Source organism: Diadema setosum, chromosome 3 (assembly GCF_964275005.1).
Source record: "Diadema setosum chromosome 3, eeDiaSeto1, whole genome shotgun sequence".
Taxonomy (NCBI): domain Eukaryota; kingdom Metazoa; phylum Echinodermata; class Echinoidea; order Diadematoida; family Diadematidae; genus Diadema; species Diadema setosum.
Window position 1 is genome coordinate 43356305 of NC_092687.1, and position 144179 is coordinate 43500483.

The 144179-nt window shown below is 38.2% G+C and overlaps 1 protein-coding gene and 1 long non-coding RNA gene across 2 annotated transcripts; both read right to left on the bottom strand.

Annotated features, from left to right (window-relative positions):
- Nucleotides 1-37389: 37389 nt before the first annotated feature.
- Nucleotides 37390-88597, bottom strand: LOC140246898 (sodium- and chloride-dependent creatine transporter 1-like). The gene is made up of 11 exons (XM_072326223.1): nt 88538-88597; nt 82878-83016; nt 67442-67573; nt 60592-60919; nt 57907-58039; nt 56703-56840; nt 55897-56009; nt 53002-53126; nt 40959-41066; nt 38352-38410; nt 37390-37575 (listed from the first exon to the last, which is right to left on the bottom strand). The coding sequence occupies exons 1-11, from the start codon at nt 88595-88597 to the stop codon at nt 37390-37392; spliced, it is 1521 nt and encodes a 506-aa protein (XP_072182324.1).
- Nucleotides 88598-135551: 46954 nt separating this feature from the next.
- Nucleotides 135552-141005, bottom strand: LOC140226402 (uncharacterized). The gene is made up of 4 exons (XR_011900951.1): nt 140890-141005; nt 137918-138079; nt 137120-137265; nt 135552-136244 (listed from the first exon to the last, which is right to left on the bottom strand). It is a non-coding gene; the product is annotated as an uncharacterized lncRNA (long non-coding RNA).
- Nucleotides 141006-144179: the final 3174 nt, after the last annotated feature.

Here is a 144179-nt window from a genome sequence, read left to right on the forward strand (position 1 = left end):
TACACTATTACTTTTACAGGTCCTTCCTTTGGGAAAGAGTAAGATTCTTTTCTGTTATAATCAAGTTTTTTTTTTTCAGAAAAATGTCAAAGCCATTTTTTTTTTAATTCTTCCTCTAATATTTTTCCCCCTCACCACTGGATATTTCCTTGTGTACTCATAGCGAAACCTCGCTCGGGTGACTGCATTTGTTTGATTAAATTGTTACCTAGCGTTGCTATTATCTTAAGTTAAGATGTTAAAAATGTATGAATTATATTCTGTGCATCACGTAGCTTTATTTTATTCTCGACATCACGTGATTTTGTATCTTTCGTCATTTTTCATCATTGATACAATGTACTAAGCTCTTACACTTACTCCATTGCTATGGAGCCAACATTCTGTAACCTTCTGTTTCTGAACCTTCTTTTTAGTAGTTTGCTTATACATTTGTTTATATCCTTCTTAAATTGACTGTCTTGTATTGAACGTCTATCTTGAAATCAAACGTTGTGTAAAATTATATAAAATACGGATTATGAAACAAAGAATTAAAGAAACTAATTTACTTGACCAATTTGGACAACGCAAAATCTCACTTATATTTTTAGGTGCCAGTGTTATTTGCAAAATCAACAAACAAACAAATAAAAAGAGAAAACACACACACACAAAAAAACCAACCACATAGCAAAATACAGCCCCCCCCCCAAAAAAAAAGACACCGATGCCGATTGGTTTAAAGTATACAACAGCTGAATTTCTTATAGTCTTGTGATGGGTCTTATAGTCACCTGCATTCTAAAGAGAGGGGGATTGCCTAGTTTCACTTTCTAGAAACTCATCTGTTATCTATTACTTGCCAATTATGAACACTTCCCGTGAGTGTGACGTTCGTCTCATGTGGTTCCCTTGAACACTTGGCTTGGGTAACAACAGCCCTTATTCAATATGCAAATTATCCATTGGTCTTGAATACAGAGTTGTTCATTGTATCTTCCTGTCAAGGTTGTTAAATTTCGCGATGGTTTATCTGATGAGCTTGATACAAATAATAATAATAATAATAATAATAATAATAATAATAATAATAATTGCATTTATATGGCGCTTCATACTGACAAACCCCATATATTAGGTGGACCCGAATTTATGAGAGTATATCTACAATGCTTAAAGATAATAAAAAGTTTTGGTACCTCAAAAGTGTCCTTAAATTTCCTTGTCTTAGTTTGTGTTTCAGGTTAAAGTACCTTTCATATAACTAACACTGTGAGACTTACTCGCCCCAAAGTGCTCTCATGTCTTAGTAATCATGCAATTAACTGCGACCAGCAGCCCCATACGCATAGCGACCAGCAGTCCCATACGCATAGCGTAATCGGGCTTCGCATTGTAGCATTCAGGATCAGGACAGATTTAGTATGCCAGGGTAAATGTCAACTTAAAATCCCATGAATTCTTCAATTTGAAGACTTACCAATTAAGTTGAAGTATTGAAAACAGGCTTCGGGCAACGTTTGGTTCTGCTTATAGTCCCTTTCTGTTCGAATTGATGACTGAATGTGACTCGGTCGACAGGACCTTAGGAGAGCTACATACAGTACACTGAATACTAGGACAGCCAGTGCATGCGAACACATTACATGCAGCCCGCACACAAATTTCAAATCCATGAACGGATAAGATGTTTGTGTGCGCATGCGCTGGCCATGGTATCCAGTGTATATAGCTCTCCCAAGGTCCTCTCGACCGAGTCACATTCAGTCATCAATTCGAACGGAAAGGGACTATTGACAGAACCAAACGTTGTTTGAAGCCTGTTTTCAATACTTCAACTTAATTGGTAAGTCTTCAAATCGAAGAAATTTTTGGATTTTAAGTTGAAGTTGACATTTACCCGCGATACTAATTCTGTCATGATCCTGAATGCTACAATGCGAAGCCCCATTACGCTATGCGTATGGGGCTGCTGGTCGCAGTTAGCTATGCGTACAATGGGCTGCACGCTGCTGGTCGCAGTCAGTGGTTTCGTACAATATTTATCGACGCTGTACAGCGTTGGCTCTGGTACGAAACCATTATTGCATGATTACTAAGACATGAGAGCACTTTAGGGCGAGTAATTCTCACAGACAACGTACTTTAACCTGAAACACAACCCAAGACAAGGAAATTCAGGGAAGCTTTTGAGGTACCAAAACTTTTTATTATCTTTTTAAGGAAGTTTTAAGGAAGTATGATATGAATCGGTCTCTTAATCTTGAAATTGGAATATAGTCTCCTTTAATTGGGACTACTGTGAACAGTCTAATAAAAGAAGGAAATCAACATGTAACTATCAAAGGGGATGGCTAGTAACTGATCCGTGGGAATCATAGGTAATACTGGGGGATGAGTGTTCCAATCCTTGTGGGATTCATTTAAGAGTATTATTATATAATGATGTTGTGTGAAAATTATTTGCTTCAGAATGGTCTCATATTCAAGTAATGTGCAGTTTAATGTTTCCGGGTTAGCATGCCTGTAACAGTGACGAGGCATTAAACTGCACGTTACCTGAATAGGAGACCGTTCTGAAGCAAATAATTTTCACACAACAATAGATATATAATGTACTCTTAAATGAATCCCACAAGAATTGGAACAATTATCCCCAAGCATTCCCACTGATTCCCACTGATCAGTTACTAGTCATCCCCTTTGATAGTTACATGTTGATTTCCTTCTTTTATTAGACTGTTCACAGTAGTCCCAATTAAAGGAGACTATATTCCAATTTTAAGATTAAGAGACCGATTCATATCATACTTCCTTAAAACGAGCAATATAGTTTCGATTTAAAAAGAACAAACAAAAGAAATAGCCTCGAAGGTCAGACAAGATCTACCAAATTGTCAAATACAGCAATCGTCACATTTCTTATTCTGCGTGAATACTAGCTATTTTCTAGTTTTTCTGTCTCACATTTATGACTTCATGAAAATGAGGCTGTTAAAAGGCTTATTGGCATATTCTGCCCCCCCCCCCCCCGGAAAAACGCAGTATCCAGCAGTATTCAGCTCTATTTCTCAACAACCGATATATTCACCATTTTATATTTTTGCCAAAGCCCATTGAAAATATATTCCTTTGAAAAATTCCTTCATTGTGGAATTTTAGTCTATCTAGCTACCAATTTTCCTGGAAAATATCATTTTGTGTTTTTGTTTCGTTTTGAAGTTATTGATGAAAATGTAGATACTTTGGGGAAACCCCCAGCAATTGACTGATTTCCCCAAGAAAAAACACAGTATCTACAGCGGAATGACTAGGATTAATTTTACTCATTATCATTGTTAATTAATCAACCTACAATACGTGTTTATACATTCAAAATGTATATTGAAAATAAATATGCATATAAATTAATGGAGGGCGCCCTCATTAAGCAAGGGCGCCCTCTCTTGTCAAGTAATAAATTTCCTTAAAATGAACAAGAAATTACACAAAAATAACTACGTGAAGGCTAAATACACTATTTTTTTATGCCTCCTCCCCGTTAGGGCACCAGAGGCATTATGATTTCTAGTTGTCCGTCCAGCCGTCCGTCTGTCTGTCCCTCCATACGTCCAAACATCCATCTGTCCGTCAGTTTTTCCGTCCGTCCGTCCATACGAAATTCTTGTAAACATGATATCTCAAGAACCCCTTGGTAGATTTTCACCAAACTTGGCACAGAGATGCTCTACCAGGAGTAAGTTAACTTATTAGATTTTGGCTGAGACCCACCCAAGTTCAAAGGTCAAAGGTCAACGAACTTTGTCAAAAAATGCTATTTTCACACCGTAAACACTATATCTTGAGAACCCCCTGAGCGAATTTTCATCAAACTTGATCTAGACCTAAATATATCTTAGTCTAGACTAGATAGATCTAGATTCTAGTAGTACTAGTAGCCTATGAGAGCATACCAATCACATTACAGCCTACAGGCAGTAGTGTAGCCATGTCCTAAGACCAGGGGGGGGGGGGGGAGGATCCTAGGATATAAGTCCACGTTCTTCTCCCATATGTATGCATGTATAAATACATCACTGTGAACACATCCTCAACCTTGGGCTCTGGGGTATGCATCCTCCATCCCTCCAGTTATGCCCTGATTACAGAGCAGGCTTCATAACATTAACAAACAAGGAAAAGTAGAAATTACGCGGTGCGTAAAATATGTCCCCGCCGGAAGTAGCATTTAGTAGCAAAATGTACAATATAGGTAAAAAGATCAAGGTCAAAGGTGAAAGAAGTCAAGGGTCAAAATTCTATGTAGAAGTTTTGAAGCCCTCACCTAGTGCCATCACATAAAGCAAACGGAATCGAAATCGGGTTAGAAATGACGAAGGAGTAGCATTTTGTAGCCAATGTACAATATAGGTAAAAAAATCAAGGTCAAAGGTCAAAGAAGTCAAAGGTCAAAATTCTGTGTAGAAGTTTTGAAGCCCTCACCTAGTGCCATCACATAAAGCAAACGGAATCGAAATCGGGTTAGAAATGGCGAAGGAGTAGCATTTGGTAGCAAAATGTACAATACAGGTCAAAAATCAAGGTCAAAGGTCAAAGAAGTCAAAGGTCAAAATTCTGTGTAGAAGTTTTGAAGCCCTCACCTAGTGCCATCACTTAAAGCAAACGGAATCGAAATCGGGTTACAAATGGCGAAGGAGTAGCATTTGGTAGCAAAAAAGTACAATATAGGTAAAAAATCAAGGTCAAAGGTCAAAGAAGTCAAAGGTCAAAATTCCGTGTAGAAGTTTTGAAGCCCTCACCTAGTGCCATCACATGAAGCAAACGGAATTGAAATCGGGTTACAAATGGCGAAGGAGTAGCATTTTGTAGCAAAAAAGTACAATATAGGTCAAAAATCAAGGTCAAAGGTCAAAGAAGTCAAAGGTCAAAATTCTGTGTAGAAGTTTTGAAGCCCTCACCTAGTGCCATCATATAAAGCAAACGGAATCGAAATCGGGTTACAAATGGCGAAGGAGTAGCATTTTGAAGCAAAATGTACAATATAGGTCAAAGGTCAAGGTCAAAGGTCACAACTGAAATTCTGTATAGAAGTTTCAAAGCTCCTATGTAGTGCTATCATATAAAGCAAACAGAATCAAAATCGGGTTAGAAATGGCGAAGGAGTAGCATTTTGAACATTTTGATCACACACGGACGCACGGACACACGGACGCACGGACGGACACACGGACGGACACACGGACACACACACGTACGGAGCCCGTTTCATAGTCCCCTGCTCGAACTCGTTCGGCGGGGACAATAACAGATCGTTCTTGGAACGTTTTTAATACTTTTTCAGATTGCAGCTCAAACCTAAAAAGTAAAAGTAAAACATTCCCAGACCGATCTAGCTGTACGTGTTTAATATGAAGCTTGCCAGGGCTGTAATGTGATGCTAAATGGCCTAGCCGCTAACTAGCATCTAGATCTACATCTGTACAGTCTAGGCTAGAGTCTAGACCAAAATGAATTTAAATCGGATGTCTGGACCTAGATCGATCTAGACTAGTTTTTATATACCGTTTATTCTAGGCTGGCTACGTACCAAGCTACACTAGTCTACAGCCACAGGCTATGCATGCCCGATGGCGATACTGACAGAAAAAAAAAAATAGCCTAACATTAGATAGTTAAGTCTACACGAGACAGGACTATTAAATAAAAAAAAAAATACATCTAGGTCTAGGTCGAAGTTACATCCGTACTAAGTTAGACTACATGATACATCTGTCTAACTTAAGAATCAGAGGCCATAGATCTACTCTAAGTCTAGTCTGGTGACTTAATTTAGAAATTTTTAAGCAAGATGTGACTGCTTTTTTATACTAATTAACGTGCATATATCTTGTAACTTACAGGGAGGATGAAGCACTCAAGCAGCAACAATCTGTTAAAGAAAATTATCTACGTCACTTTTTTTTCTTTTTTTTTTTTACTTTCGGAATACGGACCCTGAATATTCTGATTAAGTCTAACGTTAGAAAAGAGATGCAAGACTCTAACGTTAAACCACCTGACGTTTATCCAGCACAACACAAATAGATCTATTGCCTTTCGCCGAAAATTTCGGATTCGGAGCCTGAGGAATTTTGACTAGGGTCTAGGCCTAACAAAGTTACTTCACAACAAGTTAATAAGTTATAATAAAAATAATATTGAAATAGTACGGAAGATGTTCATCATGTTGGTAGAATCTGAAAGAATAAAGCTGATCGTTTGTCACACGAAGCGAGGTTAACACAAATGCATACATTTGTGTTAACCTCGATTCCTGTGACAAACGATTAGCTTTATTCTTTCAGATTCTACCAAGATGATGAACATGTCAGACGAAGCGAAGTAAACACAAATGCATACATTTGTGTTAACCTCGCTTCGTGTAACAAACGATCGCCAGCTTTATTCTTTCAATATTGAAATAGTTTTGAATAACTTACTCATTATTTGCAGATAAATTTTTCTTGAGGGCTAGGCTCACGAGTAATTTTCCCCGCGACAACATTTTGTTTTAATCCAAGTATACACTGTACCGTACATGCTGACTAGCCGGGCCCTGTGCAGCTGACTGCTGCATGCTCAGTGCAGCTGCAAGTGTTGTGCTGTATTGTTTTAATGTACACTCGGTTAGTCTTAATCACACACTGTGTTTTATATAAGGATCACGATCTCATCAAGATATTTACTAATCATTGTTGTTTCGTTTAGACATTTTGAACATCATGTTTTATCATTGAGTAAGTATATGTAAAGAAAGTAATTTACGTTCAAATTACAGAACAACCGGCAAAGTATTCACATATATAAATAACAGTGTCTGGTAATTAAGACTAGCTTTGTAGATACTGCGTTTTTCCTTGGGGAAAGTGCAAGTTAAGTGTAGATACTGCGTTTGGCAGTTACGGAAAAGTAGCTTTCCAAACATGTTTTCAAAAAACTGAATATGTCAATGAACAAGGATTGCCCACAGACTATATTTATGTAAAAAAGTGAAAATCGACGAAAATGTCAGATACTGCGTTTTTCCTTGGGGGCAGTATTATATACATAAATGTACATATATATATATATATATATATATCTATATATATATATATATATATATACATATATATATGAAGAGTTTGTTTGCAAAAACCGATAAGTCCATATTTGCCAAATGGAGATATTTGCGATTAAAGGTCAAGAAAAATAAAGAGAATAATAAGAAAATTTTTGCTTCTTTTGACCATAACTTCAAAAATATACCTTTATATGTAGTGACCAATATATCATTTAAAAGGTATTATTTTGTACTTTCTGACAGAGATCGTACTTAAAAATCTTCAAAAATGGACTTATCGGTTTTTGCAAACAAACCCTTCATATGTATCATATATGTATTATATCTGTATATATATATATATTATATATATATATATATATATTATATATACATATATATATAATATATATATATATATATTACAGAATGTTGTACCTACCTTTGTGGGTTTTTTTTTTCATGGTTTAATGTTGAGTACGTTTGTGTTTCCTTGAACTATTTCTCCACAACAATTTTTCTATACATGTTGGGATTACCTGACCTATATAGTTATACGTAATATCATTTGTTCTGATACGTTTTCCAATACCTCAACATAAGTGTTTAATCTGAAAACCTCGCACACAGCTATGGCGAGCAGCGGCCTCACATGTTATACTCTCCCTCGGAGTGTGCACGGGGAGCTGGACCACCCTGGCGTCCTTCAACACATTCCATAACAACTTCATCAAGTAAGTTTTTCCTGGCGACTGCTGAAGCTCCAGTGTAGGTTGGAGTGTACCCTGAAGACAAAGGTGAAATCCCATTGCTTTTCTCTCTTTTCCCTCGTATAGTCTTAGATCTACGCTGATGCATGCATACTAGAAGTCATTGTATGTGCATTTTGAAGGATTTTTTTTTATTTCCCACATAACATCTGAACCAATAAGCAATTATAATTATTATTATTATTATAATTACTATCATTATTATTATTATTATCATTAGGTCCTATAAATAGTAGTAGTAGTAGTAGTATTGTTATCACCGTCATAATTATCATTGTTACATCTAAACTTTTGTCAGGTAGTTCATTCACCAATAAACAGTGGTCTTTTACGGGGCCATGAATAATATTGATGAACATGATATGTAGGCCCTACTTTCGTAAAAACGACGAAATCATAAAGGCCTAGCGTCTTGAGTCCATTTAGGTCTTTGAAGGAAACAGTACATCAAATCTATGCAATGTTCAAGGCCATAGTGTACCAATCTAGCAGAAGTATATGGTTTTTACATTGGAGACCACCTGTATTAAAAGCTTTTTCTATTTTCCTCTTTCCGTATTTCACTTCTGGGGCAACATAGAATTCTCGTAATTTGTTTTTCAAGTTCATATGACTGGTAAAATTGATCATATGTGGGAAAAATTCCTCAGTCATTTGTGGTAGTTCTAGGGTAAAACCATAAACCAAATATTTTGCTTTCCTCTGCTCTCTGTTGCTGTTTGGGTTAGACAAAACTTTTTGGTCCACTTTGCCCCGGGTTCGCCTAACTGCTTGGACACCGAACAAGGGATACACAACAGCACTATTTTGAGGTGCAAGTCACGATTGAAAATGAGATATGATCACTTCATCGCTTTGATAACAATTCCCCACATGACCGAGCTTCGTTAAAACGATGGTGGCTGTTGGATTTCCGTGTGGAAACCACTCGGTTCAGCATCATTTCATAATTTAGACAAAATATATCCCACCACTGACACCTGAACAAGAAATCTGTACTTGATTAACAAAGAATTCCTTTATATATATATATATATATATATATATATATATATATATGAAGAGTTTGTTTGCAAAAACCGATAAGTCCATTTTTGAAGATTTTGAAGTACGGTCTCTGTCATAAACTACAAAATGATACCTTTTAAATGATATATTGTTCACTACATATAAAGGTATATCTTTGAAGTTATGGTCAAAAGAAGCAAAAATTTTCTTATTATTCTCTGTATTTTACTTGACCTTTAATCGCAAATATCTCCATTTGGCAAATATGGACTTATCGGTTTTTGCAAACAAACTCTTCATATGTATATGTATATATATATTGTAACAAAATGATATGTTGTGCAGATGAAGCGTGCAGTTCATTTGGACTTCATGCGAAACTGTATTTGAGTGAAATGTGTTCATACAAATTCAGTAACACAATGTGGTCGTGGTTACTTTGTACAAGAGTGTTTGAATTGTTCCCTTAAAGGTACTAGCCCACATTTGCAAACCCACGAAAATCAAAACTGCATAAAACAGGTCCAATGTGACTTCAAGTACAAGTTATAACAGTAACATACCTCACCTGTCGCTCTTTGTCTATACCATTCGATAAAAGAGAGAAAACCATCGTTTTAAAATCAATTTTCAAACCGGGTCAACCCGACCCAAAATCGAATTACGAGCGCGGGCTATAGCTACGTACATTGTACATGTAACACGTACGTGGACCGGAGCTAGCGAGCGTTATACGCATGCATACGGATTACGGTGCATTTTCATTTATTTTTATGAAAGTAATAAACTAATTGGAACGAAATTTTGCACAGGTGTTACTGCAATCATACCCAAACTCCATGCTAAGTATGAGACCAATTGCTGCAGGTTTACAAATATGGGCTAATACCTTTAAGTCAGTCTTCTGTATTGATGATTATTTGTCAATAAGTGGTTTTTGTGAAGATTTAGATAGTGATAAAAAGTATGGATGATAAGTGCAGTGATAATTCCTACAGTCAGTTCAAAGTTGTGTTACAGAGATTTGACACATACATTTAGCATTGTGTGTGTATACGTGTGTATACAGGTTGGCCATATGACACATTTTAGACAATTAACGTTGATTAATTTAATAAACATGATCAGTTATGGGACTGAAAATGGTGTTGATGCTTGATTTAAATAATTTCAATCAAGCTGTGAAGAGTTTAAAAGGATAGCTTAATTTTGTGTAAAAATAAAGCAATTATAAGGAAATTTTAGGGGAATTTGATAACCATGTCTATAATAATTTTGCACAGGTACTATAAGCTACCTCATTCCCAGTTAAAGGCCCGGTCCCACTGGCCGACGGACACAAAGCGTATACAGAAAGGACACAACGGACGAGCAAAATTTCGGGGATGGCTTCATCCGCTTCCAGCCGCCCAAGAAATTGACAAAATTGGCGAAAATTGGCGGTAGCAGAACGGAAATAGAACGGACGTGGGTAGTATGTAGCGGGGATGTTAAACGGATGTTCATCGGAAGCCTAGCGGATGAAAGCGGATGGAAGGGGATGACAGCTCGGAAGGGGTTACCGGAGATAATTGCGAAACGGACGCATAGCAGAAAAAGCGGATGCAGAGTGGATGTAGAGCGGATGCAGAGCGGATGTAGAGGGGATGCTTTCGAAATGCTTTACATACGAGATGCATACGCTTGTACATCCTTTCTATTAACGTGCTATTAACTATGTAAAGACGTTCCACGTACCATATCTTTCCTCCCTCTTTCCGTTTTTAGCTGCAGCGGATGTGAGTTGCGAGGATGCCCAGAGGATGCAGAGAGGATGCAGCGGACGTTTAAGGGATGCCGCACGGACATTCAACGTTTGTTGCTCGTATGTCGCGGATTTACATCGTACGCAGCGGAAAGTTCATCCGTTCTAAAAGTTTTAAGCAGCTTAAAACTTTTTGCGCGGATGAAATCACAGTGGACGGATGCTCGATGGATAGAGCGGATGAAACACGTATGCGACGGGTACACAGCGGATTCGTAGCGTTTTCCAACGGATGTCAAGATTTTTTGTACGCTTTACATCCTCTTTGCATCCGTAAGTGCAGTGGGACCGGGCCTGTGAGATCGTAATGTCCACGCACGCCACTCTGCACATACTCTCAGTGCTAAGCAATTGAGAAGAGAGGTTGATCCTTGGAATAGCATTGTCACTCTGTCTAGTGCTCGGGACGAGTTCTGAACGTGAGTTTGTACACACTTTACCTGTAAATAGGCAAGTCGGTGTTCCAGTACATCACCTCTGAAGTTGTGATGCTTTCGTGTTCAGTATATGATAAGTATTGGTTGGAATAAATGTTGATGTGACTAGGGTGGTAACCGGTGGTTCTGCATTAGGAGACAACTCGTCCAGCAGCCTGTGCGAGCATTCTCAAGCGGGCTTTGCTGCACCGTGGGATAACTGAGTATCTGGACGGACGTCGGAGAACGAAGTTCAGTACTTTGGAAGGGACAAGTACGTCCGACGTACTTCCAGAACGGACGTCGGAGAACGAAGTTCAGTGCTTTGGAAAGGACAAGTACGTCCGACGTACTTCCAAAACGGACGTCGAGAACGAAGTACAGTACTTTGGAAATGATAAGTACGAACGACGTACTTCCAGGGCGAACGTCGGAGGACGACGTACTTCTGAACTAATATATATTGTAGCGAATAACGGGGCCTTGGCACTTATGCCGACCGAGCCGACCATCCGTTTGATAGAAATATACGATCACTCTATGAAGAGGACAAAACCTTTAGTCTTCTACCACTCTTCGTACGTCACAAGTTTACACCTTGCACTTCACTGTCTTCACATCATCTGACTCAAAGGCACATTCTCACTCTCATATCTATCTCATCCAACACACTGACAAGTGAATTCTCACTTTCACTCCCGACGTCGTTTCTAGAGTGCGTCGTTCTTTGACGTCATTCAGAAAGTACGTCGTTTCCCGACGTCCGCCCTTGTACTTCGCCGTTCTGCACCTCAGTTCAGAAGTACGTCGTCCTCCAACGTTCGTACTTCGTTCTCCGACGTCTGTTCTTGAAGTACGTCTGACGCACTTGTCCTTTCCAAAGTACAGTACTTCGTTCTCCGACGTCCGTTCTGGAAGTACGTCGGACGTCCGTCCAGAAGCTCAGTTATCCCACGTTGCAGCAAAGCCCGCTCGAGAATGTTCGCAAAGGCTACTGGACGAGTTGTCTTCTAGTGCAGAATCTCTGGTTACCATCCTAGTCTCCATCTGCATTCATTCCAACCACTACTTATCTTATATTGAACACGAATACTTTATAACTTCAGAATGTACCGGAACACAAACTTGTTTAATTCCAGGTATAGTGTGTACATGCTCACGTTCAGAGTGTTGTACCGAGCACAAGACACAAGATCAGCCTCGGTTCTCAACCTCTTTGTACAGAGAGTGTGAGCAGAATATCGTGCATGAATTACATCAACGATACATGCAGCTCTGAGTGGAAATGAGGTACATGTAGCTAATAGTACCTGTGTGGAATTATTATAGACATAGTTATCAAATTCCCCACAAATTTCCTTTATTCTTTCTTTATTTTTACACAGTTAAGCTATCCCTTTAAACTCTTCACAGTCGGATTAAAATCATTTAAATCATACATGGCCAAGCTGTATACACACGTATACACACACAATGCTAAATGTATGTGCCAAACCTCTGAAACACAACTTTGAACTAACTGTAGGAATTATCGCTGCACATATCATCCATATTTTTCATCACTATCTGAATCTTCACATAAGGCAGTAATTAACACATAATAATCAATACAGAAGACTGACCTAAAGGATCAGTTCAGATATTCTTTTACACTGCATAGATATCAGCACAAAATAACCACAACCACATTGTGTTACTGAATTGTTATTTCCAAATTTCGCTATAATTGTTGTTTCGCACGAATTCCAATTAATATGCACTCTACATCTACACAAAATAAATATCATTTTGTAACACAACTACCCCCTCTAATAATCTTGGTCCTCAAGCTTAACAAATCAAGCTTAATTAATCCCTTACATAATACAAGTTCAACAAACACTCTTCTTGAGACTTAAGATTGATTAAAAAGAAAACAACAAAGAATACTTGAAACGTATTTGAAACTAATCAAGGTACCAGTAACTTAAACTAAAGTGAACTGGGAAGAGAAAACAAGACAAAGAAAATACGCAGTGTGGAACAAATGGCTTTCACAGAGTCCTCTTTTAGTGTCCATTCAACCTGTCACTTATAGTCCATGTTCACTACACTCTATTTCACTCGATCATCACTCGTCTCATCTCCTCTGTGGTAACCTCGATCCATTCTCCATATTTGCTGATGTACCGTTCCGTGCGTCGGATGACAACGACGTTGTTGGGAATCATGAATTCCCTCGTGCTCTCTTCAAGCACAGTGGACGCAGACGTCGACACCCCCCTCACCCGGTTGACTACTTCCGTGACTTTGTGCCTGCCGTCCAGCACAGTCTGGGTTCCTGCGTCGCAGACCTCAGGTGAGGGACTCTTCCTCCCCGAAGAGGTGGACTCGGCTGGCGAAGCGTCCAGGAAGATACTCCCTGCTGGCGACGCAGCCCTCTCTGCGGAAGCCACCCGAGACGGAGATCTCCCACCTGAAGATACCGTTTTCGCTGGCGAAGCCGCTCGTTTTCCCTCTTGATGACACCGACAACGGGGATGCTTCTCGTGGCGGTCTCGTCTGTTCCTCACGAACCGGGCTCGAAATCGGCACTTCTACTTGAACGCTGTCGGGGGGGGGGGGGGGTTGCTGACTTCTCGCCGATGTGACGGTGGAGGCAAGGGACTGCTGCGAAGGGGAAAGTGTGTCCGCCTCGGTGGTGAACGGCTCCGTCGAAAACGATGCTGCCCACCCCTCGACCTTCGTCCGGCTGACCCCTTCCTCTCAGGGGCCACTGTCTTGTGAAGTGGCTCCACCAGTCCTGTCCTGAAGGCTGTTTCTGACTGCCTTACTGCCACAGGAAGAATGACTTCGGGCCCCGCGGGCACTCTCGTCTTTTCCGCGGTTACCATCCGGTAACAGAACGCTCGCCCATGCGGGTCTCTGCATGGGATATTCCCACAAGGAGTTCGTAACTCTAGTTTACGGCAGTCTAGTACGGCATTCGTCTTGATGAAGAAGTCGAGACCTAGAATTCCATCATTCTGTTGGTCTGCCACCGTTGCCTCGGTTACGAATTGAATGTTTCCTACCTCTATATCCATCGTTGCTTTTCCGGCAATTTTCAGTGGGGAGCTATCAACCAGTTGAACAACTTCTGTGGAAGTTCGAAGAGAAGGCTTCTTCGCCTCCATGATCTTACTGAACGCTCTCTTTGAGATGAGGGTGTTAGATGATCCCGTGTCGAGAAGAAAAGTGATGGACTGACCGTTTGCCTTCCCTTCTACAAAAAGTCCATGTCGTCTCACATCTTGTGACGTTCACGCACTTTCTCCTTTTGTTTTGTCTTCGGACTGTTTCACCTCATTCTTCCTCTCATCCCCATCGCTCTGTTCAGCTAGCATGCGAGTGGTTTCTCCATGAGATTGTTCGGTCACGGCCGTGAAGAATCTGATGCCTCCTTCAGTTTCGGACAATCTCTCTTTCCAATGTCCACTTTCATTGCAGTTGTAACATCGTCCAGTTTCACTTGCAGTTGAAGAGAGTGGCCTTGGCTGTGGAAAATTTTTCGCAACGTGGCCTTCTCTTCCACACGTGTAGCACTTGATGTTTGGCCTACTTTGCTTATTCATACGTTCTTGCGCTTGGCTGGTAATTTGCTGGATGCGCTGTTCTGTTTTGACGATCAAATTTTCGAGCAGTTTCTCCACTTTGTCTTGGGTCAGTGCTGCCACTTTTCCTTCCGACGTTCTCCTCCAAAGCTGCGCGACTATAACCAGACGCTCTCAGGTCTTTACGTCCGCCTTCCATCTTGAGGAACGCCTCCACATTCAAAGCTGCCTCCACCGCCGCATCCAGGGTACGTGGTTGTGCTCGAAATAGACCATCTCTGATCCTCGGATCAAGAATTGCATCCGTAAAATGCCCCCTCGCAAGTCTGTCATGGCCGTCCTGATCAAAATCAGGGTACGCGAGTGCTGTCAAATCGCGGATGTGCTGCCCGAGCTCTTGCATAGTTTTCTTTGGACCCCGGCGTCGATGCCGCAACTCGGCCAAGAACACGTCAGCCTTTCCGCCCGGACCGTACCTCTTATTAATTAGGTCTACCAATTCATGGCAAGTCAACCGGCGGCCCGTCTGTTGTGATAACAGTTTCACGGCTGGACCCCGTAGATATGCTGCTAAATACTCCGTTGCTTCGTCCTCCGTCCATCTGTTAATTCTGCAACAAGCTACAAAGTGACAGAGATAGTCTGATACTGGAGTCCTCCCATCAAACCTATCTGGAGTCATTTTTGGTTTCGACAAACTTCTCGTGTCGAACGTCGAGCCAGGATATGCCAATGCTTCTCTGTTGAATGCTGGCTGTGAAAACGGAGCTTGCTGCCCAGCTAAGCCTCCTGCTTCTCTCGACAACCGCTGTCCTCTAGGCTGATCATAACCGATTTGACTGTCAAACTGGCCCCATAGGTGACGAGTGCAATGGTGCCATCTCCGGTGCCCGTACTTGCGAACTCCTCGACTCTGCTTTTGGCTGCATCGACGTTCGCAGATCTGCCATCATCTGGTCGATTTCAGCCAAACTATTCTCCAACCGCTACATTACATCCCGCGGCGTTGGACGTCGAATTTCAGAATCCATTTTGACTTTCTCCGAGTCAAAACTAAATCCTCTTCTAGAGTATCCCACTCTTGACAACAATTTGTAGCGAATAACGGGGCCTGGCACTTATGCCGACCGAGTCCACCGTCCGTTTGATCAAAATATACGATCACTCTATGAAGAGGACAAAACCTTTAGTCTTCTACCACTCTTTGTACGTCACAAGTTTACACCTTGCACTTCACTGTCTTCACATCATCTGACTCAAAGGCACATTCTCACTCTCATATCTATCTCATCCAACACACTGACAAGTGAATTCTCACTTTCACTCCCGACGTCGTTTCTAGAGTGCGTCGTTCTTTGACGTCATTCAGAAAGTACGTCGTTTCCCGACGTCCGCCCTTGTACTTCGCCGTTCTGCACCTTAGTTCAGAAGTACGTCGTCCTCCAACGTTCGCCCTGAAAGTACGTCGTTCGTACTTATCCTTTCCACAATACTGTACTTCGTTCTCCGACGTCTGTTCTTGAAGTACATCTGACGCACTTGTCCTTTCCAAAGTACTGTACTTCGTTCTCCGACGTCCGTTCTGGAAGTACGTCGGACGTCTGTCCAGAAGCTCAGTTATCCCACGTTGCAACAAAGCCCACTCGAGAATGCTCGCAAAGGCTGCTGGACGAGTTGTCTTCTAGTGCAGAACCACTGATTACCATCCTAGTCTCCATCTGCATTCATTCCAACCAATACTTATCTTTAATTGAACAGGAATGCATCACAACTTCAGAATGTACCGGAACTGAAAATTGTTTATTTACAGGTATAGTGTGTACATGCTCACGTTCAGAACGTCGTACCGAGCACAGGACACAAGATCAGCCTCGGTTCTCAACCTCTTTGTACAGAGAGTGTGAGCAGAATATCGTGCATGAATTACATCAACGACACATGAAGCTCTGAGTGGAAATGAGGTAGCTAATAGTACCTGTGTGGAATTATTATAGACATATCTTATCAAATTCTTCTAAAATTTCCTTTATTCTTTCTTTATTTTTACACAGACTTGAGTTGTCCCTTTAAACTCTTCACAGTCGGATCAAGATTATTTAAATCATACATCAACACGTTTTCAGTCCCATAACTGATCACGTTTACTAATTAATTGAAATTAATTGTCTAAAATGTGTCATATGGCCAAGCTGTATACACACGTATACACACACAATGCTAAATGTATGTGTCAAACCTCTGTAACACAACTTTGAACTGACTGTAGGAATTATCGCTGCACTTATCATTCATATCTTTCATCACTATCTGAATCTTCATATTCATTTTATTCATTTTCATAATATTCATTTACACTGCATAGATTATTACATGTATATATCAGCACAAAGTAACCACACCACATTGTGTTACTGAATTGCTATCTCCAAATTTCGCTATAATCGTTGTTTCGCACGAATTCCAATTAATGCACTCTACATCTACATGAAATAAATATAATTTTGTTACAATATATATAATAATAATCTTATATATATGAAGAGTTTGTTCTCAAAAACCGATAAGTCCATATTTGACCAGTGGAGATATTTGCGATTAAAGGTCTGAGAAAAATAAAGAGAACAATAAGAAAAATTTTTCTTCTTTTGACCATAACTTCAAAAATGTACCTTTAGTGATCAATATATCATTTAAAAGGTATTATTTTGTACTTTATGACAGAGACCGTACTTCAAAATCTTCAAAAATGGACTTATCGGTTTTTTTGCGAACAGGCTCTTCATATATTATATATATATATATATATATATATATATATATATATATATATTATATAAGAGTTCATTATTTTGGGGTATAAGCTGAAGTGCAATATAAGATAATGCCTCCTCCTTTCTCTTTTTATCTGTCGTTTCTCTTTTCTATCGTAAGGGTGCTTGGCTTTAGGGTTGAAATTCCTGGGTATCAGCGAGGAAATAAGTTCAATCCTTTTATCCTGAGCAAAACAATTAGTAGTGTTCATTGACAAAGCAAAACATTTTTTTTTTCTCCTCGGATTTGAATATGATGATTTTTCTTCTTGGGCAATGGACATATGCATGAGTTTATTCAATTATTCAATAGAGTGTAATTGGTATATCTCACAAATTCTCGCATACTGAAGTATAGCGAAGTTATAACGTACTTACACGTATCTTTTTTTTTTTTGTACTCTGCCCTTTTTTGTAGGGAGTTCTTAGATTAACCTTAAATGATTATCTGATTTCTTTGTTGGTCTTGCTATTGTCATTTGGTATTGAAGGGACGCATTCATCGTAGTTCTTGTAAGCGGCCTGACCAGTATGCTCTGCGCCCTTACTGTCTTCAGTATCATCGGAGTTTTTGACAAACACGAAGGGTTTTTTTTGAAAGGAGGTAAGATCTATAAATATGTAACACCTCGTATACCTAAAAATAGATATCGACTCATGTGAACGATGTTGTGACGACAAGGAAACGTTATATAGGTATAGGTTATAAGTTATAAGTATGATTATATGAGTGGATTCTTCATAGGACCACCGGTTAAGCTTCCGATGAGGGAATAATGTAACCCCTTAAACTTCTCTAAAACCGCCCCAGATTTGAGAAAAGTAGTCCATACTTTTTTTAATCATGCGCAAGGCTTAGAACGTGAATGACAAATAAAATGTAATATAAAACGTCTATAGACCACAAGTCATGAACAGTTTCGAAACTCCTCCCCCCCCAAAAAAAAAAAAAAACTACAACACACACACAAACAAACAACGTAACACAGATTTTACCAATGATGTTCTTATAAATGAAGGTAAGATAATGAGGTATACTCCACCAATTCACTCTACCAATTAAAGGAAATAGTGCTTGCTCCTTGACCTCGTGGTCAAAATATCAAAGAGAATTGTTATAAGACGGGGAATCGGAAATCATGCAGTGCATTTCATTATAAAATTGGACTTCATGAGTAAAGATTAAGTAATCCCTCTTTCTTGAGCATATAAGCATACATTTTTCTTGCAGATTGCTAAAAACACTTGGGCACTTGGCAAAGGGGAACCAGGGCGAAAATGTTTGACTTTTAAACATCAGTCTTTCCTTTTTTTCCTTTTCCTTTTTTTCGGAATCCAAAGGATTTACAGTCACGTGGCATTCAGCGTGGTTGTGATATGTCTCCATTAATGCAGACCCGTTGTATCTGTAATATACTACAGAATACATTATGTTTGGTATAGCTTCCTTACGACAGGTCAAAATATGAATATGAAACTCTGCATCATTTATGTCGAGCAGGGACCCTGCAAAATAATGTCTTTGGATATAAAGTTTTATTTAAATTGTCCAAAGGCACTAATGCAATGTTAATAACAGATAAAAATTTCATGATCAAGTAGGACGCATTTATGACATTCTGCTTAGGTGCCTGAAAAGTGATATGATTACATTTGACCTTCTTGTAGGGCTAACTTTGCTGTTCGTCATAATTCCAACTGCTCTGGCCAAATTCCCGGCTGCCCATGTGTGGTCAGTCATGTTCTTTTTCATGATCTTCCTTGTGGCCATTGGCAACCAGGTATGTATATTATACCTATCATCCCTTCCGTTTAGACTGGCGTGATTTTTATTTAGTATGCCTGTACAGTGTCGAGGCGATCGTTTAACGGGCCCGTTAACGATCGCCCTGACACTGTACAGGATTGCTAACCTGGAAACATTAAAATCCACATTACTTCAATATGAGACCATTCTGAAGCAAATAATTTTCACACATTTCCTCTAGATATTTGAAAGGAAGACACACTCTGAAAAAGTGTGCACTGACAAAAATGGTATTTGAAGTATGGAGTCTATTAAAGCGTGTAATCTTATCACACGCTCATACTGTAGCTGTGCAAAGAATGGGACAAAATAGGATGTCAAACACTACAGCATTACAATGAAGGATTATCAGATTAAGCTGAAATGTTATTATTCTTTGTCAACAAATTTCTGTCTATGACTTATTATGCATAATAACTTTCAAAGCTTTACCACCATCTTTAAAAGGTTTAAGAGTTGAATATGAAGAGTGTGTATTCTATAAAGAAATGAAAAAGGTCCTCTACACCATACGTAATCACTCTTTTATTACAATTTATTATTTCAGATAATGTAAAAATCTCAAGATCGACAGGTTTGACCCTGTTTTACCTACTTTCCATATATATTTTGAAAACAAGCTGTAAAAGCGTAAAAATGCATCAACATTTTCTTCCTTGGGAAAAATAAGATGAAAGTGAATGATAAAACATCTCAGAGATGTTTAGGAAAACTGTGATTCCGTCATTTCAGGTTTATAAGTTCGATGGGATTTTCGGGTGTCATCAACGCAGTAGTTTTGTAATTCGGTATTACAGACTTATTTTAAATTAATCCTTACAATCTTTTAATGTAGTCATGACAGTAAAAGCCAAGGTTTTGGAAACTAACATGAACGCTGTACAGAACCATGAATAAACCCTAGCAATGAATATCCTGTTATCGCAGGATATGACTCCAGTTCATATTATAATTTACGTACCAAATCATTACACAGTTTGTATATGATGAAGATTAATGCACATTGGAAGGAGCGTGGCACCAAAAGCCCCTATTTTGTATCGACCAAGTCTCAAAAATGCACAGATAGACAAACGCACAAAATCACACATTAAATACAGTGCAGGATTGATATGTTTACTGATTATGGAAGTAATGTTATAGGTTATACAGAATCTATATATGATTGTAATTGTCTGGAAAGTATGGTAGTTCTTTGGAAAGACGCGTCGAAAATTTCGTGCAAGCATAATACCTCAGGTGGTAATGATGTTTTGCAGATCACTTCCATATTATGTATATATATTGCATTTTTTGTTGTTGAAGTAATCGATTGATTTGTGCAGCTAAGGAAATGTTTTTAAATCAGAAGATTTGTATCATTAATAATTATTATACGATATTGCACCATGGCACGTTATGCCGTCTAGACGTTTGTGTAATGTGCTCTCTTGGTATGCCTAGATCTTGATGAAGGCCATGACAGGCCTAAAGTTTGATTAGAGGATAAGTCAACCTTCATAATGAAGTGAATTGAGAGAATGCAGCAATAGTAGAACACATGCGTGAAAGTTTGAGTAAAATCGGACATTCGTTCAAAAGTTACGAGTTTTTCAGTTCCGTTTCAGTTCCGCGATCGCTGGATGTGAAGACTATTACAGCTTGTGATGTCACATGACGACTGTGTGGAACGATCTAAAAGATGTAACGAAAATTCGACATATTTTAATTTTTTTCGCATAATAAAAGAGCACATGGCCTTTTTCAGAAGGCAGGAGTAATATTACTCTCCACATATGTCATTTTCAAGATGAGGGAATGTGTGCATAAAAAAAAATGGAATTCTCTTGATATTTTCCTTATATCTTTCCAGTGTCATCCAGCAGTGACTGAACATTACCTTAAAAAATCATAATTTTTGAACGGACTGTCCAATTTTCCACAAACTTTCATTGATGTCATCCTCTTATATATTGCTGCATTATCTCAACCCACGTGTAATATAAAGTTGAACTTATCCTTTGAAGGGAAAAGTAGAGAGCAACAGTTGCCTCACACCTGATTTCTTCCACATACATGTATGTATATTGTTGTAGTTGTAACGTGCTTTTAATACATATCTACTTTTGCGTCTACCTGTATCTATATTTAGTTTGTCGAAACGGAAGTACTAGTGACGGTCATCTTGGACACTTTCCCAGGACTGCGGAAATGGCGCGTAGTCGTGGTAGCGATGCTCTGTGCATTCGTATACACAGCCAGCTTCGTCTATATGACCAGGGTAAGTTAAGCTCTTTCTTGCTATTGAAGTGTTAACTATTGCGTGAAACCTCTTCATAACCCCTCGATTTTATGTCAGTAGAAATAACGACAGTAGTGTCATGCAGATAGGACTAACGTTCTCTTGATTCTGACAATATGAGAATACATAGTTATATTTACTACATTTGGAATTCGTGTTGAAACAAAGAATGAACTTGCGTTCAGATCAGGTGACCAGAATGGTCCATCAGTTGACATCTTAGCAGGCTCCATTCCATTGTTTTGTATTGAATGTGATGACAGATTATTGTGGGGTTTTTTTCTTTTTATATTGCGAAATAATCTTCTTGTTGTCAGGTGGATGTGCTGGCAAGCATCATTTAGTCTTTTAGATAAGGATCACGTGAATCACAGATGCGTATTTCAGTGAATTAACAAAATAAATTGCCTATAAAATGACCTTTTCCTGCTCATGCGCAAAGTGGAATTGCAAACTGGTCCATTCGCATATTCTGCTCAAATGCAGTCTCCCTCCCAAACCGATCTATAAATTGCCAAATGCCACAGTACAAAGAAAGCCTTTCTAGCTATTGTATTCCTATCACATGAAGCTTGCATTATATGTGGCAGTTTACTATCAAGCTGTATTTTCTGCTGAATCTATGAATAAATTCAAGTTTCAGTCACTCTTTTGTGTGCAAAAGTCATGCCACTAAACTAATATAGTTTTGACTGGTCATTTCAAAGAAAAACAAACATAGATTTGCAATAATACAATTTACCACAAAGTAGAGTTTGGCATTTTCTCTACATATTTTGTTCTTTACATATCCATGGTAGTAAATTGTGTAATCTGGAAAAGTTACACAGATTTTAAAAACAGAATTTTTTCGAAAAGCATAGACTATGTTGCTGTCTCAGAATAATATTCCACGTAGTAGGGTTGCTTCTTGTCACATGAAAAAAGTTAATAGTTTAGATTTCTTTCTTTTTTTTGCCATGTCAATCCATATGCTTTCACGTAGCCTAATCTTTGAGATTTTAAACGATTATCTCTTTTATTAATACAACTTTTTTTTTGGTCAATGCCTGCTGTTGTTTTTATTCTTTTTCTTATTGTGAGTTCTTTTTGTTCTTTATCATATTGCGTTGTATTATGCTGTAAACTAATAAACGGACTCAGTGAAAAACAGCCCTGAGGCCGACAGTCTGTTTTTCTTTTTGATAACAGTATTGAACTCTAAATCAAACAGAACAAAACAAAACAAAACCATGAAGCAGACTTTGTATTAACATCACCTCGAACAATTATTAACAGTAGACACCTGGGGCCCGTTTCATAAAACTTGTTATCAGTGACAACTGCCATATTTCTACGACAAATTTTCTCTCAGCCAGTCAGATGCAAGGATTTGAGTAGCTTGTCACATCTATGAGAACTTGTCACTGATGACAAGTTTTATGAAACGGGCCCCTGTACATCCTTCCCTCTACAGGCTGGCATGTATTGGATATGGTTTTTCCAAACTTATGTCACTGGCTGGGCCAGCGTCCTTTGCGGCATTGTTCTCCCGTTGAGCTTCAGCAGAGTGTACGGCTTCGAGCGGCTCAAGAACGACATTCGCAGCATGCTCGGTAACAAGATCGTGGGCCACTGGACCTTCAACTTCTGGAAGTACACATGGCGTATTTTCACTCCCGCGATCCTAGTGGTAAGCAGGGCCAAAGTGTCAATTCAATATCCCAAGGAATTTCAATCAGATAATCTAGCAACCAAAGAGACACAAACTTTCACATACCCATGTGTCAATTGAGAAAACCCCCAAAAGTTAATGAAAAAACGAAGCAAAACAAAACAAAACAAAAGTGAACCTGAGCTAATTAACTAATCTCGGTGAGACTTGGCTTTATACCAAGATATTAGCCTCACAGTGGGTGGTTGTGCGCTGCGCGCATATACATTGTGTGTGTGTGTGTGTGTGTGTGTGTGTGTGTGTGTGTGTTTTGCGTGTGTCTTTGTGTGTGTTTTGCCGCTTTTTTCATTTGTTTGATGAATACGAAGAGGCTTATGTTCTATCGCGATGTGTGTATATTGGTTCCATAATTATGAGGGTTTGGGAATAGTGGTTAGGGGGATGCATTACATAATAGGGACCCGGTAAAAGAAGAAAGCGCACACATGTGGTTATTGTTTCTTCTTTGGCAAATAAAATCAGACAAAAGGGATCGGGTGATACGCTAACAAAAAAAAAATGAAGGAAATAATAAGAAGACTATTTCAGGGTAATTCACGACCATAAATACTTCACATTTTGGTCCTTCAGCAAAATACAGCCGAGAAAACCAACATTTCTTCCATTACTATGCCGGAACAGAAAAACGCAAAATTTGACAGACAATGTGAGACATGGTTGTCAGTTTACGGTTGCCATGGCAACCAGCAATAGCAGACATAGCTAAATTATATATCAAAATGTTTGCAATGGGGTTTTAGGAAAACTCACCAAATTTGGTTGAAATCGGGTAAAGGGTGTAGTAGTGGCAAATGAAAATATCTTAGGGGGCACAATATCCCCCCGGTTTTTTTTAGGTTAATAATGAGGTAAGAAAGAAACACGTTAATAAAGGGGTGTTGAGGTCAAAGTGCAAATGTCATAGGGGTCATTAAACATAAAGTAAGCTCCCACTAAAAGAAGAAGAACGGATGATCAGATCTTCACGAAACTTGCAGGGTACATCCATGAACAACCATCAGAAAAACTATTCAATATGGGGATCATAAGGTCAAAAGTCAAAGGTCATTGATAGCTTCATAAAGGATATAAGATAAGCTTAATTTCCTAATAACTCAAGAATGGATGATCGAATTTTCACCAAACATGCAGTGTGGTTTTATAATGGAGTAAGAAGGAAATAATGCAATTTGGGGAGCAGGAGGTCAAAGGCAATACGGGTCATAGACGACATGAAATAAGCTTAATGTCCCAATAGCTCAAGAACGGATGATCGGATTTCCCCTCGCAGGTTGTATCTGAAATAAATCAAGCAAGAAACTGTTAATATTAGGGACATGAGGTCAAAGGTCATGGGATTATAAAGGACATGAATTAAATAACCCAACAATGGTATGATTTTCACCAAAATGTATTTATATGTATATGTCTGATACCTCTATTTTTTTTTTTAATCTAAGAGTTTGCCTTCGAAATGTCGATATAATTTTTAATGTTTCAATTTGTTTAATTGTGAATACCATACTCATATTAAGGGAAATTCGAATAAAGGATGTCATTAACAACGATATCTGGGTTTTTTGTTTGTTTGTTTTTTTTTTTTTGGTTGTTTGTTTGTTTTGCAATGACATGATCGCGAGGGGAGCTTTGGCATATTACTTTTGCCTCGACACATGTCAAACTTATTCCCACGTATCCCTCAAAACTGCATACCTTTTCGCGTGTTTATCTTAAAAAACAAACAAACAAACAAACAAACAAACAATCAAGGTGATGCTGTCATACGAGGCCGCCAGCATGAACTACTGGAAGGGGATTGGGTACAACGGACCCCCTCCCGCCTGGTGTCACGTGGTTGGCCAGGTCTTCATCTGCAGCACGACCATTTGCATCTTAGTTGTCTGGATTTACGACTTGATGCGCGTGAAGGGATCGATTAAAAAGGTTCGTAGTGAGCCGGAGTTTGCTTCATGGGACTCACGTGATTATAAAGCATGGACTTGAAATCAAAATTCCACCTTTTTCATTTTGCAATAACAATTATTACATTCAAAACGGAGCCACAGCTCAGAGTATGCATTGTAAATATTTCATAATCGTTCATCGATGTAGCCTGATGTGACCCTTTTGCGGAAAAAGAACAGATCGCACTATGCAATCCTTTTAGATATCTCCGATTCTCTGCTCAAAACTTACCCGTTGTACCTCTCATCCGATCAAAGTCTTATGGGGGGGGGGGGGGAGGGCTTTATCTCATGCTGCGCCACAATGCTACACTCTTGAATTCCCCACAAGACCGACTACGAACTCAAATTAATGTTGGTAATTTTAAACAGAAACATCACATTCGTCTGCATGAAATGCAATGTGTTTTAAGTTTGTATTCATTTGTGTAATTATGTTGGATTGATGAACAACTTTGAGCTGTAAGGGTCCTACACGTGTTTGTAAAGTAATTATTGCTAGTTATCACTGGAATTGTAATCTTAATTTTTATTGATATCATAATTCATTTTGTAAAACACGTAGGGATTCTCTGAATTTTATCAGTACTGCGCTATTCAAGAAATACGCTGTTATCATTATTTTGGTGGTAAACGTCCAGCTGATTAAGGAAGTTCAACATAAATTGTGTGTGTGTGTTTTTTTTTATTTCAGTTAAATGAACACAAAATGTAAAAAAAACAACAACAAAAAACTCATAATTGTATCGCGGCATCATTTTTCAAAAATGGCAACTATTTTTCATCTCCCAATCATCATACTACCAGCGACTCCGTATTGCAGCCAGAAACATGGAATCCTGGGGCCCAGCGCTACGCGAGGACAGGGCGGAGGCCATTAGGGTTCACAATCAACACTCCACCACCGCACCCATTCTCCAGCAAGATGATGAAGATTTGCCCATGTCGACAGATAACCCCGCTGTCGTCGAACTGTCACCAATAGTGACTGAGTGACAGAGAGACGTTATATAAAAGAAACATTTTTGTTGTTGTTGTTGCCTAGAATGAATTACGACATTGCCACAGCTCAGCAAAGCCCGTAGCAAACAGGTAACAAAATCCAAGGCATAATATCCAATCACATAAAGGCGAGTGGCCTCGACTAGCTCACGCAACTCAAAATTAGTTTGGAAGGGAGGGGTATTGTCAGGGATCACTTTACAATGTACGTGTCCCCCCCCCCCCCAAAAAAAAAAGGCCCCTGTTTGGTCTAGACCAGTCGGCTACCTTTTGGAAATTGTATTGTAATCCGCACTGTCGCTAGCCTTCTGTCAAGGCCCTCTCGCTGTAACGGGAGGGCCTTGGGCTCCCTGGGCTCTCTTCATCATACAGCAAAAGGACCTTGACGAAAGGCTACCCTGTCGCCGAACCGAAATCCCATTCCGTGGCCTCTACCCAATCTGACGTATCGAGACCTTTATACAGGTATATTTATGTATCTATACAGTAGCTTCCAATGCGTGACAGTTAATCTACTGTATAAAAAGCAAAAACAAAACAAATAGCAACTCATAATAACAAACGCGAAGAAAACTTAACCAACGTAGCACCTTTTAAGTGATTATTCTGTGTCACACACTCAGTACATATTTTAAGGCCTTGTCACACCTTTCCGGGCAAGCTACTCGGGCTTGTTGCGAGGAGGGATTTTCCAGCATGCAAGAGAATTTCCCCGGGCGTACAAGAATGTTTGCGAGTTTCGCACTTGTTTGTTATCTACTAGACGCGTGCTACTTTATCTTCTACTTTCGTGTATTCCATGTGACCTGCCTGAGAGCTTTGAAACCAATCCGTTTTCTGTTACGAGAGACTTACAGGTACTGAGAAGTATCTGCGTTGGGGTTGCTTGAGAGGGGTTGCTTGAGAGGTGCTGCCGGTGCTAGCGAACCCCCATGACTCACTCGAAACAAGTTTTGAGCATGCTCAAGGCCTTATCATACCGTATCTGGGGAAGTTTTGCGGCTTGACTTGCGGGGAAACAAATTTGCTACCCGGAGCTCTCCGCAGTTGGTCCGCACCTGACAGTACCTAGCGGGTATCTCGCCTGTAGTTGCCCGGAGGTGCGCATGCAAGTCACATTTAACCGCAGCCAAGTTTTGAGCATGACCAAAACTTTTTTTCCGGGTGAGTCACGGGGATGCCCGGAGAGATCCACTCAGATCGCCAGTAGGAGGCCCTTAGCGGCAGTACCTCGCAGTCAACTCCAACGCAGGTACTTCGCAGTCCCCGTATGCAGCCAAGATAATGACATTCTGTGGGACTTCTGCCATTCTTTCAGAGGAATTCCTTCACTGAGTTGTCAGCACCCACGCGACTGGCACACAGGTCACACAGTATACCCGCAACTAGAATTTAAGTAGAATGCGCCCAGCAAGTAAGACGCATGCTCTGACTCGGCCAAATTATTGTCCGCCCTCAGAAATTGTCCTGCATGCTTGAAAATCCCCACACACAACAAGCCCGCGTATGTCCGGAAAGGTGTGGCAGGGCATAAACATGGTTGCGGGTATAAAGATTTGCGTGCGCACCTCCGGGCGACTACGAGTAAGATACGTGCTAGGTACTGTCATTTGCGAGTCATCTGCGGGGACATCCTGGTAGTAAAAAATGTTTTTCACAAGTCGCACGCAAGGCTTGCCCGGAAAGGTGTGACACGGCCTTTACGTTGGTTGTGCGTGTGCATTGCTCATTGCTGGTACAGTTTGCCCTAGCTTGTACATAAAAAGTGAGTGATCTCAAATTCAGTCTGCGATATTTACTGCACGATAAATCCATGATTGAGCTTATTTGAGTATTATGCATTTTTTTTTTTGTCACGGTGTAATAATGAAATGGAAGTAGTATATAAGGTGGTAAAAGGCTTAGTGAACAGTATTCCTTTTGGGTATGGATGTGCCCTTGAAAAGGGCTTTCCCACTTTCGACTGCAGAAGAATGTTGCTCTTAAAAACGGCAAGAACATGCTTGTAGCGTAGCCAGGTTCCAAAGGAACAAAATCACCAAAAGGCATGTAAAAATCAGCAAAAATCACAGAAATCACCAATTTGCAAAAGGGTAGTTTAGAATTCAAGTTCAAGAAAATTACAAAATGAATCATAACGGTTTTATGACTTTTTTTTGGCAAATGAAATAACGAATCAACTTTTGATTTATTACAGTTGCCCCATATAATACTAGAATGATATGCGCTAAAACGAAAGAACTGTACAAAATTAAAAGAACGATCTTTGTCAAAAATTGGTTTTCAACCTATACCAATGGCTTTTGAAATATAAGTACATATTTTTTTTTGGATATGTTAATTCCAATTCAAAGTTGAATCTAGAGTAACACCTCAGAATTTTGTGGATTTCTTAAAATATTATATAATAAGATATTTATTTTGTGATTGGTACGGGATTGAGGACTCTTAAAGTGCATATATAACAAGTCTTATCATCGTTCAATGACAATTTATTTTACTTGAACCACAGAGATACTTTACAATATTCGGTATTCAGAGTGTTGATAAGAGTATTTATGCATTAAATATTTTTGTGTTGTCTGCAAATAATATGCGGTAAAGAAGATGTGATGAATTAATAATATCATTCATACATATAAAAAGAAGAATAGATAAAAATATCAGTCTCATACCGCCGTATTTACTGTATATACATAATTATTATTGGGTGTACGTACCTCTTTATACCGTTTCAACACATTTCTCCCGGTCAGTGTTTTTGATAATACTACAGTGTAAACAAGTTTATAGAGTTTTGTTGTTTCCAGTTTGACAACTGAATGCACACAAACACACACACACACACACACACACACACACGCACACACACAAAATGATAAGAATTGCGTTTTGCAGATTCCTGCAACCTGGAGAAGTGACATCACTTTCATTCGCAACATTAAATTTTTAAATAAAATAATTGTTTTATTGTTGTTGTTCCTTTTTTCAATATTGTCTCATGAGTTGAGAGGTCTATGGACAATTTTGGGAGTCCGGTGCTAAAAGAAATGAGTTTATGAGTTCAATTTGACCATGCATCACAAAACCACCAAAGAGTCACAAGACATGGATTTTTAGTAAACAGCAGACTTTGGAAAAGCAATGATGCAAAACCCAATACAAAATGCCCTTTTCCATGATATTGATAAATAAAGAAAAGAAAACACTTTTAAAAAGAGCTTTTCAAGGTCTATTCAAGAGCTTAATCTGACCAGGCTGGCGTGGGAGAAAAAAAAAAGAATTAAAACCCCACAGCAAATCCATAATAAAGGGATGATGCAATTAAACTGGCATTTTGAAATGAAAAGGAGCCTCTGAGTTGTATACATACCTTATCACACTGTTCTCAGAAAAAAACAAGAGGTTCTCTTATAGAAAAGCTGCAAAATAAAATACACACAAAAAAGTTCCTATTGGATTTACAATCGCAGACTTTAGAATTATGTGAAATATGAATTGTTCTTGGGGAAAACAATAAAGATTGACGAGCTTGACCCATTTCATCGATTTGGAGTCCTTTCATAAAATCGGGTTGTTTGACTTTTTGATGGTTTTGTGATGCATAGTCACAACTGCACAAAACGATGAGGCTGACTTTATTATCTTTAGTCGGTCAACCATGTACACAATTTGCTCATTCCAGATTCGTCATACCCACTTTAAGGACGGAAATGAGTTAAAAATTTGGTCCCTAAACACCGGCGTAGTAAGGATTCGATCTGGGGGGGGGGGGGTGTTAGTATGCGAGGGAACATTTCCCTTAAGATAACCTCGTTTGCAGATGTATATTTTCGCCCTATGGACGCTTTTACAAGCTTTTATACTTTTTTATTTATAGTCTCATGCTTGTTTAACATGTGGAAGCCTACCGTAAACGTGCGAGTGTACTCCCAGGCGGTTTTGCACAAAACAGGAAGAAGAAGAAAGAGGAGGAGAAGAAAAAGAAGAACATGAACTCAAACTTTTAACAATTCATTGTATGAATCATTTCTTAACCGAAAACAGAGACATTTTCAAAATATATGAAATATATTTTGGGAGAAATTTTGAATAATAAATTGATTTGGCGTGATCACATAAGGAAAATAACAATATCCAGACACATAGGCATATTATATAAATTGCCATATTTATTGTCATCCAAATCATTTTAGATGCGTTATAATGCACTTTTTCTTCCGCATGTGACTCATTGTAATACTGTTTGGGGTAATTGTAAGAAGACATTTACACAATCCACGTTAATTTATATTTAGGATTTGGTTCCCTTAAAATCTATGAGTGCAGTTCTTCCAGATGAGTACTGGATGGGGATATGATGTAGAGAAAGAAAGTAAATCGTAAAACATTCATGATATCCTTATTTCGAATATTTTGCAAGAGGTTTCCATAGATTGTATTTAAATTTGGACTTGGTCCGTTGATTATTCAGGTATATTCTATTGCAAAAACGGTTCCTTGCCAAAAACTTATTCACCATCTACAAGTGACACTTGGGAGTGATAAATTATATTCTAAGTGATGCTGAACTTGGTATGTGTGCCGCTTGTGTTTGTGAGCTGCATCTGATACAACATATTACATGGTAGCGCACGGACTAGTAGTTCTAATAATATAAAGGGATCGTTGTAAATTGCAACAAAACGAACCCCGCCTACTCAGCCATTCTGACACGACTCCTGAAGGCATTTGTACAGACAGTCAAATACTCTCACAATCGCGACACAAAGGCGACTTTGTCACACTATTTTTCTATCCTCCTCGACATTCTCTGTTCATATTTCTTATTTCTGACATGACATGTAGCATGTGCCTCTCTGGACGTTCTTTGTGCCTATTTTGTATTTCTGCTATTGTACACTGTATCTGACTTGTACCTCGCTCGGGTGATCACGCAACTCTCCGGAAGATTTGGGCCGCATTGTTTTCTTTGTCTTCTCTTTGCCTTTTTTTTTTTTTTAATTCTTCGACGTTTTTTTTTAGTCGAGCCCACCGGAGGTGAGGGGAGACTAAGGGATCGCCTGCGGCGTCTGTCCGTCCGTCGTCCGTCCGTCCGTAACGCTACAAAAACTTCAATAAATCTTTTACTCTGGGCTTCAATTGCAATCAAACTTCGAGGGAAGAGGGGTCATACAAAGTTTCACATTTTACCATATATGAAGGTCACCTCAAGGTCAAAGCTCACAGGCAGGGGTCAATGAACTTTAGGGCCCAATGTTAAGTTTTTGTGGCGCGTTTCTATTATGGGTCATAGCTTTTGATCCATAGGTCCGTTTGTGACTAAACTTGGATGGTAGATGTCCCTTGGGGAGTGGATGATCACCACAAGGTCAAAGGTCACAAACAGGGGTCAACGACCTTTCAGAGCCCAATGTTAAGTTTTTATGGCGCGTTTCTATTATGGGTCATTACTTTTGATCCATAACTCCATTTGTGACTAAACTTGGATGGATGTCCCTTGGGGAGTGGATGGTCACCACAAGGTCAATGGACACAAGCATGGGTCAACGAACTTTTAGAGCCCAATGTTAAGTTTTTATGGCGAGTTTCTACGATGGGTCATAACTTATGATCCATACACAGGTCCGTTTGTGACTAAACTTGGATGGTAGATGTCCCTTGGGGAGTGGATGATCACCACAAGGTCAAAGGTCACAAGCAGGGGTCAACGACCTTTCAGAGCCCAATGTTAAGTTTTTATGGCGCGTTTCTATTATGGGTCATAACTTTTGATCCATAACTCCATTTGTGACTAAACTTGGATGGTAGATGTCCCTTGGGGAGTGGATGGTCACCACAAGGTCAATGGACACAAGCATGGGTCAACGAACTTTAAGGGCCCAGTGTTAAGTTTTTATGGCACGCTTCTTTTTTGCCATAAATTTTTACCCTTTTATATCTCTTTTTATCTGTTATATTTCTTTATTTTTTATCTGTTATATCCCATTCGCGTACAATTTCTTGTACGCAAATGGGCGAGGCACATTATGGCACTCGCCTTGTTATTTCCCTAGTGTATAAATTGTCATTAGTTTCAATTGTAAATATCAGGTAAGAATCAATCTAATATCAGAATCTGGGAATCTACACCCTACAAGCATTGCTTCTATGTAGATTCCTCATATTTCACATGATTAATTGTCTTAAATGCCGTATTTGACAATTCACCCATGCTTTTTTGTTATGTTTCTGGTTTATTTGTTGCAATGTGGGATATGGAACAATAAAAACAAACAAACAAAAACAAACAAACAAACATTCTGGGACACTGTGTTCTTTCCAGCAGGTTAAAAATGTGGTTCGTTTCGAAGATTTAATACTTCGCATGAACACCTGCCAGTGTTACTATCAATTACAAAAAAAAAATCTACAAAACGCGATTAAATTCTTATTTTTTATCTTATTATTTTGTAGCACATTTAGTTGCATGCTTCAAACAACAAAACAACTTTGAACCTTTTTTTCCTATGTTTTGCACTTATAGCAGAATAAAGAAATAGCACGCACACGTACAGCTCTGTGAGATATTCATTACACGACTAATAGATCCAATAATAGTTGCAGTTCATAATATGAGTTACATAACAACAAATAGTGCAGGTTTTTATGATTTATTCGAATTTCGTTCAGTGCCACAAAATCCACATTCACAAAAAGAAACACAAAATCATACAAAGACAAACAAAAGTATACGCAAACATTGCACAAATATATGTGAATGACAATCATACAGACCTTCAGCCCTTATTTTTCTATTTTTATTCACACTTGAATAAACCTGGGGGCATTTCATGAAGCATTTTGTCCGACAAAGTTGTCGGACAAATTTGCTCTCAGCCAATCAGATGCAAGGATTTCAGTAGCTTGTACCAGGTTGTCAGAAATATATCCGACCAAAATGCTTCATGAAATGCCCCCTGGACTTAGTGTAAATTGCCATTTTTTTCTCATATGGCACAATGTGTCATGTGAACATTGAAGTAATGGAAGTTACGGAAAGAAATAAAAGTAACAACATGACGAACACTAACTCGCACACACAACAAAATAAGACAGCTAACATTAAAAAAAAAAATCACCCTTCATCTTAAAACATGCCATCCTCAGCTTGTACCATATATCCCACTTTAACAAATATGTTACAACTGTTCCTCTTTTAATCGCCATCATATTTTCTTGTTCTGTGCACACCCTAAAATACTTTATCATGTTCATAACATCATTAAACGTTGGTACCTTCGTGTTGTCTCACTAAATATAAAACATATTTAATCGTCGGTGTAAATATTTCAATTCCCTAGTTTCTAAGGATTTTCCCGATATACCTGTATATACAATTTCAAAAACTCATATTTCTCTATTTCTCTTAAATTCAATATCAGAATTATGGTTTACCACAAGTTTTGCACGTTGATACAAACCCAAAATAAATCGAATGTATCTCAGTTGTCACAAATGTACACACAAGTAGTTATGTACATGTATCAAGGCTGTATGCATGGTTGTTTTAATGTGTATGTACACAGGTGGACCAGATTAATGAAGAACATTCTATATGATATAGATTATAGTACATACAGGCCGACCAGATCAGTGGAGAATTTTCTAGGTGGTATACAATGTAACTACAGTACATGCATGTGACAGGAAATACAGTATAGCTCACTCAATCTAGAATGATTTCATCCATTCCAGAATATTCTGGGAAGTGCTAACATATTTGGCTGAGTGAGGCACTGTCCCTGTATCCCAATGTGATTGGTAGTTAATTTTGGCAATGATGTTATGCACATAGTTAGACAGTGAGTCATCCAGGATTCCTGGAATTTGGACTTGCTAGTATATTCAGGTGTGTGGCCCCAGGTTGGAGAAAATTACAGAATGTACTAGAAAGGGGTGAATGGATAGTATATAAGCCGGATACATTCTGAGGTAGGCAGAGTACCCAACACCTCTGCTCTGAGAGTTACGTCACTTCTGGCTCTGAAGCGACTTGTTATAGTCCGTCCTGTGTTACCTGCTGACCTGCTATACAAACTGTGTTTGTGGAGATAAGGCGTGGGAGACATTTTGCCTGCAGAGAATTAATTTGCCTACGTTGGAGATAGACTCCATATTTTAGTGTCAACGGACATTATTACGGCAAAGCTGTGACGGGCTGGATTCCTTGCTGGACATTATAAAGTGAATCATCATTCAACGCATCAACTGGACGTGGTCGTCATAACGTTTGGATTTTGCACGTTTCGCCGTTGACATATTATATCGTGGACTTTACCCCGGATTTATAACGTGGATTATTGCAACCAGCGCCTCTGGATTTACGTCGGAGGAATCATTCATCGGTGCGTCGCGGATCACTCATCTGTGCATCGAACATCGTATCTGGACACTACCATGGAACTGTAGGGACTTTGTTCTTTAAGATTTGGATGCATGTAAGTGATTCCATGACCGATTTGTAATTGTTTATATTGATCATTATTGTACTGATGTGAAAACCGATTACGAGTCTGTGCCCACAATATCACTGTTAATAAACCGCCTGAACATTAGTTGATTGTTTCTTTTGTGCGATCATTCTCAGAGTGATTGTGGTCGTAACACAGTACTTTCAATGAATTGATTGCAGATGAAACATAGATCATTCGTAGAGACTCAAATTTAACAAATTAACTTCTGTTAAAATTGCCCCGTGGAGAAGTTTAAACTGAAATTCCCTAAGTTTTGTGATTAGAATTGTACCTGAGTCGGAGGAAAACGAATATATATAATCATATAATGTGACCGTGCATCACAAAACGAACAAAAAGTCCACACACTGATTTTGTGTGAGGACTGAAAATAGGACTGGTGAAATGGGTCAACTTAGCCGATCTTGTTTTTTTTTTTATATTTTCTGAAAGAGCAAGTCTTCTCCTATATTATGCTAAAATTTAGGATCATAAAACGGGCAGGAAAATGTGTTTTGTAGCATTTTATCTCGAACATTTTTTGGTAGAATAGTGTGATTTGGTGTGTCTTTAGAGTCCCCTTTTCATTTTTTTTTAGTAAACCTTGTACACACTCCTCACTTTCAACTCTAATAACTTTTGAAAGGATGACATTACTGCTCACAAAGTTGGCATTAAGTATGGACTGAATGTGCTGATAATGCATGCTCAATTTCAGTTCAATCTGATGATTCCTTCATTATGGTTACTCCGGTGGTTTACATCCTGTTTTTTTTTTCTCCCATTCATCGCACAGTCACCACGGCTTGGTAAAGATTAAGCGCTTGAATAGACACTGTACTTCAGAACCTCTTTTCTCGGTTCACGCTTTTTCTGAGTGTGTGCTTTCTTTCCAATATTTAGATAGGTTAGGGAAGTCCATTTCTTTCTGAGTTACACATTATTTTAAAGCTTAAAGTCTACTCCTTCAGAATTATGCTCTCAATTCAAATTTCATGTCTGGTGACTTTCTGTTTGTTTTGTGATGCAAGGTCACATATTATTATAAATTGGGTTAATTTCGGTGAAAAGGAGGATCCTCTCGTACTTTCCATGTATATAACTGCTGCAAATCAGTTACAAAGTGCTCATAAATCTTTCTAGAAGGTGAATTAAAAATCCTAACTTCTTTTCAAATAATTTAGCCAAATGGTCATTACCTTGGAAGGGCGTGGTAAATACCCACCGCAGACAAAGTCGTCCACTTTACAGACTGATTAACATTACAAATCCTCCAGACATATTCCAATTTCTCACTGCATGTAAGAAGGAAGGTATTTTTTTCTTCCTCCTCTTTGAATAGGCAACAGGCCGTATGCCTTTTCCATCGAAATAATGACGTAATCGATATGTTTCTCTGTAGATGTTGCCATAATATACCACTTATATTGTTAATGAGTGGAAATCGAGTCATATCCACGTTTTCTAAATTTCGCAAACTTCCCAAGTCTTGCCTCGCTTTTTAAAGCTCTGTAGAAAAACTCGGAACTTTCTTAGAATCCTTTGTTTAAACATTACAATTAAAAAAAAAAATCGACCGACTAGCCTACAAAATATATGAAAATACTTTTTAAGGGTGTAAATCCCTTTGCTTCCACGAACTCGATAATCTTTTATTTCTTAAGTATCTGTTTATAATTCTTTTTTTTTCTCTCAATTTCCGATCTGTCGGAAAAAAAGACACCTAATATCTTCACCTCCATGACTCGTATTTACGAAACGAAAGATTCCCTAGGCGATCTTTATCCATTCCTATCGACATTATGTTTGTATTATTTGTTTTTCTTTTATATAGTAGCCTTTCATTATCCCAGTCATTTCAGAAAAAAAAAATAACACGAAAATTCATGTTAACTCTGTTAACGGAACTTTTGTCATGGACAAAATGAGAAATACGATTTTTTTTTTTTGACACAAGCACGTACACTGTATAACAATCATAGGAATCATGCAAATACTTTTTTGTTAAATATATGACTTCAGCTATTTCTACGACAACATTTATCCATCGGCATTCAAGGTACTCAGTGGAGGGTATGTCTAAGAAAAGCCGTGAATAAACCTTTATTTTTCTATTCTTGCTTACACTGCCTTCACCTATTTTTGCTTTAGAATTTGTCTATACTTACATGTACATGATTACATTATAATTATTTGGTAACGTTCTAATGCAACACACGAAACGCGCTCGTCATACACTCTACATTCACACTTTAAAGTTACCTCTTAGTGCATTTACCCTCCGTGCAAATTTACCATGAAAAAACAAACAAACAAACAAGAAGAAATAATACTTAATTATGCCCAATCATGGATTCGTCGAAAAGGAATATTGTGGGGGGGGGGGGATTCGAGATAATGCAGTTTTTATGCACAATAGCAACACGTACTCTAATAAGAGGTGACGATACATTTTGCTTCCTCCCAAAAGCAATTTAAGTGTGTCGGATATGAAACAATGTGCAATCATAGTTTGAGTTTAATAAAAAAAAAAAAAATCACAGCACTCGAGCGCATGATAGTGGGGATGTGCTAGCAATATTCATTGAATGGAACTCCTCCATGTATGAGTAAAAGTTGAAAAACGCTTATAGTAATAGTAATGAGAGAGTATGACAAAAGGGATTTTGCTTTTTCCTGTATACATTGTACATAGTTTCTGTATCTAAACTGATTGGATGCTGTGTCCAGGAGTCTGCAACCTGTAACCCGTTTGCAGATCATCATCGACTTGCTGTAGCATCAAGGGTCCGGTGGTGCCGTATTGCTGGTGAACCCTCATGGCCTTCTCCCTGTCCTCGGGCAGCGCTGGCCCCCAGAAGGCCGTGGGCCTGGAAGCATTGCACATCCGCTGATGGCATGACGATATATAAAAGGAGATGAATGTGGATGTCAATCAAAAGTAATCCTATAATCACATTATATTCCTTCAACTAATACGAATGAACTCACTTGCTTACTGCATGACGACATGATATTGAACATGCAGGATTAACTTGAGGATTGTCAGGTTTCCGAAAAAATGCTGCATCAGACGACCCGGCCTCGAGGAGCGTTTAATATTCAAGCAATGCTTATTCTGAGATGTGGCTCCATTTTGAATAATACATTTCTGAGTGATTGGTATTGTACAATCAATATACAGTGCCCGGTTATAAAGAAATTCTCGTTAAAAAGAAATGAAAATTCAGGCCGCAATGTTAATTTCTCTATGTTTTTACTAATACAAGTCCTCTTCTCTGCGTGATATACAATTCTCTTCATATATCCAATGATACGGTTGTAACATAATACTATGAATGGGTGGATGGGGTTGAGTCTTCATCTTAAAAAGATGTTTGTAATGGACGAAACTTTGGTTGTTACAGAAACAAAGGCAGGACTATTTTTATGAAGGAGGTAGTATTCTATGTTTTGGATTCAACAACATTTCTAATAATCAATAGGGAAAGGGCATGATGTTTGGGTTTGACTAAACCTGGTCGTACATTAGATGGAGCTAGATGAAGGAGAAAGATGAGCTGAAGACCCTTTTTAATCCTGGAAGTGCCCCCCCCCCTCCCGCCCCCCCCCCCCTTATGAAAACGCTCTGGCCCTGCCAAGGGATGGTGAAGTTCGAAGACTCACAGGATGAGGTGGAGAGTCTTGGTAGAGGTCATTGACTGGCCGGAGGTGAAGAGATATATCTGGTCACAGTGGAATGGGAGGAGGTGGCAATAGCTTTGTGTATCACCACACACCAATAGCGAAATTTCGATATGACGAGAGCAAGCTGTTGGTCCCGAGGACTTCGTCATAACGGGAGTCCACTTAAGTCAGTTTTATAAGTTTGCGAGCCCCAAACTACACTGTACTCGCATGCTATACAAACCTTTCCGCGCAAGAAATCGCAAATCCAGACGAGTTTGGTGCCGAGAGTCGTGCTAGCGATGAAGACCCAGCCAATCACGTGGCACCAGACAGGGAGGAATTCGTAATAATCAGAGCTCCTCCAGCGGGCCATTACGTACATGCTGTATAGCAGGGTCCCCTTTATTTTAAGTTTTGTTTTCAGAGACACAAGCGAATAAAAAAAAACAACAACCGATTTTAATTTTTGGAGACACTATTGGGAACATGATTATGATGTATATGTCGGGGCAAAATTAACACACATACACACACACACACACGCAAGCAGAGACCATAATTCTCACACGCACATATATACAAACATAATATTTAATACGGCCTACACGGCCGTTAACTGCAGGGGAGGGAGTTGATTTGCCCTCCCCCGATATTTTCACCTCCTTCGTTTTCTTTCAATTCCGATATTATATTGTCAAATAAGTTTATCTTTACCAAAGAAAAAGATGGCTTTTAAACTACCGCCAGTAATACAGAGAATTCTTATCACTCTATCCCTTCGTGTCACGTGATTATTCTATACTTCTACTCAATGCAATAATATAACTACCGTCTACCACCACCATCATCACACCCGCATCAACACCATCCACACTTAAAGGAAACCAAAACCCAAAGAGAAATGTGAAATGAGTGAAAGCAGCAACATTAGTAGAAGACACCAGTGACAGTTTGAAGACAGCGGAAATTCGAAGCAAAACTTATACATTTTTAAAATTTCTGTGTTGGAACAGCTGCTGCTGGAGGCGAAGACTACTTAAGTTTATGACATCATGTGTGGACAGCAATTATAAAGGAAAATTAATGGAAATTAAAGGGACTGTACAGTACTGGTTGAGGTGGGGATTCATGTTTTGAACATTCCTAAGTGAGATAATGAAAAGTCTCTATGAAATATGAAAGAGCATGTAATTTTAAGAAGGATTTAACGTTTATTTGATGAAAATTGGTTTTTAAATGGTTGAGATATCCAAAAAACTGCTAATAATAAAAGGCGACATGCCACAACTTTATTAGGATCTCTTTGTTTCACTTTGTTTTTGGATATCTCGGTCATTTCAAAACCGATTTTCATCGAATAAACTTTTGATACCCCTTAGAACTGCATGCTCTTTGATATCTCATAGAGTGGTTTCTGAATATCTGGCAAAACGTTAAAAGCTAAATCCTCACCTCGACCAGAACTGTACACACCCTTTAAACATGATTTTACTTTCTAGCAAAATGAAAGAGGACATGACTAACCGCTTTCAGAAAGCAGCGGGAATAATTACCACCCTTAACATAATGTCAGTATGAGTTGACCGAATGTGTACTTTTCATTAAAAAAAAAAAAAAAAATGTCTGAAATGCCCTTTATATTTTCCTAGTATTGTTGTCTGCACAGGACGACACAAACTCTAGTACAGTCTCCTCATCCTGCGGTTCCCAAACCAAAATTTTAAAAATTCCCAACTTTTACATCGACTGACAGATTTTCCTCAAATTTTGACCAATGTGTTATCCTAACATTTCTGCTTTCACTCAATCCTCATTTCTCTTTGCTCATTAACCACACACTGACACCGCCACTACAATTCCAAACAAACACAACAGCGCAACTGCGGAAATGAATCACAACGTATTGTTTCACTTTTCAAACATTTACTGCATACTGTATTCTTCTCCAACTCAATAATGCAATGAACATTATAAGATATATTCTTTTCTAACAGTCATGTAGAACCATCAAATTAGGTTTGCTACAAATGCAACAAAATCATCGATGACTATATACCTTCCGGTGAAAACTTCACGGTTATGCATATGGTACATCTATATTCATCCTCTCTCTCTCTCTCTCTCTCTCTCTCTGTCTCTCTCTGTCTCTTTCCCTCTCTTTTATACACACAACCAAACGCACACACACACACACACAGTCTAATATTTTGACATGAAGCCGAGCCTGACCAAGAAGAATCATTAAGTGAAATGAAATGGAATAAAGACACACAAAAGACAAGATTTATCTGAAAACATCCTGTGCGCCCACGACTTGCCAAAAAAATATGACAAACATTCCGTAGTCAATGCTAGGTATCAAAAACATGTTAACTTATTACATGTATTTCTGGTTAGTTGTTTGTCGAATTTTGCACTATTTACATGAGCATTTTGTCTCGTTTGACACAGCTGCAAAGACACGCGCACGTGTCTTTTTGGTTTCCAGATTAAAGTGAGTTATCCTTGCCTCTTCCGACCGGCTCACCATTTGTATTAAAGGCGTAATAACACGCCATGTGACCTCCCAAGTGTTGAAAGCCCAGTGGTCCACGATCTTGTTACCGAGCATGCTGCGGATGTCGTTCTTGAGCCGCTCGAAGCCGTACACCCAAGCGAAGCTCACCGGGAGAAAGAATCCCCAAATCATGCCGGCCCAGCCAGTGCTGTAGTCTAAGGAAAGCAGCACCCAATGCATTCCAGCCTACAGGAGTGGAGATCAGGTTTCTATAGATCAACTATTGTTCGAGCTTATGACAATCACTCATACAGTCTGCTATCAGGTAAGAGACATAACTTTAATTTTTAATTTCATAACGTATCTCATTTGCATGTAAATCATACTTCTGATTTGGTGATCGTATCATAGACAGACAAGAAGGAAAAAGTATGAAATCTATTACAAAATTAAAAGCACTCGGAGAGTAAAAACCGTCACAAAAGGCATATGGTATTTTTAACCAAATAAAGCAGTGTACACATCGTTCACAAAACACTGTTTGTTTGTTTGTTTGTTTTTTTTCTTCTTCCAAGACATAAGCCGGATCACCCCGGAAAAGTAATGACCTGTTTCTTTTACCACAGGCCCACTATGGAAATTTCAGCAATATATCACTTGTGTTTAAATTGTAACACTTTAATATGAATGACAAACGATCATACAAACGAGAACCATGTAACCAAAAACACATGTCGCAAGCATAAAAGTCAGAGTGCACTCCGTTATACCGAACACGGTTATAACGAAATTCCTGTTACAACGAAGTTTAAATAGAGGCCGAAAAAATTATCCACTCTACATTTATCATTGTTTATTTATTCGGTTATAAAGAAATTTCGATATAACAAAAGAAAACTGCCGGTGCCAAGGATTTAGTTATAAGGGCAGTCTACTGTATAAATGAAACCACGTGGTCTAATGTTACAAGCGATTCCTGTCGTAACAAAAGCATAAAAGGAACCTCGGTTTTCTTTTGTTTTAATCGAAGTTCCGTTATAGCCAAATAGTTAAACGTGAAAATAAGAATAGATAATGATTTGATCACCTCGTTTTTTTTTTTTACTTCGTTGTAACGAAATATCGTTATAATCGAGTTTTTTTACAATAGGAGAGCACTGTCATGTATAGTCAGACTCAACAGTGGTGAATCTGATCTGCACAACACTTCTTTCATCATCTTTATTTCCCGAGAATTACTAGATTATGAAGAGACTTCGCATATATTAGCAAGAAAGAGCTTAACTTACATTGGTCATAAAGACGAAGCTGGCTGTGTAAACGAATGCGCAGAGCATCGCTACCACGACTACGCGCCATCTCCGCAGTCCCGGGAAAGTGTCCAAAATGACTGTCACAAGTACTTCGGTTTCAACAAACTGAAAAAAATATATATACATGTATATACAGTATGTCCAAAAAAAAAAATTACAACGGGACCCCCCGCAATGATATCTTTAAAAATAGTGAATCAATCTGAATACAAATTCAGGGTATGAAACTATAACTCATTGCCCACATCTTACTGAAAACCCCATTCGATTTGCTTCAGTGGTCAAAGAGAAATGAGGAAGTTTGTAGAGGATGTCGGGAATCTCTTTTGTCCAAGTTCTGTCTATTATTCACGCACTAGAGCATTGAATTGCTAAAATTGGAAAAATTAGACTCATGACATGCTTTACAACAATCTACATTTCTCATGAGGTTTTCTGCTAAATATAGCTAAGATGTCATATTTTAAGGCCTCGAAGTAGCACTTAGACAGGTCGATCATTTTGGACGTTATTAATTTGAAAATTTGATTGTAATTTTTGTGGGACATACTGCAGTATGTCCCACAAAAATTACAATCAGATTTTTGCATTGATAACATCCAATATGATTATTTTTTTTTCCAATGCTACTTCAGGGTCTTAAAATATAGCATCTTAGCTCTATTTTGCAGAAATCCCCATTCGATTTGGTTAAGCGGTCACAGAGAAATGGGGATTGTAGTAAAGCATGTAATGAGTCTGATTCTTCCAAGTTTAGCACTTCGATGATTTTGTGTGTTAACAATTGACAGAACTTGGACAAAAGAGATTCCCGACATCCTCTACAAAATTCCTAATTTCTCTTTGACCACTGAAGCAAATCGAATGGGGTTTTCTGTAAGATGTGGGCAATGAGTTCAAGTTTCATACCCTGAATTCGTATTTAGATTGATCCAATATTTTTAAAGATATCATTGCGTAGGGCCCCGTTGTAATTTTTTTTTTTTTGGGGGGGGGGGGGGGACATACGGTATATATATATATATGAAGGGTTTGTTTGCAAAAACCGATAAGTCCATTTTTGAAGATTTTGAAGTACGATATCTGTCATAAAGTACAAAATAATACCTTTTAAATGATATATTGGTCACTTCATATAAAGATATATTTTTTAAGTTATGGTCAAAAGAACCGAAAATTTTCTTATTATTCTCTTTTTTTCTTGACCTTTAATCGCAAATATCTCCATTTGGCAATTTTGCAAACAAACTCTTCATATATATATATGGACACAAAAGTTACATAAACATACTTAAAGAGCACGCAAACTTTGATAATATAGAGAATACAACGTTAACAGGATTGTGATCTCAATATTGTCTATATAAAATGAGTATTGGTTTCCTTATTTTTGCCCCCTGTACACAGTGTACAAATTGAACAGAGGGCAGAGTAACCTGAAAGAAACTCACACCGAATATATTCACCCCACTGTTTAATAATGTCTTGGTTTCGAAGTGATATTTATGTATATATCTGATTATATGTGAGTGTGTGTGTGTGTGAGGGTGTGTGTGTGTGCATGTGTGTCTGTGTGTACAAATGCCTAAACAAAATAAATGTATACATTCATTCATTTCATTCATTTTTTTCTATCTCCAACAGAACTTGTAAATACATTTTCCTTTCCACATAAAATATAGGCCTAAGTACATAATATATGTCAATATTACAAAATATGATAAATGGAATTTATGGATATACAAATGATTGGGTGAAGAAGAAACAACACAAAAAAATATTTTTGAAGTTAAGAAAATGCAGGAGATGGGGAGGCATGCTGAAGAAGCAAAGCTTGTAGTAAGCATTCCCCCCCCCCCAAACATAGTAAAATAACTTAAAGATGATATAAAGTTGTGGTACCTCAAAAGTTTCCCTGAGTTTCCTTGTCTTAGTTTGTGTTTCAGGTTAAAGTACCTTCATATAACTATCACTGTGAGACTTACTCGCCCCAAAGTCCTCTCATGTCTTAGTAATCATGCAACAATGGTTTCGTACAATACGTGTATATTGATTCTCGCGGTATCGCACCGCGTCCAGTCAAACTAACGGCTCGTTCGAATTTATCAGAGCCCGGGCTCTGCTCTGGTACGAAACCATTATTGCATGATTACTAAGACATGAGAGCACTTTGGGACGAGTAAGTCTCACAGTGTTAGTTATATGAAAGGTACTTTAACCTGAAACACAAACTAAGAAAAGGAAACTCAGGGAAACTTTTGAGGTACCAAAACTTTATATTATCTTTAACATCTTATATCATTGGTCTTCTACTTAGCGCATAAAACTTATTTACAAAATGAATTACAGAAACTACAAATAAAAACCTAACTGTAGCCCCCCCCCCCCCCCAAAAAAAACCAAACAAACAAACAAACAAAAAAACACCCAGACAAATCCACAAACTAAGTCGCTGTCATGCAGAAAAAAGAACAGGAAAGGAAATACAGAGAGATAAAGAAGAACTGATAACATGGTTGGAAAATAGAAAGAAAAACGATGTCGATTGTGAAGACGAAAAGTGATGAGTGAACGGCGCCGCTAAGCCCTACGCATAACATTAAGGAAAGAATGAAAGTGAATAATACACTCCTTCTAATCGAGAAATCAACACTGAAAATGCTATCCTATTTAAGTTTGAATATGATATTATATATATATATATATATATATATATATATATAATTCTAATGATGACGTTCACAAGAATTTCTTAAGAAAGAAGTACTTAAGAATAGATTCTTTAACTTAACCTTAAAAAAATTCAAACTTGGGGCCGTTTTTTAAAAATATTATCACTAAGGTCATTCCAAAATTTGGATCCAACAAAAGTAAATGTGGATTGAGTAAATATCGTCCTGGTTAAAGGTAAATGAAATTCATTAGAATAACGAGTTGGGTATCTTTGGAAGGAGTTATTCTTCACAAACGCCCAGGTAAAATGGGAGGTAAGAAACTATTACTAAATTTATACATGAATTGACCAAGATGATAATTATAAAGATCAGTTACTTTTAAAATCTTATGTTCAAAAAATTAAAACATCATATGGGATCTCCAAGATACATTGCAAGTTATACGAAGGGCTTTTTTTTTTCTGGAGACGTAGCAGTCTATCAAGATACACTGAATGAGTGTTTCCCCAAGCTATGATACGGTAACTAAGATCAAGGTTGAATATAACATCACGTGTACTAGAGTATTCTTCTCTGCCGGTTACAATGGCATGATCTCCAATATATACAGTGTGCGTATCAATCCTATTGTTTGTGTGTGTGTATGTGTGTGTGTGTTGTGTGTGTAGGTGTGTGTGTGTGTGCTGTGTGTGTGTGTGTGTGTAGTTGTGCGTGTATGCATTCTACTTGCTGTCTACCTGTACATGTGCTGTATTGTTCGACGTGGCAGACACTACACAGCTGCGCTTCTGGTGTCAAGCTCCCTCCAATGAAATTTCTTGACATATCAATATTTCATTCATAATTATATTGATTGTGTTTTATATGGAAGGATATAAGTATTGCATTAAAATCGGAATTGAGATCACCATTCTGGCTATACAGGAGATTTATCCTTTGCAAGTTTTATAGATGAGTAGCGTTCAGGTTACTTTCAAAAACGTTTGTTTGTTTGTTTGTTTGTTTTTGTCATGACTTAGTTAAAAGATTGTATGGCTGTTGCGTTTCAAATTGATTAGCCATATCAAATATAACAAGGCAATCGCCGAATTGTGTCTCGCCCATTCGCGTACAAGGAATTAATATTTTGTATAACTTCCATAAGTTAATTGACCTGCTTATGACCTTTGACCTTGTGGTGACCTTCAACACCCTAAGGGACATTCACCATTCAAGTTTGGTCACAAACGGACAAAGGGATCAAAAGTAATGAGCCATAATCGAAACGCGCCATAAAAACTTAACATTTGGCCCTAAAAAAATTGTTGACCCCTTTCTGTGACCTTTGACCTTGTGATGACCTTTAACTCCCCAAGGGATATCTACCGTCCAAGTTTGGTCACAAACGGGCATAGGGATCAAAAGTTATGAGCCACAATCAAAATGCGCCCTAAAAACATAACATTGGGCCCTAAAAGTTTGTTGACCCCTGTTTGTGACCTTTGACCTTGTGACGACCTTCACCTCCCCAAGGGACATCTTCCATCCAAGTTTGGTCACAAACGGACAAAGGGATCAAAAGTTATGAGCCATAAACGAAATGCGCCCTAAAAACTTAACATTGGGCCCTAGAAGTTCGTTGACCCCTGTCTGTAACCTTTGACCTTGTGGTTACCTTCAACTTCCCAAAAGACATCTACCATCACCCAAGTTTGATTGTCATTGTAGCAACATGTGCTGAGTTACGTGTGATAAGAGAGTCTTGCAAGTAAACTTTAACGTATGACCTCAAATGACCTTTGACCTTATCATGTGACCTCTTACGGCACCATAACATGAAGGTACTTCCAGTGCATCCATCACCCAAGTTTGATTGCCATTGTAGCAACATGTGTCGAGTTACATGTGATAAGAGAGTCTTGCAAGTAAACTTTAACGTTTGACCTCAAATGACCTTTGACCTTATCCTGTGACCTCCAACGGCACCATAAAATGAAGGTACCCCCAGTGCATCTATGACCCAAGTTAGGTTGTAATCCAAGCAACTTATGTGAAGTTTTTGTCAAAAGAGAGTCTTGCAGGTAAACTTTAACATAGAAAAGAGAGTCTTGCACATACTCTTTAATATATGACCTCAAATGACCTTTGACATCATCACATGACCTCTGACAATACCATAAGATGAAGATACCCCTAATGCTTCTATCACCCAAGTGTGGCTGCCATTGCTCTAACAGATGCCAAGTTATGCATCATAAGAGAGTCTTGCAGGTAAACTTTAACATTTGTGACGTACGACGGACGGACGACGGACGGACGCCATTTGGATCCCTTAGTCTCGCCTTCACCTCCGGTGGGCGAGACAAAAACTATTGCGTTCATAACCAATCAGCGGTTCTGAGACGTTTTACCATGTACTTTCGCCTCTTTTTCGTTTGATCAACAAAATGTCTATTCATTTTTACCTTGATACTACCACATTAGTTGTTGTTTTTTTTTTCTCTCCAATGGGCATCCTCTTCCGGAGATCCGGTAAAATTATACTCTTTTCCCCCAAAGTGTATAATATACATAGATATTTACAATGAAATTATACATACCTGGGAGTTAAGAGCCACAAGGAAAATCGTGAAATAGAACATGACTGACCATACAGGGGCAGCGGGAAATTTAGCCAAAGCAGATGGACATGCGACGAACAGCAAATTCACCCCTGCAACGTCAAATGTATACGCAGTTGATATACAACATAGTTCTCTTGAAATCAGGATTAAATATGTATAGCCAACTTGAATAATTATAATAAGGTTCGTTAACCACAAAATGAAAAAGAGTTACGTATCAATGAACCTTTAGAATATAAAAAAAATTGTGTCATTTCGGCATTAGCAAACCTTGCAAGCAACAATTTTTTTTTTTTTCATTTTCGGAACAGCATTTTTCGTATCAACGAACTTTAACCATAATGCATACAACGTTGCTGTGAACCTTCCGGATGAAAAAAAAAAGTAAAAAAGAAGATAAAAATATCTTAGGCCTACGATCACGAGGATTTAGCCCTGAGGAACTGGGTCCCGCCTGTCCCCACTTGTGCAAGATTTATTATCCATCTGAAGGAACATTGTGTGACATGCATCAGTTTGATGTCTGACGGAGGATTTGAGCTGTCACTTATGAACTCCGATTTGACTGAAAAGAACTTCCAGATTTTCTGATTTCATGGATCGTCTTGCTCCTCGATATATCGACCATGTGCCATAGGTAAAGGATTATTATCATATCTGCATTCAATCATGCACGAACATCTCTAATAGCGAAAATTTGTTTGGTGTTGTTGTTGTTGCTGCTGCTGCTCTTGTTTGTTTGTTTTTTACTTTCTCTCCCTGTCACTTCCTCCTTTTTTCTCTCTCTTTCTCTCTCTTTCTTATAACCGGAGGGCCAAACCCCAAAAAGTCGCTTACTTAACGAGTGAGTTGCACTCTCTCTACAAACTAAGTAGACCATGCTTATTTTCAAGTTTTTATTGTAACAAACAACATTCCACTGGTCTACCTCAAAAAATTTGTTGCGAAAGCCTCCAAATCCAAGATGGCGTCCAAGATGGCCGCCATATTTACTGAATTTGTTATTTGAAAGATTATTTGAAAGAATTTGATTGAAGAATCAGATTTCAACAAATTTGATGGCATGTGAAAGAGAATAAAATTTTCTACAAGTTGATACCATTTTTGTGGGTTATTGTGATAACTGGATTGAGATTTTAAGGAAAAAACAATCATTTTTTGATATTTTTCTGAAAAAAGGAAAATCATGAAAATGCTTGATTCAGCATAAATCAAAGAAAGACTGAAGGATTATCTTGAAACGTTTCAAAAATTTTGTTTGACATATGATTAATATTTGGAGAAAATTAGGGGTCAGCACCGTTTTCTGTTCAGGAGTTATAATGTCTCAAACTTGAAAACTCACTACGTAAAAATGGCCACTTTAGCTGTGACAAGACCTTGTTGGTCGTAAAAAAAAAAGCCTGCGCGCGCCAAGACTACTACACGCACCACTGGCACTAGCAGTGCTAGTGGTGCGTGTAGTAGTCTTGGCAAACGCAGACTTTTTCTTTGACAAACAAGGGTTTGTGCCTGCAAACTAACTTTTCATACCAAGTGGTAGCTCAGGTGACGCTGATTGCTATTATTTCAAAGTAGATTGTTCTGAAGCAGATGAGATGAAGCAAAAAATATCTTTCAAATAGAGGTAGAAGCTTGAAACAACCTTGCTATAGAAAGTTTAAAACAAAATTTGGCTCAATCACTCAAAAAATTCAAGATTGCAGGCCATCAAAGCTGACATAGTGTATTGTGCCAAAGTAAATGTATCATTTCGATTTTGATACAATTTTGTCTGTTTTGCTGTCTATTCATATGGTTTTTATATATTCTGAACATTTTAATGCCATTTCAAACCATCTTAGGTTTTTATGGAGACATTTTTCAGAATGCACAATGAATATTTCTCTAAAAAGTTTTAAAAAATAAAACTAAAAATGTTTATGAAAACCATGCAGATATTAACATCTTTCCCATATAATCAATATTTGGAGAAAATTAGAGGTCAGTATTGTATTTGGTTCAGGAGTTATAATGTCTCAAACTAGAAATCCCATTTTACATGATATGTTATTTACACGCATCTGTTCCCAAAGACGTCACAGAGGGTCACATCCAAGATCGTGCTTACTTTTCGAGTTCCACTCTCTCTATAAACAAGACCATACATAATATTAAGCATACTAAGCAATGTTCCGTAAGTACACCTCAGTAGATTTGTTGCAAAGTACAGATGCGGTCCAACAGGGCCGCCATTTAATTGAAATTAACATTTCAAACATAAAATTTGATAACGACATTGGATTGCAACAAATTTGATGTCATATGAAGTAGAGTAAAACTTTCTAAAAGTTGATACCACTTTAGCTGTGTATTGTGATATTTTTTTTTTTTTTTGGGGGGGGGGGTTGTTTGCTTCTCTTTTTTTTGGGGGGGGATCCATATTTTTGTATTGCTTTGAAAAAGGAAGAAATGTAAAAACGCATGATTTAGTATATATAAAAGAAGAACTGAAGAATTATTTTGAAACCTGCGATTGAGATTGATATTTACTGAGATTGAGACATAATTCATATTTCTGGAATTACAGGCAATATCATACACTGTTGACAAGTTAACATCTGAAACTTGAAAAAAATATATTTATGCATTATAAATTTTGCTTACAATGTGTTTACATGGTCACATGTAATACTGTAATGGTCTAGTGACTTGCAAGTACCTGCAAACTAACTTTTCATGCAAAGTGGTAGGTGACGCAGGTCGCTATTACTGTAGCATTTCATCATAGTAGATTGTTCTGAGGCAGATAAGATTGAACAGAAAGTATTTTCCAAAAAGAGATAGGAGCTTAAAATTTGGCACAAATTTTGCCAATGTATAATATTTAGTGATAGAAATAGTATCCACACAAAATTCAAGATGGCGGTAATTAATCGAGGTTGTCGTTCAAGGCATTATTTACCATTAGTGCACGTAAAACAAAAACCCAGCTTTACTTAATTCCTCAAACTAGTTCTAAACTGTGAGTTAGGGATTAATGTAAAAACTTAAATCAGTATAATTAATGCTGAATATTGTTAGATATACTAAATAGATCTGATAAGATTTTTTTTTTTATGTCAACAGTTATCATGGTTATAGTTTCTTGAAAAGAAATGGTGATATCTCCGTATGTTTTAGGCTTTATTATAATTTTTTACATGGTAGAATGTTTTGTAATACAACTAATCTGCACATATAAATCGAATGTGATATCTCTCCCTATGGTAAACAATACCTAGTGTGTTGCGTCAAAGTTATCTCAACTTATAACTTATAATTTGATATGTTTTTTCAATCTTCTTATATTGCTGTCTATTACATGTTTCTATACATCCGAACGATTTTGTACTAGTGTAAACCATATTGAGGGTCTTTTTTTTTTTGTTGGGGGGGGGGGGGTGAGCTCATTCCAGTGTTTGGGTAAGGCTCAATCTTAAATAAAAAAGAAATGCTTCTGTATCAAAGATATGCTTTTTTACTTGTATGTTACTCTGTTGTTGTAGAAACGTGAATGATGATGGTATATGTGTAATAACGTCTGATCGGTAGATGTCCTTGAAAGCCCTTCTGATCCGAACCCCCCCCCCCCCCCAAAAAAAAAAAAAAAAAAAAAATCCAACATGGCGACAATTTCTCAACTTTGCCCTTAAATGTGTTGTGCGAAATGACTTTTCATCTTTGTTCGAATAAAATTGTCCAAATTGATTATTCGTGCTGTATATTCAAATTTACAAATAAGCATGCTGAAACTGTACTTTCCGTTATCAGATTTTTCTTACATTGTTTTTAGGCTGATTTCATGTGGGTTACAGTGTCACAATTGATCTGAACTTATACCATTGGTAGATGCTTTCCTATATTAGATATCAGGATCACTCGAGAGTGAAAATGTTCATTTTCATTCATTTTAGAGTGACCTCGGGGATCACTCGAAGAGTGACGAGTGGTCCCTATTTAAAGGCAGGGCTCGACACTAACGATGGTCCGGTGGCCCGGGGCCACAAAAAACGTACGTCGGGTCACCAAAATGTCAGAAATGAAGAATTTGGTGGCCTGATCGGGCCACCAAAAAGGTCGGACATTTGCCTTTGGGCCACCAAAAATAAAAGTTAGTGTGGGGCTCTGCCTAAGGTCACTCTAAAATTAGTGAAAATGAACATTTTCACTTAAAAGTCACTCCAATTTCACTCTAAATTCACCGTTTTCTGTTTTTCACTCCTCGCATCAAAAGTAAAAACTTCCACTCGATTTGTTTTTGCATTAATTTGGCGCAATACACTATGTCAACTTTGATGGCTGTCATCTTGATTTTTATTTTGAGCAGTTGATCTAAATTCTGTCTTAAACTATCTATAACAAGATTGGTGACAAGTTTCAAGCTACTACCACTATTTGATTTTTTTTTTTTTGCTTCATCTCATCTGCTTCAGAACAATCTATTTTGAAATAATAGCGATCAGTATCACCTGAGCTACCACTCGGTATGAAAATTTAGTTTGCAGGCACAAACTCTTGTTTGTCAAAGAAAAAGTCTGCATTTGTCAAGACTACTACACGCACCACTGGCACTGCTGCAAGCGCCAGTGCCAGTGGTGCGTGTAGTAGTCTTGGCGCGCGCAGACTTTTTTACGACCAACAAGGTCTTGGTCACAACTAAAGTGGCTATTTTTACGTAGTGAGTTTTCAAGTTTGAGACATTATAACTCCTGAACCGAAAATAGTACTGACCCCTAATTTTCTCCAAATATTAATTATATGTCAAACAAAATTCCTGAAACGTTTCAAGATAATCCTTCAGTCTTTCTTTGATTTATGCTGAATCAAGCATTTTCATGATTTTCCTTTTTTCAGAAAAATATCAAAAAATGAGTGTTTTTTCTTTAAAATCTCAATCCAATTATCACAATAACCCACAAAAATGGTATCAACTTGTAAAAAATTTTATTCTCTTTCATATGAAATCACATTTGTTGAAATCTGATGTTTCTATCGAATTCTATCATTTAAATAACAAATTCAGTAAATATGGCGGCCATCTTGGACGCCATCTTGGATTTGGAGGCTTTCGCAACAAATTTTTTGAGGTAGACCAGTGGAATGTTGTTTGTTACAATAAAAACTTGAAAATAAGCATGGTCTACTTAGTTTGTAGAGAGAGTGCAACTCGACCTCTGTTTTTAGCTTTTGGCCCCCCGGTTATTAGGGAAGTATTGGAAGAGTTCATTACATGACCGTGGTATACAGACGACAGTCTACATATTTTGTTTGCCATCCACGTTCCAAACGTTGGGGCAAGACTTCAAAGAAGTAAGGTCTTGCTCTGCTGTTGCACTGCTCTGCTGTTGTTCTGCTGCTCTGCAGTTGTAGACATATTCATGATAAACCACGTGAAAGGGTTAAGATTATTACTTTGCCACTGTTCCTATGAAGACGCCCATTACATCTTTATATACCTTACGTGTATGCATAACATATTTTACAGAAACAAAATCTCTTTTACTGCACATGATTTGGTATTATATCGATGGACCTTACCCGCATCCACAACATCATACACAGTAAACCCAGTCTGTTTGGCCAACACTCCGAGGATGCTGAAGACAGTCAGTCCGCAGTAAATACTAGTCAAGCTGTTTACAAGAACCACGACGACTGCGTCACTTCAACACCAAATGAGAAGGAGCAAAAACAGCAAAGAAATCAGGTTAAAAATCAATGGAAATTGAATTTGCCTAGTAAAATCAAAGCAAAACTTGGACATGATGGATGGAATAAGTTCTTTAATAATTAGGTAAGTTGTTGGCTGTACAAAAACCTGCGAGGTAATGACGATTATGCCGATAAAAAGATAACTCAAGGTGAAAATTGATCATTTACGTCTATATGACTTAGATTATATGTGACTAAACAGAGAAAATACTGATAATGCCTTGTCTGCCTTCATCTGAAAATAAACGGAGTTTGCAAGCTTCCAGACAAATTTGCAGCAGAACGTTTGTCTTAACGTTGGTTATTGTCTGATCTCTTTCTCCTCCCAGATATCCAGGAGGGAGGAAATTCCAACTCTAAAATCAGTGACCCTTACGATTATAAATAGAAGTAACGACAAATGAATTTCTTTTACTGTACCAAGTCAACAGAACCTGTATATCTTAAACAAAGATTAGTGAGAGAGAAAGAAGGAAGGACATGGTATATTCATTTCATTGATAATAATACAGTGCTGAGTGGCGGATAGGGGGGGGGACGCATCGGGCGCGCACTCCCTCTTTATTTGTTGTTAAAACAAAAGAAATAAAAAAGAAAAAATGAGATGAAACCCGGAAGCAGCACCAGAAATATTGTTCGCCCGCCCCCCCCCCCCCCCTTTACGGAATTCCTGGATCGCCCCCAGGTGCTTACAAGTATATAGCGCTCATCACCAGCATAGTGTCTGTATGCGCTTTAAGGGAGATTGATAAAAATGGGGAAAAAATAATTTTATGTATATACACGTATACATGTATATAATAAAGATATATATATAAACATTATATTTCATTATACTGCAATTCCCTCGATTCTTTTGGAATTAAGTTCGGACGTCTTTATCATCTGACAGTGGTGTTAATTCATTTGTTATAGGCATAAAATGATGTTAACTCGAGTGGTTGAAACAGTGTTTGTTGTTTGTTTGTTTTCACTTGCGAGTGAACGTGTTCTTTTCTCAATACCTCACCGTCTTTTCTGAAGACAAAAAATGTATAATTTTCTTATGTTGTCCAAACTGTACCATTGTCATTATATATTGACTCATTATGTTATTGTTGAGCCCGCATTTATAGATTAAAAAAATGCTACATCCCTGAATATTTGTATTTTACTTTGTAATTTCTATTTTAGATTCTATGTATCTATGTTTCGGTCACTCGTTGTACCCGTGCTCCTAATCTTAATCTTTACACTCAATTTAAAGTGGGATCTACGCTCGACAAGCTTGCTTCTAAATAGGTTCCATCATATTGCTGTAGCAGTCATTTTCAGATTCCGACTTTGATAGATCGACCACTATGTTCTATGTTTGCAATATTCTATTTATGCCTCATAGCTGGATATTGAAGTCAAGTCAAGTCAGAATTATATCCAAAATCTAACACCTTTTTGAAGAAAAGTATTCCTCCTGTGGATTGAGAGAGTGTTACATTGTACTCCTTGCTAATGTCCAGGCAGTAACCTAATTATGATAATAGGCCTAATTAAAATAATTATATTCAATCTAATATTATAATCATATACACCAGATGGAAGGTGAGGATTTCTTTTTCAGTTTATATTTACGTTCATGTTTCTCAGTGAAAAATGTATGACGTATACCAAAATATGATGGAACATAATATCCAGCTTGGATATATAATGAAATATTTTAAAGGGACTGTACAGTACTGGTTGAGGTGGGGATTCATATTTTGAACATTCCTAAGTGAGAGAGTGAAAAGCCTCTTATGAAATATGAAAGAGCATGCAATTTTAAGAAGGATTCAACGTTTATTTGATGAAAATTGGTTTTCAAATGGCTGAGATATCCCAAAAAGTGCTAATGCTAATGCCGACATGCCACAACTTTATTAGGATCTCTTTGTTTTACCTTGTTTTTGGATATCTCAGCCATTTCAAAACCGATTTTCATCGAATAAACTTTTGATACCCCTTAGAACTGCATGCTCTTTGACATCTCATAGAGTAGTTTCTGAATATCTCGCAAAACGTTAAAAGCTAAATCCTCACCTCGACCAGAACTGTACACACCCTTTAAGATATATGTAGTTCAATGGCCGTCGATGTATAAGAGTTTCTATCTAAGTAGAAAAGCAATAGAACAATACATGTCCGATGGAAACTGGAGTGAGCTTGTTAGCGTACAATAGGTAATATCAGAAACCTACAGTGTGAAGGACAAGATAAGGAGCACGGACCGTACACACATGATGTAAGCAAGATGAAAGATAATCATAATAGTGATAGTAATAGAAATGATAATAATAATAATAATAATAATAATAATAATAATAATGATAACAACAATGATAATAACGATATACTAACTTATAGTGGATACATGTATAGCGTTTCGGTGCTAACGTCGCTAAAAATAAAAATGAAAAGAGAGATATAAATACATGTTTATTTAATATGACAACAGAGAAGAGAATGGCAATCGACAAACAAACACATACCAGATAAAGAATACAATACTAATTGTTTCGAACACTTTAGATTGCAATTATAGTTCTCAGTGTGAGAGGAACATATACGTTTTGAATATTGAAATACCGAACGAAAAGGGAAAGGAGGAATGGAAATTGAAGTTTGTTTCTTTATCAGTAGTGTATACACGGCACTCCAACCAACTGGTACCTCGACTGTTCCCAGGAAAAAAAAAAAAAAACTTACATGATGAAGTTGGTATGAAAACTGTTGAAGGAGGCCAGCGTGGTCAAACTCCCCGTGCCTGATCCAAAGGAGTGGAAAACGTATATGGCGGCCACGCCCCAAAACTGTGGGCTCTATTCAGGTGATTGATAACAAGGAATATTATCTAAAACTGGACGGTAGAGTGAAGAGTAGCTCCAACATACATTGGCGACATGTTTAAAAAGAACCAGTAGTTCAGGGCAACAAATAAATGTAAAAACAAAAACATGTACAATATCAATAAAAAGATACATTTATAAAAGGACTTTTCCACTTTGGAGAATATGAAATATGAATCTAATAAACATGAAAGAATATTTCAATGGAAAAATAAGATTAACTATATTCATCAATGCATATCAATACGTCATAGCCCATTCATTTTGATAAAGTCTGAAGCATAAGCTAAAGCGGGAACTAACTTGACTTTGGAGGGTGTTTCATAAAGCTGTTCGTAAAGTTACAAACAACTTACCAGCGACTGGTGATCAGTTCCGATGTGCTATACTTATCAGAATTTCCACAATTCAGCACAAGAACTGATCACCAGTCACTCGTAAGTCATTCGTAACTTTACGAACAGCTTTATGAAACACCCCCAGGTCATGATAAGAAATGAGAAATTATTATTGTAATTGCTAAATACTGGTATCACCGGTATAAATTTAAAATGTGTACAGCTATAGATTGCGTATCAAAAAATGGACTGTTCTATAAATGCAAGCTATGAAAGGAACTTTTTTTTCCTCTCAGAAAATTTTCAAAATCAAAAGTAACTGACAAACCTTAAGCTTTTGATACCACTGAGCTGAGCGATGAGGTGAAAAGAGATGGATGCCGTCTGCACTACCGTCCAGAGTGAGAGCGCGAACAAGTAAGGCCATTAGCAGGATGTACGGAAAGAGTGCAGTGAAGTAAGCGACCTTGATGTCATGAAGAAAACACACAGATGATAAGCATATAAATGATCATAATAATACGAAGGGAATGAGATACGTATACGGAATGTCCCTTGTATAAATTTTAAAAATCATAATACAATTACCGGTCTTTCGCCATCATTTAATTCCATCTCTGTAGACTGTAGATATCTATCTATATCTATATCTATACAGTGGACTCCCGTTATAACGAAGTCCTCGGGACCGGCAATTTTCTTTCGTTATATCGAAATTTCGTTATAACCGAATGAATAAACAATAAAAGTACATAGAGTTGATAATGTTGCGGCCCTCAATTTTACTTCGTTGTAACCGGAATTTCGTTATAACCGTGTTCGTTATAACGGGAGTGCACTGTATCTATATCTATATCTATATCTATATCTATATCTATAAAGACAGAGTGCGAGAAGGGGTCCCCACCGTGTACAGAACGACAAAAATGTTCTAAGGTATGAAAGTTCCTTATTTCAACCTTAATTCTATCCTTTAGAATTCGTTAAAAAAAGAACTCGACTGAATATTTGCATGTGCGAGTCACTTTGTGACTTATGTTTACATTGTTGAATTATTGACACTGGAGATTTGGCTTGATGCATTTCCCGTTGAAATTAAACGTACGTCATTTTGTTCACCTATTTGTATTTTTTTGAAGAGGGGTGGAACCTTCGTTGTTGTTTTTTTCTGTTTATTCAACATGTAACTTCTGTAGTATTTCAGTCAACTGTAAGAAGAGTTTTATCGCAAAACGAGCTAAATCCATCCTTGTTAATTTGAGATATTTGTGATTAAAGCTCCTAAAAGTCATAAAAATAAAAAGAAAATACAGGATATTTTAATCATAACTTGAAGAATATTTCTTGTTATGTTACAAGTATGGTATTATTGGAAAGTGTTAATTTTGCTCCACCTATTGATGGACTTTCTTCGAAACGGACTTACTTTAAACGTGGCCCTTGGCTCATTCTACAATAAATCGCTTCGATATATATATATATATATATATATATATAAAGCCGTACCTTATCTTCAGCTTGAAAATGTTTACCTTGCCAGAAATCTCGATACTTCTGGCCACAAGAAAGAAGATCACGACCCACACAAAAAGGTTACAAAGAGCGATCTTCCAAACCACGCCCCCAGTCTCCTCGATATCAGACGATTCCTGGAGAACCGCATTCCTTGTTTATGACAATGGAGAAAGTGAAAGCCAAGAAGAGTAAACATACAGTATTATAAAATGGGTTCAAGAATGTAGCCAATAGGAAGCGCTGAAATGAGTCACGTGCCTTGGTTATTCAAGTCCCATCGCACTGCGTGTTAAATCCACCGTGGTTAAATCCTATTGCCGATCGTCTGTGCGCGCGGCGGCTCCTTTAAATTGCATGCATACATACAGTACGCGCTGTCAGTCCTGTAAACAACTTCTAGTTCGGGCTGCCGGCCGGCCGGCCTTTCTTCCCTTGTGCATAACATGTGTGGCGTACGTGACGTACACTTTGTACAGTACAGTAGACCAAGCGTTGTGGGACCGGACGCGTACATGGAGTCACTTTGAAGGGCAAATTCAGCAGGTTAATTCTCACGCCGTTTTCAGAGTATGTTGTCTAGTAGGCCTATATGAGGAGTTTATAATCAAGTCTTTAAGGTAAAGGGTGCATATTCTATGTAAAATAAGTAAGTTTTCATGCGGGAACTTAAGTGTCCGGAAACCCAACCCCCATCATACTTATACTGTATGTGCGGGATTTCCGAGTGCGACGTGCGTAAATGTTTGGGACGAACATCTTCTGACGTCTTGACCCACAAAGGTACGTGAAAAACGCTGGAAAATGCTGTTAGTTTTCGAATTTTCGACCCATTTTATAAAACAAATGATGGACAGGATTATTTCGTGGCGTTAGTGGAGGCGTAGCTCACTCTCGGGTATTTACAATGTAGTGCAACATGCACTCGGCTTCGCCTCGTGCATGTTTCACAATTGTAAATACCCTCGAGTGCACTATACGCCTCCACTAACGCACTCTATCCTGTGCATCATTTGTATATTATAAAATGGGTTCAAGAATGTAGCCAATAGGAAGCGCTGAAATGAGACACACCCCCTTCCTTTACTTCAGTATAACTGCACTGCCTGTAATCCTATGGTAGATTGCCGATCGTCTGTGCGCGCGGCGGCTCCTTTGATGAATTGCATGCATACGCGTACGCGCTGTCAATCCTGTAAACAACTTCTAGTTCGGGCTGCCGGCCGGCCGGCCTGTCTTCCCTTGTGCATAACATATGTGGCGTACGTACGTACTGTACGTACACTTTGTACAGTACAGTAGACCAAGCGTTATGGGACCGGACGCGTACATGGAGTCACTTTGAAGAGCAAATCCAACGATTTAGCAGGTTAGTTCTCACGCCGTTTTCAGAGTATGTTGTCTAGTAGGCCTATATGAGGAGTCTATATCAAGTCTTTAAGGTAAAGGGTGCATATTCTATGTAAAATAAGTAAGTTTTCATGCGGGTGTCCGGAAACCCACCCCCCCCCCCCCATTATACTTATACTGTATGTGCGGGACTTCCGCGAGTGCGACGTGCGTAAAAGTTTGGGACGAACATCTTCGGACGTCTTGACCTACAAAGGTACGTGAAAAACGCTGAAAAATGATGTTAGTTTTCGAATTTCGACCCATTTTATAAAACAAATGATGCACAGGATTATTTCGTGGCGTTAGTGTAGGCGTAGCTCACTCTCGGGTATTTACAATGTAGTGCAACATGCACTCGGCTTCGCCTCGTGCATGTTTCACAATTGTAAATACCCTCGAGTGCACTACGCCTACACTAACGCACTCTATCCTGTGCATCATTAGTATAATATCATGTCAGGTCAGAGACCATTATAGTCTTTAATCAAGGCCCTCTCGCTGTATGGTATAGAGAGCCCAGCCGAGTGGGCTCACGCTATCGCGCTTTCTCCCGTCATAGCCATCAAACATACTCCTTGGTAAAACTTGGCCATTGTTACAAGTTTGCAGGAAAAAAAAAACCCAAAAGAAGCAGAAAACGTAAAGATTGAGTCAGTCTTGATCAACTAGGAAATGCAAATACAGAAACACAGAAACATACACAAAAGTGTTTAAATGACATTGAATCCTTCGCCTTGACCAATGTTTTGGTCCTTAAACTGACTAGTGCGACACACGTGTTGCAGAAATACATGCACTCACAGTTTATGAAGAGTTTTATCGCAAAAAAGAAGCGTTCATGCTCTTCGTGTTGCTTTATAATATTGGTAAGTAATTTCTTTGAACATATACACCGTAACTGCAAAAATATTCCTTGGTAGTTTAATGAAGTATCACTGGAAAGGTTTTATTTTGTTTAACATCACGGAGGTCCTACGTAAGAATATCTAACAATGACTATTATAACCCTTTCTTCGATCAAGCTCATTATAATGTTGGGTAAATGCATACCGGCCGATATGATATGAGTATGGGTGATGACAGCTTAGTTGCTCAACCATTTGGTATGAAGTATTCATCTTAAGTCTATGAATGTATATTGAAATCATTTCCTTTCCTCACATAAGATGCACATTTTTATCAGGACATTGTAATCAATATGCACGGATCATCTTCCAACCTCCCCTTTAAAATTTCTTAACCACCCCCCCCCCCGCCCCCCGGTTGTTTATCTATTTATTTAATGTATACTTGCTCAGAACAGGTATACTCGCCTCCAGTACTCCTCGCTCGGAACAGAGCGACGATTCCTTGAGTCAGTGGAAACACTCTCCGGTCTAAACGACATGCTGAATTCTCCAAACTCATCCTTACTTATCATTGTCTGGTTAGCGCAGCTGCCATTGGCAACAATGATGCCTCCGTTTTCCAGACAATCGTCAATAAGCTCACTGCAGTACGGTGTGTTCCAAGAATGGTGGCAGCCCTCCCAGGGCAAATTGGAGGTGAAGGAGGCAAAACAGAAGTAGACGGAGTAGCTGATGATCACGCTGTAAAAGCAGCGGTATACTACCATGGCTAAGATCCGGCCGTAAGAAACACCTGTTCCGGAAAAGATGTTTTGATGTTGGTCAATATCGAGAATTATTACCTACACGAAGTTTTCCGAAGCAATTGCAGTTGGTATTTTGCAGGGTTGGGAATTCAGCAGGCGACATTAGAACATATCACGAGCATTCGGGGTTTTACATATTATACAGTGGACTTCAGTTATAACGAAGTCCTCGGGACCAACAGTTTTCTTTCGTTATATCGGAATTTCGTTATAACTGAACAAATAAACAATAGAAATACATAGAGTGGATGGTATTGCAGCCAAAATTTTTACTTCGTTATAACCGGAATTTCGTTATAACCGACGTGTTCGTTATAACGGGAGTGCACTGTAAACATTCCGGTCTAGCCAATCACTTTACATGTAAACATTCCGGTCGACCACAAAGCGAAGACATTCAAGGACGTCGCTGCGTGTCGCTTACACGCACCGCAGAAGAACGCCGATAAATCAACTCATACAAGGTCGACCACTTCCAGCAGCACTACACGTCAAACAATGACTAGTCCATTTGTGCTCAATAACTCCATAGTGACAATCAGTAACTGTTATTACAACTCTCCTAATTGAAACCGAAGCAAAAATAAAGTGTAAAAACGTTCAGATGTTTGAAGTTCGTCTGTTGCAACTACATATATCTTGGAAGTTGGAGTTGAATGGTATAGACCAATTCAAGCGACTGTTCAGGGAAGTGCGCCCTCTTATGGCGACGCCATAACTGGGGGCCATCCAGGCCGGGTCGCGAATATTTTTTTCGTACATGGAAAAGCTACAGGGCATGAATTATTCATAAGTTTAGCTTAGATTTTGAAGTGCGCAAGCGCGTGGACTTCGCTAAATTTCTATGGCTTGGCCTATTTGTACAGGGATGAACGGACTCGCATACTGTACGTTATTTGCATACATGGTCACATGTGATCACTGCGTGCGTACGTAAATGCTCGCTATTCAGTTTACATTCGATTCGCGGTTCACGAGCTCCCCACGTAACCCCGCTGGAAGTAAGCGGGGAGCTAGCGGCGAGCGAGCATAATGATTGTCAGCCAGAACAGCCCAGCGTACGCGTGGATAGGAGAGCAGGTACATCCGTAGTTCACGTGAAATGTACAACTTCACAAGTCACAACTTCTACAGCCATAGGCTTGTGGAATTGATGCCACATTAACACTATTCGAACATGCATAAATGGCCAAATAAGAGCTCTTTCGAAATCTTTTGCACAACCATTTTTTGTTTGTGGATCATTTTGGGCACTAGTATTCGTAAATACACCGCTAACCACAGTTGGCCTACTCCTGTATGATCTATGAAGCGGTAGTGCTGCCAGTGAACATGGTGACTCGAGATCGAGCATCTCGAGTTTACTTTCGAATTACAACGATAAGATCATTTCAAATCCACATAGGCCTAATAGTAGACCGAACTTCAGTAGAGTCTAGTACTGTTTTCAAACTGATCAGTTTATTTGAAGTAGGTGATATGTCCGCGTACAAGGTGATATGTGTGTGCAATGTGATGTGTAGTGTAGAGCTATTGCAAGCGAGCGACAGTTATTTTCCTGCATAGCGATATGCCGTTAATTGAACCTCGTCATGAGTACGCTCTGCGGGGCAAATGTACATGCACAACGCACACACAGACACAGACACACACACACACACACACACACACACACAGAGAGAGAAACATTACTACTACTACTACACAGTAGCTCGCTGCATGTGTACACAGAGAGTAGTCAGGGCTGTGCGAGTCTCGCTAGTAGAGTCCATTCATTGTGTACAAGTTGGCAGAGTCCTTGCGCTTGCGCACTTCAAAATCTAAGCTCAACTTATGAATAATTCATGTACTGTAGATTTTCCATGTACGAAAAAAATATTCGCGGCTGGGTCGGCAAGCGCCCTGCGTGCGTGGCAAGGGTGCCAGCGGCAGCCAGTGCTTTTACCACCCGGCGCCAGCCGGCCAGCTAGCTATCTCTGGCGCTGGCAGCGATCGACGCATCTGGATTTGTGACAACTAGAGTCTACTTTTTTTTTTTCGGTAGCTAAAAAAATAAAAAAATAAAAAAATAAAAATAAACAACTTATACCGACTATGAGCGAATGGGTAGATGACATACGGCTGTAGCCAAAACTTGAATTTCAAGGTAAATATCGGTACGATCCGTGAGTGTAGCTAGACTCTATTTCTTTGGTGATGACTTGGGTACTCGCGTGTAAGCCCCATATGTTCACATCAATTTTGTGTATAAAAAGATAATAAAAACCGCTGGGGAGAACTATTGCTAGGCGCAGGCAGACTTCTTGCTAGTAAGCCTAGACTGTTGAGAAGTTAACTGATTAATTAAATACAAATAATGAATAAGAATCTTGAGCTAGATATGGCGCTGTAAATTGCAACCTATCAGTTAACTTTTTAGGCTTTTGCCTTTACTCGGGAGTCTCGGGCCAGCGGGGTAGAATCTGCCTAACGTTAGATCTTATCTAGAATTCTAGGCAAGAGTCCAGACTAGATCTAGACCTATTGACTTCTAGAACCCTACATCCTATATCATTTTCGGTTGTCGATAACTTCAGGCAAGCCTAAGTAAGTAAACCAAAAGGAATACAAATCTACGCGTTTCTAAGCCGTATAATCTTAATTTACGTTGCCTGATGTCAACAGCCAAAACTACTATTTTAGGTCTAAGTAACCTTGCATAACATCACGCTAACGCCTAATATTATGATCTACAAAGGTGATTTTCAAATCATACTTTCTTAATATGATTATGAAACGGATGATTGCCACCATCCATGGTTTAATATTTATAGTAGGCCTATCACTTTATCAAAAATCAAATTCAGAGTTCCAGGCCAAAATTGAATAGGGCCTATGGTCAATTCAGTGCTGAAGATTGAAGAAGTGAAAACAATATAAGAATTTAACGCATCTTGAAATATTTATTTAGCTGTATTTGTCATAATATAGTATAACCAGGAAGTGTATTCTAACTTTGGCAAGTAGTGCACCCAAGCATTAAAAAAAATCAGTGAATTATCAAAATCTTTGATCTGAACTTGTCTTCTAAAATGAACAACATATTTTACGAATACGCAGTGAAAACCTAGTTAAATAGAGAATCTAGTAGGCATAGTTTGCTTCGATATCTATGCGTTTTTTATACCGTTGTATTTCACGTAATTGTCTCTAATTGTATATTTATCATGCGTCAGTGGTGTCTGAATTTCACACACTGACGTGCAGCTTCCATTTCCATCTTTTTTCCTGTAATTTGTGCACCCAAACTGCACAATATGTTTTCCTGATCCTTCCTTTGAAGTTTTGATTGTAGATTACTATGTCTGAATCACTCGGTTTGTCCAAAAGAAAAGCATTAAAAGCCGCTGAATGACTTTTCCCACAGTGAGTAAACAATCACAGTATTAGCGCGGCGGTCACCGACCGCGACGCAGCGGCCAGGCCCGGCTAACTATGCGCGATGGGTACGCTAGGCTACTCAGCTGCAAGTGCAACTCGCTGGGTTGCTAGCTCGCTGGAAGCCACCGTCGGACCCCAGTTATGGCGACCATTATAGCGCCTCTAGCGGTGGTAGGTGAATAGGTCATCGAAATTGAATCGGTCTATGGTATACACTGATGAACAATTTTCAATTATTCGACATGTTGGTGATGATCTATAGGTTGTCAAATGTGGCTTGATCTATATCATAGTGCATAGCCGTATTCACATATTTTCCTAATTTACCTAGGGGATAGGTAATAATTATGATATTGACTGGCCTTGAGGGAGATACCAGATAAATATTACCCGCATTGAAAGAATATTTTCTGGTATCTCCATCGAGGCCAGTCAATATTATGCAAATATTCAGCAGGCATCAGTTAGAATAATGTTGTGTTCTGGTGCTGCTGTCTCTTATCCCCCCCCCCCCCCCCATTTCTCTCGGCCTACTGCATACTAATAGGTTATCCTCATTAAAATGGTAAAGTCATTTTGTATTTATTGTTATTATTATTACCTCCGCCAAGGGAGGAGGTTATGTTTTCGTTGACGTTGGTTTGTGTGTTTGTGTGTTTGTTCGTTAGTTAGTTAGTTAGTTTGTCTGTGTGCAAAATAACTCAAAAAGGAATGAACGGATTTGAATGAAACTTGCAGAAAAGGTTTAGAATGATACAAATAACAGATGATTACATTTTCGTAGTGATCCGAGAATTTTGGGAAACACATTTCCACGAGAAATGGGTGAACAAAGCAAAAGATCTACATTTCGTACATGCCTTGCAGATTTCCTACTCTAATAGATATTATACTGTATCAAGTATTATTAGTTTTCTATGTTAGAGCATGAATGATATACATTGTATAAATATTAACAGTCATTTCAACTAACCATGTAATAATGATATTTTTCTTTTGTATTTAGCTTTTAGTATGAAGATCAAGGTGACCAATCTCGACTAGCACTTGTGCTAACTTTTGGTTTCCAACAATTATGCTACATGTATCATATTTCACTCTGAAATATCATCATTTAATCATGTTATTGTAAAGGAGTAACAGATCAGTATATTTTTTTCACATTTGTATGTAGATACAATTGTGTTATGAATCTTATATGTACATGTGCAAAATGTTGTTGCTTATAAAAAACTTCAAACTTCAAACTTCATTTATGAAGGATTTGTTGATATTTTGGCAGGTAGGGTCAATGAACATTACTATTTCTTTAACTATTATTTTTACTATTAATATCATTGTTATTATTATTGCAGCTATCATTATTATTGTGAATAAAACTATTTATTATTATTGTTATTTTGTCAGGCGCTGCCTCAAGTACAGATTCTCGCGTCGTTTAGGTGCTAAGTCCAGGTTCCTTTTCGTGATTTCTAAAGTATAAGTACGGATTTTAACTCATAATGTGTGAAAAACATTATGTAAGTTGAACACCCTCCCTTCCACAAGAGTAGCGGCTTCTTGACACACAGTCCCATCCTCGTTGTCTTCCATACTTTTATGATGACATGCAAGAGCGCAGGAGGCTTGTAGCTCATCGGAGCATTAGAAAAAAAGGGGGGAATCAACCTCGTTTAAACTTTTCCTGTGATGTACCATAATAGTACATCAACAACTGAAGTCCTCTCTGTGTCCTTGCTGAGTTTCAAACCCGTCAACAGTTATTTTGGTTATCACATTGTATGCAAACGTTGATAATCAGAGTATCTTGCTCTCTCATTTTCTGTATATTATATATTATTTCATACACCTAAACATATATATTATGCATATCCAGTATATATATATATATATATATATATATATATATATTATATATATATAATGAACAGTTAAAGGAATAATGATGTCAAAGCTACGCACCGATTTCTCCTTCCTTTCTCATATCTCACAAATATATATATATATATATATATAATAGGTGCCGCACACACATACACACACACACACACACACACACATAAAACATTAACCGCTTTTGATCCTTAGTAATATGAAAACTGTATATCAGATAGCGCTGCCATTGATGAGTAATAGTTGAACAGTGTAAAATTTAGTTAGAGATGATTTGAATGAAAGCATAAATCAGTTTCATTATATTCCATGATTAATTTTAAAGGTAGGTTCCAGATTTTGGCCAATTTTGTACCCTCTTTAAAGAATTTGAACTTTACACAGGAACCAATGATGGGCATGTGAGTGTGCGCTTACATGACCCCGAACAATGAACATGAATACCACGAAACCACTGTTTCAGAGCTCTGTTGACTAAGCTTCTGGTCTCTTGTTCCAAGGCACATGAATGCTTTATCAGTGATTCATGATGGATTGCCCTTGGCACTGCTAGTCTGAATTCATGGTAAAAATGCATGCACATGAAAGTGTAAGCGCATGTAGGCCTATCCATGTGCTGGCATACACTACATAATCAAAATCAAATCAAATCAAATCACATTTCAGGATGAAAAATTACTTACTTTGATAGTGGAATTCGTCATGAAAAAACAAACAAACAATAAAGCATTTAAACTCTGGCAATTGTCAAGGAAAATTATCTTGGTTTAACCACACACTCCCATACACACCAACTGACCCCAGTGCAAAGATAGAATTTTGGTACAGAGGGTTGATTTTGGAGCAAAGTCTGAACCCCAGCTTCAAGAATATAATCGAATTTAATGAGATTCATGCTTTTCTATTTCAAATTACCACCAAAAGAAACTGTACACTATTCAGGTTTTGCTCATATCAATGTCAGTGTAACGTGATATATAGCTTTTGAGCTATCAAGGATCGAAAGTGGGTTTATTTTTCGTAACACCCATATATACATATATTATATATATATATATATATATATATATATATATATATATATATATATACATAGTATATGTTGTATATATATATATAATATAATACACTGTATATATACATGCATGCCATGTCTGACGCATGAAGGTACAACTGACAAAAATAGGAGCCATTACCTCTCATAATCGGAATCGCATTCCAGACACTCTTCATATTGCTGCTACTGTATTGACCTACAGCAAACTCCAAGACAACCAGCGGTAAGGCGCCCAACAATACGAAAAGAAGATATGGAATCATGAAGACAACTGCAAGGGCAAATAAAACCAGGATTCAAGATGAAGTTAGGACTGTTGCACGAAGGGGAGAAACAGCATTTATGTGAAGAGGTTGATTGAAAAACTAGGTATCTGGCAATTTAGAATATTTGCGATTAAACCTCCTACAAGACAAAGAAAATGATATGAAAACATACCTTTTTTTTTCATAATTTTTAGAAAAGTTGTTCTTGCGCAACATTGGATATATCACTTAACATTTTTGCGCTAAAACTCTTCATGATGATGATCTGGTAAATGCAGCACACATCAGAAGATTAAGAAAGTTGGACGTTCCGTTCGAAATACAGTAGTTACGTCTTGTAGATTTATAACAAACGTAAACAGAAGGAACCTGACCAGAAATGAATATGATTTATTATATATCACATGTGCCGCAATCACTAGATAAGCTTGCAACTGTAATAGCCTTGTGATGTCACAACATATCATGTTGTTCCCTGTCTACGAAACATTAGAATAACCTCTTTCTATTCGAGCTTATTCTTGGATAATAAAAGGGCACTTGACATTTCAGAAGGCAAGGGGAATTACAATACCCTTAAAATTAAATGGGAACCCGTGTGATGTGCAAGAAATGACCAATACCGCAGAATTGTTTACTACTTAAAGTCTAACATCGACAATGGAAAACAACAAAAAGAAATATGTTACAGATATAGCTTGATTTTTATTGAAAATTACGCAATTCCTCGACTCTTACTGTCGAGGGTAGTAATTACCTCTGCTGCCGGAAGAGGTTAGTCCAGTGCTCTTTATGTAATTCATGTTTGAAGAGTGAAAATAATTCTTTTTCCATATTTTACCTACACGACGTCACAAAGTTTTGTAGTCTTCTCGTCCAGCGATTGAATGCACAAACACTTTAAGAAATAAACAATTTTGATAGGATTTTCCGACTTTTCTCCTTTTCACTGATTTGTTCTACAAACAAGAGAAAAAGGCTGCATTTTCTCTATTCACATTTATCTGTGGATGACTTCTATCATATTTAAGTTCGGACCAAGGTAAATTTGGGAGATTTTGAAGTTTGGTCTTTTAACGAAACATTGCTCGCGATTAAAGGGTGGTGAAAAAGTGATTAAAGGCGGTTGAAAGATAATTATGCCATCTTACACATGATCACAATTATACACACACACACATATATATATATATATATATATATATATATATGAAGAGTTTGTTTGCAAAAACCGATAAGTCCATATTTGCCAAATGGAGATATTTGCGATTAAAGGTCAAGAAAAATAAAGAGAATAATAAGAAAATTTTTGCTTCTTTTGACCATAACTTCAAAGATATACCTTTATATGTAGTGACCAACATATCATTTAAAAGGTATTATTTTGTACATTATGACAGAAATCGAACTTCAAAATCTTCAAAAATGGACTTATCGGTTTTTGCAAACAAACCCTTCATATATATATATTTGGGTATCAAATCCAGATAGAAATAGAATCCCCTCATGAAGAATCTTCTAGAACAATAATGCAAGAGATAACAATTATTTTTTTAGTTCATTTCGAAGACATATACTGATTGAATTTGAGTCACGTCAGACTATTCCATTATCAAGTCATCTGAGATTTTAAAGTAAATCTGAACGAAATTATTCCTTTGGCAGTAATGTTGAATAGAGTGATAGAATAATCATTGAAAAGGATTTGAACTTGGTACCAGAACATAAAAACGACCCAAGATTATTACGGAAAATTTAGACAAAATAGAAATCGTGAAATAATTTCCTGATTTTTTTCTCAGTAAGTAGATTGTTATTTACACAAATTTAAATGTAAAACGTTCATTTTACTAATCATTTATCTTTGCTGACTTTGTAAAGGCTCTCCAAAGACGATAGCCATATTTGGACTTGGGTTGTTCTTATATCCAAGTATTCAATTCTTACATTTCAATGTAAGAATAACTAATAATGGACGAAATAATGCTATTCACAAATCTAGAATCGTTACGCTGCTCTACAAAACCTGTAAAACGTAACAGCATTATATATTTTTTTTCTTTTAGGGTATACTGTGAAAGAGCAGCTTTAAAATTTAATAAGGGACTTTCCTATCCTATATAAATATTAAGGATATTCCATGCACTCTCAAATAGTGTGTACAAATAAAAAGAGGTTAAAAGAGTCGATTCTATTCATTTTCTAAAACTAGCAGTTATCTGAATTTGATATTACAAAGAACAGGATACTAAACGCCATCGAAACACTCTGATGTGATAATGAAACCTCTCGAATAGTATGTTCAAATAAAAAGATACTAAAAGAGACGGGTTTATTCATTTTCTAAACTTAGCAGTTCTCTGAATGTGACAAAGAACTTAACTCCACCAGAACAATCTTACGTGATTATGGAAGTAAACTGAAAATTTGCACTTGCATTCAATCTATTCTGTTCATGACTGATACTGACTTTCTCAATGATACATGTCACTATTACTTCAAAAGTTAAGAAAGTTGAACGTAAAGAGTCTTTGAAGGGTTTTTCGTACTCTGAATCAGTAAATCTAAGGGAGCCTACTCATCAGGCTGAAAAAAAAAGTGTTAACAAAATCTACGAAGAGAGAAAAAAAAATCATATTTGTTTTATGATACTAGACTTTTGGAGAACAACGGAAGAAGAATTGGGGTCCGACAAATATAAATATATAAAAACAAACACACACAAATGGATTGAAAAGGTCAACCAATATTTACCTGTTTTGAGTCCGAAACCTAAATGAAAATTTGACGGTTACAAGTACCTGACATCTGACATGTCTGATTCTGGTTTGTGCCTGTTGTGACATTGGTGAATATGACTAGGTCTTAACACCACTTAATTATATTATTGAATTAAATGCGTACATAATATTATGTTTTCATCATTTCAAGGTACGATTTACATTCGAGAGCGGCGATTTATAAAAAAAAAATGTTTGACTTGGATCACAAAACATCTTCTCATAAAAAAGAATTACAACAAAACTCTAAATATATGGAGGTATCACTATTTCACTCAATAAAACATAACTGCGGACGGTTTTACAGTCTAACAATAATTTTTACAATGGTTGTTTCCATCACTAACTCACATTTTACAACTATTTTGAAGCACTAAAGCTGTTTTTTTTATCTGCAAAAGGTAAATAATGCCTTTAATTTTTATTTCTTATTGTTATGCCTATTTGAGGTTACTTTACTGTTGGTGACAGGAAAAACGGGAGAGATGTTTGGGTGACGGATCTTGGTGGGCAAAGTAAAAAACGAAAAACAGTAATTAAAACCAGCAAAACGTATGAATAAAAAAAAAATTCAAAATTCTAGAACTTGAGTATTCTAGTCAGCATATAACTGATATTTACGGGCCTGAATAAGGTATTAAAGAGGATAATCAACTTTTCTCACGGCTTGTCTACTGGAAAGTGTGTATACGTATGCATGTAGTTGATGCGCTCTGCAGACCATTGGGGGAAAATAGTTGTGGATTACTGGCATCAATTCACCTCCTCTTTCCCGGGTGCCTACTCAAGGGTACAAAAAATGTGAGCCTGCATTGTTTTTGTCAGTGTCTCAATATTTTCACTACACATAGTATAGGTTTTCCCGGTTGATTTCATAATTTTGTCATTCAAGTTTTTATTCCGAGGATTCAATTTCACACATTTCACGCTCGCAAAACTGAATCGGCAAATAAAAAAAAAAAAAAAAAAAAAAATCGGTCATTCAAATTCACTATCAGAGCAATCATTGTTAATTCATTTGCGTCATGCAAATCTAAGATAGAATAACGCATTCCAGCAATGAGTATTCAAATTCAATACAAGTCGGCGACGGAATCTTGTCGGTCATTCAAACTCGTGAAAAGGCAACCATATTCCAAATATGTGACCCTGCACCTCAAAACAAACAAAAAGTCGCCAGACATGAATTTTTAGTTAAGACCATATTCTAAAAGAGCAGACTTTAATCTTTAAAACGATGTATAACTCAAATCATATGGACTCTCCTAACCTATCTAAATATTGGAAAGAAAGCACAAACTCAAGAAAAGTGTGAACTGAGAAAAGAGGCTCTGAAGTACAGTGTCTATTCAAGTGCTTTTCCAAACCGTGCTGGCTGTGCGATGAATGGGACAAAAAACAGGAAGAAAACCACCAGAGTAACAACAATGAAGGGATCATCAGCTTAAACTGAAATTAAGCATGCCTCATTAACACATTCTGACCATAATTAATGCCAACTTTCAAAGCAGTTATAGCATTATCCTTTCAAAAGTTATTAGAGTTGAATGTGAAGAGTGTGGACAAGGTTTTTCAGAAATGAAAAAGGGATTCTAAAGACACACGTAATCACACTATTCTACCAAGAATGGTCGAAATAAACTGCTAAAAAAAAAACACACTTTCCTGCCCGTTTTATGATACCAAATTTTAGCATAATGTAAAAGAAGACCCGCTCTTGCAGAAAATATGAAAAAGTCAAGTTCGGCTAGGTTGACCCATTTCAGTTATTTTCAGTCCTCACGCAAAATCAGTGTGTGCTACTTTATGTTCGTTTTGAGGTGCACGGTCACATATGTGCATTCAATTTAAAGGACGTCTGGAATTTGATTTAGATGGGGTCGTGTAAATGTGTCTATTTCACTTACTTTGTTGGACTTTACGATGAAGAACATTCATTTTCCCGTGTAGGTCCACCTTCTCATTCTAAAATTTGAACTTCACGAGCATGACGAGGGAAAAATAGCACGCATATACCACAAGCACATTAGGCACTACAAACGGGCGTAACAGGAAAGGTTGATTGCAACTTCGAACACCCCCCCCCCAAAAAAAAAAAATAAATAAATAAATAAATAAAACAAAATATCGACTACATTCAACATGTAAATCATATACGTCTTGTTCGTTGTTTATTCATGTATTGTTGGTTCTCCTTTGGGGGACTATGTGAGATCATTTTGAGTCAGTTTGCCTTTAAATTCATTCATTTTGTGGTTAGTATTGGGGCCTTGCCCCATTTAGTGCATGCAAGGTGTCATTCAGGAGTATGTTTAGATTGTCGTGTTGATTGAATGCACTGCTAATTGGACTTTACAATTTAAATATCTTGAAAAGCAAAACCAAAAAAAAAATGAATACAGAACAATAAAGAACCTTTAAACAATCGTATCATACGCTAGCCTATCTAAGTTGTGTATAGGCCTACCCGTGTGCTTTTTTTTTTCTTTCTCCATTCCTCCTCCTCATCCTCACCCATTGCCCCCTTTCAAAAAATCCTTATATTTTCTTCATCAAATTGATTTCCTGAAATACGAAATTGATCACCTGAAAGCCCAAAACGAATTCGTATGCACGGGTAGTATTACTTTAATACAGTCAATTCAATTCAATTCAATTTCATTCAATTCAATTCATTCATTTTCATTCTTCTTCTTTCTTTTTTTTTTCAACAAAAACATAACACAAGATAAATCAGGTATTACATCATAAACAAAAACATTTGCCTTTGCAATAAACAAATGATATCGATAAACATAAGAGCGCATACTGGCAAATACAATAATAATACAAAGTCATGCTTCAGTTGAAAAAAAAAAAGGAAGAAAGAAAAGAGAGGTCCACTAAAAAGCAAAGCTTGTAGATTGTGAACCACTCACAAAACTTATGAATTACTACACACACTTGTGAAAAAATATGATATACGACAGGACGGGACAAAACAGAAGAAACACAACAACATGACACTACTTGCCAGAATAGATGAAAAATATGGAAGGAAAGAAAGAAAAAGAGAATGAGAGAATGCCTACACGCTGAACAAGGGAAATGGAACAGGGGATGGTAGAGAATGTGCTTCATAGAGTTGGTGCTGCATGCAGCTGAGCATGGATTGTAATGGCTACTTCTTTACGTAATAATGAAAATCGGTGATTGAATGATTGGTGGGTGGATGATGAACCCTGAGGTTGACGAAACCTATAACTAAGGAAAAAAAAAACATATCAGAGAGAGAAGAAAAGATTTCAACTTGCGCTTATACAAAGATGGGGAATCTTTTATTTCACAGCTCAGTGAGTTCCAAAATCTAGGACCAGTGTATATAAATATATTCTGGGCCAATAAAGTTCTCAGGAGGGGTAAATGAAACTCATTAGATTGTCTAGTGGGATAATCATGAAAAGACTGGTTCCGTGGGAACATTGAATTGAAAATACTGGGAAGTACATTTACATTGTAATTAAACATAAACTGACCAAGTTGGAAAAAATATAAATCTTTAATTTTCAAAATCTTATATTTAGTGAATAATGGCTCTGTAGGGGAACGTGGCGGGACGCCACAAATAATACGAATAACCTTCTTTTTTTGTGATAAAAGTAATTTATCTAATAGGTTTTGATGGGCACTACCCCACGCTAAAGGAGTCCGTAATTAAGATAAGGTATTTTTAGAGAAAAATACAACGTCAACAAAGAGGACAATGGAATATGAAACTTGAGTCTATTAATAATACCAATATTGCGTGAAATTATTGTACTAATGTTTGTAATATGCGGCCTCCACTAAAGTTTATCGTCCACTGAGATACCAAGGAATTTTATATGAGAAACTCGTTCTAACAAAGTGTCATCAAAAGCAATACCTCTTCCTAAATCTTCTAAAGAATTACTAAAAAACATATACTTAGTTTTCTTAAGATTTAGAGATGATTTATTCGCTCTTATCCACTGAGTTACTTTTTTCAATTCAGAATTAACGATGCGTGCAAGAGTATCTGGATTTTGGTGAGAAAAGAAAATATTTGAATCGTCAGCAAAAAGTATAAATGAGAGTATGTCAGATGATCTGCAAAAGTCATTAATATAAATGAAGGGGTCGGTGCAATATAGTGCTAACCCACACTTCTGTCAAAATTGAGTTACATGCATTTTTATAATCCTTAGCCTTCACTCTAACCTCCATGAAAATATCATATTTGAATTGAACCTATAAGATGGTAAAAAATGCATGCATTCATGTTTTATTAATGTACAATGTATGGACTTTCCAAACATTCAACAGCGATTATCTCAAAATGACTATTGTGTGGGTAAGCACTATATTGCACCGACCCCTTCAAATGATAAAAAGTAAAGTTCCTAATAAACTACCCTGTGGGACGCCACATTTAATGAATTCTAAACTCGAGCTGTACTTGTTCAGAGATACATATTGTTTTCGGTTATGTAGGTAACTCCTGAACCACTCCAAGGCCTTCCCGTGTATTCCATAATGAGACCGTTTATAAAGTAATATTTCATGATTAATTGTATCGAAGGCCTTGGAGAAGTCCAGGAAGATACCAATAAGATGAGAATGATTATCAAGTGTGCGCAGCGTGGTCAATAAACTTTAAAAGAACATGAATGGTGCTATGTTTCTGACGAAACCCAAATTGCGAATTTGTAAAAACATTATACAAATTCAGAAAATTTATTGTTCTTATAAATATCAATTTTTCCAATATTTTAGATAAAGATGAAAGCAAAGAAATAGGTCTATAATAATATATCAATCATCTCCTTTTTTTTTAATAAAGAGAAAACCTTAGCTATTTTCATAAAATCAGGAAAAACACCACTTGATAAGGATTTATTAAAGATATATGAAAGTGGGTCAGCAATTGAAGATATAATTCCCTTTAAAATAAGATTACTGATATCATCATAACCGGCACTTCGCTTGTTATTCATTGCGGTAACAATATTTATAATTTCATATTTTGTTGTTGGAACAAAAAAGATTTTTTTTTTGACTGCGGTATTTTTTCTGCTAAGTTCTCTCCAATCATTGAAAAATAAGAATAAGAAATATATTTACTATATCATTGGGATCTTCAAAAACTTTATTATCATGTCTTATTTTTATAATTTCTGATTTCTTTTTCAATATATTCATAGCCTGCTTCAACACCTTCCATGTATCTTTTATATCATGTTTATATTTTTCTAGCTGAATCATATAATATTTTCTCTTTTCCAACCGTATAATCTTCGTTAAAATATTTTTATACGAAGTGTATTCATTTTTTGACTTCTCAGTTGTTTTTTTTTTCATTTTGAATTTATGATATAACCTATTTTTCGTATTTATTGAATGAAGAAGAGATTTTGTAATCCATGGTAATTTGGGAAAAGTTTTATAATTAACTGACTGTTCTTTTAATCTGGGAATATATTCCTCTAAATATCTATTAATTATCCCTGAGAAATTCTCACACGTTACATTTATATCATTATTATCATAAACACTAGACCAATCAACCCTATCTAGGTTAGCACCAAGGCTAGCCAATTTTTTTTTTTTTTTTTTTTTTTTTTGGTGTAGCTCTACCTCTGGATGAAAAAGAATGAAACTTATTAACACATTGTTTAAGGTCAAAACATGCTATAATGGGAAAATGATCAGTAATATCAGATAAAATGATAAAAGAATTTAAAATCTGCACAGAATTAGTAAAAACATTATCAAGGAGGGTGGCGGAATGATTTGTAACAAGTTGGCTTCGAAGTTAATGGCAAAAAAAAAGCTGACAAAAACATTTCAAGAAATTCTTGAGATGTATTATCATCATTCTTAATCAAATCAATGTTAGAATCACCCATTATGAAAATATCTTTATTTGTAAAAAAAAACAACGGGCTTTTTAATAGGTTTGTTGTACAATTTGTTGGTCTATAAACAATACCAATCATAATATTTTCACTTTGCGGAATGAAGATTTCCACAAACAGGGACTCTAAAATATCATTCATGGTATTAAATTCATCACAAACACTATATTCATATTTGTGAAATAAATAAAACGCAACCCCACCACCCGTCCTGTTCACTCTGTTATTAACAATAAAATCATAGCCATTTAATGCATACGGCAAATTATCATCAGATGATAACCATGTTTCAGTTAAGCCTATTACTGAAATTTTTTGTTTATTTTGGTTATCTAATAATATCTGTAATTCATACAAATGTTTATTAATACTCCTTATATTTAATTGTAACACAGAAAATGTGCATTGTGAAAAACTCTTTGTAAAATCTTTAAATTGATCAACAGTGACATACTTAGAAGGAGTTTGAGTGAAGTCATGTTCAAAATCAAAAGCATTATATAAATCTTTTGAAGATGAGTTAACATTGTTGGCAATAAGATTACCAAAAAAAAGTAGACGAATGTAACTTATTCCGACTTAATTCCGAAGGGAAGCGTCTAAACAAATCAAAGAGTTCATCATCATCAAGGGAATCAAATGCTGCATTGAGTCGATTAGCCATAAGGAGAGTCATAAAGTATATGAAGGCATGTCAACTGACGAGTTTGTAAAGGAATGAAATATGATGGCACAAGGGAAGCACTAACAACCCCGGGTTCACGGATAGTACAGCGAGTAGGCAAATTCACATAGAGATAGATTTCTGGCAACATGATCAAAAACATAGAATACATAAGCAGCATAGGAAAAGAACATAGATTAATACATAAACAACACAGGTAGAAAGCGTACACACAATTAGTCAAAGTCTGTAAGAGAGGACATAGAGATAGCTCCCGAATTTGGACAGATTTGCCTTTTATAGGAAATAGTTATGAGTATTATCTAAACAAAACATTGATTTACAGGATGGAAAAAAAAAACACATCTGTAAATACATACTGTATAGCCCATCCTCCTTCCCGATTCAACCCTCCCGGTGTTCAACGCACTGAATGAATGTGTATAAAACTGCAGTTTAATTTGTGATTGATGGTGGGAAAAACAGTGGAATTAAAGGCACTCGCGTGTAAAAAGAGCAAAAAAAAAAAATCAAACAAACAGAGTGTTTTGATGAGGAGGGTGAAGAAGGCTAAGGTGGGATAGACAAGTATTCTATAGACATGTGTTGAAAAAATCAGCAAGAAAATGCACACATGTACACATGTACCGATAAAATATCATTAAATGCGTCTTATATTATGTGAATACCAATGCGTGAATGGAACAGGTTTAAGTTAAATTGCTGACATTACGCATGTCGGACAACTGCTGAAATGAGTGAACGTGTACGTATACTAATGATAACCCTCGTAGGGGCAGACGGGGCAATAGCAGTACTCATGTATGCGAACTGAATACCATACTTACAAAAGGTGACAAGAAACAAAAGCAACAACAGATTATTACAAAGTCTCAGGAAAAGCGATATTCATACATTTGGATGCATAAACAAACCGGTCTATTGTTCGAAAAAGGATGTACTGTATGTCCCACCTCCGCTCCCGATTCAACCGTCCTGGGGTTAAACATACCGATTGCATATAACTTGTATTGTTTGACAAAGTGGGGAAAACAATCGAATTATAGGCGCTCACGTATAAAAAAAGAGCAAAAAAGAGCAAAAAACCAAACAAACAAAAACAAGTGTTTGATGAGGAGGGTGAAGAGGGCGGAGGTGGGATAGACAATTTTTTTTTTCATAGGCATGTGTTGTTAAGTCAACATGTAAAACGCGAGGGCTGTTAAAACACACATACATTAATATTCAGCTCTTAAAAGACAGGGTAAATGAACTTGCGAACAACCAGAGCAGACAAACGACCTTCTCGGTCAAGGTTTACAAAAGAATAGAAAAAATGTGAAAACAGTTCACGCGTCATGTTACACAACAAGTAGAAAAATTTGAAAACAATTCATGCGCAAAGCGCAATGTCACATAACAGGGAGGGGTATACAGGACGGATCAAAATGGAGAATGAAATTAGTTGATCTGGCTATACGGTAAGTGGTTGAGGTGACTGCCCTCAATTGGTGGGGGGGGGGTGTAAGGAATGAAAAAAAAAGAGGATACACGTAATGAACCTCTGGTCTTATTCTAGCTCTGGTTGAAACATATACACGTGATTAAAAAAATCCGTGGGCATCTAGAAAACGAATACATCTGAAAACATTATAAGTATTTGGCCAACGACAAGTTGAATCCAAATTAGGGTACATCCATTATGTACATAGAATATTGATAGATGAGTCTTACAGCGTGTGAATACCAGTGCGCGAATGGAACAGGTTTAAGTTAATTTGCTGACATTACTCATGTCGGACAACTGCTGAAATGAGTGAACATGTACGTACTATAACTGATAACCCTCGCAGGGGCAGACGGGGCAGCAGCTGTATGCGAACTGAATTTATACATTTATACATTTATACATGCATGAATAAACCGGTCTATTGTTCGGAAAAGGATACTGTATATCCTGCACCTCCGCTCCCAATTCAACCGTCCCGGAGTTAAACGCACTGATTTCATGCGTAACTTGTATTGTTTGGCAAGGGGAAAAACAGTGGAATTCTAGGCGCTCACGTATGAAAAAAAAAAAAAAGAGAGAGAGAAGAAGAATAAAAAGTGTTTGATGAGGAGGGGGAAGAGGGCGGAGGTGGGATAGACAAATATTTCTTAGGCATGTGTTGAAAAATCAGCATGTAAAACGCTAAGGCTGTTTAAACACACATACAATTCAGCTTTTAAAAGACAGGGTAAGTAAACTTGCGAACAACCAGAGCAGACAAACGACCTTCTCGGCCAAGTTTTACTGGGCAATGTCTTACAAAAGAATAGAAAAAAAAATGTGAAAACAGTTCACGCGTCATGTTACACAACAAGTAGAAAAAAATGTGAAAACAATTCATACCCAAAGCACAATGTTACATAACAGGGAGGGGTATACAGGACGGATCAAAATGGAGATTGAAATTCGCTGATCAGGCTATAAGGTAAGTGGTTGAGATGACTGCCCTCAATTAGTGGGGGTGTAAGGGATGAACAAAGAGAGCATACACGTAATGACCCTCTGGTCTTATTCTAGTTCGGGTTGAAACAAATACATATGACAAAAAAATCAATGGGCATTGTGAAAACGAATACAACTGAAAACATTATGAGTATTTGGAGAGCTAAAAGTTGAATCAAATTGGGGGTACACTTGTATACATAAAATAGACGAGTCTGATAGTGTGTGAATACCCGTGGGGGAGTGGAATAGGTTTCAAAGGCACCTTGACCTTCAATGGAGGTGTACAGACCCTGAAAAGCTCGGTCGTGATTTGGCAAAAAGGTGTATGTCTGCCGTTTTACAGCGACTACAAAGCCGAGAAAATCGACTTTAAAGTTTTGGCAGTTTCCTTGACCGTAGAAGCCACCTAAACTGTGCAACGCTCAGGGATTCAATTCCATGATTTAGTGTACACTTCAAATTTTATTTCCTGATAATTTTCTTGCATCTAACTTTAAAGAGTACTTCAGAATTAGCACTTTTAGCATGTTTAGAGACATACACCTTTTTGCCAAATCACGTTTACAGGGACTGCGACCCACGCTATTTTGGCAAAAAGGTGTATCTTCACATACACCGTAAGAAATCATGCATTTAACTTGGCAAAAAGGTGTATGCATAGAGATACACCTTTTTGCCAAATTACGTTTACAGGGACTGCAACCCACGCTATTTTGGCAAAAAGGTGTATCTTCTCATGCACCGTGAGAAATCGTGCATTTAAGTTGGCAAAAAGGTGTATGTATAGAGATACACCTTTTTGCCAAATTAAACAATAACAAAATATACCAGAGATTTTGTAGGGAGAAGGGTGTATGTGAGACCATTTCTAATCAAATGTTAACTCTTGACAATCTTTACTTCATTATTACAAAAAGATTTTAAAAATAACAATAAAGAAAAATATCAGGATGCACAACTTGTTCATCAAACATAGAAAAATGTGCGCAAATTAGAACTCACCCTAGAGTCTGAATATTAACAAAACATGGTCTCATAGAGATGCATGGTTGAGGATTACAGCTGAAGAATTTTTCTTCTTCCTTCTCCTCCCTTTTTTCAAAAACTTCTACTTCCAATGAGATGATTTATTATATTTTTAGCTTTGTGCCCCTTTTTTCGACAAAAGGTTCGTGTGTTTTCTCTACTGAATGCTTTAGCGAACAAAAAGGCAGTTGTTTGCACATCATGTATCTGTTCTTAAAAACGCAGTTATCATGCTGCTCCCAATTTTTGCAATAAATTCAATAAATGTGAAAATTCAGGTAGGATCATTTAACTGTTTGCATCCACTGAGCTCTTTGAGCAGTACATCCAAGTATCATTTCCAAAGACAGGGACACATCTTTCTCTAGACCTTTGTGTGTAACTGCCACTAAATGTCTGTTAGGTAACAGCCCCATACGCATAGCGTAATGGGTAGCCGATCTTACAGTCACACAGCACACCATTACACTATGTACAGGTTTCTGCATGCACTGCACAGCACGGACAGTGCAGGGATCACTGTCATTTTGAAGCGTAGAGAACTCTCATCCCACAGCCACACTTGCCGGAAAAGCTGTCATTTCAACAGAAATGCTTGATTTTACGAATCTGCGCATCTAATGGCATAGAAGTGGCCATAGAAGTCTAGGACAAACGTTAGATCTGAACTTCTAGATATTAGGTTCTATCTACTCAACGACTAGCAACAAGGAGAAACTTCTGCAGTGCAACGGGCTGCCAGTTTGAGTCAGGAGCATGGCCCGCCACCGCACCGACCGGTGAAACGGTTCACATACATGCCAGCAGCACGTATAGCAGAGTCTATAATATACACAGAGTATAAAAGATACACCTTTCTGCCTTATCATACTTCGCAACTATAATTCATGATTCATTCGGCAGATGGATGTATCTAAAGATACACCTATCTGCCAAATCTTTAAGCTCTCCCCAGCGTGCACGGTTAGAGGTGTATCTAGAGATACACCCTTTTGCCAAATCATGTGTTCTCTATCCTGGTACGTCATTGTACGTCAAGGGTGTATGTAAAGATACACCCTTTTGCCTAATCAAAAGCAGGAAAATTGATACAATAATACAGAGATAGCCCCAAATATCTCGGAAACAAAGGATCGATGACTTACGAAAGTTGGTCACATGAAAATTTCGGCATCGAAAACCCCCCAAATGGTAAAAACCAAAAACATGATATTTTTCAGACATACACCATTTTGCCAAATCACGACCGAGCTGTACAAAGAATGAGTGTTATTTGGATTCCATAACATCTTGACAAGAGTATGTTTAACACATTATGAGTATAGGGCAAACGAAACGATCTAAGGAATACACACAGGTGGATATCAGTGAAGAGTGTATGGACGAGTTCTATGCACTCTGTATTCAATTGGGGACAAAAAGAAGAAATGCCGTACATCAAATACATGACATTAGTTTCCGTTTTGGGGGAAAATCCACAACAGGAATAAACATACGAGCCCGAGATTTAACTAGCATGAAATTGTACCTTACGAGGACAGTTCATATACAGTACATACATTTTCATGTATTCATTTGCTAAACACTTTGGGTGAAAAGGCAGTTGGCAGTTGATTCGAAATGAGTATATAATAATGGGTCATTAGACCAAACTACAGGGATGTTTGAATACTTTTGGTAGCATTGTAAAAACAAACAACCACTAGTTGTTCAAGGTAATTGCTATTTAAAGCATTTGAGGTGAAAAGGTGAAAAAGAAACATACAACTTATACGAATTTTTTAGTATATCATGTGGAAAAGTACTGTAACTCGCCCAAGTGCCTTTGGTATTCTTCTTCAAGGGAGATACACAGCAGAAATGTACATACAACTCGTAAATTTAGCTGGTCACATAACTGACAAGGGTTTTAATAACATAAGAGTAGGTCGTTAACATTCAGATTCAGATTCAGATTCATTTATTGTCCATATATGAAATTCTTCTTGTTGGCATATGGGTGTACACCTAGGAATATCTGCATACATACATACATACATACATACGTACATTCATGTACATTTACACATGTAAATAAATACAACATAACACAAAATTTAATAACTCATGGGCAGATTAGAAGAAGTAAACATACACTACTCGCATTTAGAAATTGAACACATGCGTGAATTTGATTTGACGGCAAAGCTGCCATGAATGGAATTCATCTCGCGGATTCTGAATTTGAATGTTCGAATATTTTTCACGTGGATGCACTGTGTGAATTTGAATGCACACACTCAATAATTGGAATTACAAAAGTGTGAAATTGACCGGGAAAATCTATATGATTCGCCGTCTTTCTACTCGGTAGTGCTGATCAAACAAAATGCATCGATAGTGACAACAGAGAAAAAAAGGTAATCAATGAATCTTGTCATGCGTGCTTACCGCCACCATTACGGTAGAACAGGTAAGGAAGCCACCAAATATTCTCCAGACTGACCACGTGACCGAGGGAGGTAACCATGAAGTCAAAACGGCTACCCCATGTTTCCCGCCTTTTGTTACTCTTTGCGCCGCCAGTTGTCTATTGAAAAATTGATAATGATTGACTGATTGAGTGAGTAAGTGATTCACAAAATTCATATACATTATACACAAGCATGTACATAGCTTGTACATGGAATATGTTATTATACATTAATTTGTGTGGAAAGTCATAAGCTATATGAAAAGCATGATTGTGACGTCCAAAATTGATAGCTTACGCATAATTATGTACATAAACATCACCCCCCTGAAAAAAAAAATGTATTATGAACGTTAATGGATTCATAGATACGGATATGAGTGAAAAGAGAAAGGAAGAAAGCTAGAGGAGAAAATAGGAAACATGTACTCTAAAGAATATTATACATTAAGATATCATTCAATACATCATCTGTGCAAATAAATAGAAATTCTTTACAGAGACGATTGTAATCTTGCCCCATTGATTGTGTCACGCAAACTTCATCTAACAGATGAAGACCTTAGACCGAAACGTCAGTAAAAAAAATAATCTTTGGCTCCTACCGTGTCTGTATATAATATTGATAGTTTTGAAGATACTTTAGTGAATACATGATTTTTACCATACTTTTTATCTTTATTTCCTTTTGTGGTTTGTCACAACAACGACAACAAAGCATTATCATCGAAGTTCTTTAATGGACTCACATAATTCTCCTATTGATTGCACACGACTGACACAATCACAGTGTACATAATAATCATTATTCAGTCCGGCAAGGGGGATTATTATACCACAAATGACATCAAGCGTTTGATAACAAGTTTTTACACGTTAACATAATATCATTCAAATCAAATCTTTTGTACTTCCTTCCATTGCCCCTCAGGTACCTGAATGAAAAATGATATTTCATAACAATGTTTTGATATTCCTATACGAGATAATTGATATCATGTCGGCAAATTACAGTCAAATACTGTACGTTACCCTTTTTGAGACTCATAGACTGCCTATTCATTGACTCTTTACCAGGCCAATTTTGTTATAATTCAAGAACGTCAGTAAAAAATAATCTTTGGCTCCTACCGTGTCTGTATATAATATTGATAGTTTTGAAGATACTTTAGTGAATACATGATTTTTACGATACTTTTTATCTTTATTTCCTTTTGTGGTTTGTCACAACAACGACAATTTCATTCTCAGAATGAAATTGTTAAACCTATAAAATTTTTGATTAATAAATCCATAACCCTTGGTATCGTTCCCAAGAAATGGAAGATTGGTGAAATTATTCCTGTACATAAAAATGGTGACAGATCGATTCCAAATAATTACCGACCAATTTCTATATTGTCATGTTTATCCAAAATCCTTGAGAGAGTCATACAAAAACAGTTGATTAAGCATTTGAATCAGAATGATACTCACAATAGAACAATCGGGTTTTCGTCCTAATCATTCTACTTCCACAGCACTGATTAAGGTCACGGATACGTGGTTAAAAGCCATGGATGAAGGAATGTATACAGGTGCCGTATTTGTCGATCTTCAAAAGGCTTTCGACCTGGTCAATGTAAAATGCCTTCTCAATACAATGCGTAAAATAGGGATCAGTAGCACCTCGCTTAAATGGTTTGAAAGCTATCTCTCGGATCGGAGGATTGTTACTAGTATAGGGAATTGTTTTTCTGAAGAATTACCCATTGAGCTGGGGGTGCCTCAAGGATCTATCTTAGGTCCCTTGCTATTCATTATATTCATCAACGATTTACCTTCTGTATTCGACTTATGTAGCGTACATTTGTATGCGGACGATACAGTTTTATATGTTTCTCATAAAGACCCGTGTACAGTTCAATCAATTTTGCGATATGAGCTTCTGAAACTCGACAAGTGGATTTCCAAAAATAAACTTAAAATCAATTATGAAAAAACTGTGAGTATGCTCATTGGGAACAGTCATATGATTAAAAGGTATAATATATTGGATCTTAGCATAAAAGGCCATGTGATAAATCAAGGACAGAGTGTGAAATATTTGGGCCTTTATATTGATGCTGAACTTAAATGGAATGTTCATATTGATCATTTGTGTCAAGTTGGTCGCATGATTTCATTTCTTCGTCGTTTACGACAATTTATCAGTAGAAAATATTTAAATTTGATATATCGAACGGTTATTTTACCTCACCTAGATTATGCAGATATTATATTTCAATCATCACGTGGGCAACTTCTTGATCAAATACAAAAACTTCAAAATAGAGCAGGAAGAATCATTTTAAAGATTAAGCCACAATCTCATTTTTCCGTATCATCCATGCATGAAATATTACAGTGGGAAATTTTGAAATCTCGTCAAATTCGTCACGTTCAAATTATGATGTTTAAAGTTTTGAGCAATTTAACACCCAATTATTTGCAAGAAAATATATCATATGTTGAAAAACCCTATCATTTTCGATACAACAATCTTCCTTTACCAAGAACCTCGAGCAAATAGTTGTAAACGCACATTTTTTATAGAGGTATAAAGTTGCATAATAGTCTTCTCATTTGTATTCGTAACTGCCCAACAATTGTAACATTTAAGCGATTATTGTCAAACAATTTGACTGAATAAGACTCAATGGTGTCTATTTTATGAACAATTCAAAGATATTGTCATGTATAATGTTTGTATAATTAATGATTATTTTGATTTGTATATCGATTTTTAATTTAAATGAGAAGATAATATTGAATATCATTATTGTTATTACAAGACGATATTACCCCCTTTCCTCTCACTTTTTTTTTTCTATATTTTTTTTCTTCTTCTTCTTTTCTTCTTCTTCTTCTGGTCCCCATGGAAGACCAGTGACTCTATAACAGTGTCGCTGAATATGGGTTTTCCAGCCGTTTTCCACTATCTCATCTATCACTTTGTCTTTGTTATTATTGTTTCGGTTCGCTGTTTGTAAACTCATACTCGTACCGTTTAATGATATTAATTTTCTCTTGTTTGTATAGTGTGTATAACATTGCATTTCTGTAAACTCTGTATATTTGTAAAGATATTTCATTTGTATGCTTTTTATGACGGGAAATAAAACCAAACCAAACCAAACCAAGAACAAGAAGTAATACTAAATACGAATTTTTGTACTTTTTTAGTCTAACATTGAACAAGATTTGTTCTTGAAAGGCTGCAAAATGGTTCGATTTCCCTTCACTCACGGCTTCGGAATTCGTCTAGAATTCAGCCACTTACTTGATGACGTCATATGTTGAAGAACGCATTCCACTGGCGTAAACGCGCCGGCTGTTTGCATATTATGGGTTTGCGTGCATTTTCAGTCACGGTGAATGAAGTTCAAGTAATCCGATAATTTTATTGACGCAAAATGGCCTAAAACATGCTCGACCTCAGTTTTGAAGTCAGTGAGGATGAAGACAATTGTGATCTTGAAACCACGAGTAATGACAGCGACAAATATGATGTAGATTTGGAGGAATGAATAGGGGATGCGAAAGACGGTTTGCTAGCGGCAGGAGTAGGTTGTGGTGCCGCAGCCCGGCTAACGTATTAGCATATGAGCCTGCACCCCCCGGCAGGCCGGGGGTTGAGGCCGACGAGATGGGACAGCTGGACAAACGGGCGATTAAATAGAATGAAAGAGAGAGGTCCTAACAAAATGTGATGGGTCATTCGGACATCTTCCTTTTACTTTAATATGGACTTCTTAGTCATTTCTAAACCGATTTTCAACAATGAAATTTTCTTAAGTATTTCGTTATATAAGTGGATTTCAATTATCTTGCGGCAAGTTAAAAAATATAAATAAATCCACATCCAAACCTGGAGCCCGTTTCATAAAACTTGTCATCAGTGACAAGTTGTCATAGATGTGACAAGCTACTGAAATACTTGCATCTGATTGGCTGAGAGCAAATTTTCGCATGTGGCAGTTGCCACTGATGACAAGCTTTATGAAACTGGCCCCAGAACTGTGTTATCCCATAGAATTGTGGCATTTACAAAAAGTGTCGTCAGATATACGTTACAAATCCATTTTATTGCTGCTTTGTTGTGTTTGTGTGTGTGTATGTGTGTGTGTTTCCATCATAACTTTGTGTACGTAAAAATCATCTAAGAACTTTTACAAGCTGAAGCCTGGTACCCACCTTATGTTGTCAACTTCACAGCGAACGAGATTACATATTTATAATTGTACATCTTATCTACATAAACTGCTCTCAGTACAAGGGTTAAAGTCAAGAGCACTTCCTTCGTTGCATATTTATGCTCTGAAAATGACTAGAGGATTTTTATGACTAACGCTTTGCAGCATCTCTTTTTTAATCATATGTGTACGTGATCTGGGTTTGATGTAAATCGGTATAGCTTAATGTGTCTAAAAACCTATGCTTTGTCAGATACGTTACCACCGTTTATCGATTCGTGGGACCTAATTTATTACAGACAGGAACGAAGGAAAATTGAATTCACGTTTATTATTTGCATAAATATCTTTTCCAACTCCATCTTTATTGTCTTCCGTGAAATTACAAAATTTTGCACTATAACAGAAAAAAAGTATACAGTGTGGATTTGTGTAGTCCTATTTCACGTATATCTAAAAGCTTTATTGAAGAATCATATCTCAACTCTTTACGTTTAGAAATGCGGTGTTTTAACGAAAATAGTCACATTGTGATGTTCTTACAAGTTAAAATGAATTTATCGGCATGATTATTGTTGGGTCTGAAACGTATGATAACAGAACTTTTGATGCGGCAGATACGTTACCACATACCGTTCTTCTTCTGATCCAAAATGTGTTTAATTTGGCAGAAATGTTACCTAGCATTCGCTGTTTTTGAGAAGTGTAATCCTCATTCATAATGTTTCATACATAATCAAGGAGATTATTTGTATGATTCAAATGCAGGTGAAAAGTTGAATTAGGGTAACACATTTCAAGCCAAAATGTATGTTCTTGATTTTTGTTTAGCCTTCACTTTATAAATAACGATCATCTTTATTACAGATTAGATCAAGGCTGACTCCAAAATGTTTCCATGATTTGTTTTTTTCTATGTCTAAGCTTATAGTTTTTCATTTACAATAGCATTGACATTTTAAAGGAGGATATAAGCGGACGATCAACGATTTTCTAAGATGCACCTCTGGTATAAACGTATCTGATATGTGGTTTTAACATAAGAAAAGGACTCTGCGTTTGAAAATATTTCTATAAAAATGTCATGAGCTTTTTAAAATCACCCTTTGATTATTTTTTCTTTATAAGGGATTAAAGGTTCTGAATTTGTAAAAAAAATAATTGAAATCTTTGATGTTGAATTTTTGTTATTTATTTTTCTGCAACTGTAATTGCACACTTTTTCGGAAAATGGCTCATAAGGCTTTTGACGATCATGGCATAACGTCCTACTGGCATTGGGGTAAAAAGTTAGGGTGTTGAATAGGAACGACTATGTACAATGGTTAGGAGCTTGTAGCTATATCTATTTCCAAGAAAAAATGCAATCTTTACAGCTTGAGCTTCATAATTTCCTTTCAAAACTCCTGCCATTCTTAACTTACCAGCTTTCTGCAAAACGGCCAGCATTTTCCGCCCTTTTTCACTGCTTCCTCAGTTGCCATGGTGTGAACAGTCCAGCTTTATCGAACAGAGAGATAAAGGAGGTACACGTCTTGACTCGAACTTCGCCTTCCTTTGGATATTGCAGATGCGTTTAGCCGGAAAGAAGTCCCGGCAGATTCCAAAGTATTCATGCGCAATTTTAGCGAGAACCAACGAGGCCAAGTCATGTCAATTACATGTCGATGAAGTAGGAACAGACCTACGTTTCACTTCCCTGTTGTTGTGGCTGGTTGCACGGCGCTTTATGAAATATTATGTTAAATGTATTGTATACGCTTAAGTTTTAGCAAAAGAGAAAGTTTTATTTTTCCTTCTCCATAACAAAAAAAAAATATAACAATATCAAATATAATTCAAAAGTCATGAAAACATAAATAAGAATTCACGTTATAAGTTATTTATCATGTGAAAAAAAAAATGAATTTCATTATTACAGATCTTCAGTTTACAAGGGGAGGGACGTTATCAATAAGCAAATCGCTTGATTTGGACAACGGCCTCTGAAAATAATAGATTAAGAAGAGTTCGGTTTCAAAAGGTATTACATCCATTATTTCAAGTTGTAGGAAAAACTTGATTATTTTTTTTTTTTAATCATCATATGTAGCTACCTCAGATTGAAATGATATTTTCCCGTATTATACTGTTTTATAACGCTAAAACCACTCTCTAAGAAAATCCAGGTCCATGCTGTTGTTATCTTAATCATTTTTATATATATATATATATATTTTTTTTTTATGTAGTACCTTTTGCAACCGAAAGTGAATGCAGTACATTTTGAAACCGATACTTCACATACCAGGCATAGATTCCGTTTGATGTCATGAGATGTTTCGCGGATTTATTTTGTCCTGCAATGGTGGTAATGGGGATGGGATGTGAGGTCAAGGGAGCATAGGTAATTGGCAATGCCCTGCCCTATTTAGCAGCCAGAATAACAAACCAATGTGCACAGGTAACGCCCCACTTCTCCCTTCCTGACCAATATTTGAATGAATGATTGTCGTTGGTCATAGGCATCAAAACAAATTTCACAAGCTCCAATATTCTGGATCCATCCAGCATTATTTGTTTTTCTTGGGGGGGGGGGGACCATTATGCATAAAAAGGTTTTAGTAGAGGAGGGGTCACAGAGACACACCGCCCCTATACAGGATTACTCAACCAGGCACAGGGACAGTTAAAAAAATAGGGTACCCATTATGTTTCCCTATCCCTTTTTCTTTCCGACAGGCTTCCAATTGTTTCTCATTTCCTTGTTACACCACCCCTTTTATTTTCTGTTTTCTTCATTTTTTTTTTCATTCTCACCAGGTGATTTCTCTTTTTCATTTTCTTTTCCTTTTGTTCTCTCATACACGGGCTTTATTTCATTTCTTTTGTTATTCTTCTTTGTATCATTCTTTTTTTTTGTTATTTTTCTTTCTTTGAATTCTCCCTTCTTCTATTCATTATCTCTTTTTTCATACTTCTTTTCAATGGTACTTCAAAGGGAAAAGGTGGAAAAGCAGCATCTGAATGTGCTGTATTTTCTCAATGATTTAATCAAATAAGTTAAATGAATTTCATTCTTGAATTTTCTTATCAGATAAGAAAACATCTGATTATCTAAAAGCTGATAAAATCAAGAAGGCGATGAGCAATAGTATATTAAACACACGTTGATATTACCTTTGTGACATTAAGTAATTTATATATTTGAAAAATAATATGAATCTTGTGTTTAAAGCTTCATGCCATTACTTTCCTGTCCTGGTACACATTATGCACGTAGGCTACAGAATAGCACAGCATATCCACAAGTAAAGCACTATTGGTAGGGGTGTCAGAATTTCATGCTTATAGTATCTACATTTAACAGAGTAACATTGCTTCAGACTAGTTTTCACACACTTATTAGCTGTGAAGCCATTTATATAAGACATTGTCCATACCTTCAAAGTGTTTGTACGTAATTTTGGGGACAATAATAATTTATGGCTCAAACTCAAACTCAACACCCTAGCAGTAACGCACAGTAACTAACAGTAAACGCAGTACTTAGGACTACATCAAATTCACGTAATTTCTCCAGTCCCCCCCCCCCCCATTTCTTCTTCGCTCTTGTCTACTGCTTTTCATCCCTGATTCTTTACTTAGGATGCTGAGTTATGTTAATGAGTTCTCCTTCATTTTCCTCCATTGCTTGATCAAAACATGATGATTTTTTTTTTTCAAGATATTTGTCAGATATGCAATGCAGATCTCACTAGCATGGTGATTTTAGCAGAAATCCAAAAGCCAAAAGCCAACTTCTATTGTTTACAGATTAAGTCAGTAGGCAATGGTAGAGGGTCAAATCAATACTGCTCTTATTGGTCAATTTCCCGATGATGTCTTCCCGATGATGTCATTGGAGTGGATGTAGTAACTTTTGAAATCGAACTAGAATGTATGTAATAACTTTTAAAACCGAAGTGATTTTTTAATGTGTGTTCTTGTGTGTGTGTGTGTGTGTGTGTGTGTGTGTGTATCAAGACCAAAAAGTGAATTTTGATGAAAAATGGATTCAGTACCTTTTGAAAATGAGCTCCTGTATGTACCTTTTAACAATTCTTAAACTGAATGAACGGAACACATAAACGTATAGAACAAATAGCGAAAATCTTTTAAGTATTTTAAATATCACTTGACAAAAGGAAAACACACAAAAAAAAGACAAAGCAAAAGACGAGAATAAGGATCCTAAATAAGAAGAGTAGAGAGAAGAGAGGAAAAGAGAACATAAGCGATGAGATGAACAGTTCAGGAGTTGGGAGCTAACAAAAGCGTTATTTCAAATTCGAGTGGTAGATTGAGAAAAGAATTTTGTATAGGATCATTTAATATGCTGTAAAGAAGAATTGCTTTTTTAAGGCCATCAGTCAATGAGTTCCATTCATCTGGACCGTGATGTCGTGACGGAATTTTGAGCTTTGATGAGTTTATATTTTCCAAATAGTAATCTGTTGCATGACGGGTAGGATATGAATGGATATCATAATTTGAAATATAGATATCTTTTAACAATCCAGGGAGCTGATTGTTAGTATACTTATACATGAATCTTGCTGTTTGCCATGTATGTATATCAGACATTCTAAGAGTCTTTAAATCATAAAACAAAGTTTCAGTGTGTGCTAAGTAGTGTGAACCAGCAATAAGTCTCACAGCACGTTTTTTAATAGCAATATCGACTTCATTTTGTTAACACCATTATCTCCCCACACAATGTTACAAATGGTGATATGGGGTAATATGAGTGCATTATAACGAATTTGCAGGGTATAATGTTTGGTAAGATAATTATTCTCTTACTTTCCAGAGGATCCCGATATTTACTGATATTGTTGAATGAACTTGGTGTATATGATCGGACCATGTTAGGTGTGACTCGATAGTTATCCCCCCAAATATTGATCCAATTGCTTTCCATCAATGTGTAAAATGATATCATCCAATGGTGTGTGGCTAAACAAGAAAAAATGGGAACTCGTTCGTGTAGAACCCTGTTAGACATGTTAGAAAGATGGCAGAAAGAGGAGAGAAAGTTTGGGAGAGAAATGAAGACAGAATGATTTTACAATAACACATATCAAACATAAAACACACACACAATGTATATATAATGTGACCCTGCACCTCAAAACAAACAAAAAAGTCGCCAGACATTAATTTTTAGTTAAGACCATATTCTGAAAGAGCAGACTTTAAGCTTTAAAATGATGTATAACTCAAATGTAGTAATGTAACGTAAGTGAGGGGACTGCAATCTACAAGTTCGCTTTTTAGCAGCCCCTCAATTTTCATTTCCATGAAGTTCTTTTAAGAACCAATGTGTATTATTATGTTCCAATATATGTAATCATGTCAAAGTGTATTACCTGTGTTTGATTGGAAATGAAAATAAAAAAAAACATGCATGTGAACATGCATGTGTGAAATGAGAAAAAAAAAATCAAATGGACTCTCCTAACCTATCTAAATATTGGAAAGAAAGCACAAGCTCAGGAAAAGTGTGAACTGAGAAAAGAGGCTCTGAAGTACAGTGTCTATTCTTTACCAAACCGTGCTGGCTGTGAGATGAATGGGACAAAAAACAGGAAGTAAACCACCAGAGTAACAACAATTATTATTATTATTATTATTATTATTATTATTATTATTATTATTATTATCATTATTATATTCTTTATTATCTTCTTACAAAGCACATATTATATACAATAAAACATTCCTAAAAACATGCAGATACAAAAAAGAAAGTACTTAAAAACACAATGAAGGGATTATCAGATTAAATTGAAATTAGACATGCCTCATTAACACATTCTATCCATAATTAATGCTAACTTTCAAAGCAGTAGCACTATCCTTTCAAAAGTTATTAGAGTTGAAAATGAAAAAGTCAAGTTCGGCTCGGTTGACCCATTTCACTTATTTTCAGTCCTCACGCAAAATCAGTGTGTGCGACTTTATGTTCGTTTTGAGGTGCACGGTCACATATGAATAGTTTGTTCGCAAAAACCGGTAAGTCCATTTTTGAAGATTTTGAAGTACGGTCTCTGTCATAAAGTACAGAATGATACCCTTTAAATGATATATTGGTAACTACATATAAAGGTACATTTTTTAAGTTATGGTCAAAAGAAGCAAAATTTTTCTTATTATTCTCTTTATTTTTCTTGACCTTTAATCGCAAATATCTAAATTTGGCAAATATGGACTTATCGGTTTTTGCGAACAAACTCTTCATATATATACTATATCTCTATTGAGTGAAGTGAAGTAGAGTGAAAGTGAAGAACAATGCCCAATCAATGGTCCGATGTATTCAGAAAATCTGTTTACATGAAACGTAATCACGAGGAAGTATTCACAAGAAACCTATATACTGATAGATCCCCGCGCTGTTTTCTTTTCAGGTACGAGACCGAAAAAAAAAAGCATTGGAGCTTTGCTCTAGTAATCCAGTGTTGTCGTTCATGAACAGATTGTTATTATTCTTATTCTTATTATCATTATTATTATTATTATTATTATTATTATTATTATCATTATCATTATTATCATTATTATTACTAGTCAATTATGTACCCGTGGAGTGCTGAATCAGAAGAAGTGGGGCATGGGGGGGGGGGGGGGGCTATGATGAAGTACATGTATCATGCTTGTTTGGATTCAGCCAGTGCCCAGAAATCCTCTGTGGGGATTCTCCCCGAAATGGTCATGGTCACTGAGTCAACGGAGGTCAAATAACTGTTTTGCGCTACTCCTTGGTCCGATCTTGGCCAAACTTGCTGGAAGCATAAGTAGGCCTACACCTGGGAAATCCCCATTGAGAATATTTCTGGGGGAATCCCAAGGAGTAGTGAAAAACAGTTATTTGACCTTTGACCCCAGTGACCTTGACCTTTCCAAGAATGACCCCCTCAAGGGCAATTTCACGGTGAACCTGCAGCCCCCCACTAAGTTTGATGGAGATCGGACCAAGGACCTGCGAGGAGTAGAGGAACAATTAAACAGACAGACAGACAGACAAACGTTGCTCGAATTATAGTATGATTACTCTTGTACATCTATTATCATCATCATCATCATCATCATTTCGCGAATTGGAGCTGGCGAACTTATTCGCGGCATAAGACTTTCGCGAAACACCAAATCGCGTCCATTTCACTTCCGCCAATCTTGGCCCCTTGCAAAAATTTGCTCAAGATTCATGCACGCGAACATTTCCTGGTTTGAGAGTAGCCTCGCCATGCTTTTTTTTTTTGTGCAATGGGCCGACTCTGTTACTACGTGCTGTGAACGCTTGGAAGGCAGTATGTCGAAACAGAGCATTAGCACAGAATATCATTGCCATTTATGGTAAGGTATAGTTTTTCTTGCATGGTTTTCTTTAGGAAACTGAGAGTCGGTCGACATAACAAACCTTCATTTGTTGGAGTGGGGCTCCATATAAGGCGATTGCCTTTATGTAGTGTACAGGGTACGTCTTAAGGAGGCTCTGTCTCATATAGACCCGTTGGATCTGCAAGGACCTCCACGGAATGGCTGTGCTTCTGTCTATGTGTGTGTGTGTGTGTGTGTGTGTGTGTGCGTGTGTGTGTGTGTGCAGCCTACATGGATGGGTGTATGACCAATCTGTATAATTATGTGTGTGCGTATAATGAAATTATTAGAAAAAACCCCAAGGTCTTGGTCTCGTTTTTATATCCCTGTACTTCTGAATCGAGACCAACCGCTATACAAAGAAGAGCACTGTCTTCTGTATGTTCTCAGGTGTTCTGTTGTAAACTCGGTGCGCTTAGTCTTTATTTAAGGCAGCGAAGGGAATATCCGAGGGTTATGATGTCCACAGCGCTTAGTCTAATATTCAAGACGGCGAAGGGAATATCCAAAGCTTATAATACAGTGTATATATCCCTTTATCTAAAAACAACAACAACAACAACAACAAAGCAATTCCTCGTGAATTTTACCGTATTTTTCAATTATTTATCATTTTCCGGTGAAAACGCTACGGTGAAAACGCTAATACCACGCCAATGTCGCTTTATATCCATCCAACAATGAAAGATAATGCAAAAACAATGTACCGGTACACTACAATACATTATGATAAATAATGTTGTTAATGAACAGAGTATTTTTTGTTTAAAACTGATGTATTTGTTGAGAGGGTGGTATAAAAGCAGTATAGATAATCCCTTTCATTAGGAACTTTAGATAATGATAACGGTACATTGGTCTAGATAAAGACTAAGCGCACGGTGTGATAGCTGTGGACATCATAACCCTTTGGATATTCCCTTCGCTGCCTTGAATACAGACTAAGCGCACCGCGTTTACAACACCTATGGACATACAGAAGGCGTTGCTCTTCTTTGTATAGCGGTTTAGTTTCGATTCAGAAGTATAGGGATATAAAAACGAGACCAAATTGGTTAAAAATTCATTTATTATGACTAAGCTACACATTTGGAAATGCTATCATAGCTTGATAAGCATATCTATGTCCGACAAACAAAATGACACCAAAAAGGTTTTGCCACCTCAGGTGGTACCAATAACCCATTTTTCCGGTCTTGGCCCATGGACTAATAGTAACAGCGATCGTCCTGTAGTTTTACGTGTTAGCCTATGGGAATTTGCCCTTCGTCGCAAAACCGCTCCGCGAGAGGCCATCAACAGTTACTATTCATCACTAGGAGCTCAAGTGCCCGGATGCCATATTCCTCTCGTTTTTAACACGCAAATCCCTAGGCGTTTGTCAAAGCGGGGAATATGGAAAATTTGCTCCTCTTCTCATACCTGCCGGCGCGTAATTTCCCGCGTAGTACGAGGGAAATACAATTTTGTAGAACAACAGCTCAGATGCCTGATACTGGTAATTTAGGTTTTCCCGGTCAATTTCATACTTTTGTCATTCAAGTTCCTATCCCGAGCATTCGATTTCACGCATTCCACGCTCGCAGCACTGAATCCGCAATCAAATTCAAAACCCGGTCATTCGAATTCACTATCCGAGCATTCAAATTCACTGTCGGAACATTTAAATTCACTATCGGAGAATTCAAATTCAAGAGAGGAGCACGCATTTCATCAATGAGCATTCAAATTCATGTCAAGCTGGCGACGGAATCTCGTCGGTCATTCAAATTCGTGAATAGGCAACCATGTTCTAAATAACTGCATTCAATGTAAAAGAAGTCCTGAATTTAGTTAGTTTGGGGCCGTGTATGCATGTGTTTCTCATTTAGATTTGAATATATCGGGATTTATGATGATTTTTTATTTTGCAGTAGAGATCCACCAGTTCATTGACAATTTTGAACTCGCGCTTAGCAAAAAGGAATATACAGGCACATGTCCCTCGGATTGGACATAAAATGGAGGTCCCATGTGTGAGAGAGTCCCAACACATGCACGTAAAAGATTCCACTTTATTTATTCATCGCGAAGAGCAGAACATCCTGCTGGACCCCACATGGAAGACCAGCTATTGGAGCTGAATATGGGTTATCCAGCCATCTTCTTTGATGGAAAATGAAACAAACAAACATTAGCCACTGTATAGGCCTTACAGACGAGCATAATACGGAGGGTTGGTTGACACTTTCGAGGAAAAAAAAATTTCGACTTTATTGAAACTGATACATGAACATTTTATACGTCTTATTTGTTGTGTATTGTTGTCTTATTGATTTACTTTTGCGGGACTATGTGAGATCATTGTGTGTCAGTTTGTCTTTAAATTGATGAATTGTCATTATGTGGTTGGTATTGGGTCGTTGGCAGCATGCAGTATCATCAAGAAATATGATTAGATTGTCGTTGTGTTGTTTGGATGCACTGCTGATTGGACATTACAATTTGAAATTTATAGAGATGAAAAACAAAGAATAAATGAACAGAGAACAATGTAGAACCTGTAAACAATCATAATTACACTTTATGCAAGCCTTCATTGGTTGTGTTGGCCCCTTTTCCTTTCTTAACAGTCTACTCTATTTTCCTCGTTAAATTGATTGCACGAAGGAGGGACTTGATCGCCTAAAAATAAATTTGAACGCTCCAAACAAGCTCATTGGGATTATGTTATGTTTGTGAGTTCACTTGAGCCGAAATAAAGACAGTTCAAAGTCATGATTTGAAGCCAATCACAAGAGTATGTCTGTACCCCTTTATTAGTTCAGTTGCAGTCCCATCGTGTCTACAACACATATGGATACATGTATGTCAGTATACTGTACTGGCTATCATATACAACTGTAGTCTGTGTCTTCAGACCTTGTATGACTAGTCTTAACAACTCAGTCTCCTATATAACATTCCTCCCCCTTTAGATAATTATACACAGGTATTTTTTTTTAACTGAAATATTCCCAAAACAACATTTAACATACTCGTTACATTTCCCTCCTTGCTTTGATAAAAACAAATACACAAAACATGTGTTCTAAACCAATAACTTCTCCTTGCTTATAACCAATGGTTTTACTTAAACCATACTTTCTGATTATCTATTTTCTTAGACACTGTTTCTGTGTACTCATAGCCTATGATCAAATATCTTACAATGCTTGAATTTTTTGTTTATTTGTTGTTTTTTTTAAACTTGTGAAGCTTGAGGTAGCATACTCCTCATAATGTATGTGTATCCTGATGTACAATCACAAAATCATTATACAAATCATATATTTTCTTTTTTCATCATACCATTAGTACCTGAAATCACTGACAAAAAACATAACTTTCACATTTCCTGGCAAACTGAGACTTACTTCTCACCAGTGCAAATAATTGAATACAACAATAACTTTGTATCTTCTTTAACCTCATAACCATTAATCCTTCACTTCCTTTCAACTTATACCCAATGTAACACATCAAAACGTTACACAACTCTTTGTACAACTCTTTTCACAATAACACTTAGTGTTTCTACTTGTACATAACATATTCATCAAATCGCTTGGGTGTTTTTGTGTTTCTGTTGGAAGTGCGTCTCTCTGTTTGGGGTGTGTGTGTCATGCCTGGCATGCCTGTATCTGTGGGTGAGGGGATTTCCTCCACATTCCTGTCTGAGGGTGCTGCACTTGCGGGAGTTTCACCTGCTGGAGCTTCGTCGAGCAGCTCTCCAGTCATGCCTGGCGCTTCTATTGGCAACCTGATTAGCGGATCCTCTGGTGGTTGAAATTCCTGTGTAGGCTGTGGGAGAGCACTTTCCTCTGTGGTGTACTTCCTGATCTGGTCGATGTGGCGTCGGCCCACTCTCCCATCATGAAGCTCAACGTTACACATGACGAGATTGATGATTTCGGCGACTTTTCCATACAGCCATGTTGGGCCGGCATAGAAATTCTTTACCATCACGTTGTCACCAATACGGAAGATTCTCTCCTTCCTCCCTCGATCCCGCGTCTGCTTCATCAATGCTTGCTTTCGCCTCACCGACTTGTTGAGATCTGGCCGCATATTGTCAAGTCTCGTGCGGACTTTCCTCTTGAACATCAGTTCACTGGGCGACTTCCCTGTGGTTTCCTGGGGTGTAACACGATATCTCAGCAAGAACTTTTGCAGCTTCTTCTCCAGGTCAGGATCTGTTCCTTTCCTCATTCCTGCTTTGACAGTCTGCACAGCTCTTTCAGCTAATCCATTGCTGGATGGGTGTTTCGGGGGCGTTTGGATGTGGCAAATACCATTGTTTGTCATGAATGTGGCAAAGTCTTCCGACACAAATTGTGTACCGTTGTCGGTAACCACCGTCTCCGGAATGCATGTGTGGCAAACACTCTTCTCAAGGCCGTCACTGTGGCTGTAGTTGTTGCTCTTTTAACCCGAACAGCTTCGATCCACTTGCTGTGGGCATCGATAATGATCAGGACATTCTCATCTCCGATGGTGGCATAATCACAATGAATACGACTCCATGGTTTGTCGGGAAATTCCCATGGGTGGATAGGCGATGCAGCAGGGCTGTGTTGACTCTGCTGGCAACTTGGACAACTCTTCACTTGCTGTTCCAGTTGGCTGTCTATTCCTGGCCACCATACATAGGATCTTGCCAGAGCTTTCATCTTTACGATGCCTGGATGGGTGCTATGTAGCTCTTTGAGAATCCTTTCTTTCATGTCAGGATTGTTGGGTATGACCACTCGTGGTCCCCACAGGATGACGTCGTCTTCTACCGTCAACTCATCCTTCTTGTAGGAGTATGCCTTGATTTCTTCAGGCAGATTCCTTGTGTTTGGCCACCCTTCCTGGATATATCTCTTCACCTGCGTAAGAACTTTGTCTTTCCTGGTGGCACTCTTCACTTCTTGAGCAGTAACTGGGCTCGTTTCGATGTCAGTCAACAGGTTGATGCGTGCCCTTCGAGTTTCATCCAGCTCCGCCAAATCTGGATGATCCCATGAACTTCCATCTTCTGGGATAGGCAGGCGTGACAACGCATCAGCGTTTTGGTGATGTTTCCCCTCACGATGCACAATGTCGTAGCTGTATGCCGACAGGATCATATGCCATCTTGCCACTCGTGCGGACGCCATCGGACTTGCAGGCTTGTGCTCCCCAAAAAGTCCTATCAAGGGCTTATGGTCTGTGACAATTGTGAAGTGTCGGCCGTGCAGCTGTTTGTGGAATCTCTTCAACCCGAAAATGATAGACAGGCCTTCTTTCTCATATTGAGCGTAGTTCATCTCACTTGGCTTCAATGTACGAGATGCGAAGGCAACTGGGCGCTCCTCACCATCTGCATCCACTTGGCTTATTACCGCACCGAGCCCATACGGGCTTGCGTCCGTCTGTAGCAGCAACGGCTTTGAAGTGTCATAGTGTGTTAAGACACAGTTCTTCTCCAGTAGATGCTTGGATCTTTGGAAGGCAGCTTCTTCCTTTTTCCCCCACTTGAACTTCGGGTCGGGCTTGCTGCTTCGTTTTCCATTGTCGTTTGACCTGTAGTCAGCCTTCAGCAGCTCAGTCAACGGCGCGATCTCCTGGGACAGATTGGGGATAAACTTTCTGTAATATCCGAGCAATCCCAGATAGGCCTGAAGTTGACTCTGGTTCACTGGCTGTTCTGCTTGGCGTATGGCATCTACCTTGTCTTGTAGGGGTCGAAGGCCGTTCTTGTCCAGGTAATGACCTAGATACTCTACTGAATCTTTCATCAGTGCACACTTTTCCTTCTTCAAGCGCAATCCATTGCTCTGTAGCCTGGATAGAACTGCTTCCAGATGTTTCAGGTGGTCTGCATCAGTCTTTCCGCTGATGATTATGTCATCCAAGTAGGGCTTGCACATTGGCATATCTGCTAAGAGGCTTTCCATTGTCCTCTGGAACAAGGCTGAAGCACTTGCTATCCCGAAAGGCAGTCTTGTGTACTCAAATAGACCTCTATGAGTGTTGATTGTCGTATACTTGCGAGCCTCGGGGTCTAACTCGATCTGATGGTAGGCGTGGCTTAGATCTAGCTTAGAGAACTTTTCTCCACCTTCGAGTTCCTGTAGAAGATCTTCCAGTGTTGGCAGGGGATACTGTTCTACCTTCAACATCTTGTTTGCTGTCAACTTGAAGTTACCGCAAATTCTCATACTCCCATCTGGCTTGGGTACTGCGATGATTGGGCAGGCGACATCTGCAGTCGTCACAGGCGTGATGATGCCTTCCTCCAATTCATCGATTGCGGCATCTATCTGCTTCTTGGCAGCATAGGAAACAGGGGCTGCTTTGTAGAAACTTTCTTTCTCTCCACCTTCCTGTGGGTGAACTTTCGCTTGGTATCCTTGCAGCTTTCCAAGCTTTGTACAGTCAAATGTCTCTTTGTGTTTGTCAAGGATGTCCTGTAGGCTGCTCTGTACATTGTGAACAGTTCCATCACGGACTGGGACTTGGCTGTGCAGTTCAATACACGACTGCAACACAGGGGCTTCCTGTATCCAATCTCTACCTAACAGGTTAACACCCTTCTCTACTACAAGGAGTGAGAGTTTCTTCGATGTTTGGCTGTTGTCAAACTCGACATCCACTTTGACTTCTCTAATGATTGGCACACTGCTGCCGGTGTATGTCTTCAGAGACAGATGAGATCGAGTCAGTTCTCCTGGACCTCCCACTTTGCGATACACTCCGCTGGATATCACCGTCCATGGGCTACCAGTGTCTACTTCCATTTTTGTCTGATATCCGTTGAGCTTTACCTTGGCCTGGTAAGGCTCGCGATATCCTATCCTGTTTACTGTAGCATCTTGGATATGACTCATCTCGTTCTCTGATTGTTCCAGTTCCTCGGGAGAATCACTGTTACTATCATCATTGTTCATGTGGTGAGCTGCTTTTGTTTGCTTGTACTTCCGTACTTTGTCGCATTGACTCTTGGTGTGCCCAGTCTTGGCACACTTGAAGCATGTTTCGTCCTTGAAACGGCATGTCCATGGGGTATGGTAACCACCGCATCTCCAACATCTAGTTGTAGTGGAGCTTCCACTTGGGTTGCTTGGCTTTTTAAGTGTCTTTTTCACTTGCTTGGGCTGACGTGACTTCTTGTCTTGGATCTTTCCAACCGTGGACTCGAGCGTTTTACTTAGCACTTTCAATCTCTCCACATCTTGGTTAGCAACTTCCATTGCTGTAGCTGTTTGAAGTGCTTTCTTCAACGTTAGCGATGGTTCGCTCAGCAACTTGCGCTGGATACCAACATCTCGGCATCCCACCACTAGCCGATCTCGGATCATGTTATCGAGTTCTTTGAAGTTGCAGCCTTCGCTTTGCTGTCTCAAGTTTGCAACAAACTGTGGAATTGTTTCGCCTGGCTTCTGGACAGTTGTATAGGACTTGTACCTCTGGACTATCTCGGTTGGTTTAGGCGAAAAATGCGACTGCAGTGTCTCTTTGCACACTTCATATGTCTGCTCCGTTGGCTTGTTCGGTTGTAGCAGTGCTCTAAGTGTGTGATAATTCTTACAACCAACATTCGTCAAGAAAATTGCCCTTTTCTTTTCACTATCAGACACAGTATTGGCAGAAAACCAAGCCTCCAAGAGCTCAATCCACTCATCATAGGTATATCCCTCTTCTAACTGGGGCACGTTACCGATCGTAGTCTGCGGGGTTGCCATCGTTAATTCACAGTGCGTACGTGAAAAGGACTATTCTGCTTGTGCTACTTCGTTTGCTTTGCCCACATAAAACGAATGTGTAGTTGGTACCGTATCTATACACATATATTAACAATCAGTAATTTCACTGAACCACTGCCAATTGTACAAAACCATTTAGTTCACAGTGCCTACAAACTGCAACTATAGACCGACTATAGGGCCTACCAATCAGCTCATAGACTTGTAGTGTACACGTACCACGTATCAACTCACAACCTGTAACCGTTGGGCCTATGCACTATCATTGGTATAGTACATTATGACTGAAAATACACACAGTATTTGTCTGGTCCAATTACAAGGCTAGGCTTGGACCAATTTGAGCTGGTAGGCTATTTGGTTTAGACCATTCACGGGCTTGTACTTAAACTAGAACACCTTCAGTACTAATTAGGCTGAGCTTTGGTCTAGTGTACCATAATCAATTTAGTCCTACTTTAATAGGGCTTGGACTAACTCTTGTCCACTTCACTCGGGCTATAGGACTTGCATGGTCCTATATGACTAGGGCTAGAACTTTGCGGTCCTTTATTATGTGGGCTTACTCTTACAACTGGACTAGGACTAAATAGTCCTTTACGGGCTTACCACTTAGTCTTGAAAATGATGGACCAATTACTTCTAAGGTCCTACTTTGGCTTATCAAGCCTAAACTCAAGACTTAGCAACTAAACTTTAAATTGCTGAACCAAAATCGTCGTATATTGTTCAACAAACTTACCACCTTGTTGCACTAGGCTGGTGTTGCATACATTATGACTGTACCGGTACCTGTAACAAAAGTTTACAACTTTGCATCCATGCAACAATAAACATCAAGCCATAGGGTCCTACAACTTAATTGTTACAAAACTATGTTCAACTGAGTCCATTGCTTTAGTTCATCAGTTAGAACTGCATGCTCTAACATTAGAGTCTATGTATGTTGCATGACTTGGCTGGGCTGGCTGGACCCGTTGTACGGTACTAGGCTCGGCTGGTCCTAGGCTGGGCTGGGCTTAACTGCTGGGTCCTCGTTGCACTAGACTCGGATGGTCCTAGGCTGGGCTGGGCTTCGGCTGGGCTGGACCTTGCTGGGTATCCGTTGCACTATAGGCTCGGCTGGTCCTAGGCTGGGCTGGGCTATCGGCAGGGCTGGACCTTGCTGGGTCTTCACTGCACTAGGTTCAGCTGGTCCTAGGCTGGGCTGGGCTGGCTTCGGCTGAGCTGGCTTCAGTAGGGCTGGCTTCGGCTGGGCTGGCCTTATAGCTGGGTCTTAGTAGCCTTCCCAACTATAATGCTGGCCTGGAACTGCTTTGGACCTCTGTGGACTTGGGCTTGGGCTGGCCCTCAGATTAGATCTAACAAACTACCGTTAGAGTTAGACTTCCATCTGCAAAGCGTCTCTGAACTACACAAGTTCTATGAAACAGAGTCTAGACACTCCAACATTCCTAGCTAGATCATTTAGCTTACTGGATTCTATGTTAGATTTAGGCCTAGCTTAATTAGGGTCTAGCCTTCTTGTATCAACATAGAAACCTACTGCAAAGCGTTCATAGGTTACTGAGAATCCTAAACCGCTGTGGTGTGTATATATGATTATGAATGGATACTGCATGTGTAGCCTTTAATGTATCAAATGCTGCAAAGCGTTCATGACACAATCTCGTATAGCTGGGACTGTTCATAGGCCACCACTGACTGGATCACAAATTTCCCGTTGCACGATCCAATCTAAATCCATGCAAATCCACCTTTTCTCTTGGTCATCCACAAAATTGAGTTGTTCCAGGCAATTCTCTGAAGAAATCCGATCCTCGTCGCCAAATTTGTTATGTTTGTGAGTTCACTTGAGCCGAAATAAAGACAGTTCAAAGTCATGATTTGAAGCCAATCACAAGAGTATGTCTGTACTCCTTTATTAGTTCAGTTGCAGTCCCATCGTGTCTACAACACATATGGATACATGTATGTCAGTATACTGTACTGGCTATCATATAGTCTGTGTCTTCAGACCTTGTATGACTAGTCTTAACAACTCAGTCTCCTATATAACAGATTATCACGTGACTATCGCATGAATTTGAATGCACGAGTAAGAAAGTCGGTGCTCGCATTATAAAACTGAATGCCCCGGTCGTGAATTTGATTTCATGAAAACGAAATAGAACGCTCATAAATGAAATTGATCGCTCGGATTCTGAATTTGAATGAACGAATATTTTCGCGTACGTGAATTTTAATGCACATTAATGAATTTGAGTTACAAACGTATGAAATTGACCGGGGAAAACCTATAATATTCCTTAATTTAGGAGGTATGCGCCCCCTGGGGCCGCCTAGGGGAGCATGGTGCCCATTCGAACACATTTAGTTCAATTCTCCTAGGAATACTACTTAGTTTTATCACTACTGGTTGTAGAGAAGATTTTGTTTTTTCTAAGATTCCTAAGATATGTATATATATATATATATATATGTCCCTGTGTGTGTGTTTGCGTGTGTGTGTGTATGAGTTGCGTGTTGTCGGAGGCCGAGTTTAGCAATTAAACCAAGGAGGATAAAAATACAGAATAAAACAAGGAAAAGTAGAAATTACGCGGTGCGTAATATATGTCCCCGCCGGAAGTAGCATTTAGTAGCAAAATGTACAATATAGGTAAAAAGATCAAGGTCAAAGGTCAAAATTCTATGTAGAAGTTTTGAAGCCCTCACCTTGTGCCATCACATAAAGCAAACGGAATCGAAATCGGGTTAGAAATGGCGAAGGAGTAGCATTTTGTAGCCAATGTACAATATAGGTAAAAAATCAATGTCAAAGGTCAAAGAAGTCAAAGGTCAAAATTCTGTGTAGAAGTTTTGAAGCCCTCGCCTTGTGCCATCACATAAAGCAAACGGAATCGGAATCGGGTTAGAAATGGCGAAGGAGTAGCATTTGGTAGCAAAATGTACAATACAGGTCAAAAATCAAGATCAGAGGTCAAAGAAGTCAAAGGTCAAAATTCTGTGTAGAAGTTTTGAAGCCCTCACCTAGTGCCATCACTTAAAGCAAACGGAATAGAAATCGGGTTACAAATGGCGAAGGAGTAGCATTTTGTGGCAAAATGTACAACATAGGTAAAAAATCAAGGTCAAAGGTCAAAGAAGTCAAAGGTCAAAATTCTGTGTAGAAGTTTTGAAGCCCTCACCTAGTGCCATCATATAAAGCAAAGGGAATCAAAATCGGGTTAGAAATGGCGAAGGAGTAGCATTTTGAAGCAAAATGTACAATATAGGTCAAAGGTCAAGGTCAAAGGTCACAACTGAAATTCTGTATAGAAGTTTCAAAGCTCCCATGTAGTGCTATCATATAAAGCAAACAGAATCAAAATCGGGTTAGAAATGGCGAAGGAGTAGCATTTTGAACATTTTGATCACACACGGACGCACAGACGGACGGACAGACGGACAGACGGACACACACACGTACGGAGCCCGTTTCATAGTCCCCTGCTCGAACTCGTTCGGCGGGGACAAATATACAGTCTTACAATCGAACCCACGTTTGATTCCGCCACTCAAAAATATTTCTATGTCCCAATTGGATATCATGCCTCACAGACAGGATGGCATTGCCTGGTGAACAGCCATTCTCAAAGGAAGATTAGGAACAGTCCGACCTCGCCTATCTGGCCTCACCTTATCCGGATCTCTCTATTATCCGCATGCCATCTTGGCGTGATTTTTTTTTTCTTTATATGTTTTATTGATTTCAACTATTGGCATACAAACATAAATCATTTCCAATTATGGTATACAAATAACACAAACAAGAAAAATAAGTTTGCGAAAAAAAGAAAGAGAGAAAAAGAGAAAAAAGGCAGCAAAGTAAAGGTACCGGTCGGCAAAGGTGCAGACAGCAATATAACAAGAGTATTTGAAAGTTAACAGGATAAATATATAAGATAAATATAACAAGGTAAATATACATATAACAAGAGTGGAATCATGATTTAAAAGGTACAATATGCATATGCACGTTACAAATCAAACTTCCATTTTTTGAAATGAGTTGGTAATTTGCCTCTCTTTTTTGCCAAATAATATTCTGTTTCCTTCAGAGTTCTAATAAAAGACTTTACTGCCACATAATTAGGATTAACACCTTTAAATTTGCACACATAAATAAAATATTTAACTGCCAGAAAAAGAAATGTCAAAAATTTATCCTTGACAACCCCAAAAAATTTATTAAAATCTGTTAAATTAAAATTTGAATCATACTTGTTATGTATTAAGCGTAACAAATCATTCCAAATGGGGCTTACCTTCTCACAATCACAAAAAAGATGTATTATTGTTTCTTCAACTTTATTGCAAAAACTACAATTTGGGGAGTTCTTCCGTTTAATCTTGTATAAAAAGGAATTCAAGGCTATGGTATTATGAAATAATTCAAAATAAAAGGAGCGTAAACGAGTATCTATAGTACATCTAAAGTTATTAATATGCACAGTTTCCCAGTTAATATCATGCGGAAGAGCTACTTTACTGCCCCAAAATACATATCGTGAGTCTGGAACACACTCATCCAGCAATATATTATAAGCATAACAGGGTACCTTTTTCGTTTTAACTAAATGCTCGGAGAGGGTATCAATAACATCAACATTTGTGTTACTTGGGTTATCAAGCCACTCATGAGGAATATGTTTAATTAAAAAGTTGTATTTTCTTCTATCAGATTTGGGAACTTCAAAGTCTAACACAAATTCTTCAATTAATCTATAACCAGGTAAAGGTGGATTAACTAAGTCTGCAATTGTACGAACATTTTTAGCATACCAAGTATCATAATATAAAAACTGCTTAGATTTTGAACGAATTAGTCTGCTAAACCACAGTGACTGACATAAAACAAGGTCTGAAAATTTATGTCCAAAATAAATAAAAGAAGCCTTCTCTCTGAAACTGTACCATGTACGTAAAGATTCTGCTAACTGTATGTTATTCAAAGATCTCAATATACATTCAGGAGCATAAGATTTCCATAACACATCTCTGTGTGCATTAAATTTTTCTAAAAAGGATACTTCAATAGTCTTCCACAAACAATTATAGTCTTTATCAAGCAAACATTTCACCCAGGACATTTTTTGAGCAAGTGCGAACATCTGAACATCAGTCATTCGCAAGCCACAGTGAAGATAATCGTTACACATCATTTTTCTCTGCACCCTATCTCGACCTCCATTCCAAATGAATTTATAAAATAACTTATTGAGTCCTTTAAAAAATAGGGGAGGCATAGTAATACAATCAGTTAAAAACCCATTGTTCATAACATAACTTTGTCGTCCTGAATATATTACCTTTATCCAATTAATAAAAGAATCTCCAAAGTTGCAGTGTTTCAAAACTTGGAACAAAAAATCATGCTTAACACTATCAAAGGCCTTTTCTATGTCCAATAATAAGATAACACCAGGAATATCATTAAAATCAGCATATTCAATAATATCTAAAATAAGGTGTATATTATTACCAATAAATCGTCCTTTTAAAAAAACCAGATTGATCTGAATGAATTAAATTATTTATGTATTTTTTCAAACGAGTAACTAAACACTTCGCTAAAATTCTATAATCAACCGTCAAATCCTTCTTTGGGAGTAAAGTTATAACACCATTTCTTTGAGATAACGACAATAATCCACTCTGCATGGAATAATTATATGAGTTCAGCAACATATGACAAATATCAGGCCAAAAAAAAATATATACAATTCAACAGGAAGGCCATCATAACCTGGTGTCTTATTAAATTTCATAGACTTAACATATAGTTCTTGTTTTGTGAGGGGTTTCTCAAGAGAAGCTTTTTCATCTTCTGTTAATTTTGGGATATCAATGTTGTTCAAAAATACTTCACTTCTACGGCCAATATCAGGTATTGAGCCATCATCTTTACAGGAATACAGTTTACTATAAAAATCACTTATTTCTTTTAAAATAACAGTTTGGTCCACAATCAAATTTCCTTTACTATCATTCAATCTGTTTATACTCTTATTCTGCCATTGCCTATTTTCTAAGTTACAAAAATATTTAGAACTTTTTTCTCCCTCTTCTAACCAACGGACTCTAGAACGAACTATATGACCTTTTGTTTCAAAATCATATATCTTATTTAATTTGGCTTCCATTTCCTCCAGTAATAAAAAATCATGATCTGAGGTATTTGCAACATTTGATAACTTCATCCTTATTCTACTAATTTCAGCAAAGCAGCTTATCTTTTTCTTTATTTCTTTCTCTCTTTTTTCTAGTTGTATAATTATTCTATACACACACCCGTAATCACACACTTTAAGGAGTCCCACAAACTATTAGGATGACACTATGAACCTTTGTGAATATCTTTAAAATCGTTTATCTTATCCTTAATCAAATTAACAAAGTCAGCATCATGATTTAAATAATAACAGTTCAGCTTCCAAAATCCCCGTCCTTTCATTGGTTGATTATCAGTGAACTCCAAAGAAACAACAGAATGATCTGATTGGATTCCCGGGATAGTTTTAGATTTAACACAATTATGTAAAAAATTATTTGAAACGAGAATAAAATCTAATCGAGACAAAACCCTTGGGGTTTTCTGATGCCTTGTGTATTGTTTCAATGTGGGATGAAAATTTCTCCATATGTCACATAATCCAAAATCCTCCATTATGACCGACAACATTTCACTGGATTTTATATTAGAATGGCGTGTCCTACCACCCTGGTAATCCAAGGGGCCGATGACTGTATTAAAGTCCCCTCCCACAATTAACGATGATCCATTTGTATTTTCAACTTCACCAAACACTTCTAATAAAAAATTAGGGTCGTCATTATTCGGAGCATATACATTCACCAAAATTACAGATAAACTATTCAATAATGCATCAATTATCAAAAATCTACCATTAGGGTCCCTAAATATAGAGTTGACCTTGACAGATACAGAATTTCTTATCAATATGGCAACCCCCCTGCTGTTAGAAGAAAAACTTGAGAACCAAGCAGATTCCCCCAAAGACATTTCCAATAATTTTCATCATTTTTTTCTGAGTGTGTTTCCTGTAAAAATATAATATCGCTATCAATACTTTTCATAAAATTAAAAACCTTCCTTCGTTTTACATGGTCTTGCAATCCACGGCAATTAAAAGAACGCAGCCTCAATAACATTTTGCAAACAAATAAACTACATAGTCACAATATCTGAAAATTACTCTAGTTAAGTTTACAAACACACAAGTACCTGTACATTTAAATCCCAAACTGAATGTATCCTGTAACTTCATAGAGCAAACAATATCAGCACACAAAATACAGAAGCTGCCATTAAACAAACATAGCATATCAAAAACAGTGTAATAATGAATTAAAAAAAAGAGAAAAAATGGACATATTGAGACAGATGTAGGTAACATAGGAGGGAAAGCACAAGATGAAAAACAGGACCTAAAATCAAAACTCGGTCCTGAATGCATGTGCTAAAAAACCCACAGAGATCACGACAAAACATGGAGGCCCCAAAAGACTGTCCAGAGAGTAGAGACTCACATGTTGTTGATATATCAGTAATAAATCAATGTATACTTGTATTGTAGTAACGTTGGTTGAAGCTAAAATAAAGTTGAAATATACAGCCTCAGGGACTGATACTATACCAATGGCTAACAAGTAATAAAGTGAAAGTCAACATCCGTTTACACCTCTTTGAAAGTATTATAGAAAAAAAAGACGATAAATTAACGTGCTGAGTTAACCAACAAAGTGCAGCTTTCCATCTCGATCCCTGAAGGCCACTCTGTCTGGAAAGAGGGAGAAGGGTCTCTTCCCCTCATCTCTCAAGCGCTTGATGAGATCCAACTTGTTTCTTCGCTTTTGTAGAACACGCTTGGAAAAATCTTCGGACACAAAGATCTTCTTCCCCTTGAAGTTGCTCTCCTTCAGTTTGACGATGCAAGCCTTACGTACTTTCTCCTTCACGGTGTATGATGTGAAGGCTACATGTATGACCCTTGGACCTGTTTTCTGATCTGGAGACGGGTTCTTCGGTGAGGTTGGTGTGCGATGGCATCTCTCGAATGTAGACTCATCTGGAGATAAGCCCACAAAACCATGAAGGAAATCCTGTAGTACCTCGTTGCAATTTTCTCTAGGGCTTTCCGGCACACCATGAAAGACAAGGTTATTGCGTCGGGATCTGTTCTCTAAGTCATCTATCTTGGCAATCATGTCTTCTCTCTCTGATTTAAGCTTTTTCACTTCTGCAATCACGTCGTCAAGCTGGATAGCACATGCTGTGATTTTCTCTTCATTCAGAGAGACTTTCAAAGTCATTACTTCATCTAATTTCTCCTGAAGAAGAGACTCCATGCGTTGCTCCAAACGAGAGAAGCGAGACTCAAATCGATCAACAAAGCTGCTGAACCAACGCGGCGGTGGATCAGATTCCATAACACCATCGACACTGTTCAACGGAAGCGAACGTTTAGCCGAACCCACCTGCGTCTCCCCTGCACCCTCCGCCGCCGAATCCTCCCCCGACGCGCTGGCCTGCTTCGTGTCAAGATCTTGCACGATGACTTTCCTGGGGGCCGTCAGATTGGAGTCATACTTTTCAGGAGTGTCTAGCTGTCTTTTAGGTCCCATCACTACTCAGGCTCTGCTACAGATCATCAAGAGACAGAAAACTAATTTGCTTACCGCCAGAATCTAGTCTCGGTCAGAATTTTGGTGGAAATTTAGATCAGCATTATCACATGCCTACCGTCTGATCCCGTAGAAAAGGGCGCCCTTCCTTGGCGTGATTTTTTAAAAAATCTAATAACTATGGGGAAAAGGGGATTTCAACTCAAACAACATTCTTACAAAAACTGGCATGAGGTAAATATTATTCCCAACATAATCAAAATACAGTTACATTCCATCTAAATAACATGCATTCAGACATTCACTACCCCCCCCCCCCAAATTTTGCACTGATAGCTGCAAAGAAAGAGTTTTAGTCTACGCTATACCTGAAATAGGTTACACTTGGCAGGGGGTGAGACGTCACTTTAATGTCTGCATGTACAGTGTACATGATTATGTAGGTACGATTGGGTGTAGGCAGCTGCGTTTATTAAACATTGAGTCCTTCATATCCGACCAAATCCCTTATCCAGACGAGCGCCAGTCCCAGCGTGTCCAGATAGAAGAGGTCGGACTGTATCACCTGATGGTATGCGATTACTATTAGATATCCCTATACACATGAAATATGAGCGACACAAAAATAAATTTAATGGTCTGTATAGAAATTGAGCAAATATTCATGAAATTGAATTAAACGCTAGTCTGATTTTTATTTTTTTTTAATAAAGGACTTACACGAAGGTTAATATACCGTATCAGTGGTTTTTTTTTTGTTTTTTTTTTGTCTGAACTTATCAGAAAAGTGATAAAATCGGCTTTCCAGGAGGGTACAGTTTGAAACACTTTCGTAACGTTGAGCATTGGCTCAAACCTGTTTTTCTGTTTGTTTGTTTTTTTTTTTGCATATTTTTGGGCAGGATTTTCTTTTATTATGAATAAACAACCGAAATATACGAGATATCAATATGTTAGACTTTAAAACAATTTTCTGATTTTCAGTAAGAAGGCAGCTTCGAACGCCGATCATCATCTCAGCTCTGGAATTATTTTGATCCGTTCACAGAAAACTAACATCATCCATTTATAGATACAATCATAGCCAGTCTAAACCCCAACTCTTCAGCAGCAGTGCTTACTGGGCGGTGAGTTGGCTCAGTCTGTTGCGCGACTACCTCCTACCCACACGACCCGGGTTTGAGCCCGAGTCTGTTTGTTTGTTTGTTTGTTTGTTTGTTCATTTCCATCAGAGAAGATGGCTGGATAGTCCACAATTGGGTCCAGTTAGATGTGAGGTGGGACCACTTCACCGGGTTAAACACCCCGCTTTTTGCGATGAATGAATGAAGCGGGATTTTTACGTGCACGAGTTGTTACTCTCTCATACACGGGACCTCCATTTTATGTTCTATCCGAGGGAGGGAGTGTTTTGCCTCATGCTAGAGGGGACGGTATGCTTGCCCACAACATTGCTCAGACCAGACTCAGGTTCGAACCCGGGTCCTTCGGATCGTGAGGCAGACGCGCTACCGACTGGGCCAACCCACCGTCCCTGTCTGGACTGAGCATTGTTGTGTGTAAGCATACCGTCCCCTCTAACAAGAGGCGAGACACTCTGTTTCCAACTTCTGGGAACTTCCTCTCCCCCCCCCCCCTCTCTCTCTCTCTCTCTCTCTCTCTTTCCTCCCCTTCTCTCTCTCTCTCTCTCTCTCTCTCTATCACACACACGCCTACACACTCGCTCTCTTCATCTCTCTCTCTCTCTCTCTCTGCACAAAACACACAAAAACGCAGACAACTGATAAACGTGCTGTGGACAAAAAAGGAATATCAATTGTAATCTCTTATTCATTCAGGTATGCAAGTCATAATAAGAAAATGTTAAAGCATTTGGTATTGTACCATTATTACATTGGAGTTCTTCACCGAGTTCTAACAAAATACCACAAAGCACCATCTTATTAGTCAGCGGTCAAATATGAAATTACACCTGTACATATATTATGAATTTCTTTAAAGACCGGAGGTCAATACATGCCAGTTTGTCAATACATATTAAACAAAATTCAAATGATATATTGTACCAAACCTATATTAGTAAACAGTGAAGGTATTGCCATGAGTCTCTTTCAAATCTAGGACTCAATAGATTTTTTTTTTTTTAATATGGTAGGAAGTTTTGTGATACAACCAATCTACACACAAGCATCAATTGTGATAACTCGAACAGTCTTTGAAGCACTGCAACCTATGGTAAACATCAACAAATGATGAACGTGCATGATTGCATAATAGTTCCGTTCAACAAGTTACTTTAAATATCACCTACCTTGGAATTTCATACAAACCTATCAGTGTTGGGTACTGTAAACATATAAAAGTCCATTGCAAACAATGTTCAAAATTGTACTAACTTCTGATGGCCAAGATGCCTTTTCGCACTCAATTGCCTTTGAATAAATACCAATATGACGATAAGCAGGAAACCTTAAAGTATGAGGAATTGTGTTTCACAATTACCAATAAAGTATTTACAATGGAAAAGACCAACAAAGAGGAATCTTAATACTAAATTTTCATGTCACAAGGCAAAGTACACGTATAGTGTCATCAAGATAAGAGACAGAGGGCTTTAGGGCAATTTCAATAAAACGTCGTACCAACACCATAAAGGTTCTGGTGGGATGTTAACTGTCTAGCAAGGCCATGATTAAACAATGACGTTTAAGCACCAAAGCGGGTAAAACAATGACGGCCAAGCACTTTATCCATTAAAGAGCGTAAAGCAATGACGTTTAAGCATATCATGTTCAATAAAGAGCGTAAAGCAATGACGTTTAAGTAGCATGTCCAATAAAGAGGGTAAAGCAATGACGTTTAAGCACCATGTCCAATAAAGAAGGTAAAACAATGACAACAACTTATTTGAGCTAATAAAATGTTCCGGAAGATTCGACATCCGTCGGTAGATTTGGTAAGCGTTGAGTTTCATTTCCATACGACGTCCACGTTGACGCCTGTCCATAGATGAAACTCAGACAAACGCAAAATTGTAGATTTTCTAACAGATCATCTCAAGATGAAAATAATGGTGGACTTTCTAAACCGAATAGGAAGTTGCGACTATTTTCATTGTCTAATTCATGTTCCGAAACTTCCGACTTCTTCACCTTTCCTCTTTTTTTTTTTTTTTTTTTGGGGGGGGGATTTTTTTAATGAAACTTTAACGTTTCCGTTCGTCTAGTGCCACGCTACTCATTAAAGCAAACATAACCATGACATGGCGTTTTTCTTTCAACCAACTACAGCAAGTACAATGTATACTTTAATGTAATTTGGTCTGAACGTAAGACTGGAGGTGTAAAGGATGAAACATAGCCTCTAGTCTTAATGTTTTGTTATTTTGATAATGCCGGCACTCTCTGAAATGGTGTATACAACAATCTCCATCCAACGGGACCAGAGAATTATTCTTCGTCTAACAGATAGTTCGACATAACAATACGAGAACTTTATCACAGATTAACATAAGAGTATCAATCGGGGGTACCATTGATTTACGGCTTAGCAAATTTTCGACGATTTCATTATAGTTTCAACCTCACAATGGAATTTTCCGAGGCATCTCATTACGAATTTCTGATAAAGGTTATTCTCGGTATCGCCAATGCGCAGAAAATTTCTGCGCACGCCGAAGCGCTCTGTCACAGATGCACTGTGGGATTCCTGGGTGCCCTTGTTATCTTCCGGTTGTCTCACGCGAGTCGCAGTTCCCATACGATTCATGGACTTATATGTCTGCTCTTCCGTTGTTATATAATTCAGCTTAAAAGAGTTGAACGTTACTTAGTTTTACTGATTTGCGTTCACAAGAGACATGGTTCACTACTGCAATGTTTCAATGTACTGGTCACATGACGGAAAGCGAAGAAATATTCAACAAAAAGATACCTCGGGATAAAGACAGAGGTATATGATCTGAGTGCATGTGCAGCTGAAACCGGGGCAAGTTTGTCTCGTGAGCTATCCCCAAATGCATCTAAAACGCATCTAAATGTATCTAAACATCTCGAATTACTGAAGAAGGGGGCGCTCTTCAGAATCAGAATCCTTTAATATGAGAGGACCGTCGTCTTGCTTTATCCCAAGTCCCTTGCACTGCATGGCACTGAGAAAGAGAGAGAGGGAGAGAGTGAGAGGCAGAGGGGAATAGAAGACAGGGGGAGGTAGAAAAGAATACAAATCATAATTATGCAGCTCATGACATGACGAACACTGTAGCGACAGAAAACAAAAATAATTTACTAATAGTGATACCACGCAAGTGAGTGTTGTGAACATTTCCAGGTAGGCCTACATTCTAACTTAATGGTTGCAGGAACATTATGAAACAAATAAAAATGAAACAAAAGGCTTGGACGGTCGTTTTTGGTTTTGGCATGTTTAACAGGCTTCCGTCCAGACAATGATTTTGAAAGGCTGACACTGAAGGAGAGCTCAACGAGTCATATATAAAACTGGTCCATGACACAATATCCTACTCCTGCCACAATGTATTGCTTCCATGATATCATTCCATGCGAAGCCAAACATAAATTCTCCCCAAAACCATAACCCTAACCGTAATCCTGACATCAAAATAATAATCTAAAACCCTGGCACAACACTAAACCGAAACCAAGTCCTTAGCATAACAAGACCGGGGCAATTGTCTCAGGAAGAGTTGTCGCGTCACCTTGTAAAACTTGTGGCAATGTTATGATTGCTTTTTGATTGCGTCACATATACCGTCAGTACGCACGCGCACAAATGATCGCGAATCACGATTTCGGTGTTGATGCTTTTAGCCAGAATATTATAGGGCTCACACGGGTAAACAATTGTTTCCCATAGAGACGTATGTTCAAATTCAAAATTCAACTAGACTTGGAATTTGTCAAGACTGACAAATTAGGTGATCCGATTTTTTTTTAATCAATGATTCGAGTCCTGATCGCAATAGGCATGACCATATAGGTTTCATCTGTGTTTAGAAATATTGGCCGTGTGATATTTGGATTCTCATTTAGAAAAGAGAGTCAGGTCTGCCATCTTTGGTACCAAATTCGGTATACACTATAACGAAGATACAGAATGAAGTATATTTGACCATTGACCCAACTTTGCACAGCCAAGATGGCATTTGAGCAAAAAGTGGTTATTTTGTGAAATTATTCTTGTAACATGGTCTTTGCGTGTGCAAAATATGGGAAAGATAGGACATGTATTCACCAAGATACAGGTTGAAACATTTATGACCTTTGACCCTAATTTACATACCCAAGATGGTGTCTGATCAAGTAGTTGTTATTTTATGAAATAATGTACGTGACATGAACTAAACATGTGCAAAATATGGGGATGATAGGGGCTGTTTTTCTTGAGTTATTGCAAAGAAGGTTGCAGAGAGAAAGAAATATCTCAATACATCGAAGATAAGTTTGATTTCAACCAAGTTTTTTGACGTGATCTCGGCGTCGTATGAAAAAAGGAAGAAAATACTGACGATAGCCCAAAGTCTCAGCTACAACATGTTAAAATCTGGGAGAAATTCACAGAAGAGTAAGTGAGCTAGTGCTCCATAAAGACCGTCATGTCAATTTTCATTTCCAGAAAAATTCCCTCCCATAGAGATAACACGTAAACTGGTTAAATTTGACAAGGTTACATTATATCCATTTTCACGAGGTGAAGACATCATCCGATTAAAACTTTGATTGAGCAAAACTTAAAGAGTATTAAATTGGCTACAACATACTAAAATCTGGAAGAAATTCACCGAAGGATAAGTGAGCTAGTCGTCGATAAAGACAATCCGGTCAATTTTCACATCTAGATAAATTCCCTCCCATAGAGATAACACGTCATAACGAAGATACAGGAAGAAGTAAATATGACCTTTGACCCCACTTTGCACAGACAAGATGGCCTCTGAGCCAAAAATGGTTATTTTGTGAAATGATCCTTGTAACATGGTCTTTACGTGTGCAAACTATGGGAAAGATAGGACATGTATTCACCAAGATACAGGATAAAATATTTATGACATTTGACCCTAACTTACATACCCAAGATGGTGTCTGATCAAGTAGTTGTTATTTTGTGAAATAATGTACGTGACATGAACTAAACATGTGCAAAATATGGTGGTGATAGGGTATGTTTTTCTTGAGTTATTGCAAAGAAAGTTGCAGAAAGGAAGAAATATTTCAATACATCGAAGATAAGCTTTAATTTCAACCAAGTTTTTGGACGTGATGCCGACTCCGTATGAAAAAACGAAGGGCACACTCACGAATGAGAATGTGTTTTCATATAATGGCGTCATAGTGACGTCACGGTCGACTGATCACTTTGATTTTAGTTCGATTGCCGTCTTTGGGAGATGATACATGTATGGTATAATTTTGACAATGATAAGAAGAGCACTTTTTGAGCTAACCTGTCCATAACTTTTGAGGAGAAAGAAGAAGAAGAAGAAGAAAGAATCCGTGCAGATACAGAAGGTGATCCGAGAGGATACTCGGATCACCTAAAAAATTCTGTAAAATGGCTGGGAGAAATGAAGTGTTTCATCGTCACTAACCTGGATAAGTGAGCTATACCCTGTAATCCATCGAATTTCCAAGGCAGGTTCTTCGGTTCAAACTCTGTCCAAGGGTCCGCAAAGCCAGACTGTTCTTTTCACTCAAAAAATCACCAATTTTCCGTACATGCACCCAATGAAATATAGTCCCTTCAAATTCCATGAGAAAAGTTTTCATATTCAAACCAAAATGCAGTTTTTAGAGGAATCCATTCTCAATATCTGCAGCTATTCAGTTTTATGCCAAACTGCATTAATAATTTTTTATTCTTTTATTTCTTCTTCTTTTCTTTTTTGCATCTTTGGTACGAATTTGTGAAGGGTTCTAGGACATTCCATTTTGGATTTACAGGTGTGAGCCCTATAGGATCAGATCGGTCATATATACGACTGGTCAACGTCGGCAGGAGATGTGACGTCACCAGCCTTGCCAGTTTCCAGTCGTGCAACTGGGTCGATAATATCCATGGCCGGTCGTGGCCCAATCAAGATACAGTATTGCCAGTATAGTAAAAGCTTACGCAGTGCGCTCTGTGTGTTCTTCTTTACTGGGTGATTTCAAGTTCTGTGCTAGTGCTAGCGCTAGTGCTTTCTCAGCACTTTCTCAGCACTAGTAACACCGGCTATAAAACTGAACTTGAAATCACGTCGGTATTGGGAGTTTACCTCAACATTATGACGAAATTATGACGTAACGATTGCTGGTGCTGGGATCGTTGTTGAATGTCGTCTGCTGGACCGAGCTATACGCCGTTTGTGTCAGCAATTTTCCCCATTGACCAACACTATCCCCTTAGGTATTATCATTTTTGTAATTTCAAGTTCGTTGCTGGTGTTAGCGTTGCCATACGAGACCCGTATTCACTTCTATAATCATGATAATAGATGTACGTTTTACACGCTAATGTTGTGCTCGAACACGTAAACGTAAACGGATATTCGAGAAATGGCTACATTAATCTTAGCCTGGGACCAACAGTAGGATAGTTGCATTTTTGGGAATGGATGAAAATGTGTGGCATTTTAATCTGTCTTCCTCATTAAGTGTCTAAAACTAAAGAGTTTTGGATACATCATTGATTAAGAGCCTAGTGTTATTTTGACGACGCACCTCATAATCTCCGACCCACTTAGAAAGTGTGTTGAAGTCGACCAATATCTTTTGCCGTGGCGACCAATATCTAAAATATTGGACGGCAAGAGGGGGATTCCCCAAAGTTTTTATAAACTGTACGGTGATTGGTTGATTTATACGAGATGACCCTAAATATGAAATAAAAACGTCTGTGATTGGTCAATCACGAATTAGCTAAATTATCGTTTTTTTCTAAAATTCTGTGTTTATACAAACACATTTCATATGTTAATTAGTTAAAATTGTACATTAGAATACATAAGATCACTGTTTTATCTGGGAATGAAGTGGATTATCTTGCACTGAAGAGTGCACCTTACCCCATGTCAGGACCATGTACAGTACCCCCCCCCCCCCCCGGAAGAAAGCAGTATGCATAGCTGCTGAGCTGAGATAAATGCGATTTTGTGTTTTTTGCAGATTCTGTAAAAACACAGAAACACTCAAAAATAATTTTGTGGTATGATTATGCACCATACCTAGTTGTCTAAAAAAAATGTGTTTCCGTTATTTTTTTAAATGTTATTTAGGAAAATGCAGTTACTGCGGTTACTCACCCTTGATTCTGGGTAGTTTCCCCACGGAAAAAAGCAGTAACTGCAGACGGCCAGGAGTCTCCTGTTTTCCCCATGGAAAAAAAGCAGTAACTGCACATGTCACATGACCATAGGAGGAGAATTGTTACCACCACCAGCTTACAAAGTTCTTCTACTTTCTGGTTAGTCTAGATCTATAAGATCTAGGACCTAACGTTAGACCTAGACTAGGTCTTGTCGATTGAATGGCATTCTGTGTAACAATAAGGTAATTAAAGTTGAACTTTGAAGTGCCCGGCCTGGCCCCTAACAGTAACACATGACCCTGGTCTGGACTAACGTTAGACAATAAAGTATCAAGTCTCTTCGTCTTAGGTCCTAGATCCTAGTCGAACTCTGACGTTACACTTAAGCTAGACTACAGATCTATGCCCAATGTTAGTGCTAGACCTAGATCTAACGTTAGATTAGGCCTAGAAAATAATGACATTTTGTCTAAATACAGTTAACACTACTCTGTAACCTTAGATCTGGTACGCGGTAGACCTAACTTTAGGGCCTACATCTAACGCTAGACTAACGTTAGTGTATTAATACTAGTGCTCATCCCTCTTCAATATATTTTCAGCTCACCTAGATTTTCTGGTTCTTTTCCTCTACAATTCATGATAGATTTGCAGGCATGTCTGGACCGCAGAAAATGTGTGACTGCATGGTTAGCACTGGCATGATCACTAGCTCAGACTGTACCAGACCTGCAGACATGTACTGGGCAAGTGATGACGACTGTAATGTGATGCAGTGTTAGCTAGTAGTCTAGTATGATACTGTATGCTGCAGAATTTATGCGCATGCGCATGCAGCTAGCTGCACGCGTATTCTGCACTCTGAGCGCGCTGAGTCTGCTAGGTTTGCTAGTCTCCAGAAAGAATTTTTTTCTAAAACTTGTCATATGATTCCCTGCGGGCAGAGTCAAGGTACTGATGAAATAATCATTTTTATATATACTCCCCTAAATTATGGAAGAAACTGCTGTTTATATTGTTTTTAAAAAAATTGTAGAAAAAAATAAACGGTATTAGGGAAAAAAATATAAAGGAAGGACTATACAGAGTCTGAATGATTAGACTAAATTTGTTAGTTACTGCATTCTTCCGTGGGTTTTGTTAGTTACTGCTTTCTTCCGTGGGGAAACTTGCAAAGTTGAATCAACTGGATGCAGTAACTGCATTTTGCAAAAGTGAAAAATTGAATTTTTGGTCACTTTCATTTTTTTTTTCTGCAAAACTGACCTATTAAATTGACGAGCATTGGGTAAACTATTCATTTTTGCAAAAAGGTAAACGTTCATAAAAATGTCAGTTACTGCTTTTTTTCCGTGGGGGGGGGGGGGGGCGGAGTAGGAGACCATACAGCACTCATAGACAGAAAGGGTATGTGAAAATATTCTTTGCTAAAATACTTTGTAGTTATAATAATAATACTGGATGTCCTATTCTCGGTCAATACAAGGAAATATTGGACTAGCTAAGCAAAATATTGGACTCGTCTTCGACTCGTTCAATATTTGTGCAAAGCTCGTCCAATATTTCCTTGTATTTAATAACCTCAAGGCCATCCAATATTATATATTTGACTGGAATCACGCGCCATCACTTTTTTTTCGTTGCGCAATTCCCGCAAACCTCGCGGTGCTATGATTCCAGCACCTCTTGCTGATTATCGATGATTTTGACCGGTATCGCTTTGTTAATCTGACCGTCTGTGTTGGAGCTCGATTTAAGGCAATCATTGGGAGCTAGCACTCAACTAGCACTAGCACTAGTAACACTTTGATTAGCATTAAATACCTCATATATAGATTCCTCTCATTTGATTGGTTAAAAGTGGAGTCATAGAAGTAGCTGTGCCCCATTTTTTTTTTCAAAATGACGTCATGATTTACTGTCCCCGGTGCATAGAATCAACTGTGCCCTGTAAATAGGTTTGGAGACAGTCGCAACCCCGTACACATAGACCACTCATAAATGTACGCCGCGCTGTCGATCAGCGTTGATTACGAGTGCTGTAAAAGAGACTAGAATCTATATTTTCTGTATCTATATATTTCGGAATCTATATTTTGGGTATATCAAACAAAATAATGACAGCTTGATATAGCCGGGGCACAGTTAAAATCATGTAGGCCCTCGGTGATGTTAAACCCATAACTATGCCTCAGCGAAGCTGAGGGCATAGTTATGGTTTTCACATCACCTTGGGCCCATAATTTTAACTGTGCCCCTCATAGCAGTCATTATTTGTATACTAGTGCCGAACTTGAAATCACCCAATCTTCGGTCTATGATGTACACATTGTAATGCGCGTGGGAAGTCCTATTTAACACGCAAATTAGGGCCCTATTTCATAAAAGATGTTTACAGGATAGCAACTCTTGCGGGAATGACAATCTAACGTAGCAACAGCCAATCAGGAAGTTAGATTCTTTTCGTTGCCATGACAATTGCCATTCCAGCCGGAGCGGTTTCTCTGTGATCATATCAACTACTAGTATTTATGAAATGAGACCCTGGGGTCTCATTCACTAACATGGGAAATCGATCAAACCCAAGACCGATCTCAATTCCGGGATTGATACCATCCTGAAAAAGATTCTTGTGACCCGTTTGACTAAATCGATCTTAAAATGGGAACGATATTTGATTGAGTTCGACCGATAGTGAACGAGGCTGTGATTGACAGAGACGGTCAACGATCGAAACATGGCAACGACAACCAAAAAACAAACAAACAAAAACAAAACAAAACAAAACAAAACAAGCAGAAGGTAAGAAACATTGCATTTAATGTTTCATGGTGAAATTTCATTTTCAGTGCACAAATTTCGGCCCGGTCACACCGCCAGAACTTTGCTGGAGCGTTCCTGGAGCGGTGAAAAAAATCATCACCGCTCGTAACCGTTCACCACCGTTTAACAGAAGTTGGCATCCGTTAAGGCAACGCTCGGCCACCGCTGATGGTCCCTCCTACCGCTCCGAAAGTTTTGAGCTGCACAAAATATTGCGAGCGGTGAGGAGCGGGCAATTTTCCGCTCCGGCAAAGTTCACCTACGCTCCAACAACGCCCAGTCAAAGTTTGGTACCGCTAGACGCAAGTTCGTGGACGCTTGAGTCCGCTAGGCCAACGCAGAAATCTTGAACGCTGGACCATCGCTGCTTCGCCAGCTTGCCCGGGCGGTGATTAAACGTTGCACAAACTTTGGTGGAACGGTTGTAAGCGTTTTACGAGCGGACACGGGATTGCTGGAACGGTGTCGAGCATTGAAGCAGCGATCCCTTGCGGTGATGAACTTTGGTTTGGCGTTGGTATGGCGGTGTCGGAGCGGGACCAGAGTTTGGCTATAAATACGGGGAGAAATAGACCAGGAGCCCATTTGGAATCGAGCTGCCGTTGAGTGCAGACCTCATTTATATCGAATTTGCTCAAAGTTACAATAAAACTGTACTACCATGGATGCTGAGAGACTTGCTATGATTGATGCAGTAGTTCAGCAGCAGAATCTTCTTGGAGGCTGCTGCCTTTCCTTCTCCAGCCTTCCTCTTCTTTTGTCCACGTGGCATGATGACCTTCAACTATTGACTTTCACCAAAAATCTATCAGAACTTCTATCAAAGCGATCCGTTCAGCTCCGTAGTCAAAAGCAGTACACCGCTAAACCAACTTTAAACCTCCGCCGAGCCAACGCCCGCATGCGCAGAATGCCGCTCTATCAACGCTCGCGTCACCGCTAAACCAACGCTCGCTACCGCTCGCTACCGTTAAACCAACGCTAAAGCAACGCCGGCTTCAGCGGTGCGCCGCTGAGGCAACGCCCGTGTTTTCAATTTTTTCCCCTATTTTGTGCGCGGTGACGAGCGTTGTCGAAATTCGGCCCCCTCTCCCTACCGTTCAAGTAACGCTCCAACAAAGTTCAGGCGGTGTGACCGGGCCTTTAGATTGATAAGTTTATTGTTATTTCCACGGCTGGTGCCATTTCAAGTCTGTTTTGGTAGTCATAAGCAAGCAGTGCCGAACGTTTCATTTACTTTGTCCGTATTGAACATGTCAGTCCCAAGAAACATGATTTGCTTAGGCCCTAGTCCCATGTGTGTAGTTACGCACACGTAGATCAGTCTACATCTATACTATTGATACTGTAAATCACAACTAGTTCATGCTTGCAGACTCAAGACTGTAGACCTACAATATATTTGTAGATTAATTAGTTTGATTGTCAATGATAAGATTTCGATTATGAGCTTCGAATAGGCCTAACTGTGTGAAATGTCAGCAATTTCGCAGACGCCGCTAAGCGGTCGTGTAGGCTGTGTATTTAAAATTCCAATTTGAGCCTCCTCTGGATCGACGGATTTTTCTTTCTTGCTCTTCATCACAACCACGATTGAGTCTCGTTTGTCTAGACCTAGACTCTGTAGGCCTACTGTTCAGTGTAAGGGCAGTCTACAGTGCAGTAGATTCCATAAGGCCTAGATCTACAGGCTAGATAACGTCTGTATCATTAAGCTTAGTTAGTAGATCTAGATTAGTCGAGAGCTGACTGTTTAGTGTTAGATTCACCCTCTAGATTATATCTTTGATTTTGTTTTTCGGTGCTAAGTACTCGGGATCCATGGCTTTGCCAGACTCTAGATACGGATATTAACTCAAGTTCTACTACTGTTATGTAGGGACAAGCCATCCATAATTCGACTATAAGGCAGTCCTAGATTTGAAATCCGGGTAGAAGAGTAGTAATATATTATTTGACTGGAAAGCTGTAAGTTTCAATTCTTAAAATTTTCTGAAAGTTCATTATTCAAAAGGTTATTCTACGTATTATTCCCAGTTTTAGAACTCAATCATACTATTGTGAGAGGGGAAAAAAATCATTTGATGGGAACGTGGTGGTAGTGGTATTTCTAATCACAATACCTACGTACATTTTTATCCTTATAATGACACCATGTACTTTGGATACTTTTTTCCTGATTCCAAGTGTTGAATTTCCATGAATTCATATTTTTCTAGCGTCTTAAATTTGCTTTAAATTTGCTTAAATATAAATTCTTCTCTTTCTTCTTCTCTGTAAAGGATCGTCCCATACTTTTAGTTGGTATTATGTGATGCAGTATTGTCAAATCAAGACCAATAAAAGGGCATGAGATATCTAATATGAATCCAAAACCCTGAACGTACAGAAAGCTGTGTTAAAACGAAAGTTGATTTTAAGTCAAATAATGGCCAGTGCAAGTGTCGGTATGGAGACCAAAAATGGAAGTAATATTTATCTTTAAGTTATTACTATTGCCCATCATTTTTATCAAATCCTGATAGATTTAACTTCCTTAATTGATAGAGTGACATCTATTTGCGACATGACTTTGTCTTGAATTGAGTTCGATATCAAAATGAAAAATAACATCACTTGGGCTAGAGATGCACTGTGATCTGTAGCTTTTCTGTAATACAGACCTCTACTACCCCCACATATACCATGTCTTCTCTCGTTATTTGAAAAATAATCTGAACTTTAAAATGTGACCACCTTTGAGAGTCCATGAAGTTATGGTACAGTCATTACAAAATTAATGTGATATGGGGAAAAAATTTAGAAGAATAACAACACCATTTTGTGGTTCAAGACGTCTTCAGTGTTAAATCTAATAATCCAAGAGAGAAGGGCTGGTGGAAGTAATTGTCTTAAGGGCTAAAACAGTGTGCAAACAGGGGAAAAGTGATATTATCCACTCTGTTTGTAGGCTAAGTATGGGTATCACTGTTTTTACCAAACATTGATGAATTAAAAAAAAAAAAAAACGAGTCCTTTTATTAGGAAGATTGCCAACATTTAACGTATAGGTAAATACTCCATTGTGATAAAGATACATATTACTTTTTAGCAATTTGCTACAAACAAACAATTCATTTGTATGATAGAAGAAAATGTACATGATTTAACAACCCGCAAGACCTTTTTCTGACTCAAAAGATAGCGATTCAGTAATTTTAGTCTTTTAGCAATACCCCTAGGCCAATGTTTCGTGATTCAAATGAGGAAATAATAGAGTTGATATAAAGAATGTAGGCCTAATATTAATTCTTTGGACGATAATCAGTTTGGGAATAACTCGAAGTTTTTTACACAATATTTACAAAAATAATCAACATTAATCTTCCATTAAAAATTGCTATCGATGCAAATATTGCTTAGTATCTAAAACTTCAGTTGAATTTATTTTGGTTTTAATTGCATTCCGTTCACTTTAACATACTGACCTCGAGAAGAGACTTTGTGTAGGTAAAAATATGTAGGTAAATCATATGATTATGTTTATTTACATCGAGAGATAATCTATTCGCTTGAATCCACTCAACCTATTGCAGTTCATTATTCCAGGATTCGAGCAATACCAGACAGTTACACAAAGGTCTGAGTGAGAACATAGGGCCCTCTACGAAGAGGAGAAAAGACAGTAGAGAGGATGAGTTTCGGAAGTCACTGATATATTGAATGAATAAAAGAGGACCAGAGAGGGAACCCCGTTGAACTTCTGAACCACTCCAGGGCCATTCCACGAATACCGTTTATTCAGTTTGCAAATTAAGAGGAGACGTACTATTGCGTATGCATTGCAAGGCCCTGTATACAACACACGCATTCGCTGGAGAAAATAACAGGGTTCGATGCCGAAAATAATAGGGTTCACAGCTTTAATATTTTCGCGACGGGGACGTTCAGAAGAAGAAGAAAACAACAACAACAACAACAACAACAACAACAAACTCTGTTTTAAAGCGTGCAGCGCAAAATCGTTTTTCAAAAGCGATCAGTTTATAGCTCCCGTCGTCTGAGTTTTTAATACGCCCTTAGCTACTTAGCACTGTTCATATGGGGCGCCATTTATTGTGCTTGCACAGAGCCTTTTATTACAGAATTTGGCCAACCCTGTTACGAGTTTTTCGTGGTCACGTGATTTACGGACGCCATTTTGTGCCCACTTGCTCGACGGCTCGGCGTCTACACAGCAGAGCCGCTGCCCGATAGAAGTATACACGTTGATACGTTGTTGACTGCTGATCAATTCTTACAGGATAATATTTGGAGTTTTAAAATAGAAGTGCCACGCTGTTCGGCGTGCGGATGCTCACATCGATCCGGAAACGATGCAGAACAAGAAGGAGAGTACAGGCAGAAAAAAAAAGGGGAGTGAAGACAGGGATCTTGCAGTGAGAATGATGCAAAGTGAAAAAACGAGAAAGAGAAAATCGAGAAGAAAGAAAGCGGAAAGGAAGTACATGGGCAATTCCATGGGAATGTGGACATGGCACTAAGATTTCAAGTTTATTATGTTGCAAAAGAATTACTCATTATGTATTACCCATATATTGAAGTTGAAGAAACTCAAAGAATTATATCATATCGGTCAAATATTTCCCGAGAAACAGCTACAAATGTTCAAGACAATTTTTCAGTCATCCAAATTGCTAAAATGCATGCTTAACTTGATATACATTTTTTTAAAGAAAAATTCTGCTAGCACTTCAGTTAATTCATTTTAAAGAAGCAAATTGGTTCTACTTCAGTCAGTCTCCCATGAGAAAATTTCTATGCCACCATCAAAAATTTTTTTATCACCACCTGAAAGTTCAGCCCTTGAGCCATACATGGGCGTAAATCCCGGGGGGGGGGGGGGATGGGGGATATATCCCCCCCCCCCCTGAAATGGAGGAGGGGGGATGGCCTGTACAATCATCCCCCCCCCCCTGAATTTTGAAAACAAAAATGGAGGAAGCAGAAATGTGATTGTGTCAATTTTGGCATATTGCGTGACGTTTGTACACTGGCCTTCAGACAGGTAACAGAGCTGAACAGTATTCTATCTTGTAGGTAAATGTATACATAATTTTCTCAAGCGCTCGCTCGCTTCGCTCGCTCGCGAAGAAAGTAACATCGACATAACAGTCGGCCTTATGCCAAAAGGGCCTTAACACCATAGACTTTGTACACTATTAGTGCCCTTTTGGCATGAGGCCGACGATACTGTACAATGTAAGGTATGGCTCAGACGTTGACAACGTCACATAGTATAGGCCTACATGTAAACATGCTATGACGCGAGTAACTTGGGACCATCTGCAAAATATGTACGAAAACAAACAAACAAACAAACAATAAAAAAATATATATATATCGCCATAATTGAACCCCCTCCATTTCCTGAATCATTCCTGAGAAACGACAGTGACTGGTGACTCAGTCAGGATACATCTATGGGCATACCCAGGGAAGATCAGGGGCGTCGAATCTATCTCGGGGGGGGGGGGGGAGGGTGGGGGCAAAGGGGCATCTGCCCGCCCCTACGGAATTGTTTATGCAGACAAATCATTTATCCCCCAAGCAATTCCCGAGATGAGGACAAATCTCGAACCTTCTTGATGGAAAATTGTCCAAATATCGCCAGAACCATGTACCAGATAGTTGTATTGCAATTGTAAACATGCAAAAGCTCCGCTATACAGGATCCCTTTCGATAGACTTTGTACACTTTTGAGATTGACGTATATTTCCCTAATTTATCAAAGAGTGTGCAGCAGATCTTTCACTTAACAAAAGCACCCTCATATGCCGAGACGTCGATGGGGGGGGGGGGGGGGAATGGTTCCCCCATAAAAGTGGGACAAACAAAAGCGAAAAATATAGCCACAAACGGCAGTTTTGGGAGTGTAAAATGTCAACATTTTAAAGCTCGCTCGCTCCGCTCGCTCGCATTTAATCATTATACCATTCTCCTGATGTTGCTGCCAGTGACTGACAGCAGTTGCGCCCGGTGCGCCCCTTAATTTCCAAAGCGAAATATATAGCTACAAACGACAGTTTTTGGACTGTAAAATGTCAACATTTTGAAGCTCGCTCGCTTTGCTCGCTCGCATTTAATCATTATACCATTCTCCTGATGTTGCAGCCAGTAATTGCCAGCAGTTTTCGCCCGATGCGCCCCCTTAATTTCCCAAGCGAAAAAATATAGCTACAAACGGCAGTTTTTGGACTGTAAAATGTCAAAATTTTGAAGCTCGCTCGCTTCGCTCGCTCGCATTTAATCATGCCATTCTCCTGATGTTGCTGCTAGTAATTGCCAGTAGTTTTCGCCCGTGCGCCTCCTTAATTTCCAAAGCGAAAAAATACAGCCACAAACGACAGTTTGGGGGACTGTAAAATGTCAAAATTTTCAAGCTCACTCGCATTTAATCATTATGCCATTATCCTGATGTTGCTGCCAGTAACTGCCAGCAGTTTTCACCTGGTGCGCACCCCTTGATTTCCAAAGCGAAATAATGCAGCCACAAAGGACAGTTTTTTGGACTGTAAAATATCAAAATTTTCAAGCTCACCCGCTTCGCTCGCTCGCATTTAATCGTTATGCCATTCTCCTGATGTTGCTGCCAATAATTGCCGGCATTTGGCCCGGCGTACCCCTCCCCCCCCCCTTAATTTCCAAAGCGAAAAAATACAGCCACAAACGGCACTTTGGGGACTGTAAAATGTCAAAATTTTCAAACTCGCTCGCTTCGCTTTTTCGCATTCAATCGTTATGCCATTCTCCTGATGTTGCATACTGCCAGTAATTGCCAGCACTTGTGCCCGGTGCGCCCCCCCCCCCCTTAATTTCCAAAGCGAAAAATATAGCTACAAACGACAGTTTTGGGACTGTAAAAAGTCAAAATTTTCAAGCTCACTCGCTTCGCTCGCATTTTATCGTTATGCCATTCCCCTGATGTTGCTGCCAGTAATTGCCGGCAGTTGGCCCGGTGTGCCCCCCCCCCCCCCTTAATTTTCAAAGCGAAAAAATACAGCCACAAACGGCACTTTGGGGACTGTAAAATGTCAAGATTTTCAAACTCGCTCGCTTCGCTTGCTCGCATTCAATCGTTATGCCATTCTCCTGATGTTGCATGCCGCCAGTAATTGCCAGCAGTTGTGCCCGGTGCGCCCCCCCCCCCCCTTATTTTCCAAAGCGAAGAATATAGCTACAAACGACAGTTTTGGGACTGTAAAAAGTCAACATTTTCAAGCTCACTCGCTTCACTCGCTCGCATTTAATCGTGATGCCATTCCCCTGATGTTGCTGCCAGTAACTGCCAGCAGTTGCGCCCGGTGCGCCCCCCCCCCCCCTTAATTTCCAAAGCGAAAAAAATACAGCCAAAAACGGCAGTTTTTGGACTGTAAAATGTCAAGATTTTCAAGCTCGCTTGCTTCACTCGCTCGCATTCAATTTTTATGCCATTCTCCTGATGTTGCTGCCAGTAATTGCCAGCAGTTGCACCCGGTGCGCCCCCCTTAATTTCAAAAGCAAAAAAATACAGCCACAAACGGCAGTTTTTGGACTGTAAAATGCCAAAATTTTCAAACTCGCTCGCATTTAATTGCTACACCATTCTCCTGATGTTGCTGCCAATGATTGACAGCAGTTGCGCCCGGTGCGGCGCCCGGTGCGGCACCCCTTAATTCCCAAAGAGTAGAAGTATATATACAAACGGCAGTTTTTAAACTGTAAAAGTATTATGTCAAAATTTCAAGCTCGCTCGCTCCGCTCGCTCGCATTTAATCGCTATGCCATTCTCCTGATGTTGCTGCCAGTGACTGACAGCAGTTGCGCCGGTGTGCCCCCCCCCCCCTTAGTTTCCAAAGCGAAGAATATAGCTACAAACGGCAGTTTTTGGACAGTAAAATGTCAAAATTTTCAATGTAAAAAGATTTCACCGTGATATGGGAGGGGGAAACCCCCTTACCATACCCTCCCCCCCCCCCTTGCTTGCTTCGCTCCCTCACGATCTCATAACCGCTCCCCCTAAGATCAAATCCTGTCTACGCCGGTGATAGGCCCCACTATTTAGTAGGACTTCGAAGTGATGTCGCACAGGCGGAGCAAGAGCTGAAATACCACGATTTAGTCATTCAATAATATATTGTGAATATTTCATTTTCTATTGGGTTTTTTAAAGAAAAAAAAAACACAAAAATTTCACCAAACGTGTGCACCAGATCGCTCAATTTCAGGTCTTAAAATGCAAAATCTTCCTCGTGTGGGAGAGGGATACATCCCCCATACACACCCTCCCCCCGTTCGGTCGCTCCGCTCCCTCTCACAGATATTTCAAAAACAAACTGATTTTCCGCCGCAAGTCATCTGACAAGCAAAAAAAAAAGCAACAACAAAAACAAAAAGTCTTCATATTTTTGCTGCCATTCTCCTCCCACTTTATATTTCTGCAAAAGAGTGGGACATCCGATCCCTGTAAAGTGTGTGTGTGTGTGGGGGGGGGGGGAGGGGGCACAAAGCTTCCCCCCCCCCCCCCCCCCCAAGGCTGCGCCGGTCCGGTTATGGGCTTGTGATCGTGGTGATGGTGACCATCCCCCCCCCCCCCCCCACTCCTCAGTACGGATTTACGCCGTTGGAGCCATATAACGCGAGTTACCGAAACAAGAAATATTTTTCATTCTGAAGGAAGCAGTGGAGGTAATTTGTTGGGAATCATAATTTTCTAAATTCATCACACCCTGATACTGTACACAGGATGTTGACTTGAATAAACACTGTCATCACATTAAAACATGTCAGTGAAAAGTGTAACGCGAGTTACCATGTAACGCGAGTTACCATGTAACGCGAGTTACCGATATGTAACGCGAGTTACCGACTATAAACACAAGTTTCCACCAACGTAATCAAATTTTAACACTTAATTGAGCTATATCATGGTGAAAACAATCAAATCCAGTGTTATACACACTATGTTGGAATGAAACAAAGGAGAGTAGCCTAATAAACTGTGACTGAAATACATGTACTAGCATCAAGGCCACTGATCGCATGCCACATTGAGGAGTCTAGCCAGGATTTCACTGCATTGTGTACATGTACATCCAGCAGTGAAAAAGGTTAACCTAAAATTTATCTTCTGAAGTTCCTGCATTAGTATTACAGAATTTTTATTACAGAATGCTATAAAGCAGCAAGTGTTGGTTCTAATCCTTATTCGGTGGTCTAGTGAAAATGACGCCTGTCCGGAGATCAGGAGGTTGTGGGTTCGAATCCGGCCTGCTCAAGTATGTGTGCCCATGATTTTTTATCATGGCTACTAATAAAACACTGATCAATTCAGTTTTTATTATGTTGATGTAGTGCAATTTGTCAATTAGTTGCAATAACATCTCAACGAAAGAATTTCATGAATTTGAATAATTACACAGTACCCGCTGCATGATATAAGGATTAGAACCAACACTTCTTGTCGGGCGGAAGTTCAGTGGTCTAGTTCCGAGATGATGCACGTCCGGAGATCAGGAGGTCTTAGTTCGAACACTGCTCGAGTATGCACGCCCATGACTTTTTTATCATGGCTACTACTAAAACACTGATCAATTGAGTGCTTATTTAAGTTGATGTACATTTGTAGGGTAATAAGCCAGTTCGTAATTACACTGTAGCTCATGTACACATTGGTACAAATGACCTTTCTTTTCTCTCAGTTGGTTCGGCACTTCACTCTTTTTCAAAGCGGCGTAATGCATAAAACTTGCCCGACATAACAATTTATGGAATTAATGTTTAAAAAAAGAATGAACTTGCATTTGGATCAGGGGATCAGAATACTCCCATCAGTTTATAATTTTGCAAGCATCCATTTCATTGTTTTGTATTGAATGCAGTAACAGCTTATTTCCTTTGATATTGCGAAATACCATTCTTGCTGTGAGGTGGATGTGCTGGCAAGCATCATTTAGATAAGGATCACATGAATAATCATCGCATCACAGATGCTTATATCAGTGAATTTACAAACCAAAATGCCTGTTGGTACAAATGAACTTTTTCTGCTCATGCGCAAAGTGGAATTACGAACTGGCCTATGTTTCAATCAGTTGCAAAGAAATTAGAGTTTTCAAAAAGACAGGATTTTAATTTTTGAAAGATTGTAGGCTTTTTTGTAAACTTGTCGATAGGATTTGGTACTTTGTGTTTTGTTTTTAAAAAGATTTTAACATCTTTCATTTGTACACTCTGAAAATCATGTACTTATACACCTAAATCATCTGGGTATATTATATTGAAACATATTCAGGGTCTCTTTGAGGAGTGAAGCTCTTTTTAGTCTTAAACACATTCTTCTCTATCAATTGCGTTGATTAGTAAAATATTTGTTTAACATTTATTCATTTTACTATATACTAAGCATCTCTCAAAATATTCAACACAAGATTCAGTGCCATCAGAACAGTTGTATGTCATCAATTTGTGTCACCCTGTGTTAGTGGACATAATGTAACGCGAGTTACCGTAACGCGAGTTACCAATATAAAGGCTCCCTACATTTTACCAGGTCATTGTTACTCAACTTTGATAGTGTTAATTCATGAGTCCTAACCCACTATCAATTCAAGGTAGGAAAACTTTTATCAGGATTGTCTAGTATGAGGAGATTTTCAAAAAAGAGGCCTTTATACAATTGTAGTTTGGTAAAAATTGATCAAAGGTTTTCAAGAAAAATATAAACATTTGCAATTTACCTCTCCATGTAGACCCATCCCACCCCTCCCCTGGGTCAAAAGGGGGGGGGGGCAACCCTGATTCCGCCATGAAAAAAGTTGAATCAACAGTTACCAATGTACTAACTTATAGTATTAACTTAGCTCTATCACTTCTGGTTCTAGAGAAGAGGATCTTTAAGATTTTGTAATTTGTGGGCTTGGGCCCATGGGCCCCCAGGTGGGGGCATTGTGCCCATTTGCAGAATTCGAGATCCTTCGCCCCTTGGGATGCTACCTGCCAAGTTTGGTGGAATTCGGACGCTCTGTTTTCAAGAAGAAGATGAAAATATATATTTTAAAAAAGTTCACGCACGACGGACAACGAAGGGCGATCGAGCTCACTAGACCCCTTGGCTCATAATGTGAGCTATAAACCCTCTAGGCCTACAGCTGACACCTGGCGATTTGGTCATTAAACTAAGGAGGATAAAAATGCTGAATAACAATTATTCAGTCTTACCATGAAACACATGTTTGATGCCGTCATTCAAATATGTATGTGCCAAGTGGATATGCCTCACAGACAGGATGGCACTGATTCGATCTCATTGCCTGGTGAACAGTCACTTTCAAAGGAAGATTAGGAACAGTCCGACCTCTCCTATCCGGCCTCCCTTTATCCGGATGTCTCTGTTATCAGGATGCGGTCTTGGCGTGATTTTTATTTTTTTATTTTATCTAATAACCATGGGGAAAAGGGGATTTGAAGTCAAACGAAATTCCTACAAAAAACTCGCATAATAGAATTCCCAACATAATCAAAATACAGTCACATCAAATTTTCATCTAAATAATGTGCATTCAGACGTTCGCTACACCAAAATTTTGAGCTGATAGAAAAGAAAGAGTTTTAGTCTACGCTTTACCTGCAATAGGTTACACTTGGCCGGTGGTGCACACTAAGAAATCAGGGTTCAAAATTGAACCTCTAGGCGTGATGCAATAGCAGCACCCCTTTTCCCTCAAAATTTGAACCCCTGTCTAGGGTTCAATTTTGAACCCCATAAAAATGAACCCTTTTCCCTCAAAATTTGAACCCCTGTCTAGGGTTCAATTTTGAATTCCATAAAAATGAACCCTCTGAGTTCAAAACTGAACCTCAAGGTTTATTTTTTGCACCCACGCAGGTTAAAAATTGAACCTCTGAAGGATACATTGTTTAACCTCAAGGTTGTAAAAAGGTTCATTCTTCCACCCAAAAGGGTTAATTCTTGAACTTTTCAGATATCAAAATTGAACCCTTTGCGGTGCATGTACGCTCCCTGGTTTTTATTTTTCCTCCTTAATGGGTTACATATATTATATATATATATATATATATATATATATATATATAATACATGTATTAAATAGACATATATATAATATACAATATTACATACAATATTATGTATATTATATATCCTGCTGAAATAATGGAGATGTTCAAGCTTAAAGTACAGCACAGTGTTCACAGTTGTTCAATCAAACACAAACTCCTTAGCAATGCCAACACATACTCCTTAACAATGCCACCATCAATTCATTGTACATGCTGCTCATACTTCATGTTTGGCACACACTTTGTACAAAGAAATTAAAACATCTCTGCATCACAGATGATTACATTTCATGTTTGTTTAATAAAGTCTTGGGATGATAAAAAAACGAGGAAAATTAAATAAAGAGAAAATCCCCATTTTCGTACATTATCTAAGTACAGTTCATCATTTGGTACATACAAACTTGTCACTTTCATTTGTCAAGATGGATGCATTTCTGCATTCACACAAAAATGCACATGTATTGATTTTATAGGCTAGGTTTTTATCATTCGAAACAAAGATTAAGTCAAATCAAGTTTTTACATTATAATGTAATACATGTACAATAGAAGAAGTTAAATACAATACATGTACATAACATATACTCATACAGTAACGAAATACAATGTATATTCAAATTTTGTAAATAAGGGAAAACAATATTCCCTGATGAAAAAAAGAAATGTATCAAAGGTCTGTCATTATATTATCATTACATCATTTTATTTCCCTATAAGAATTTCTTTGTGACAAAAAATAAACATAAAAATCTCCTCCAAGCAGAAGAAAAAAATGAAACATTTGCAATCCATGTGCGTTGTGCAAAAAAGTACACTTTTATCACCTAAAGAAAGCAGAGCTGTTAATTCCAGATGTTGCATGTGCAAGCAGTTACAACACAGTGAATTCAGGTAAAACAAATAAAACAGTCGAATAAAAAGTATACATGTACATTACAAAACCTTCATGGTTAGTTTCCACATGCATAGAAGGAAACAAAATGGCCACAATACTTTCCAGCTACATGTCTATGCAAATGAATGAAAATACTTCATAAATCAAAGATTATCTAGAAACCTTCAAAAAAGATAAAGATCATTAACAAGTAATCAAAGCACAGTACACAAATATTAGTAGGATTTCCGTGAACACATCTTTACATGGCTAATGTTTACATACAATAATTGTAAAGGTTAGTATCCTCACCTGTTACACAACAGATGGAAAAGAAGGATACCAAGTTTGCTGAAACTGCAATAAAATATATAATCAACACCACTAATACACACACACACATGCAAATTGTGACAAGCAAAAAAGGAAAAAGGACCCCCCCCCCTCCCTCCTTCCTCTAACAGCATCCAATTAACCAAAAGTACGGGGATATGTCTATTCCATCGATATAGGGATGGCATTTGTAACTAGAATCACATTGTATATAGTACGAGATATGATAGAAGACAGAGGAACACTCAGATATAATAGTACGATAGCATAGGCAGGATAGGAGAGGCATAAAACAGGAAGGTACAGGAATTGTCCAGCTTTATACAGAAAGCTTGAATGATACCACTGTACTACAGTGTAATTCTCAGTGCTGGCTCAAGGCTAAAATTCATCTTCCACCCAAAACATCAAAATGCAGCTTATATTCATAAGCGAGAATGACAAGAAAACCAAACTACTCTATTATAGCTGCAAGAATTTCTATAACAACCTCGAGGATGATAGTACTGTACAAAGTGTCAGCATACAAAACAATATATTTTTTTTAGTGTTTTAGTCATTTAGGCAGAGGATGATACACAATGCAAAGCAGATACAAGTATTAACTCATCATCATACCAGTAGCCACAGGGTTGTAAATCTACAGTGATTTCTTTAAAATCATTCCATGAAGTATTCTTCACAATATTACCTGCCAGTATTCTACATTGATTTTATGAAGACTGTTTCAGACTGTAGTTGATTGCCCTGGACAAAGGTTTCATCATGGATGCATCTGTAGAACTGAGTGAAGTGGTAGTGATTCATTCCACGAAGACAGCTGAAGAAGGTGCCTCAGTCATGCAGAATACCTGGGGGAAAACAACAACAACAACAAAAGTGTTACACTCTCCTCTGTATAGTGATACAAAAATGTACAATATATCATACATTTATTGAGAAGATTAATTTCTGGGAAGAAGGAAAACACCAAATTGAACATTTCTATGGGTTGCACTTTCCTGACAAATCACAAGCACAACACACTCTACACACCCTCTTAAGCTTAAATTTGATTGTAGGGTAACAATCTCAAAGCAATGCTGTACTACATGTACAATGTAATTCTAGAACTTTAATAGACCATACACTCTACACTGAAAATTTGAAAATGTTCTGCCATCTGGATGAAATATATGCCAATGAAGAACAGGTGAAGTCAAAATTACTTGTGGGGGCCATCAACCCTCTCCATGAAAAAGGCCATATTGATCATGTACAGAGTTTTCACATTCAATGCAAAAATGCAGATTAACCTTGAACTGGGAACAACTGTTGATTGAGAGAAGAGAGATGACCAGTCCAGTCGTATACTGGGACAAATGTCTTGTCCAGGATCATCCTCCTTTTATGTTGATACAGTGACTGCATCAGCAATTCGGTACAGCGTATTTGGCCCAGTATACACTGGACTCCTGTTATAATGAGGTCCTCAGGGCCTACAGTTTTCTTTCGTTTTATCAAAGTTTTGTTACAACCAAACAAGTAAACAATAAAGCAACAAATGTAGAGCCAATAACATTATGGCCTCAATTTCAATTTTGTTGTAACGTTATTTATTAGAACATGAGTGCACTGTGTGTATGTATAAAGATTGATGCATTAAAGAGTTCCATAAATAATACATCTGAACATACAATGCAAAAAAAAAAAAAAATGAGGCACAGCAGTTTCGTGATCAACTCACAGTATTGTTCTTTGGCAGATCCATTACAGGTCAGTTGCAGGTTAGGTGGCAGCGACATATGGCAGCAGACCTTTCCGGACTTTGCGAAATGTTGGCAAGGTTTATTTCTTCCTTGGTGTTGTAGTGTTGCGATTCCTGCGTTAAATCTATCAAGTACAAAAGTAAACCAAATACATGGTATGTCATCTTTGATAATCCAACTAAAAAACAACAGTAATGTAGAGCTGTGCAAGAAAGAATTGGATGCTATACATATGGCCACAGGAACCAGGGGGACTCGGGCCCCTACTTTTTCGGCACCATACAAAGGAAAACATTATAAGGTGTCCCCACTTCCGGTCCCAATCCCCCCCCCCCCCCCCAACTTTCTTTACCCGAAAGTGTGTAAGTGGCACTAGAAAGAAATACATGTAGATAAAAACCTCGAAGTGTGAGCACCATAAGGATCTGTTTTTGCGCTGAATACTTTTTTGTTTTGTTTTGTTGATGTTTTTTTTTTTTTGCTTGTAAGCTGAAACCTGGAAGTGGCACCAGAAGTTGCATTCGCGGCTTTTTTTTTTTTTTTTGCTTGTTAGCTCATGAAACTAGGAAGTCCCCCCCCCCCCCTTTTGAAAACCTTCCGCCAACAGTGATACAAAGACTCTGCATGGCATACTGCAATTAATCTTACAAGATTAACCATTCGATCTTTGCAACTCTTACAGATAATTAATGCTGCATTTGCAACATTCATAAGAAAACAGTTTTTATATCAAAGGGAGCAAATGTGCATTTTCCTGGCCTGCAGAGAAAACTCACCTTTGCCTTGGTGTCACAAGTAGAGAAGAAGCTTTGACATCAGGTTTCATACCGAGAATACTCCCAGGGAGTAGGATGCAATTCAGCGCAGCATAGTCCATAATGAAACAAACAACATCCTTCATTTGCTGTAAGGACAAGGATGCTTCAAACACCTTTGACCTGAAGAAAGAAAGAAAGGGGAAAAAGAAAGAAACTTGCAATGACAACACAGAAATTTGAATTTATATTGAACTGTTCATGTGCAGTAGGCCCTATAACAAATCTGCAGGTAACAGTGCCGTCAATGCAATACAAAGCACAAGGGTCTGAGTAACGTACATTTGTTGTACCAATCGTAACCTCAAATTTACCACCACCCACCAGTTTAATATGTAGATCAATGATGTCTGCACAGCGCATGGCGATGTCAATACTAAGAAGTAGGCTATTATATAGATTGCCCACACTTAATACTAGTCTGCTACATGACTTACAACGCTGCAGGCAACTTGTATTTTCACCTCGAAATCAGTATAATTTGACTGTTGTTCACCATGTCCATAGATATAGAGTGTATACATGTAATGTAGATCTACTTGAAATATCTCTTCTTTGTTTTTTTTTGTGTTTTTTTTTTGTGTTTTTTTTTTTTGATAATCAGTACCGGTATCATCAGCTTCACACCCTTGCCACACTGACACAGCTAAACCTTTTTAGTCTAGCTAGTCGGCCACTACATACCGTACAGGAAACTTTTGTACTCAGTCTGCACTGTGTACTGTAATTGCATGGTACTGACTGCGGCACTGTACAACCAAACCTAAGTGAGAAGGAATTTCTTTCACGATGATTACTAGCTGTACCTCCTCTGCCTTAGTACAGTTTGATGCACATTCTCTCATTCAGTGTTTCAATCACCGGTATCCCTCCGTATCATGTCACCGTGGACCGCGACTCTCACATAGCTTATCATGCAGACTGTATCAGGGTACAGGGGCATGCAGATATATGACTAGTGACAGTGCGCGATCGAGTCTAAGTCCCATACACAGTTGTAAAAGAGCCCGAACGCTTCGAGTTCGGGCAGGTCGCAACAGTTAGCTTACCGACTCTGTAGACTGTACAGTAAGTCAGTTTCGACTGTCTCATAAGCACATGCAATAGAAGACAAAACAGTATCACAAATCACTATACATTAAACTACCATTAGATTAAACAATGCAAACTGGTTTGCTTATTTCTTGTCGATCCCTAAATGGCAGTAGTATAGTAACCGTAAAAAGCCCCGACTCCCCATTACTGCATTAGGTCATGTGATTTTACATACAGTGTATTAATACACGCGTGAACGTGGTAACAAAAACGGCACGATAAACGATTGAAAATCATGTAGAAATGCACACCATGCACACCTACCATTTCCTTCCTTAATTTGTCAATGAAAACTTCTTGTGGCTATCAGAAATGTCAAGATGGACCATATCTGACGGTTTCATGAAATTTCGTAGTCAATTACAGAAGAAAAATAGCTAATTTTGACTCGAAAGTACGCCGATCGACGACTGTCTCAGCGTAGCATGATGGATGATCGATTATGTGGAAGAGCGATATAACGAGAATAATCGATCGTTGTAGTCTGTAATACAGCCGCTTGTTTGGTGTTTAACCACAATAATGACGTCGGCTCGACAGTATAATGTGGAAAAAAAAGAGAAAGTGATCTTGATGCGTCTGTTTGTTTGTTTTTTATCGTTTTAGTTAATTTTCTCCTGCATGTGACTGTATATCTGTCAACATTTTTCACTGACTAAATGATGGACGGATAATATGTGTACAAAACAGTAAAAGATATATGAAAAAATGGGAATTATCCATCATGAATATTGCACAATACAATAAATGGATTTTTACTGCAAAACAAAAGCAAATACTGGGTTGCTGTTTTTGTATACATAATAAAAAAATGAAATGGAAAAATAAATACTATCATAAAAACAATTACTTTCTACTGTAAGTTGAACTTACCAATCGAAAACATATTACCATTTCAATTTCAATATTCTGTTTCTTTTTAGGTAAAATGAGCACTTTATGAGAAGTCCAGAATATTAATACATGATTGTATAACATACACATTCACTTTTTGTAATACTATTCTCATTAATTTATTAAATTAGGCCTATGAATGATGAAAATTACTAGAAACAAATCCCCTTTGAATTCAACTTCCTTCTCATCTTTTCTCTCTCTTTCTCTCTCCCTAATAGCCCAACCTTTTTCTTCCACTTTTCCTTCAACCACATTCTATTCCCTTCAATACTATTCAAATTAAATAATTTAATCTAAATTATTATCAACTTTTTTCATGATAAAATCAATACTTGCCACAATTTTTAAAGAAAGGATCGATGTCTTAATCCTGGTATGAATAATCGTATCAATAATTTGAATAGTGGTAATCATGATAGTGGCAATGAAAACAAAGAACTATCACAATAGCTCACTTGAGCCTTCGACCAGGGAGGTGGTCCCACGCCTCCCTGCTTCGACTCGGGTGAGCTAACAATAAGAAAAAAAAAAAATCGAAAAAAGAAAGTAGGGCCTTGGGGCTACACGTATTGCACGAGTCGAGTTCGATATTGTTAGTAAGCGGCTAATTAGAGACTACCAGAATCGATTATAATCGTTGACATCGTTCTCTGCGAAATCGGTGCACTAGTTACGTCGGAGACTATGTTCGCGACCGACGTACTTTTCAACTCCGATTTCTCATTTTTCTTACCTTTTCGGCTTTCTAATTCCATGAAAACTCTCTGATATGGTTCAATTTAGCATCTCCAATAGCTGCACAAAATTTGATTGACAAACAGCGAAGCGAACGGTTGGTGTGCATTTCTACACGATTACCGAAATTATTACCAAAGAAATGAAAGATCTAGCCGCACAGAAGCGCAACCCAAATAAGTCATGATTTGTGATCATTTACTCACCTTAATCTTGTATAAATCAGCAAGTCTTGCAACGAGAAAGCCCCGCTTCAATGCAATTGCATGGGAGTTCTAGAACGAATGGAAGTGAACTGTCGCGACGCTTTGCTTTGTGACACGTATGTACACATAGCTAGCTCGCTGTATGCGGTGGCGATGCGAGCTTACAAAAAACGGAACCTCGATCGTCTTCTCTGATGTGATTGGTTAATTTCCGGGATTGGCGTGTTAGTCTTTGCTCACGTACTGTTTATGAAACTGGCACGAACAAAAAATGCTATATCATTTTATCAAGCACCAACAAACATCTTTATATTGATTGATTTGCAATCTTAAAGACGAACATCATCCACAATTCAAATCACTACTGATACTGCATTACAAATCGTAACATATTTGAACGCAACAGTATGATCTAGATTTTTGTAGCAGACTAACTCTTCTATTTGGAGGTTCAAAAATTAATCTTTCTCAAAAGTTAACCCCTTTCGGAGTAAATAGCACCCATAGAAGTTAAATGTTCAACCCTAGTCCACGCAAGGGTGCATTGGGTCAAACTCAACCCCAAATTGAACCCTGATTTCTTAGTGTGTGAGAAGTCACTTTAATATCTGCATGTACATGTACAGTGTACATGATTATGTATGTACGATCGGGTATAGGCAGCTGCGTTTAATAAACATTGAGTTCTTCATATCCGACCAAATCCCTTATCCAGACGAGCGCCAGTCCTACCGTGTCCGGATAGAAGAGGTCGGACTGTATCACCTGATGGTATGTGATTACTTTTAGATATCCCTACACATGAAATATGAGCGACACAAAATGGTCTGTATAGAAATTGAGCAAATATTCATAAATTTGAATTAAACACTTATCTAACTTTTTTCATCATAAAGGACTTACACGAAGGTTATGCCGTATCAGTTTTCTTTTGTCTGAACTAATCAGAAAAGTTACAAAATCGGCTTTCCAGGAGGGCACAGTTTAAAACACTTTCGTAACGTTGAGCATTGACTCAAACTTGTTTTTGTATATTTTCGGGCAGAATTTTCTTTTATTATGAATAAACAACCGAAATATACGCGATATCAATTTGTTAGACTTTAAAGTCAATTTTCTGATTTCTCAGTAAGAAGGCAGCTTCGAACGCCGATCATCATCTCAGCTCTGGAATTATTTTGGTCGGTTCACAGAAAACTGAATCATAGCCAGCCAAAACCCCAACTCTTCAGCATCAGTGCTTACTGTGCGGTGAGTGGGCTTAGTCTGTTGCGCGACTACCTCCTACCCAAACGACCCGGGTTTGAACCCGAGTCTGTTAGTTTGTTTGTTTGTTCATTTCATAAGAGAAGATGGCTGGATAGCCAACAATTGGGTCCAGTTACAGTAGATGTGAGGTGGGACCACTTCACCGGGTTAAACACCCTGCTCTTTGCGATGAATGAATGAAGCGGGATTTTTACGTGCATGAGTTGTTACTCTCTCATACACGGGACCTCCATTTTATGTCCTATCCGAGGGAGAGAGTGTTTTGCCTCATGCCAGAGGGGACGGTGTACTTGCCCACAACATTGCTCAGACCAGACTCAGGTTCGAATCCGGGCCCTTCGGATCGTGAGGCAGACGCGCTATCGACTGAGCCAACCCACCGCCCCAGTCTGGACTGAGCAATGTTGTGTGTAAGCATACAGTCCCCTCTAGCAAGAGCAAGACACTCTGTCCCTCGGATATGACATAAAATGGATGTCCCGTGTGGGAGAGAGACACAACTCATGCACTTATAAGATCCCGCTTCATTCATTCACCGCAAAGAGGAGGGCGTTTAAAGGGGATGGCTAGTAACTGATTAGTGGGATCAGTGGGAATGCTGGGGATGATTATTCCAATCCTTGTGGGATTCATTTAAATTTGTGTGAAAATTACTGCTTCAGAATGTTGTCATAATATGGTGCTCAATGTTTCCAGATAGCATGTATGTACAGTGACGGGGCGATCGTTAACGGCCCGTTAACGGCCCGTTAACGATCGCCCCGTCACTGTACAGGCATGCTAACCTGGAAACGTTGAACTGCACATTACTTGAATATGACACCATTCTGATGCAAATAATTTCACACAACAATTATAATGTTCTCTTAAATGAATCCCACAAGGATTGGAACAATCATCCTCCAGCATTCCCACCGATTCCCACTGATCAGTTACTATAGTCATCCCCTTTAACCCGGTGAAGTGGTCCTGTCTCACATCCAACATTGTCCAACTGGATCCCTTGGAAGACCAGCCTATAGCATAGCTGAATATGGGCTATCCAACTATCTTCTCAAATGGAAAATGAACAAACAAAGTTTACTGGTGAACCTGGATATGAGGTCGGGTAATGGGATAACTAGAGTTGGTTTAAAATCTTTATGCAATTGCATGAAACATTATAGATGATGACAGGGTTTGAAATGCTATTGAGGGAGTTATATACCGAGACGAAGTCGATGGGCTTATAGCCTCTCGAAATAGCATTTCAAACCCTGAGGGTGGAACGTTTGGTACATGTTCCCGACAACAAAAGCCATCATCTGTTATATGGGTTAGTCAAATACGTAAACGACAACCCCCACCAGCACAACGCGCTCGATCGCTCCCTCGCGCAGAGCCAAATTCACTGTGCGCGCGCGGTCCTAGGCCTTCTGTCATTAAATTTTTTGTTACGTGAAAATGTTTTCCCATGGGAGAACATTACAAGAATGTTCGCCCATGGGCGAACATAACGAATGTACCTCCATCACGTGACTGTGTTTAGCCAATCACAAACTGGTATGTGACTAACCCATTTAATATTAGTCGTTTGATATCTTCGAATGTACAGTTAATGTCGTCCTATCTATATAGGTAGACAAGTCATATTAAATGGAAACAAGAGAATTATTAAGCACAGGAGTGAAGATAATTATAGAGTATGTATATTTTGTGTGAAGAAAAAGTCTTTACTGCATATCGTCACTCTGCATATAATAATCTTTCTTGTTTTTATGTTCAAGATTAAAAAAAAAAAAACCTCTTTACAAATGGGCTACGCAACATTACAACTTCTGGGAACTTCCTCTTTCTCCCCCCCCCCCCCTTCTCTCTCTCTCTCTCTCTCTCTCTCTCTCTCTCACACACATACACACACACACACACACACACACACACTCCCTCTCTTCATCTTCTCTCTGCATCAAACACAAAAAAACGCAGACAACTGATAAACGTGCTGTGGGAAAAGAAAGGCATATTAATTGTAATCTGTTATT

Coding starts and splice junctions, on each gene's coding strand:
- LOC140246898 (XM_072326223.1), bottom strand. CDS start 88,597: ATGGCAACTGAGGAAGCAGTGAAAAAGGGCGGAAAATGCTGGCCGTTT. Junction 67,574..82,877: donor GTTCTACCGTAATGGTGGCG/GTAAGCACGCAT, acceptor TTGCCCTTGCAG/TTGTCTTCATGATTCCATAT. Junction 41,067..53,001: donor GTATGATGTTGTGGATGCGG/GTAAGGTCCATC, acceptor TGCTTTCCTTAG/ACTACAGCACTGGCTGGGCC.